The sequence below is a fragment of the Arachis hypogaea genome, chromosome 13, assembly GCF_003086295.3.
Source record: "Arachis hypogaea cultivar Tifrunner chromosome 13, arahy.Tifrunner.gnm2.J5K5, whole genome shotgun sequence".
NCBI lineage: Eukaryota > Viridiplantae > Streptophyta > Magnoliopsida > Fabales > Fabaceae > Arachis > Arachis hypogaea.
In genome coordinates, this window is record NC_092048.1 from 131357729 (window position 1) to 131500426 (window position 142698).

Consider the following 142698-nt stretch of genomic DNA (forward strand, 5'->3'; position numbering starts at 1 on the left):
CCGAGCTCCCGACCTGTTAGACTAACCGAGTGGTAACCCCACTGTAGGTATACCTCGCATCGTCTCACGAACTTCCACCTCCGCTCCGAGCTATGACCCGTACGCTTGGGTTGTTTCCGACTTAAAGGATTCTCCAAACCAGATGGCAGAGGAGGAGCTGATGGAGTTCCGACAAGGCGAATATCTCTGCGGAGGGACAGACGAGGAGGCTAATTATGACGTCTTCGTCCCTGCCCCTAGCGAGCGGTTATACGAAATTAACTTCCACTTCCCTCGGGTTGCCGACTGGATCTGGTTTTATAAGGCCATGTTCACCCAAATGGGAGTTCGCATCCCGTTTTCCTCATTTCAAATGGCGCTTCTTAACCGGATATCCGTTGCGCCGTCACAGCTACACCCGAACAGCTGGGCTTCCATTCGTTGTTTTGAGATGGTATGCGAGTATTTGGAGTTACCGGTGTCTGTTAATGTCTTTTTATTTTTCTTCAACCTCACAAATCCTTCTAAGGAGGGGAAAGCGAGGAAGGGGTTCATGTCCTTCCGATCTGCCCAGGGGCGGAGGATCTTTGGCTTGTTCGAGGACTCATATCATGGGTTAAAGGATAAGTATTTTAAGGTGCGTCCAGTCAAGGGTCGCCACCCCTTTTGGTTGTCATTAGAGGGGGAACGGCTTATCCCGACGTATTGGAGTTTTGGAGCTGGGTCTAACACCTTCATTAAGGTGACTTATAAGGAAATGTTGGCCACGGACAAGAGAATTGCCGACGTGTTGTGGGCCGTTTTCGGAAAGAACCATGTAAACCCCCATCTCCTTATGGGTGAATGGGAGGTCGCTAGGAATTATATTTGTGAGCTGCTTTGTCTTGTGTTTTTTGCATTGTTATCGCTTTATTTGGTTTTATCGGCTTCACGACTAACATGCTTGTTTGTCCGTTGCAATGGAGATGTCGGCTTCAGTAACAGGGCTCGAGGTTTTGTATAAGACCTTCTTGGAGGACAGCGATGAGGAGAAGGCCGACGAGAAGGTTGCCGGGAAGTTGGAGGACCTTTCTCTGGAGAAGAAAGATCAGTCGGTGCCTTCCCCTCGTGACGCCGAAATGTCTGACAAGAATCCTATCGACGTGCATGCCTCCCCTATTCACGAGGAGACGGCCGGCGTTGGGCATTCCTCCTCCCGACAAGAGAGTCCCGACTTAAAGCTCATCCCTACTCCCAAAAGGCAGAGGGCATCCTCTAGCCCTGAGGGGACTCTTACTGTGATGGAGAGAAACTTCGATGCTGGGGCTTTCATCGACTCCCAACTGATCCCCGGCACAGAGGATCACTTCCTCGGTACCGAGCTGACGAGCCAGGTGAGGTGGATGTATCGCACGCTGCTTCGTGGAGCTGTAATAGCTCAGAAGGCCGAGTTCGAGTTGTCGGGGATGCAGTCACTACGAAGAAAACTTGAGTCTGCTGCCACGGCCAACAACGAATTCAAAGTTCAAGTTGAATTGCTTCAAGGGAAGCTGTCTGAAGAGGGGGAGAAACTCAAGATTGCCGAGGAGAAAGCCATGTATGCCGAGGAGAAAATGAGAGCCTCCGACGAGACCGTGTCCCGTTTAACTGAGCGGGAGATGACTCTGGAGAGTCAGCTGACGCCGCGCAAGGTTGGGTGGTGGCCTTGGAGAAAGAGCGTGATGAGGCCATCCCGCTAGCTAAGGCTGCTCAGGCTGAGGTTGAAGAGCTCAAGAAGAAACACAAGGCGACTAGGGAGCAGGGGAAGAACGCGATCTTCATGACTGAGGAGGCCCTTAAGGCCCAGGTGAAGATCGTGGCTCCCGATTTCGACACATCAGCGATCGGAGTATTCAAGACGATCAAAGATGGTAAAATTGTTGAGATGCCGAGGAAATGAGCCCTTGTGCCTTTATGTTTTTATATGGCTTTACGGTTTTTGTTGCAAAACACTGTAGAACTTACTCTGTTATACATTAATAGTCGCTAGGTCGGCTTCTGATTATCTCCTTTATCTGCTTATTTAATAGCATTTTGTTTTATTACCGTTTGTCGGTATGGACTTATCGCTTGTGTTCGTTTTGTCGTTATGTCGGTATCTGAGGCGAAACCGAGTCGGCCTATTGTCGGGGCCGTTTGTTGTGTCTCGGATTTGTTTGGCTCCCGGGGTGATCAGTCCCGGGTTGCCGTGTTGTTGTCCCGTTTACCATGCGTTGAAAAATATCACGTTTGTGGGACAAATGTTGGGGAATAGCAAATGGAAGAATTTGGACAAGTAAACATTAATCATCAGTTAAACAGGTATATAGCCATGGTAGGCACTTAACAAAGGTAAATCAGAGCTTGTTAAAAGTAAATCATTGAGCTCGTCAGGCCGCTTGGCCGGTGTACTTGCGCTATGAATAAAATCTCCTCAAGTTACCTGCGTTCCATGTCCTTGGGATTTCTTTGCCGTTGAGTTTCTCCAATTTGTAGGCGCCTTTGCCGAGCACTTCCTTGACTCTGTAGGGACCTTCCCAGTTTGCCGCCAGCTTCCCTTCCCCCGGGGTCGGTAGCCCAATGTCGTTGCGTCGCAAGACAAGGTCATTCTCCTCGAATTCCCTCTTGAGCACCCTGGTGTTGTAGCACAGGGCCATTCTTTGTTTCAGCACTACTTCCGACAAGTGGGCCATCTCCCTGGCCTCATTCAGCAGGTCCTTCTCCACTGCTTCTTCTACTCCTTTCAGGAGTATCCGTGGACTCAGCTCACCGATCTCCACGGGTATTACCGCGTCAACCCCGTACGTTAGATGGAAGGGGGTTTTTCCCGTGGAGCTTTGCTCGGTAGTACGGTAGGACCAGAGAACTGAGGCGAGTTCGTCGGCCCATGCACCTTTTTTGCTATCCAACTGCTTCTTGAGGCCCAGCAAGATGATCTTATTTGCGGACTTCACTTGCCCGTTTATCTGGGGGTGTTCTACCGAGGAGAACTTCTGTTTTACACCCAGGTTGGCGAGGAATTCCACGAACTTCCTGTCCGTGAATTGTGTCCCATTGTCAGAGATGACGTTTTCCAGGATGCCGAAGCGGGTTATCACCTGCCTCCACATGAACTTTCTACAATTGGATGAGGATATGCTGGCTAGCGGTTCAGCCTCTATCCATTTGGTGTAGTAGTCAATGGCGACTATTAGATATTTGACCTGCCCCGGACCAACCGGGAAGGGTCCCAGGAGGTCGATTCCCCATTGTGCAAAAGGTCGTGAGGACGTCAGTAAGCTCAGCTCGAAAGCCGGTGCTCTATGGAAGTTAGCGTTCTCTTGACACTTTGCGCATTTTCTCACGAATTCTTGGGAGTCTCTCATCATTAACGGCCAGTAATATCCAGCTCGGATGAGCTTCCTCGCTAGGGCTTTGCCCCCGATATAATGGCCGCAGCACCCCTCGTGGACTTCCATGAGCACGTAGTCCGTCTGGTCAGGATGTAGGCACTTCAGTAAAGGTTGGCTCAGTCCCTTTTTGAACAGTTGGTCTTGTATGACCGTGTATTTGGTTGCATCCCTTCTTAACGCTTTAGCTTCCTTCTCGCCTCTAGGGAGTTTTCCGTTTTGCAAGAAGTCGGTGATGGGGTCCATCCAGGAGAGGTTTATCTTGGTCAGGTGGAGGGCGACTGTTGGTTCCCTCGTGATGCCTTGGATGAGGGAGCGGTTGCCGGTTCCAGGTTTCGTGCTTGCTAGCTTGGACAGGAGGTCTGCTCTCGTGTTCCTTTCCCTTGGAATGTGTTGGACCGTGACCTACACAAACTGTTTGCTCAATTCTTTAACTCTCTCCAAGTACTTTTGCAATAGCGAGTCCCTAGCCTGGTAGCTTCCATTCACTTGCGACGTGACGATCTGTGAGTCGCTGCTTACCTCTAGCCTTGTAGCCCCGACTTCCCGGGCTAAGGTCAAACCGCCTAGGAGGGCTTCATATTCTGCTTGGTTGTTCGATACGGGAAACTCGAACTTAACCGATTGTTCGTATATGACCCCCGTTGGGCTTTCTAAGATGATTTCAGCACCTCCGGACGTCTGGTTGGAGGCTCCGTCTACAGGAAGCTTCCACCGTGTGTCCGTGTTCTCTGTTGGGTCACTGGTTACTTCCACGAAGAAATCTGCCATTGCTTGCGCCTTAATCGCATGTCGGGGCTCATATCGCAAATCGTATTGGGAGAGTTCAATAGCCCAAGTCATCATCCTTCCTGCCAAATCAGGTTTTTGGAGTACTTAACGAATTGCTTGGTTTGTTCTTACGACAATATGGTAGCCCTGGAAGTATTGTCTTAGTCTACGGGAGGAGGTCAGGAGTGCCAGCGCCAGTTTCTCTAGTTTACTATACCTCAGTTCTGCTCCTTGCAGCGCTCTACTCACAAAGTAAATTGGTTGCTGAGTCCTCCCTTCTTCCCGCACTAGTACCGCTGCGAGTGCTTCTTCCGTTATGGCCAGGTACAGGTATAGTGGTTCTCCGGCCTTGAGCTTCCCGAGTATCGGGGGTGTTTCCAGGATTTCTTTGAAGTGGTTGAACGCTTCCTCGCACGCGGGGGTCCACTCAAATGCTATTCCCTTTTTCATCAGATTGAAGAAGGGCAGGGCCTTTGCTACCGATGCGCCGAGGAAGCAGGACAGCGCGGTGAGTCTCCCTGCCAACCGTTGGACGTCTTTCACACAACCCGGGCTCTTCATCTGGAGTGTCGCTTGGCATTTTTCAGGGTTGGCTTCCACCCCCCTTTGGGTTATCATGAATCCAAGGAACTTCCCGGCCTCCATGGCAAAGGCGCACTTGAGGGGGTTGAGCCTCATGCTGTGTTGTCAGAGTGATGCGAATACCTTCCCCAAGTCGCTTAGGAGGTCATCAGGTCGGGTCATCTTTGCGAGGATATCGTCTATATAGACTTCCACTGTCTTGCCTATGAGATTGCTGAATATCTTGTTCATCAGCCTTTGGTATGTGGCCCCCGCATTTTTCAGGCTGAAAGGCATCACCTTGTAGCAATAGATTCCTCTCGGCATTATGAACGTTGTTTTGTCTTCGTCAGGTCAGTGTATCAGTATCTGATTGTAGTCGGAGTAAGCGTCCATAAAGCTCAGATATCGGTATCCCACCGCCGCGTCGACGAGTGCATCAATATTGGGAAGGGGGTAGCAATCCTTGGGACATGCTTTATTGAGATCGGAATAATCCACACACATTCTCCATCTCCCATTGTGCTTTTTTACTAGGACTACATTCGATAGCCAGGTCGAGTAGTCTAGTTCTCGGATAAACCCTGCTTCCAGGAGGCTGGCCGTCTGCCTGGCCACCTCCTCTGCTCTTTTCTGTGACATCTTCCTTCTCCTTTGAGCCACTGGTCGGGCTTCCGGTTTGACGGCCAGGTGGTGTGACATGAGCTGGGGGTCTATCCCCGGCATGTCGGCTAGAGTCCACGCAAACAAGTCGCCGTTGGCCCTGATCATTTCCATCAAAGGCTCTTTCAGCTCGTGTGGGAGGTTTCTGTTCACGAAGGTGAACTTCTCCTCCGTATCCCCGACCCTGAACTTCTCCAGGTCCCCCTCTGGTTCGGGTCTGGGTTTCTCATCGACTCTAGCGTCTAGGTCGGCGAGAAACACTCCTGACGCATCTTTAGATTTTTTTCTTAAGGAGAGGCTGGCGTTGTCGCAAGCGACTGCCGTTTCCAATCTCCTTTAATGGCTCCTATGGAACCGTCATCAGCGACAAATTTCATCATGAGCAGTTTCGTGCTGATCGCCGCACCGAGATCGTTAATAGTTTTCCTTCCTAGGATGATGTTGTATGCTATGGAGTCCCGTAGAACTACGAACTCGGCCATTATCGATCTTCGCCCCTGTCCTTGTCCCACAGAGATCGGCAGGGAGATAATCCCGTCCGGTTTGATGAAGTAGTCGCCTAACCCTACCACACCGTGCTGGTGGGTCGCCAAGTCGGCGTCGCGCAATCCTAAGGCATCGAATACGTTGCGAAACATAATATTCGAGTCTGCCCCGTATCAACAAGGATTCGTTTGACGAGACCAGTCCCCACCCTGGCCGTGATGACCATGGGAGGCTTTCCGGGACCTCGTCGAACCATTGGTCCTCCGGGTCGAAGGAGATTGATGGAAGTCTTTTGGAGCTTTTCGCCAATGAAGAGGAGACCGCCAGGATTTTGGCATCTTTCTTGTGCGCCGATTTTGACTTTGGGGCCGTGTTTCTTGCAGTTACTACATTCACCACGGTAAGACCGTGGTCCTCGTCCTCCGGTTCCTATTGTCGCTTCACCGTTCAGGCTTTATCTTCCCCATCGTGGTCGCGGTTTCGTCTCCTCGGCTCCTTGATAAGGTGGGAGAGATCGGCTAGCTTTTCATCCCTGATCGCTTGTTCCAGGGTGTCCTTCAGGTCGAAGCAGTCCTGCATCTTGTGCCCATAGCCTTTGTGGTAGTCACAATAAAGGCTCTTGTTCCCGCCTGTTCGCTCCTTCAAAGGTCGGGGTTTCGACAAAATTTCCTTCTCGGCTATCTGTTGGTAAACTTCCGTAATCGGTGCGGTTAGGGGAGTGTAATTAGTGAACCTCCCGACACAAGGGAAAGGCCTGGGAGTTTTACTCAGACCACCGTCCCTGGCGTGTTCCTTTTATCTTTCTTCGCTCCCGTGGTGTCGGTTTTGATTGTAGGAGGGTTGCCGTTTATTGGTAGCCACGACCTGACTGACTTCTTCGTCATTGATGTACTCTCTGGCTACGCATTGACGCATTGGATCTCCTGCATTGTCCACACCGGTTTTGTCGTGAGGTGCTTACTGAAGTCTTCGTTTAGGAGACCGTTCGTTAGGCATAGGCTGGTAACTGAATCGGTCAGTCCATCGATCTCTAGGCACTCGTCGTTGAAATGATCCAGATATTTTCTTGTCAGTTCTCCGGACCTCTGCGTCACTCCAAGCAGGTTGATTGGGTGCTTTGCCTTGATTATCCTGATAGTGAATTGGGCTAAGAAGGCGTGGCTTATATCCAAGAACTTGGCCACCGAGCCCTACGGGAGGCTATTAAACCACCGTATCGCAGGTCCCGCGAGGGTGACCAGGAAAGCGCGACACCTTACCTCGTCCCCTACCCCCTCCAGGTTCATCCTGGCCTCGAAAGTCGTAAGGTGCTCCTGTGGGTCTTGGGTTCCATCGTACCTCATGTCTGTTGGCTTGTCAAAGTGCTTTGGCAGCCGGACTTCGAGGATGGAGCGATGAAAAGGGGTCGCGCCTACTATGACTGGTCCGCGTGTTTGCCGTGTTCTCCCTTCGTTGTCTTCCCGACGACCATCTTCTCGGTCACGATCAGCGGCGGCGTGATCTGTGGCACACCGTCTCCTGTTCCTGACATATATGAGGGGGTCGTGGCGCCTCCTTATACGTGCTTCCTCCCTGGGGCTCTCAGGTTCGGACCTTGGGCTAGCTGCGCGTCAGGAGCGGCTTCTCGGGGGAGAGCGGGAGTCGCCTGACTCGGGTGTTTGCTGGCGATGCTCCCGAGCTTCCAGTCGATGTTCTAGGTCCTGCATTCTGTGACGTAGTTCCTGCATTATCCTGGTGCTATTGTCGCCGGTTCCCCCAAAGGGGCGTCTTTCAAAGGATCGTGTGGTTCGTCGAGGAGGGGATCTTGTGCGCTCCTCCGAGGATGCTACGACGGGTTTCCCTCTCTGCCCGGCTTCTCGCCCTGCTCCTCCAGGGCCTTGTACTACTTCCATTCAGGCGGTCCCCACAGACGGCGCCAATGTTCGGTTGTTCGGGTACCGGACGGTTCAGGTTGATGTTTCGATTGATGAGAGGGGGATCGCCTGGTTCCAGGCCACTGGGTTGGAGAGGGTGCAGACAACTTTCCGAGCACTTCGTGTGGAGAGAAAAGGGGGGTGACACTCCGACGCTCTAGTCATTTGAGTGTGCAGGCGAAAAAGGGGAAATGATGTGTGACGTACCTTGGGGGAAGGGTAGGTCCTTCCCCATTTATACTGTGTCAGAGGTGGGCCCTGCAAGGATAGGCCCACCTTCTTCGAGACCTCCCCTGCACAGCTGTAGCGAAGCTGTCAGGGACGCGTGTCCGGGTCGGCGGACGGGTGCCTTGTTCCTAACCGTTCGGGTCGGGTTGTGCCCGGGTCGGGCCGGCCCACATTCAGTTTGGGCCAGGCCGTAACAATTTTGCAGCATTATGTGTTTCTTCTTCTTTTTTTTGATTTTTTTTTGTTTTTATTCTTGTTAAGAGAGTAAAACAAGAAGAAAATTAAGAAGGTAAAATAAATAAAAAAAGATGAATAAGAAAAAAAAGGAGAAAAAGATTGTGATGATGATAAAAAAAAGAAGCACTAGAATATGAGAAGGGGGAAAAGGAAGAGTTTTGAATTATGCAGAACTTATCAGAATAAAAATACATCCAAAAATTCTTAAAATACACCCAAATATCTTCGTGTACACCCAAATTTGCTGCAAATATAGAAAAATATTTTCTCTAATGCTGCGCTTTTTTTTCTTATTTCTTTCTTTCTTTTAGTTAAATGAATGTAAGTTCATCATCTTTCAAGTAATTTTGCAGCATTAGGTGTTTCTTCTTCTTCTTTGTTTGATTTTTTTGTTTTTATTCTCGTTAAGAGAGTAAAATAAGAAGAAACTTGAGAAGGTAATATAAAAAAAGATTAATAAGAAAAAAAAGAAGAAAATGGTGATGATGATAAAAAAAGGAAAAAACAGTAGAAAATGAAAAGGAGAAAGATGAAGAGTTTTGAATTATGCAAAACTTATCAGAATAAAAATACACCAAAAAATTCTTAAAATACACCTAAATATCTTCGTGTTACCCCCAAATATCTTCGTACTATGCCCAAATTTGCTGCAGAAAATGCTATATTTTTTCTTCTAAATTGAACTACACCTTAGTCTTGGATTCAAAACAATAATCAATTTCGTTATGGTTCAATTGACAATCTGAACCTGAATTATTTATTATTTTCAACAAACGAGATAACTGATGATGAAGGAGAAAGAGAACACGAAAAGAGGAGAAGAAATTTCAATGAAAAAAGAAGGAGAAAGAAAAGGAGGAGGAAGATGTGATGTTGATGACGATGATAACGAGAGAGAAAAATTACGAAAAAGAAGAAGAAGAAGAAGAAGGAGAAGAAGAAAAAGAGAAGGTACGGAGAAAGAAGAAGAAGAAGAAAAAAATCACAGAGAAAAACGTAAAAAATGCGTAAATATAAATGACTTGTATGACTCATATGAGAAAACATTTTTTATATGGAGAATAACTTAAAATGAATATTGTTTTTCCTTCCAGACTGAAGGGGTGTTATAAGATCTAACACTCAACACAGAATAATAATCAAAGTCCTGGTGGGGAGTTGACGCCAAAATGAGAAATATTGCGTGTTTACTTATTGACAGATATCTCTATATTTTAGATGGACTATAAGTCTATAACACATAGAGCTACAAGGAAATGAATATCTTCGTTTTAAAAATGCTATTTGTACATTAGAAATTAACCATTAAATCAAATATTATAGGAAGAATTTTACATGTGCCAATGTACTTTACTAGTATATTGGTGTATAATGAATCTGCACTATTAAAATAATAATTTTAAAATATGAATGTATGAAATTTTTTTATGGAACTTCTCCTTATGATGGAGAGGATCGTAAAGTGTGTACCAAATTTTATGTTAATCGAAGTATAATTGTATGAAGAATTAAAGATTACACCTGCTGCTCCTTGGCGCAGGCTTCCCGTATTAGTGGCTTGGTGGCTGCTTCCTTAGGTGGTTTACTTTTGTTTTGGTTTGGCTAGTTTCCTTTTTGTAGGGATAATGGACCTTTTTGTCCCATAGTTGTTGCTTATATTAATTTGAGAGTAATTGATCATTTTTTGGTGTATTATTTTTGTATAGTTTTTGGCCAGCATTATACTATTGGGTTAAAAATGGTAGAGGCATAATTGTTAAATTTTGTATCATTTTTTATTTATTATTTGGTTCATAATTTAGCACTAACCCTTATACATGTACTAACATAAAGTAGGGAGATTGCGGTGCAGTTTGGATAAGTTTTGGATCGGTTTTGAGTAAAAAAATTATCCAATTCAAACACTAATTTTATTTGTGGTGTGAATTGGATTGGATGAGTTTTTTTAAAAAAAATCATATCCGATTCGATCCAATTTCAAGCGGTTTGGATGTGATTGGATTTGAGGTTTTGTAAGGTAAAAAAATGAAATATATATAACAAGTTTCAACATTAAATTTTAAATAACTAACAATGACATAACAAGTCTCAAAAATATCTTAAATAATCAACGATAACATAACAATAGAAATAAAATTATAAGTCAGTTATAATAAAATAAATAATTCACATGGCAAACATAGAAAATTTATTAAATAATAAGAATACATGAATAATATAAAAATATATAATAAGTTGAACATGTTAAAGTATAATTGTAAATATAAAAATAAAACAGTAATATTATAGCACATTGTACAGTTTGGGCTGGATTGGATCCGTTATGGAGTTCGATCCAAAATTCGATCCAATCCAATTGTTTGCAAAAAATATAATCCAATCAAATCTAAATTAGTGCGTTTTAATCGGTTTTTATTGGATGAGCAGTTTAATATGAATTGATCTGGATTTGAACACCTCTGTAAATAACGGTACCGCAGTCTCCCTTATTCACAAAGTACTGTTTTAGTCCTCTAAATTTGGGACAAATCTTAATTTGATCTCTAACATTTCAAACACTATTTTTATTCGAAAAAGTTTTAAACAGGTGCAATGTAGTGTTACCATTAAATTTGCCACTAATAATTAAGCGAATGAGTTATGTGAACGTTAATAAAATTACTAATTAATTCATATCTTCTTCCATGTGTTAAAAAAATATAAACAAAATTCTAATAAAAAATAATACCCAAGGTGGCAGGCACATACCTAGAGGGGGTGAATAGTGGTTTCTACCACTCCCCAAATTTTAAGGAACTTAAATTTATATATAGATATGTGGTCAAAGAAAAATAAAATTGTTTAATTTAGTAGTTTTATATGTATTATTTATTATTATCTAATAGATTTATATCTCAGTTGTTAAAGTCGCTTAAATTTTTTACTTAAGCAATCTAATATAATAGCTTCAAGTCTTTGTCAAATTAGTTTTTATATAATTATGCCTATATCCAACTTTAAAAAAAATTGTTTGTTTTTTAAGATTAATATATTTAACTATTAATGATGTAGTACTCATAATCAACTATACGAATACCATGACACAAGTACATCAATTTTTGTTCGATTGAATTTAATTGTTAATTTAGATTATATTTATCTAAACCTAAAATAAGAAATTTTGAATTTAGAAAATTTTAGAATTTTAAATAAGTTGAATAAAATTATATGACATGAAAAAATAAGAATACACCAATATAATAGTGTTGAGGAACATTATATTAACATAAGAAGCGATGTTGTACATGTGTTGAATAAATTTAAAATTTAGAATTGTAAAATTTGTTTTTTTAAAAAATTTTAAACGTTATTTATTTTGAATCATATATTTAAATAATCTGTACGAGTAGAATAATATAAAAATTGTGGTTAAATCATTAAAAAAATAAATATATTTTTTTCATTATTAAAAACAAATCGTGAATATGAACTAAAGATTTATAAAGAAAATGAATCTGAGTAAGATTACTAATGTTTTTCTAATAACATTTAGAGATGGGAAAAGTATAATTTAAACTTCTCCAAATTTGATAAAAATTTAAAAACGTATAAGTTTCATTTTTTACATCTTAATTTTAACCAAATAATGTTTTATTTCGATCGAATATAACGATGACAAACTAATTTTAGTATTCTGAATCATTGAAATTAAATAATCTTTATCTGTCTTTAGTAAAAATAAAAACTAATCCGATTATCTCTTAATACTCTTCTTTAGTACTTTTCTTATATTTAAGTATAACTTTGTAATAAAATTAATGTTATAAAAATTAAGAATAATAAATAAAATATATACTAATTTTAAAAATAATAAAAAATATATAAAGTCAAATAAAAAAATTTTATTAAAAAATATATATTAATAAAAATAAAAAAATTACTTGAGCAATGAGGGCTAAAAATATATTTAAAAAAAGTACAATAATGTACATAAATAAACATAAAAAAAATTCAAAGAAAGACACCTTTATTTGCTGATGCATACTCCCTTGCCCTTTTATCGAAGTACACGTTTAGGCATCAAGTTCCAAGTATGCGATAACTAGGGTAGAGGTATGGTTGTTTCATGTCACTATCCAAAGTCATCACACTAGCCATCGCCGACTTCTGTCTAAGTAGATTTCTAACCTGCTTGTGTACCAAGTACTTGAAGCCGAAGATTCGCGATGAACCAATGATGACTCTTTAAAATAAACGGAGTTATGTGTGGACATGGTTCATCCACGCAATCTGGGATATGGATGATGTCTCCCTGCCATAACGCCGAAAAAAAGCAATGATTAGCAGGTAATCCTAGATGCAAATCTTTCCGAGAAGATTATGTTAAGCGTTTGATCTGACGTGTCCATCACAGATAGGGGTGCAATGATCATGATATACCAATAGGCACGTCACGCCTTATCGGCCGATAGACTTATGACGAGGGTGTTAGAGTTTGTAGGAGGAAAAGTTGGCGCCATCGAGAGAGATGGATTTCCTCCACAAAGTTGAACTTCGAAAGTGTTGACGTTGGTGATGATCAGTTCCTTTGCACAGTGTGAGTAATCAGTCGTTTAAATTCCTTATTAGAACACGTGCTTAAATAACCAAGGAAAATGAAAATTCAAATTGCAGGGTCTTTTAGGAAGGAAAGGCAATTCCAATAATTTATCTTTTGTGATGATCAGAGCTAGTAGGCCAATGCTACGTGTGAGTGTCTTTTCTAATATCAATCCCTTTGGAGGTATTGATCCTTCATTATATAAGTTGGTTTAGGTGGTGTCTCCTCTCTTCACATCCATCACCATCTTACTATCTCGGTATCACATTTCTTGACAAACACTTTTTACTACTGCGCTTGCTTAGGGGGATAACCATGGATGCTCCGAGGGAATCTCACCGTCCAGCAGAAGAGGATGGGTACGTGTTTCAATTTGTTCGGTTTGCATAAAGTTGAATACGTTATATTAAAGTAACAATTTTTAAAGTTATCATCTTCTCGGTGATATTGGATTTTCATGGAGTCCATATTGGACTAATGACACGTATCTGGTGCAAAGACTTGTGTCGTCCCCTCTAACTCCCTCCTGCAAGCACACCGCTGGGATGCACATACCAGGAACATCAATCTGGAGCTTGTAGCAGACATGGTGAGTTTCTCTCCTCTATGGTCTCTTTCATTTTTTTAGTAGTGGTCTTAATTGACCTTTGACTAGCCGTGGTTTCTTGTGCTATGTTGTGACATAGTCGGCCCATGGAGCTGATAAGGCTGTTCAAAAGGACGATATCGACTCTGATGATGCTCACAATGAGAAGCTCCGCATGATTTTGGCAACGGTAGAGGTTAGTAACTCGGAAAGTTCCTTTATTTTTTTCAGAAATGTTTCATTAGGGTTGGGTTGTAAACTAACTTTCCACTTAACAACCAAGAAAGTATTTGAGACGCATCCCATGTTACCTTTGATACGTCATTTATGTAATCTGGTTCATCTGACATTCAAGTTGCTTTTGTAGATGATCGAGGCTAGGTCAGTGGTCCTTGACGAGCTTCTGGAAGAGATGCAGAAGCCAATAGCTGGCCTGGTTGCTGATGTTAGTCAGGTCCGAAGGATGGTTGAAAGGAAGGCTACAACTAATGGAAGGGACCAAGTTGTGCCATCACATATGCCTAACACAGGAGGGGCTGGTACTGGATTTCGTAATGTTGCAGGCACAGTACAGGCGTCCGTCGGAGCTTGCATTGTACCTTCTACGAGAGTCCAGACTGATTTGAAGATTCAATCGTACACCCATAAGATCAACCCTAGAGATAAAGCCAAGGGTAAGGTCGAAGATGGCCCTGGTCATATGTGGGATGTCATTGTTCCCAACTCACCCGGATACGATGATGATGTCATCATTGACGAGTCAATCTCAACGCCGAGGCCAGTCCCATCAGTGCCTTCTATTTGCTTGCCGATGAGGCCGTTGCTGCATTGGTCATCCGGAACTCCAAAACTGTCCCTTGGCGGTAGCATTGGGAGCCATGTCCCAGTTTGGAACTCCACTGAAAAGGTACGTAGTAAATTATTTGGCATTATACCTTCGTGTATACCTATAAACCAAGGATAGACACAGATATGATAAGACTGATATAGACTTTTTGTAATACTGGGCATGCAGATAATGTAGGCTTTTAATGAGCTACCCAACTCTGACCAGCTTGATTGCACAAGCTTGGTATCTGAACTGTTTTTGTTATCGCTGATGCCGGCTCGAGCTACAAAACATGCAAAGATAGAGCCATTAGAGGGAGTCAAAGTGTGCTCCGATCCCAGCGTGGTCGTTCCCACCCCACCTAACATGTCAGCTCTTCCCAGGACTGATGGCACCACTCCGGTAAGGAGAGCAAGTGGAAAAGAAATCCGGCGCCCTGGCCTAATCTCTAGATCTGACTCCCCTATCTTCCTGATTCCCACGGTAAACCAACTTCACATGGAATCACCTATAAATCGTTTTGATTTTTGCCAAAAAGTGACCTCCTAACTGCTATCCCTAAACCTTGCAGTCGTTCGAGATGGTTTTTGATCCGACTGCTGACATGGACCTCACAACGGAGGAGTGCCGTATCGCTGCATATATATTTGGGAAGACAGATAACTATGGATACGAACTTACTTTGATAGACGGTGTTAATGGATATTTCGTAACAAATTTGTGGTTCATTAATTGCAGCAAATTCATAAGTACTTGCAGCAATACGGCACCAAATACAATGTTTAGTGATGATCATTAATCAGAAACAAATTTCATTAACAAATTTAACATTCACTAGCAAATTCAACTTTCAGCCACAAAAACAAACTACAGTGATGTAATATGAATTACGACAACAAATATCAAAAACAGAAAAATTTGCTGCAACTCACCAAATCAATTACCAGGTTCTCAAACAGCGAGGAGGACCACATCGAAGGCGTCCGTGTGAGTGCGAACGGTGACAACAAATAGAGCGGCGACAAGGATCAGCTCTGGGACCCGATTCTTTCGCCCGCGGCTATGACGACCACGGGAAAGGTGCAATGCCGCGTGCGACACGGTGGCCACACAGTGCGCCCTGCACACGACCAATTGTAAGACCGCGACTCTAAGACCATAAAGGTTTGTTATGACGGCCACAGCTAAAGAGGTGACACCGACAGAAATTGTGCTTCACGGAGACAGTCGCGGGAAAGATATGAGCGACTGAGTTTGGCTTGGGGGTGATTGATTGGCATTACATTAGGGCACATGGTGGAGACGGCAGGCTGATTTCTGGTTTTGGGAGGTTGTTTTACCTTAAAAGGACACTGCTTAACATTTTAACAAAACAAAAAAAATATCACTACCTAGTCCGGGTTCTTTAAACCGGTCCATCACCATTTTTTCTAACAATGTTAAATACCGTCTACTCATCAATAAAATACAAAATTTACCACAGTTTCATTATTATTTAGTAATCCAAGCCCATTTATAATATCTCTTAGGTTGGTAGATAAATAGCCCATCAGCTTTCAGTCGTTAGAGCCAAACCTACTCACGTTAGTTTCTTATTAGCTTCAACCATGAAGCACAAAGTCAGTCTTTTATTTCCATAATTTTACTATATAACTAAGGACAATTTAGGCTTTTTATCCATGACTATATGACAAAGAGTTGACTGCTAACCAGACCGTACTTGCTATATGCCTGTACCAAAAAAGTAATTGGTACATGTGAAAATTTTCCAATATTATATAGTTGTATCTAAATAACTGATTTTTTTGTGTATATGTATCATAATTTCATTTATCAGTACAAGTTACAACTTGCATATTGATATGCAAGTAAGTAACATAATTAAATAAAGAAAAAAAAATTAAGAATTAGTATAATTTATTATTTTTTGCTAATAATTTTAGTTTTTTTTTGAAGAGTAAACAAGCTCAACTAACTAGGTGGATCATACAAGGGACCAAACATAAACGTAAACAACTCCTATATCATCTCCGGTATAGCCATCAACAATATAGGTTATTTGCACCAATCTGTAGAACAACAAAACGACCTAGCAACACAATCTACTACTTCTATAGACTTGTTCTGAAAGATGAACTTGTTCCTACATAGCCAGATATTCCATATAACTGAGAAGAACCCACTAACCATGTTTTCCTAGCGTCTTTTCTCAAGGACAATTATCTCCAACCCTCAAAATGCTCTTTTATGGATCCTGGGAAGCTCCATGCACGACCCACATAACTAATCCACGCGCACCACACCTGCCATGCATACTCATACATAACAAACAGATGCTCTACAGTTTCGATTTCCTTTTTACACATTACACAAATGTTATCAGTTCGTTCAATGATACCCAGTCTACTCAGTCGATCCTTTGTATTAACTCGGCCTACCAGCACAAACCAAGTAAATAACTCTACTCGAGGGGGGCACAAGTCCTTTCCAGATTCCACTTGTGAACTTGTATCTGAGAATTTCTTCTATCACGGTCTGTACCTGCAACACCTGCACAAATGAGTTAGTAGTATAAACGCCTTCCTTATCAAATATCCACACCACTCTATTCTTGTGCGCCTTCTATCAATCTCACATCTTGTAAGATATCTAAAACTTGGTTCAAACTGTCAGCCTCCCATTGGCGAAATTCCCTCCTCCACTAAAAGTTCCAAACCCACTCTATGCCATCTCAAAACCCACAGTCCCCTATCATGAATCCTTTGTTATTTGAAATCAAGTAGAGTCTCGGAAAGGAGTCTTTCAGCTTTTCCCACTGTAGCCATGTATCTTCCCAAAATCTGGTTGATCTGCCATCACCTACTTCCACAGCTAAACCGTCAATCATCTTTTGTCTGACATGTTGTTCTTTGATTTGCAAGTGACAGATATCCTTCCACGGACCTCCTTTTGCTGGTATAGTTTGAGTTAATAATAACTGCCTAGGATTCATATTGTTACATGAGCAGACAACCTTCTTCCACAAAGGACAATCTTTCTTAGAAAACCTCCACCACCGCTTAAACAATAAAGCAGTATTCCGAATCGCCGCATCTCCCACACCCAGCCCTCCTAGTTTTTTCGGTACTTGTGCCAACTCCCACTTTACAAGAGCCAGCCCAGGCGTCCATCATCCTTCCCCCAAAAGAATCTCCTTTGTAGTGAAATTAATTTTTTTTGCTACCGTAGCCGGCATTTTATACAAACTCAAATAGTATATAGGCAGACTATTAATCACTGACTTGATGAGGACCAACTTTCCAGCTTTGCTTAGCACCTTCGCTTTCCACAAACTAAGTTTCTCTGCTACTTTATCTATTACTGGCTTCCATGTTTTAACTAGTCTTGGGTTCGCTCCTAGCTCAATGCCCAGGTACTTCACTGGTAGGCTTGCCGCCTGGCAACCTAATACTGGCACATTCGACCAACCCACTCCTGACTACAATTCACCGGTATCAAACTCGACTTGTCAAAGTTAATACTCAATTTCGACATCACTTCAAAGCATCTCAACAGTCTCTTGTAATTTCTGACGGTCTCCTCCTCCGACGGACAGAACAATATAATGTCATCAGCAAATTGAAGATGTGATAACTCTATATTATCCCTACCGACTAAGAGGGGTGCTATTCTCCTATTCCTTACCGCCTCCCCGATCACATCTACAACCAGCACGAATAGAAAAGGTGATAGCGGATCACCTTGCTGGAGCTCCCTCTCCATCTTAAAAGGTTTTGATGGTGACCCATTAATCATTAGGGAAATAGATGCTGATCTAATGCATTCTGTGGTCCATGCTCTCCATCTTGCACCAAATCCCATCTTTTCTAGCACCGTATCAACAAAGTTTCATTTGACTCTTTCATAGGCTTTTTGGAAGTTCAATTTGATGATTGCTGCCGCCTTCTTCTTCAGTTTTAGCCACTGTACAGTCTCACAAGCTATTAGCGCTCCATCATGTATCTTTTTTCCTTTGACAAATGCAGTCTGTGATTCCCCAACTAATCATGGCATTACCCTCCTCATCCTTCTTGTCAACACTTTAGATATGACCTTGTAGACGCATCCTATAATACTGATTGGCCGCAGATCCTTTATTTCCTTCGCACCTACGAACTTCGGTGCTAGCGCTACCCAAGTAACGTTGGAGTTTGCTGGCAGCCTAGCCGACTCAAAGAAACTCATCACTGCTTTAGTAAATTCTAGTCCAATCTCCTCCCAGGACCTTTTTATGAAGTTCATGTTATACCCATCGTTCCCCAGAGCCTTAGATGAATTGCATTCCCATACTGCATCCTTTGTTTCCTCCTCCGACGGTAACACCTCTAGAGCTTGAGCGTCCTCCAACTCCAACCGATTTACTAGGCCATCCCGAAAAAGCTTATGTTTGGCGAGGCCTCCTGGTGGTATAGGTTTTTGTAGAAGTCTCTGATGGCTATCTTAATTCTTGTATGATTCCTTACTAGCCTTCCATTAAACACTAAAGAGTTAATCCTGTTGTTCCTCCTTCTGGCCGATGCAATATTATGGAAGTATCTAGTGTTCCTGTCCATCTCATTGGCATGCCTAGACCTAGACATTTGCTTCCAGTGTATATCTTGCCTTGTATACCATACCTCACAACATCTTACCAGCGCCTTCCTTCTTGCTTCTATCGTACCGTCATGTACTCCGTTGCTCACCATATCATCCACTTTTTTTATCTCATCCTCAAAATTTTGTATCTTCTCAGGTATGTCCCTAAAGAACTGCTTGTGCCAGCTGCTCAGAGGTTTTGAGAGGGCTTTCATTTTATCTAAAAACTGCATATCTCCCAACCCCCTCCATTCTTCCTTCACCATCCTTAGGAAACCTTCATGTGTGAACCACGAGTCTAAACTGCGGAACGGTCTTGGTCCCTGACCAATTCTTCTATCTTCCACTATCAAAGGGCAGTGATCTGATAAGCCTCTCGGTCCTCCTTTAAGACGGGTGTCTGGGAACGCATCTAACCACTCCAAGTTAACCAGGCATCTGTCAATACGACTGCGGGACTGACATCTGAACCATGTATACTTGCGATCATTTAGCGCCAAGTCGACTAGCTCCATATCGTTAATCCAATCTCTGAAATTTTTAGCAGAAGCTGGTAGGCTGGTAGCCCTTTTTCTTTCCTCTATGTGCACAATTTCATTGAAATCTCCCATGTAACAGCAGGGGATTTGACACAACCCTGCGTTGTAGCTTAATTCCTCCCACATTAAGAGCTTTTCATTTTGCACATGTGGCCCATAAACCATACAAATAGCACAGTAAAAGTTATCTTTAGTCATCACTCCTTCTACACATAACCACCTATCTCCTTTATAGGAATTCAACAATTTAAATACGGAGTCATCCCAAATTAACAGAAGACCTCCTAAGGCACCAACAGAGTTAACACACTCGCAGCTAGCACTATCATTTCCCCAAATCCTAGCTACATCATATCTATTTACCTTCTCTTTTTTTGTTTCTATCAACCCCAAAATATCTAGTCTGAACTTATTTTTGAAGTTTTTTTTATCATATTCAATTTTGCAACACCTCCCAACCCCCTAATATTCCAAGAGCTTAAAATCATTTGTAAATTTTGTTACACACCTGTTTACGTGTTTTTGGCCGACTTCTTCTGATTTTCTCCTTTTGCTTCAATAGTTTTCGTTTCAAAGCTATAGCTTCATTTTGCTCCTGGAGAATGGCCATGATGTCCTCCTCATCACTACATGGTGCTGCTCCTGATTCGACCGCCAATTTCCAAGCCACTTTATTCTCTGCCAGCTCCTCTCTCCAATTCCGGCTTTGGTTGTCTCTGTAGATTGTTGACCCTTCGCGCATAGTGACCTCTGTGCGAGACCTGTCTAGCACAATGTCGTCATGTTCTCCATTTCCTACTCCTTCCCCCAACTCCACCAGCAACATGTCCCCTGCCTTTGACCTCCTGCAAAATAGATCGCCAGAACCCTGCCCTTCTTCCTGGTGGTGAGTGTTTGCTATTTCTGTTCTATCCTCATATTGTATCTGTACTCCAACCGGCTCTGTCTCTCTCAACTCATTCTGTTTTAGATTCATCCTTTTTTGATTAGCTGCTTGATTAACAGATAGCACATTATCCTCCTCATGTTCGTGTTCCTCATGTCGAATTTATTTAGTCTAATAATTTAACAATATATTTTTAATTTATATTTTAAATATTATTAATTAATTACTAACAAAAAAATAAATTTTATTAGTTCTCTAACATTTTTCTCATGCGAATACATTTTCACCAAAATATAGGAACCAAAACCCTCAAAGGCTCCTACTTCTTCTGAGGTTTAATTAGATGTTTGAATTATCATGAAGCAGAGTTTTCTTTTTTAAAAAAATTTAACCTTTTCATAACAAATGCTAATGCTTTGTGAAAAAAAAAGTGCAGCATTTTTTAAAATTTTATTTATTATTAAAAATAAAAAAAACAAAAATTAAAATATTCTAAATTTTAAATTTTAAACTTAAACAATTAATATAAAATACAACAAATAAAAAATTAAATTTTATTTAATTAACAAAAAATATAATATTTATTATTTAAGAGCATTTGAGAACGAAATTATTTTTATCAATAAATTATAATTCAAATAATATAATATTTCCGTATTCATTTAAGAGATGCGGGTTTAAATTTTCCTATTTAAAAAAAAAAAAAATGAACGAGGCTGTTTTTCGTTGAGGAGTGTCAATAACACAAATTAAAGTGTTTATTAAATGATTAAATCAAATGGCATCAAGATATTTATCTTACCCTTGCCCTCTCAGCTAAGTTACAAGTTACAAATTGATACCTACGGGAGGATCTCTTTTCACTTTTCAGTTCGTTATGGTAAAGAAGGGGTTTCTACTTTCTGCTGCTTTGAACCAAGTTTCAAGGTCATCTCTTCAAATTCCTTTATCATTGAAGATACACATTGTGTCAGCCTAACGATACTCTAATATATATTTTTACATTTATCTACCATTCTACATATCAGGTTAGATGAGAAGATTAGGGTTAGTTGTATCTTGCATTCGTGATTCCATGATCGGGAGTTGTCATTGGTGTGTGTGATGGAGAGGAAGAAACCGTTATGATTTCTTGTAACTCAGAACTGTCAATGTCAGTTACATCCTCACGTGCCTCACTTTCTTCGCTTTGTTTCTTGCTTTTACAAATCTGCTTAGCTAATGTAACCGCTCTTTTCCAAGGTGATGAATGCAGGGTAGAAAGTAGGAAACATATGGTGGAAGTTGCACCAGAAATCACATACAGAATCCAGAAACTCCCAAGCTTCAAACTTTCTGTGTTGCTTGTGGTGACATTGCTAGCGCACTCTCCCATCGGGCTCAGCCATTTCTCTTCTAAACTCTTTATTTCTCCCTGTTCTAAGAGCTGCAATATCGCTTTAGAAACATCTTTGGTCACCGGGGAGCCTTTCTGGAACATCTGTATCACAAAAGATTTGAATTTGATTCTATAGGTTATGGAAAAATACAAGTTGAACATTGAGGAGAATTGTAGTGTGACTTACAAATCCAAGTCCTCCAAATCTGATGGCAGGGGTGGAGCCAGAGAAGCCCTTGCAGTATTTACTCATGTATACTTTTTCATAAGGGAGTTCAAGAAAAGCAGCTGCTATGGTGCCGTTTTTGAATACATCAACATAGCTGTATTCACTGCTAACATTTATGATGTTTTCTACCTTGAACCTCTCTACTCTCTCAAGGTATGTCCTAACAAAAGAATCTCCATCGCAACCAATCTTCATGTTGTTCTTCTTCAGCCACTCGATGTCTGTGATATTCGGTTGCAGTTGTTGAACTGTGAGCATCGATGAAAGACTTGCAGTGTAGCTCGAGTTAAGGATCAGAACTAGAAACAGCCAAGATACCATCACAACACGGCTTAAGTTGCTAGACAAGTTCTCCTCTGCATCATGTTACAATTAGGATTGGTTTACTCTAATGAGCATGGTAAATATGATTGATCAATTCTGTTATTTTATTGAGGTATGTGAATGAATAATTGATACTTACTATGAGCAAAGAATAGGGAGGAGAAGGTAAACCAAAGTGCAGTGCTAAGTTGGCTCTTCCAGTTGCCATGAAACTCGGGATTTGATTCTCGCTCCAGGTACCACACTACCAACATTGTGTAGAACAAGATAGCAGCAGTTACCACCCACATTTGCCAGGTGAAAGGCTTCAGGAACATCCATGCTGATTCATCTGACTTTGATGGAACTACCATTGACAATCCTGATTCTGCATATGGCACAGTGAAATCTACAAATGGCATTCTGTCTGCTAGTAAGGTTATGTCCCCAACAACAGCCTCATAAGTCTTCCATGATTTCAATTCACATCACAGCCAGAAAGAAAAAATCTATGTCAGTAATCAAAATTAAACTTCAACTCCGCATATATCGAGTCAGCCAAGGTTTTGTGTCTTTTCAAATTATAACAAAACTTGGTAATACAGGCTTTTGTTCCTTTTAATACAAAAAAACTTCTGAAAATACACAAGAAATATGGACATATTATATGAACATTAGTGTGGACCTTTTTCAAATGTAGAACACCTTCAAATTCAAGCAAACATAAAAGCATCATGAGATATGTTTTTACCTTGTTATAGACAAGTTGGACCAGGTCAGGATAGGTTCCATTGATGGGATAGTACTCATATGGCAAATCATAATCCAATAGTTCTAACACCTTATCAAAAATTTCAATGCAGAATCCACTATATTTATTTGGCTTTCCATTCTCACCATAATCGACCTTGACAAACTTGGAAAATGAAGTTCTTCCTGGCACTGCAATTCTCATTGGATTTTCCTTAGTAGGCAGATTCCACCCTTTTGGAACTCTCAACAATTTCCCTGGCCAAATTACCACTCCACTTAAACCCTCTGTGTTCCTAGAAGTATCATTTCCACCTTCTCCTAATCTACTGGTAAATCCATGTTCTAGACTCCAAAAATCTAGTTCCCTATAACTCCTCCCACCAATATTAACAATCCTTAAGGTAGGGTTCTGCATGAGCTGCAATTCTTGAAATTGAATTTCTCCACTTAAACCAAGGAATTTGCTAGACAATATTCCTCTTAGTAAAGTCTTCCCACTACTGCTGCTACTACTATTGTGACTGGCTATTCTGTCCACTGCTTGTGCAACAATTTTAATGCTGTCATATGCTTGCAGACCGTAGAATCCTGGGTTGCGGTTATCTTCCTCGGTATACTTGGAGTGAAATGTTCTCCGGAACTGAGCTTCAAAATCTTTATACTCTGTGCTATTTTCAGAGTAGTAGTTCTTGATCCCTATAGCCCCTTCCATATAGGAAATAGCAGACTTATTGACAGAATCCAATAGATTAGTTATACTCTCTGGAATTATCCATACTGATTCTCTATCCACAAGACCCATTTGTGAAGCTTCTCTGAACAAATGAATCACCATATCTAATGATGATGGAAGAACAATGAACACCCGAGATTGCGTATTTTCAATTAGCTTTAGCAGCTCGTTGCGAAGAAATTCAGCAGGATCAGGCAGATAAGAAGGTGATGGAAGTGCTAAGCGATACTCAATCATTGAACCTACATCTTGGAGTGCCTCAGATAGCATACCTACCATACCATTATCTCCACCGTAGCCATCATCTTCATAAATGGCTACTACTCTTTGCCAGCCATAAGCATGAACTATATCTGCTATGCATTTTGAATATGCAGTGCCCTTGTTATCTAGCCTCACCAAAAAAGGCCATCGATTTGCCATCAATGGTGAGCTAACAGAAGGTGCTGCGAAGGATATGACAGGAACTTGAGCCTGGCTTCCTAGTTCAGCTACCAAAGCTGCTTCTGTCCATGTTTGCATTCCCACAATCACTTCCACGTTCTGATTTTTAATCATATCTTCAGCTGCAAGAAATCAACATAGGGTTATGCACATTAATAAAGATATTTATGTTAGCTAAACAAAAGGAATATCAAACCTATTCTTTTTTCTTAGGCTCTGTTTGGTAATGAAACAGAAACAGAAACAAGCAAAATGTGTCTGTCTTTGAATCAAGATTTCTCTATTTTTTATCCACTTAAAAATCGAGGGACAAAGGCATAATGTTTTCTGTTCTGTTTCGATATTTTCTGTTTGGTACTACTAAGTACTAACCAATGGAAGTGGCTTTTAAGGGATTCATGGTGGGGTTCTGAAAATGAAGAGCCAGCTTGTAGGTCTTTGAAGTGTTATTGTAACTTTGAGCTGCAATGTCCATGGCTACTAGCTGTTCTTTCCCAATACGCGAGTTAACATCGATGATTGCGCCTATAGATATGACTTTGTTGTCTCCATTAGCAGTAGCCTCAACTTGGAGAAGAAAGGAGACGAATAAATAGAAGTAGAGACAACAACTTCTTGCAGGTGCTTGAGAAAGATTTGAATGGAAATTCATTCTTGTGCTTCAGTGCTTGTGAATGATGTATAAGTACATGGCATATGCTATATAAAAGATAGATAGGAAATGAAAAAGAAATGATTGGATACCAATGATTCTGGAGGGTCCATGGAGAGATTTTGGACTTGGTCAAATATGGTGTGTTGAATAAGAATGGTTACAAGACTTAAGAAAGAAATACAGGTAGGAGAATTGAGAAGTGGGCTTAACTGCAGGTAGGAAGCACAAAAGGTCGGTTTAGGATTCCAGAGTGTTGAAAGTTTCAATCAACCAGATCTTGAAGTTCAACCCAAATGATAGAGAATTTATGCTTCATACATTTACATTATTATATATAAATCAGAGACTTTTATATGTCTGTATTTAACAAGTGGGCTTAAAGTTTTGTTTCCTATATATAATATAAGATGGATATTAAGAACTAATATGTTTCAGTATTTTTAGCTATTGATTTTAAGTTTTAGCTATGTATATATTTTACGATTAAAATCAATAGTTAAAAATACTAAAACACTTTAATCCCTGCCATACTTAAAATGTTTCTTATAGTATAATAAACGAAATTATGGGGATGCTTTCATGCAAATATTAAATTAGTACGTGACATCTCTGTGCCATAGAATCTGATACTTGGTTTATGAGTAGAAGATAGAAGTATTGAACTTTCCTTAGTTTGGTTTTCTGCTCTATATGTTTATTTCGTTTCTTGGTTTTGGAACTTTGCAAGCTATACTTGCTGGCTTGCTGCATGCAGTAACTCTTGAGTTTCTTCATTGATCAAAATAAATAAATAATAAAAAAACTCATTTTCATTATTAATATAGGGGAAGATAAAATAAAGGAATTTTAAACTTTTTTCTTATTTTGCGTTGAGTTAGCAAGTAAGCTGCTGAAACAAGGTTTTCATGTAAGACTAATTCACGTATTGAAACTAAGTTATTAGTAGTATAATAAGTTAACAAATTAAGAAACTACCGTAATATGAATTGAATTGAAGAACATAGAAATTGGAAGGTGAGTGGAAATTCTTGATTGAATTTTTTTAGCACTTCAACATAACATCTGCACTTTCCAAGAAAAAACACGCATGACTTATGAGACATCCACGTACGTCAAAAATTGAAAGGCCAAGCAATTGTTTTCACTATGAAAAGCCTAGTTTGTCTTGTGTATGCGTTTGTTTCAGTTTTACGGCCGGTTTCTATATATAAATATAAAAAGAAAGTATAGGAACAATGAAGTATCTATACAATGTGTACAGTGGGGATATAGGGATATTCAGTAGGATATCAGATATTTATTATCCCTGATACCCGGATGGTTATTCTGGATAGTATGAGTGTATTGTGTTTGAAAAATTAGTAGTATTTTACCCTAGATGTTCATTTTTTAACTCATATTGAGCCAAATAAATAGCTCATTGTACACATTGTACGAATACTCTATTGACTCCCTAACGGGACTCAAATATAAATGATTCATCAATCCTAAAACCTTAAATTTAACTCAAATTCGTGATAGATCATTTACCGAAAATATCAATTCATGAATCGAAAATATTCATTGACATAACAAAATTATGATTTATGCTAATGACTTTGAAATTTGGCATAATCTTCTTCAAAAATGCTATTTGTACACTAAAATTAGCTAACAAAATCAGTTACTGTGTATTTATGTATAAATATATATATTATTTATTTTATTTTTAATGTATATTTTGTATTTTCACATATATTTTATACTAGTGGTTAGTTTGAATATTCATATAGATCATAAGATAGTCGAATTTTCTTTCATAAGCAAGAATTTCATCCACGTCTGTATTCATCAATAGGAAAAAGTCTAGGAACTTAATTTTTTATATAGCCAATTTCAATCAATCTTTTGTTAATGACTTTCTTTACTCATTCTCTTTTTTTTTTTTTTTTTTATCAAAAATAGAAGATTCAAATTTGTGATCTCTTAGTTGAGTATGAAAAAATTATGCCATTTAAATTATAACTCATTGACTTTTTACTCATTCTCTTTACAACTACATTTATCGAGATCTAAATCTGATTTCAATTTCAAACACATTACTTATCTCTCCCATGACTTTCAATAAAACCATAATATTGACCTTTGGATATTTTATTTTATTTTCGAATATTTTTATTGAAGCTTCAAATATTCTTCTGGTAGGTAATTTTGGATGTTCATTTTAAATATTGTTATAAATAAAACTTAAAAAAATGGGCTGATTGACTAATAAATAATTGGTTCCCAAGTTGGATATGAATGGAATAACTTATTGATATTTATTTTTTGCCATTGATGATATTTTTTCCTAATAAGAAATTGTTACGTTTGTTTCACAATAATTTCCTCTAATAAAATATTTAAAAATATCATTTATATATTAAAATTAATTATTATATATTTATGTATAAATATATGTGTTGTTTAACATTATTTATATATTAAAATTAATTATTATATATTTATACATAAATACATGTATTGTTTAATTTATTTTTATAATTTTATATTTTAATATATATTTTATTTCGATGATTGATTTTGGTATAAAATCCAAACGGTAAAAGAACACTCTTAACAGATAATCTCCTCTGATATACTAATTAAAAGTTTAAAACAATATCCAAATTGTATACTATAATATATATGCTATGGCCTATAAAAGTCTCCATATATTGGTATATATTTTGATTTTTGACTCGTTCTAACAATTTTTACTTTAACATACATAATAATATAATATTCAAGTCAAGAAGGAAAATGCCATACTAATTTCCTCCCCTCCCACGCTTCTAAGTTTTGCCACATTTTTTCTATATAGTAGAGGCGGTTTTGAATGAATTTAAACGCAGAAGAATAATAACAAGCAAAATAATTAAAGGCCAAATGGTTTTTTTTTTTTTTTTTGGAAAGAAGGAGCTCAATACAAATAGTGGAATAAGGACAAGAACAAACAACAAGCAAAAAAAAATATGTTGAATGTTTAATTAAACATTAGCAAAAAACTTGATTTACAATTAAAAAGTCCTAGCAGAGAAAGAGTATGTACTTCGTACTCAAGGAGAATGAGAGAAGGAGAGAGCGGGGACGAACGGTTGAGGGTGAAACGCGGTGAGGAAGATGGCCATGCCATCGGAGGAGATAAGAGGGAGAGCGTGGGTGGGTGTGTCTCCGGTGTTAAGGAGGGTTCTTCTCGAGAGGGGTTAGAAAAGCCATCCAATGTCTCTTTTAGAGATAAAGTCATTGGTGCAGAAAAGTTTAAGGTCTTTGCATTAGTAGGGTCTTTATCTGTGGATGGTATCGTGACGGTGACAGGTAAGCAGGGTGATTCTCGCCCACCAAGTGTCAGTTTTACCAAGGAGGCAAAGAGCTGTCTAGCTGAACCTTACAAGGAAGCCATCGTGATCAAGGTGCTGGATAAGCATTATGGCTACACGGCTCTCATGCATAAGCTTCGGATAGTATGGCGCATCAAAGGAGGGTTTGATTTGTTGGATGTGGGGTTTGGGTATTTTTTGGTTAAATTTGATATTGTTGCGGATCGTGAGAAAGTCATTCTTGGTGGCCCGTGGTTGATAGACGGTCACTATGTTGCAGTAAAGCCATGGGATGTGGATTTTAGACCATGCGAAAAATCCTTTGGATCAACGCTGGTATGAATTCGAGTCTCGGGACTTCCAGTTTGGTGCTACCAGGAACAAGCAATGCTGCGAATTGCTTCTGCAATAGGGGTTCCGGTGAAAGTAGATTTGGCCACTAAGCTTGCAGAAAGAGGAAAATATGCTCGAGCTTGTGTTCAAATTAATCTTGAGTTGCCTGTAATCAAACATATTATAGTGGAGGGTGTGACTCATGAAGTGGAGTACGAGAGTTTACAGTTGATTTGTGCTACTTGTGCACGGTATGGGCATGATAAATCGTTGTGCATGGAGAAGGAGTCCTTGGAAGGAAACAGAAATTCCTTTGGTGATGGAAAAAATAATGAAGCCCCGACACTAGTGCCACACAACAATCATGAGCTTCATAAAGAGGCTAAATCAGAAGCTCGTGATTTGGGTGAGAATTCTCGTAATTTGGGTGAGAAATTAGGAGTTGTTAAAGGAAAGGATGTGGTTACGGAATCATTGGCTCCTCACGTGCCTGATGGTCATGTTAATGAGGCATGCATGGATGATGGAGAGGGCTGGCAACAAGTGCTGCGTAAGAAAAAATTCACAACGGGCCAGTCATCAGGTTTGAAAGACCAAGATGGAAAGCAACACAAGTATGGTTCGAGAAGGGTTCCAAGGCCCAATTTGCATGGTGATGGAGGCAAATCAATTGGCATTAGGATGGGGAAGCGAGAAAAACATGAAATTGCGCCATCTCCATCGCGCAGAACTCCTGCACGTCGTGGAATTTCTCTACAGAAGCGTCCTCGGCCTTCCTCCCTGCAGAACTCGCCAGTTGATAAAAATGGTGGCACAACGGAGAAAACCTTAGTAGATGGAAGCATGGCAGGTGCAGTGTTAGGGGGTCCGAAGGTAGCAATTATTGAGGATCAGAGTGTGCCAGTACCGCAGGACAAACCACCTATTGAGGTTGGTAATTCTGATTAGAGTTTATGTTCTTATTTATTCTGTCCCTATTATTTATGGATATTTTAAATATGATTGTTTGGAATATTAGGGGTGCTTCTAATAAGTTAGCCCGGGTGCATTGTAAGGAACTTGTTAGAAAATTTAGACATGTTTTCTTTATTGTGGTTGAAACCCACTCCCTCTTTCAGCATTTAAAATTATTTTGGGAAAGATTGGGGTATCACTCTGTTGGTATAGTAGAAGCAGAAGGGCATAAGGGAGGTATTTGGTTTCTATCCTCTATGAAGGGTGTTTGTTGTAAGTTCATTGATAATTTTGATCAGGGTGTTACTGTTGAGGTTCAATTTGATAATTTAATTTGGAGGTGTAGTGGTATTTATGGCAGTCCTCAATTTAATAAAAGGGTTCTCCTTTGGGATTATCTTGTTGCACAATCCATGATTTTTCAAGGACCTTGGATTGTTCTTGGTGATTTTAATGAAGTCAAATTTTCTCATGAATCTAAGGGCTGCCAATTTTCTCATAAAAAAGCAGACATGTTTGCTACTTCATTAGGGGATAGTGGTTTGTTTGATATGAAGACTATTGGGAGGCGGTTTTCTTGGTACAGAAGGGTGAAAAATTATGTTGACGTGGCAAAAAAGCTTGATCGAGTCTGTATAAATAGTAGTTGGTTATCTATCTTTCTAGAGGCTTATGCAGAAGTTTTAAATAGGCTTCAGTCTGATCATTGCCCTATTCTGGTGCGTTGTAAAGGTCGTCCTCAACCTAAAGGGAATCGACCTTTCCGATTTGTTGCTGCTTGGGCTACTCATCCTGGGTATAGGGATATTGTGAATCAGTCATGGTGGTCTGGTAATAGAGGGATTCATGGCAAGCTTTCGGAAGTATAGAAGAATTCACTAGAGTTTAACTCGAAAGTATTTGGTAACATTTTTGTTAAGAAATGTGAATTAGAGCAGCAGATTAATTATTTACAAAAGCGTTTAGAAGTGGTGGATAGTATTTATTTGCGTCAGAAAGAACAACAGTTACTTGATGATTATAATAATACTCTAGTGCAAGAAGAGCTCCTATGGTTCCAAAAGTCCAGAGAGCAGTGGGTAAGGTTCGGGGATAGGAATACAAGATTCTTTCATATTCAAACTCTTGCGCGAAGGAAGCATAATAAGATTCATGGCCTTTTTCTCAAGGATGGAGTGTGGGAAACTGATCCAGAGGTTCTGAGTCAAGAAGCAGAGTCTTTCTATAAAAGCTTATTCTGTCATTTGGATGATGTTGATTTGGGTTGCCTTGGTGATGTGCCTCTTCCTTCTCTGAATGAGGAAGCTTGCAATAATCTTACGGCACCTATAGAGGAAGTCAGAACAGCTATTTTTCACATGAACTCTTTTAAAGTTCCGAATCCTGATGGGTTTCAAGCTTTCTTCTTCAAAGAATATTGGGAGATCATTGGTCTTGATGTTTGGAAGATGGTTAAGCAGGCATTCTCCGGTGTTACTCTTGATCCGAGAATGTTGGAGACTTTACTGGTTCTTATTCCAAAGGTTGAATCACCAGTATCTATGAAAGATTTCAGGCCGATTAGTCTCTGCAATGTAGTTTACAAGATCATCACGAAGGTCCTTGTTAATAGGCTTCGTCCTCATCTTGCGGAGATTGTTGGCTTGCTTCAAGGAGGATTTATTCCGGGACGAGGAACTCCTGACAACATCATTATTGCTCAAGAAGTTCTCCACTTTATGAAGAAGACTAAATCAAAGAAAGGCATACTGGCTTTTAAGATTGATCTGGAGAAAGCTTATGACAGAGTTGACTGGAGGTTTTTAGCTCATACCCTTAAGAGCTTTGGTTTTCCTATTCCTACAATTAATTTGATTATGAATTGTGTCATTGCTTCTTCCTTATCTATTCTTTGGAATGGGAATCGTCTGAATGGCTTTACTCCTAGTCGAGGTCTTAGACAAGGAGACCCTATGTCACCCTATCTTTTTGTGTTGTGTATGGAGCGATTGGCATGTTTTATTAGTCATCAGGTTGATTTGGGCTTGTGGGAGCCGGTTGCTATTTCTAGAGGGGATCAAGAATATCCCACTTAATGTTTGCGGATGACTTGCTTCTATTCTGTAAAGCTACAAAGAGACAAGTGCAAAATGTGATGTTGGTTTTAGAGACTTTTTACAAAGCATCTGGGATGAAGATTAATGTGGAGAAGTCTAAAGCGCTTTGCTCCAAGAATGTCTCTGCAACAAGGAAAGAGGTTTTCATTGGGGTATCCTCTATCAGATTTGTCTAGGACTTGGGCAGGTATCTTGGAGTTACCTTTAGCCATTCTAGGGTGACTCGTTTAGCTTTCAATGGTGTCCTGGATAAGATTCGGAGTAGGCTAGCAAGCTGGAAAGGGAATTTACTCAATCGGGCTGGTAGACTCTGCTTGGTTAATTCTGTTGTAGCCGCTATTCCCACGTACCAGATGCAGGTCTCTATTTTTCCCAAAAGAATCATTAGTAAATTGGAGTCTATGATGAGGAATTTTCTTTGGAAAGGACAAGTTGATGGAAGAGGATTGAATCTTGTTAGTTGGAAGGTACTGGTTACTCCAAAAAAATATGGAGGTTTGGGGATTAGAGATCCTTATTGTGTAAATATTGCTCTTCTTGGGAAGCTAGTTTGGACTTTTTTCCAGCAACCAAACAAGCTATGGGTCCAATTGTTGGATGCCAAATACCGATCATCTATATATGACTATTTTAGTTATCCTAAGAACAAGGACTCTCCCATTTGGAGGTGTCTTTGCAAGGCTTGGGAAGTGTTGAAGGATGGGTTTGCTTGGTGTATTGGAGATTTGAATCAGAATTTTTGGTTTTCTAGCTGGAGGAGAGAAGGACGGTTATCTAATGAGATGGATTATGTTCACATTTCTGATTCGAATCTCCGGATACAGGATATTTGGTCGGTTAGTAAGTGGCATTTGGATACTCTTTATTCTCCTTTATCTCAAAATCTGAAAGGTAATATTCTCTCTTACAATCCAGATGAACAAGCAGGTCCGGAAGTGGGTTGGTATTGGTGTGGGTCTGCTGCCAAAGTCTATGACTCACGTAATGGTTACTTGTGGTTGTGTAAGCAGCTATTTGGTTGGGAGGAGCGGGAGAATTGGCTTTGGCTTTGGCTTTGGCGTCAGCTTGTTCCAGAAAAGCATAAGTTTTTGGCTTGGTTGTGTCTTAAGGAGGCTCTTCTTACTGCAAGTTTTTGCTTTAGAAGAGGGATGTCGTCATCGGATAGGTGTCCAAGATGTCTTTCTAGCCAGGAATCGGTTTTACATTGTATTCGGGATTGTCCAAAAGCTCAGCTTGTTTGGCATAGGTTGGATATTTCTTGTCATCCTTTGGATTTGAAGAACTGGTTCTTGTATCATAGCAGAGAGCATCCGTTCAAGTTCTTTTTGGGACTTTGGTGGATATGGAGAGCAAGGGATAATGACTTTAATCCTCATGAAACTTGGCCTCCGGAAAAAGTGATTTGTCTGGCATTAACTTCAGAAAAGAAGCTTAGGAATATTTTTGAATTACAACGTATGTCCCTTCCCTCTACTCTAAATGGTTTTTGGAATCCCCATCCATTGGTACTTTTAAGATTAATTGTGATGCTAGTTATTTTGGTTTGGGTGATAGTGTTGGTTTTGCTTGTGTTATTAGAGATTGTAATGGGAGTTGGCAAAGGGGGTGTTTGGGAATGATTGAGAGTAATAGTATTCTTCAAGGAGAATTGTTTGCCATTTGGAGAGAATATCTCTTAGTTTGGGATATGGGTCAACGAGATGTTATTTGTGAGACGGATTGTGTGGAAGCATTTAATCTTGTTACTCAAGATGGTTTTGGATTTCTTGATCCATTGGTACTCAAAATAAGAGATATCATGCATTGGAATTGGCGTGTTGACTTTCGTTTGATTATGAGAGATGCAAACACGGTGGCAGATACTATGGCAAAGATGGCGATGAAGTTACAACTTTCACATGTGGAGCTTCTTTCACCTTGGGAGGAGTTTAAGAGTAGTCTTAAACAGGACTGTCCCTCTATTTAAATAGTTCCTTGTTTTGTTTGTTTTATTTTTCTTTGTTTAGTTTATTTCAATCACAAAAAAAAAAAAAAAACAACAAGCAAAAATAAAAACCTAGCTAAAACGATCTAGCCATAAAACTCTTTTGTCATCTCTGACAATGTCATCAACAACTAAAAGGGTCAGCACCTAACCACTCAGTGTAGCTCTGAACAGACAAGTTTATAATCTCCTCTGCTCTTTTTTCTTTATTCTAAAAAATTCTCCTATTCCGTTCCAACCAAATGTTCCACATAATGGCACAAAAAGACACCATCCATCTCTTGCGCTCCTCCTTGTTAATTGCTACCTCAGTCCAACTGTGAAAATGCTCCTTGACTGTACCCGGGCATATCTATTGTAAACCAACATGAGATATCCAAGCACACCAGACCTGCCATAAAAAATTACAGCCCAGAAACAAGTGGTAATCATTTTCATCACCTACTTTACATAAGACACATAGAGAATCTTCTTGGTTAATAACCCCGAAACGACGTAGTCTCTCCTTCGTATTAACCCTGCCAGTCAATCCAAACCAAACAAATAACTCCACCCTAGGAGGGACAAGTCCTTTCCAGATTGAACTAGTAAAGCTATAACTTGATATATCCTCCAGAGCCATTTCTACCTGCAACACCTGCACAAATGAGTTAGTAGAAAAAACACATTTTTTATCAAATTTTCACACAACTCTATCCTCTCTCCCACGTGCAAGTTTAACTATGCTCAAAGTATTGTGAAGCTGGTTCACTAGATCCAACTCCCATTGGAACAGTTCTCGCCTCCATTGGAAGTTCCATATCCAAGTTAACCCATCCCAAAACCCACAATCTCCTATCACTGATCCTGTTTAGTTTGACACCGAGAAGAGCCTTGGGAATCGATCTTTCAATGAACCTCCAATAATCCAGACATCCTCCCAAAACTGAGTACGTCTCCCATCACCTACCTCCATAGCCAATCCAGTAATCATCTTCTGCCTAACTTCTTGATTCTTAAACTGTAGCTGACAAATGTCCTTCCACGGACCCCCCGATCAGGCAATTTCTGAGAGGATTATAGCTCATTTGGATTCAAGTTATTACAAGAGCAAATAACCTTCTTCCACAACGGACAGTCTTCTTTAGAGAACCGCCACCACCACTTAAACAAAAGAGCTGTATTGCGTACCACAACATCTCCAACTCCCAATCCGCCCAACTTCTTAGGAGCCTGCACCACTTCCCACTTCACTAAGGCCATACCAGAGCTCCCATCCTCCTTACACCATAAAAATCTTCTTTGCAAAGAAATCAGTTTCTCTGCAATAGTCTTTGGCATCTTATAAAGGCTCAAATAATAAACCTGAAGGCTATTCAACACAGATTTGATAAGCACCAACTTACCGGCTTTATTAAGCGCCTTGGCTTTCCAAAGGCTAAGCTTCTACTCCACTTTGTCTATTATTGGCTTCCACGTCTTGACCAACCTTGGGTTGGCGCCTAGTGAGATGCCCAGATATTTAACTGGAAGGGAGTCTTGCTTGCATCCTAGAACACAACACATACGTTGCACCCACTGCTCATCACAGTTGATAGGAATTAAACTCGACTTCTCAAAATTGATACATAAGTCTGACATCAACTCAAAGCACCGAAGCAACCTCTTGTAGTTCTTAATGGTCTCATCTTCAGGAGGGCAGAACAAAATAGTATCATCTGCGAACTGTAGATGCGACAACTCAATATGATATCTTCCAACCAACAATGGAGATAAGCGACCGTTCCTCACTGCTTCTTCAAGCATTCTATGTAAGACATCCACTACAAGTACAAAAAGGAACGGAGACAATGGATCACCCTATCGCAGGCCCCTTTCCATCTTGAACGGCTTAGAAGGCGAGCCGTTTATCAACACTGATATTGAGCACGACGTCACACACTCCATAACCCACGCCCTCCATCTCTGTCCGAAACTCATCTTCTGCAACACGAGGTCGACGAATTTCCACTTTACCCTGTCATATGCTTTCTGGAAGTCTAATTTTATTATTGTCGCTTCCAACTTCCTCATTTTGATCCACTGAACCGTTTCACATGCGATAAGCGCCCCATCATGAATCTTCCAACCCTTGACAAATGCGCTCTGCGTCTCACCTACTAATCCAGGCATAACGGCTCTCATCCTCCTCACTAGCATCTTCGAGATAACCTTATATACACACCCACCATGCTGATCGGCCGCAAATCTTTGATTTTCTTAGCACCAGTAAACTTCGGGGCCAGTGCCACCCAAGTTACGTTAGCATCTGTCGGCAGCCTTGATGATTGGAAGAAATCTAGTATAGCTGTCGTGAATTCAGAGCCAATGTCGCCCCAACACTTCTTTATAAAGTTCATGTTGTATCCGTCACTTCCTGGAGCTTTGGACGATTCACAATCCCACACTGCCTCTCTAACCTCCTCAGGTGTTGGTAACATCTCTAGAGCCATAGCATCCTCATCGTTGATTCTTTCCACTAGTCCGTCTCTGAACCCCACCATCGGAGACTCCTCTTGACGATATAACTCCTTGTAGAACTCCCTTATGGCAATCTTAATCCTAGCTTGATTCCTTATCAACCTCCCATTAATGACCAGAGCATCAATTCTATTATTCCTCCTTCTTGCTGAAGCTAAGTTATGGAAATATCTCGTGTTTTTATCCATTTGTCTCGCATGCCTAGACCTCGACATCTACTTCCAGTGAATTTCTTTCCGAACATACCACTTCTCACAGCAAGTAACTAAGGCCCTCCTTCTAGCTTCCATTGTTCCATCATATGCCCCATTGCCAACCATGTCATTAATTTTCTTAATTTCTTCTTCAAACATAGTGATTTTCTTGTCCATGTCATCAAAGTTGTCTCTGTGCCATCTTCTCAAAGGACTCGTCAAAGCCTTCAATTTGACAGTGAATTGTATAGCTCCCAATCCTCTCCATTCCTCCTTGACCATCCTTAGAAACCCTTTTATGAGTAAACCACGAATCAAGGCTGCAGAACGGTCTCGGACCATCCCTTATCCTCTTATCTTCCACTATAATAGGACAGTGATCTGACAGACCCCGTGGTCCACCCCTCAAGTGGGTTCCTGGAAACACCTCAAGCCATTCCAGGCTAACCAGGGCTCTATCAAGGCGGCTACAAGAACGTCTTCGAAACCACGTAAACTTCCTATCAGTAATCAGCAAGTCCACCAGTCCCATATCATTTATCCAATCCTTAAACTCTTGTGCTGACAAAGACAAGTTATCAGTGCCTTGCCTCTCCTCCACATGTGTAATTTCATTAAAATCTTCCAAAAAACAAAAGGGCCCCTGTCATAACTCAGCCACATAGCATAACTCCTCCCACACAACTAATTTCTCATCTCTAGTATGTGCACCATACAGCAAGAAGAAAGCACAGTTGATAGAGTTTTCTAACAAGACATCTCTCACCTTTATAGCTATTTCTTTTTTTAAAAAATCCCTCATCCCACATTAACAACAACCCTCCAGAAGCACCATCAGATTCTACATACTCCCATCCCGCACAATCTTTACCCCAAATTTTCAAAACATCAAATTTCGTCACTATCTGTCTTTTGGTTTCTACCAGACCTAACATATTCAATCTATATTTGTTCTTAAAATGTTTCACCATTCTCAACTTTTCGTCTCCCCTTAGCCCCCGAACATTCCATGAACTAACAATCATTTTAAATTAATATTACACACCTTATTGTGACATTTAGGTCTGCTCCGCCTTACTTTAGCCTTCTGTTTTGCAAGCCTTCTTTTCCGGGTAATTTCTTCATTCTGTTCTTGAAGGATAGCCATTATGTCGTCATCTTCATTACATAGCATTGCTCCTGACTCCTTTGCTAAATTCCAAGTCTTTTGCTTTTCCAACATTTGCTCATCCAAGCTTGCACCCTCGTTTTCTTTGTCCTCATCATTATTGCCCTGCCCTTCATTTTCCACATGGTCTTCAGTGTCTCCGTAGCCCTCTCTCTTATTCTACCCCATCAGGTTATTATCATCAAGCGAGACGTGACCCGGGCCTTCGTTAGCTTCCTCTGCATTAGTAATAACCTCCTCTGGTATAAGCCTTCCATTCGCATCTTCCCCTGGTTGAACCCCTTCAGATACCGCCCCTACCCCTACATCCTGCTTATCCTTATTAGCATCACGACCCTCTTGACATTTTTGCTTCGCTCCGGGATCAAGGTGTCGTTCGAGACCTTTAGAAATTTTAATATCTTCCAACACGGTACTTCCACCTATTCCTTGCTCTGTCCTCAATCCCTGTACAGCCTCTGGTTCCAACCGGTTATCCCTTCCCATCTTCCCGTTGGCCCCTCCGCCCGCCTTCATCTCACCACCAACAAGGTTCATCTCCCTCGCTCCACCAGCAAACCTAGGTGCAGCTTCTACTTGGGCCAGCAGCCCCTTCGACTTTCCATCGCGCACCCTACCCTCGTGATTGGCACAGCCGCACTGCACTGAGACGAAACCCTCCTCACGGTCCAAGCGATGCCGCAGAACAACGTCTTCAGTGGGTCCAGCGTTCGTCCCTTCCTGGTTGCTGCGGAGCCCCCGAGTCCATGAGACCGCACTTTCAACACTGGATTAGCGCCAGACCTGGGACTAGTAATCGGTCCACTTACAGCCCGCCCCATAGCTCCTTGACCCAGCCCAGAATAAGCCACCACTTCATGCTCCTTTCCATACGGTAATGTTCTTTGAATCACTTGGCCCAATACCCTCCTGTTGAGGTGATAATTATTGTTGGCCCAATATTTGTTTCCCATGCTAAGATTATTTTTTTACTCCCCTTGCAAGTCCATCAAGATCACCGTTATAATTCCACGGGATGGTAAGCTCTAAATCCGCTTCAAAACTTTCCTCATATCCCCCAAGTTCAGCCAGGCGTTCAGTATCACCATTAATATGTTGATACGTTAATAAATTGGTTTGATTGGGTCTTAAATTGTTATAACTCCATTCATTCAAAATTGATTCAGAATTTACCAATCTGCCCTCATCTTCAACCCTTATCGTTCGAACCTCCATAGCTACTATTGCTGCTTGATCTCCAGTATCTATCAACTCTGATGCTCTAGACAGCGTTATATCTACACCATCCGAGTCCTTTGTGATTTCGTTACTTTGGAGAATATTACCATTACCTTCTTGCATCTTATTTTCGGAGTTACATTGCGAACTATATACTTCCTGTCCCATCTCCTTTACCAGAACATCAAATTCACTGGTACCTAATGTGATATGGATCCATTCATTCATCACATCCATAACACAAGTATCAATTAGTACACGTCCAACACTAAAAGAGGATCGGGATTCCGTCACTTTATCGCACCCAATTACCTCTCCCCATTAACCTCCTATCGTCTTGAACGTATCCACTGACCAAACATACAACGGAACTCCAAAACACTCTAGCCAAACTCTTCGAGATTCACTTCTCTCATATTCGTCCCACCTCCAAACACTATGAAAAATCTGAAGTAGGCTATTCATCTTAAATGTGTACGTCTCTTCAGCATTCAACAGGCTATCAAAAGTCAATAAAGCTTTATATGCTCCCATTTCGGATACTTGGATAACTTGTGGGAAGTTCTTCGCCACCGTATCCTTCAAGGAGCCAAAGTCAATAGCCTTCGTCGTTCCACCTATCAGGCTTTTCTGCAACCAGTCCAAGTTTTCTTTTGCCACAACCACTTCTAACTTTTTCGTCCACCCCTTCCCATTTGAATCTTGGGTCTCTTTATCCTTTCTCTCATCTTTAGAGCCACTAGCAGGGGGTAGCGGCGCATTTTGATGTTCTCGAAGCGGCTGGCGAACAATTCCATTTCGTATGTCAACTCCTACCTGTACCCTTCGCGAGTCCTTAGCATCCGACGACGCTCTTCTGTATTTTGCCTCACCAACAAACACGACCTTGCCTCTCAATCTTATATGGTTCATTTTTGTTATAGCCTTCAACGCCCCTCCCTTCGTAGTGTAGCGTATGAACGCAAAGATGTATATTCTATCTCTCTTTTGCTTTCGTGATAGATACATGTCATTTATGTGCCCAGTCCATCAAAAAAGTTGAAACAGTTCTCGCTTCGAAATGTCCTCCGAGAGATTATCTAAAAGATCGAAAACGACTCATTCTCCAGTCGACGATACTCTTCTCGGTTCCAAACTCTAGGATCCTTGATACTTGATAGCATGCTGAATCAGTTACTTAGGAGTTATAGTTACCATAGACTTAGTTAATCCCTTTATTATGTAAATGAGCAACGTAGGATTTGGTTTTACTTTTAATTTAAAGCCTCACATTTTTTTCTCTATCTATTATGAGAAGAGAAGGCTGAAAATACTTATTTGTTGTTCCAACATCACCAATCAATAACTATGTATAGAAGGTGACACTCAACAACCTCAAGGCAAATTTCCAAAACACTTCAAAAATTTTCCATCGAAAACCAATGTTTCTACTTTACGAACGGAAAACCAACAAAGTTGTTAGTTGATGTGTTTTCTGCTCAGTTTCTAAGTCTATGTTTTGGGTGGATTAGGGAGCAACCTAAATGGAGTCTATGGTAATATATTAGTAACCTGATGAAAGTGATCGATGTGTGTGCTTAAATCAGATTATCAAAATTAAATACTATATTGTCTTGACAATCAATTTTATTTTTTGAAAATATTCTTTATATGTTAGTGTATACAGGTTTATAAAAGATACACACACATAATTACATGAAAGTATATATATACTTGTAGGAAAAAAATCAGTAGCATATAAAAAGAGAGATCATTTTGATACCCAAAGGAAGTTTATTTTAAATCATTTGAAATATAGAAAGTAATACCTATATAAACACATGGTCCCGTAGCTCAGTTGGTTAGAGCGTTGGTCTTATGAGCCGAAGGTCGCGAGTTCGAGCCTCGCCGGGACCATTAAACTTTTTAGGGGCTTGCATGCTATCTATTGGACATCATTTATCACCATAGAAAGTAGAAACAGTTAATTGCTCCAATAGATGAATACAAGAAAGCAAAAACAAGATGAGAAGCAACCCCCGTGGGAGGTTCACTGTCAAGTATCAAGGTATTTTGTTATCACAGTTTGTTGTGCATTGCTTGTCGCTGTAACTTTGCATTCACCAAAACTTTCCAACCAACAGTGTCACACTGTCACATAACAACGTTACGTTATTCTCTGCCTCTCAGTTCTGAGACTAAACATGCACACCAATGGCCATCTCTTTTCTCTTGTGGGCCTTATGTTCTGCATAAATGGCTGGTTGATTATTTGATTGAGAGAGAGAGTGTGTGTGTGTGCTTGTGTATGTACTGTTTGTTCTCTCTCCTTTTTGTTTGGTTTAGTTTGTATCTTTTTCTCCTTCTACATCATAATAATGTCAACAAATCAATGGTGGTGTAGGGGTCATGGCATCTCATATTCTACACCCACTCACCTTTTACTTCTGACCCTTCATCTCTATTTCTCTTTTCTCTATTGAGCTTTCCTTGGATACTTCCCATTTCTTGGTAAGTCATTCTCAAGCAGATTCATCTTTGTTGGATCAACATGTATTTGGTTTCATACTTCCATTAAGAAGTTCTTAATATGTATTTTTATCTTTGATCAGCAGTTTTGTTATTGCTTTTTTTCTTGTTCTGTATGGTAGGTAGATCATAGTTTCAACTAAAATTACTACCAGGGTTATGTCAATTTGAAAGAAGTTACTTACTTCACATCAAGCATGGGTTCAGGCCATTGGTTTAAGACAATCATTCGATTAAGAAAATCAAAGCAAAGCAGATCAAAGAAATCAAAGGTACAGCACACTTTCTTTGTGTCAATTTTACCTTCATTAATCATCCTAGTCCAGGATTTCATTGCATGAGAGTCAAAATGATTATGCAAAACTATGTAGTACCACTATGTGGAGAGATTTGAAGTTCATGTATGTCTTCCTACCAACAAGGTCGATACAAATGAAGTTTTAACTTGAGTTTAGCATCAAGTCCTTAATTACAATGATATGAAATCTACTTCATATGAGGGTTGTTCACTTTTAAGTTCTAACAAGAAAGTTTCTATTTCCACATATCTGCTAATAATTTGATATAGGGATCTTTAGCTTCATTGAAGATAAAGAATAATACAGAAAGAGAGTCTAGTGGTTTAGCAAATGGAACTAGTACTGCAAGTGAAAATCTTGTGTCCTCTGGGCTACCACTTGAAACTATTGCTGCAACAAGAATACAGATGGCATTCCGGGCATACAAGGTATGTCAAAAATTCAGAGTAACGATTTGAGATCATTGATTTAGCACCTCCCTGCCAAGCATGCTTCCCATTTCATATTTTGTTGTTCAACTCTGGATAATATGCTTAACATTTATTTACAGATCTTTCTTAAAGCCATCTACTTTTTTTTCGTTTTACCAAGACAACATTCAAATTCTACAGGCTAGAAAATCTTTAGGCCGATTAAAAGGATTGGCAAAGCTAAAGATTCTGACAGAAGGTTACTCTGTTAGAAAACAAGCTACTACAGCCATAAATTATCTTCACTCATGGAGTAAGATACAGACAGATATTAGAGCTCGCCGAATCTGTATGGTGACAGAAGACAGGATCAGGCGGAAGAAACTGGATTCACAGCTAAAGCTTGAAGCAAAGCTCCATGATCTGGAGGTAACCTTCCCATACATTGTGGTATGCTAGCATGTAAAGCTAGAAAGTTTTCATAAAGGAACATTTTCCCTTTTTAAAACTAATGCTTCTTTACAGAACACTTTTTACAATGTGATATTACCTAGTGAAAATCTTGTTAATGTACTAATTTTATTAAAGTCAATAGATAGATGAACTTATTTGAACCCCCCTTTAGATACTCTCTTCTCTGATTCATAGGTGGATTGGTGTGGAGGCCCTGAAACCATGGAGGAAATCGTTGCAAGGCTACATCAGAGAGAAGAAGCAGCAGTTAAGAGGGAAAGAGCCATGGCTTATGCCTTTTCTCATCAGGTAGGTTAACCTTAGAACATGAGTCTCATCTGAAGTGCATGATCTTGTTTATTTCCCCTGACACAACTGAAAGCCAATTATATATATATATATATATGCACACAGTGGAGGGCCAACTGTAGTCAGAGTCAAGGGCTAGGCAGTTATGAACTTGGCAAAGCTAACTGGGGTTGGAGCTGGAAGGAGTGCTGGATTGCGGCTCGCCCGTGGGAAAGCCGCATCCCCAACCTAACCGTGAGTCCCAAGAAAGCTCAAAATAAGTACTCAAGCCAAGGTCAGAAGGATAAGAACACATTGACACCAAATGGACAAGTTTCAGTTAAAGCTCCTTCACCTAATGTAAAAGGCACTCCTCCTTCTTTAGGTAGTGCAAAAGGGTCTACAAAAGCTAGGAGATTATCTTACCCAACCACACAGAAAATGGTGGTGCATGAAGGAAAGCAATGAAATCTCATGTGGCTGGCACTCATAATATGCAGTTTTCTTTTAATTCAAGCCTATTGTGTAACACTTTTTTTTTTTCCTTCCTTGTGTTTTTATGCTACCTTTCAGGGTTCCAAATTGATCAAATATTCACAAAATTAGAGAACCAACAGACTTGTCTTTCTAAAGAGAGTAGACATTCAAACTGTAATATCAAGCTTATGACATGGACTAATTTCCCTTAGCAACTGGGCCCCTGGTTTTCATATTATATGGCAATAATTACTTGGATTTATATGCTTTCCACCAAACATCTATTGACCACCCAACTACCTAAAAGGCTAAAAATTATTATTGTCTTATTTTTTATTTTAATAATTTAGTTCCCATAAATTTTAACTTCCAAATTAATTCATAATTTTTTAGACAAATCATTCTTCGCATTATATTTTTTTTTCCGGAGTGTTTGAGGCTAATCATAATAGGTTGTTCTGCCAATTCTGTTATCGCTGAAGAAGAAATGGTAAACTCAACCACCATAACAATTAACATAATAATGTTCCATATCTTCAAAAATGTATCAACATAAAAGTGGGTCAAAAACCATAATTAATTGATATAGTATGTAATATAGTATAGGCTATAGCAGCTAGCGCACACATGGTTTCCATTCTGAGAGCGTTATTATCAACACCGTTATTATTACCCAGAGCATCTCTCTCCAGATTCATGGATTCTTCTTCTTCTTCTTGTTCTTCCAACTTCCACGAAGGAGGATCCCAGAAGCTTCGGGCTTTGGCGCAGCAGCTCCGATTCTACAAGCCACCGCCTTTTTCGGAGGAGGTTGAGGAACAGAGCAATGAAGAAGAGTGTGGGAGCGGTAAGGTTGTTTCCCAAGTGGGATTTCCTGAATCGGCCACACCAGTGGCTCAGAACCCTGAAAAGTTCAGACCAAAGAGAGCTGCTGTTTTGATCTGCCTCTTTGAAGGGGATGCCGGTGATCTTAGGGTTATACTCACTAAGCGCTCTTCTAAGCTCTCCTCTCACTCCGGTAGGTCCTGTATTTTTTGGGAGTGTTGTTTGTTTGCAGGTCAATTGTTTGAGAAATTGTCTCAAAGAGATTAATTTTGAATTTTTGTTATGGTGATCATATGATATGGTAGCATCATGTGTAGATATGTAATACAATATTGAATTGGATAATTGTGTATCAAAATTAAATCTTCGTGTAAATTCAGCTTAATTAGTTTTGCAATTAAGGTTCTGTGAATTAAGTGTTCAGGTGAAGTGGCTTTGCCCGGTGGGAAAGCAGAGGAAGGGGATAAGGATGATGGGGACACTGCAAAGAGAGAGGCAAAGGAGGAAATTGGGTTGGACCCTGAACTTGTCAATGTTGTTACTGTTCTTGAACCATTCTTGTCTAAGGTGTGTGTTCTATTTTATTTGATACTTGGATAATTTGATAGACAGATCCCTGGCTTGCTTGTGTTTTTAAAGCAAGACTGTGTATTCTCCAGTTGTGTGTGATTAGGATTTTAGCTGTAGGATTCAGACACTTTTAAGAGTGTTGATTTTTGGTTTCCACAGGTCACTGATTGGTGAAACTCAGGGTTCTTGCTTTATTTTGATTATGCAACTAGATGATTTCCAGTAAAATAGTAATTGTTAATTAATGTTAATGTGATTATTGTCTTATATACTAATTGCTTCATAAGATATTGATGTAATGATGTCTGTGTAACTCTAATGAGTGGTCAATGGGTTGATGATGAGATACATCCCCTTTGTTATGATTGAGTTCCAATTCACTCGTTATTTCTGGAAATAGAAATCTATAAATGATATGCTAGAGGGTCCTCATTTCTATGCATATTTCATTTCACTAGTTAGTATAGTCAGTAGCTGTTATTTAATCTGTAACAACTGATGTTAGATGATTGGGACTCCTTTTAGTTAGGCTAAATCTCATCTTCTTCAGATTATAAGTGTTTGATAGGAAATTTACCAGCAGCTCCCTATCATGCTTCTTTTGTAGCACCTCCTCAGAGTGGTTCCAGTCATTGGCATACTTCATGACAAGAAAGCATTCAAACCGGTTCTAAATCCTGCAGAAGTGGACGCAGTATTTGATGCACCTCTGGAAATGTTTCTGAAGGTGCGGTCTAGTTTCTTTCTCTGTGTCTTCTAAATTATTGACATTTCTTTTACAGGTTGTCTGATGATGTTGCTTGAATCAGGATGAAAATCGGAATCAGGAGGAGAGGGAGTGGATGGGAGAGAAGTATTTGATACATTACTTCGACTATGAAACTGAGCATACAAACTACCTCATATGGGGTTTAACTGCTGGTATATTGATTAGGGCTGCGTCAGTTGTGTACAAACGGGAACCAGCTTTCATGGAGCAGAATCCTAAATTCAAAGTTCCAAAGGTTTTAACTAAGGATACTGTAATGCGTTGAGTTCAATATTTACTTTAACTTGTCATTAATATTTGTTCGTCCCACAATAATATTTTACACAGCTATAAATTTCTTGAGTCAAAGGAAGCTGTTTTATATTTACTGAAAGAAAGGAAAAGGGTATGACGAAGTTGAGGGTTTCGAGACCACTTAAAAGGGCGTGGATATCAACGAATCCTAGAAGCATTTCCTGAATATTGTTCTTTTTCCTCAGGTACCATGGTCAGTTTGTTTTGTCATCTCCAGGATTCATGGTAGTCTTACTCATGTGTTGTGTGTCTGATACTCTGATCCAGTGCCTGATTACACCATTGATAAAGAAAGTAACATTTATGGGTCCAGATGTTTGGTTTTTTTTCTGTTGAATTGAATTTATAGGTTATGATATAATTAGGCTTAGTTGTTACTTGTTATGTAAGAAAGAGCCGCATGCCATGTACCATCCTACACTGACTACGTAATGCTGGGTTAAGGTTGGAGGGCTTATAGTAGTTATTTTATGACTTTTGAGTTGAACTTTATATGTTCAACACTAAAAGTTTGTGACGACCCACTGTAAATCGTGGTAAATGCCAGATGAGTACTGCCTGGACGCTTGCTGATAATGCATCGTGCAACAGAACAAGGAAAACTACCGAATAATATAGATAGAGATTATGGTGTGTGGACAATTCATTGAGTTATAAAGGTTAGATGATGATATTTACATTTTAGCAAGAGTACTGCAAAACACTCAACCCCAAACAACAACAAACCCCCACACCCAACCCCCCCCCCCCTTTTTTTTTCTCTTCTGTCCCAAAGAAAAACAAGGAAAATCTAAAAAATAAGGAAGCACACTTCTTTTATTGATATAAAGTCCAAACTCAAACACACAAAAGGCCTAGGTATTAGAATTGAGATAATATTCAGATTGTTCTCTGAAATTTGAAGGTAGGATTAAATTGACTCCTAAAATGTCAATTGACCCAAAATGAATTTTAAAATTTATAGTTGTAATTCATATTAGTCCTTAAGCTCATATTCGTTAAAGGCACTGCTGTTTTGGCACGTTAACTTATTAGACTCAATAAAACAAAACGACATTTTATATTGACGCTCAATCTTTAAAAATTTATGTCATTTTATTTTATTCAGCGTGTCAAGTTAATGTGTCAAATCAACCAAGAGCTTAGTGACTAATATAAATTTGAGGGTCCAATTTAGATTAATTTAAATTTTAAGGTTCAATTTGGGTATTAACACCTCTAATGACTTTATCCTTAAAGTTTTGTTTGTTTTTAGAATAATCAGATATTGGAAATATAAAAAGTTTCACCCTGCTTTTAGAACTAAAATTTATGGAGATAGATACTATCATACTAAAACTTTAATAACTTTTTTTTTTTTAATTTTCTTACTTAACTTTTCAAATTTCAATTTACCCCTCGGTGATTGATGAGAGGCTGATGACTGAGAACCAAAATTATAAGAGAGGAGGGGGAAGGGACAGCGCTGGCGGGTTGAATGCCTTCGTCACCATTGACGCAAAAAGGAAGAGGAAAAGTGAACAAGAGAGAGGAGAATGCTGGTAGGGGAAGAGAGAGAGAGAGAGAGATGGACCGCGCCAGTGAGCAGGGGAGAAGAGGAAGAAGGCGAGGACGGCCGAGGAGGACGCCGCCATCGCCAATCAGTAAAAACACACACACACACAGAGAGAGAGAGAGAGAGAGAGAGAGAGAGAGAGAGAGAGAGAGAGAGAGAGAGAGAGAGAGAGTAATCATTGTCGAGAAAGGGGAAAGGGAAAATGGATTAGGGTATATTTTGTATTTTTTTTTTAATTAGGTATTTAAATAATTCTATTTGTTGCAGTCTTTATATTTATATCTTAAACTAAATAGGATACTAAAACATAAGTTAATCATGTACACCTTGAATCAAACACAATCCTAAAACAAAATTTAGTTATGTAATTTTCCTTCTAAACGCAGCTTAAGAGATGTAGAACTTGTAGTACCAGAATTTGTTTATACATGAATGTCCCAGGACAACAGATGAAAATGTAAATAGTAAGGTGATAATAATATCTTTAGTAAATACTATATGGCATATAATGTTATATGTTATTCCACAATCAGCTAAATACCTCGTAAAATTTCTCAATAACAAGTAAACCTGAGTCTATCGATTCCAAGGGATCCTTTCTAAGCCTGTGCCTCAAGCAGTTAGGGATGACAGTAGCAATATCCTCTGCACTTACTTTGTCTCTTCCCTTCAAAGCAGCAAGAGCTTTTGCAGCCCTATTGGTTACTATGTCTCCTCTTAATCCATCCACATTCAAGTCAGCACAAACCTTGGAGATTTTCACCTTGAGATCATGATCAATTTGAACAGATGGGAGGGCACTCCTTGCTGAGGCAATTTGTTGCTGGAGCTTATCTTGCTCAGCTTTGTAGGAATCTCGGAACTCCTTTGGATTCTTGTCGAATCTAGCCCTCTCCTCCACAATCTTCACTCTTAGCTCAGCGTCCCTTACAGTCCCAACTTGAGCATGCATTCCAAACCTGTCCAGCAGTTGAGGCCGGAGCTCACCTTCTTCCGGGTTGCCTGAACCAATGAGTATGAACCGAGCTGGATGTGAGATTGAAATTCCCTCTCTCTCCACTGTGTTCCAACCTGATGCAGCGGAATCCAATAAGACATCCACCAAGTGATCATCCAAAAGGTTAACTTCATCAACATATAGTATTCCCCTGTTGGCTTTGGCCAGTAGGCCAGGCTCAAATGCCTTCACACCCTCAGTTAGTGCTTTCTCAATGTCAATTGTCCCACACACTCTATCTTCCGTAGCACCCAATGGCAAATCAACCATGTTAATTTTGGTGTACACAACCTCGAGTTGCTCTCCTTTCAGCACCCGCTCTCTCACTTCAATGCCCATGAATTCTGGATCTTCAGGATCTGAATTGTATGGGTCACCAGCAACAACCTTGATCTCAGGAAGCAAATCAACCAGTGACCTAACTGTTGTAGATTTCCCGGTTCCCCTATCCCCCATGATCATCACACCACCAATCTTGGGATCAATCACATTTAGGAGAAGGCAAAGCTTCATCTCATCCTGTCCAACTATAGCAGAAAATGGGTACACCGGCCTCTGGCTCTCTTTAGAAGCAATCTTCTGAGCCTGAATATGATAAGATCAGAGAGTTGGGAAGCACATACAGATAAAAAAAATTAAGAACTACAACCAGATTCCTTGTTTGTAATGGACTTTCAAATATATATCAAGTGTAGCCTTTACAGGAACAACAATGGGAAGCTATAAAAAAGACTGAATAAAAATTTAAAAGGGAAAGGATTTACACACTATTTGTATTATACAGATAAGCTTCGTATCAAGTGTTTTATACATATTAAGTTCGATCAATGCTTCCCCTGACTATGAATCCAAAGCTGAAAACCAGTAGTTTTAAGATTTTACAAAGCATTTTACTTTCCATGTATGAACAATGGAAGAAAATCTGTCATAAAAACTGGAATATCCCTTATGTACCTGTTCTACAGAGTTAACTTCAGTGGCAACACTGGCAACTGAGAATTGAGGCCTTCCCTTTATGCCATGAAATCCAATTCGTCCGTAAAACTTGCGCCCAAATACCTGCCCTGCAAAGCCAAAACCCATCCAATATCAATAACAAGTTACACAGTACCTGCAAGTGCAACAAGCACCCACCTTCCATTTCCATGTAGAAACTCCCCAAGCCGATAAAAGTTAAAGAGATTTGGCACAAAAGAACAGATATGAAATGGGTTTTCCTATTAGGCTATAAACACCCAAAATAATGGGAGGACAAAAAAACAGAAAAACTATTGGGGCCAACAATTTTTAATATTTTTTGCCATCATTTGACCAGCATAAATACTAAATTGTATTTAACAAATAAATTCTACTAATTTATGTGTGCAAACCCTGAAAAATGTGAGTGCAAACTATATTGGCTCATGTGTACAAAACTCTAATAAATATAAGTGAAAACATTATACTTCTTGTGTGCAAAACACTGTAAATATGGGTGCAAATTATTGCTGGCCAAGGCAAAAAATGATAAAATTTGCTGGCCATGTAAATTGGGATATGATATAGGTACAAATAGTGAAGTGTCTGTTAATGAATTGTACCTGTGGTTAGAGAGAGAGCGTGGACAGAAGGGGAAGATTGGCATCTGGAACGAGAAGGAAAGAGTGCAATTGAGGAAGTGCCGAGCATGGACGCCATATTCAGTTAGTATGCAGTAGCTCTACATGGTTAAGGTTAACCAAAAAACCAAACCTGATTTCAGTTAACTAGAAATTTGATTTAGGTTAGTAAGTAAAACTGGTTTTAAATGAGAAAACCGGTTATTAACCAATTACATAAGTAACAAACCAATTACGAAATCAGCTATACACTTGAATGAGTGTGTGATGAGCACTGAAATCAGCAAAGACTTGAATCCAAACAGAGGCTGAAGAAGAAGGAATGTGTTGAGCACTTCACTGAACGCGCCAAAACAAAATCAATCTCATTATCACATTCTTATTGTTATTGTAATAATTGTTAAAATCATATTAATCACAATTATTTATTGTCAAAGCATTAAAAAGAAGGGTGAATGGCGGAGTGAAGATGTACCCGAAGGAGAGAGAGGAAGCGGAAGAAATGGCGGAGAAGCACAGGCGACGACAGAGCACCACCGACCACTAACGTAGTAAACACCACGGCGAACGTGAGGGGAAGGAGCTGAAGCAGCAGTGGCGGCGAGCACAGGAGGAGCGGAGGCCGGAGAGTGTCTCTGGTGAAAAGTGCAAACAGGTTTGAGGGTGAGGCTACCTGAGGATAAGAAAGTGGATGATTTCGCATTTGCAATATTCGGGTCACGTCTCCTTTTTCCTTTTTTTTTTTTTCAATTTTTTTTTATAAATTTTCTCATTTGTTATTTTTTTTTAACCAACATGTATTATTTTCTCTTCTGGTCACTCGTTTAAGCAAAAGCAAGCATAAGAAATTTGAATTTCCACTTTATATATAGCAACTCATTGATCAGTAATAAGCTTTTAAATAAAATTTAAATTCGTAATCAATTAATCTTTATATATAGCAACTCATTGATCAGTAATAAGCTTTTAAATAAAATTTAAATTCGTAATAAATTAATCTTTAACCTATAAGACTAAAAGATACCATAAACAAAAAATTAACTAAATAAGCACAACTAACTTAGATTTAACTAGTGATTAGTTCATTCTTCGATTTAAGTAAATATCTAATATTTAAATAAGGAATGCTAAGAGACTAGCAGAATTTGTGATATTTAGCCATCAATTAGCCATCATCAATATTTTCAATAGTGTGAAATGAGATCTAATGATGTAGGATTAATTATTTTTCCTTTGATGGTTAAGTGCTGGCCAAATTTCAACAAAAATACTGACCCCATAGACTTTCTCTAATTTTAATAAAAATAGCATACAGATGGCTTAAATATTACCACATGGTAAATTAATTCTTTTAAGCCCGACGTGGGCTAATTGTGAGTGTGAACATTTCAAGAAAAGCTCAGTGTCATAACCTCCGCAAAAACCGAACAAGATGGTTAAAAACTTAAAATCACAAATTCCACAAAAATTGTATACACATGGAACCATACAAATGCTTCCTACTAAATTAGAGAAACAAATGATAACATTCTACCAAGAAGCTTATGTCATTATTTGAATATTTGTAAATAAATAACCACCACCCCCCACAAAAACAAAACAAAAAAAACATACAAAAAAAATGACACATGGAGGATTTATCTTTTTATGTTGTCACCAAAAGATATGCTAGGCCTTTCAGGTATTCAACAATCTCCGATCCACCAAGTTTTGAACTTCCAAATACTCTATCAACAAATGTGATTGGAACCTGTATGTATGCGAAACTAAAGTCAGCTCCAAAGTGAATTATGAACTCTTAGTCACCCAATCCTCAAGTTGCCATCATGAGAGATGTTTCATACGTAGATTCAAATGTGAAATTTTGTAGCATCATTGTTTTATCTAATCATTAAGTGCTTACTTCGCTGTATTAAACTACCGGTCATGTTTATGCCTAGTGGCAAGCAAATAATATAACTCACAAAAAGAGAAAGATCAATAGAAAAGAATAGAGCCAACCCTGAGAAGAATTCCAATGTCCAGCCAATTCAGTGCTATTAGAAAATGTTTCTATGATTTGTTTGTGTTCAACATCGTTCCAAATCTCATGGATATCTACTGAAGACCAAGGGCTATCTACTTTTGTACGTTAAGGTAAATTTCACAAGGTGACCGTCAAAGGCACAACTACAGTGGCCACTAGCACCAACAGTGCACTAATTGTCTCAAAATAAAGCACACACTTGTATGTTGTATACAAATGATCAACGCTAATACACATCTAAATCAAGAGCTATGAACTAATGAAAGTCAACAAAACAACCAGGTTAACCTATATTATAAACATCATTATGTAAATGTACCTCTTCAATATGGTATCCTTTTCTGGATGCTCTTACTATCATCTCCATTTGAAAGACATATCCCTTACTAACACAGCAACTAATGATGTCTTCAAGAACAGACTTCCTATAAAGTCTACAAAGAACAAGAATAAATTTATTTCAAATCATGGAAACAAGGGAGAAACTTACTCTCAACAATGTATTTATTACAAATTATCAAGATCAATACCTAAATGATCCTGTCAAATCTGAGACACCGGGCCATAAAAATGTTTGAGCAAGAACATTTGCTCCCCTGCTTGTTAGTTTGCGCATAAGATTCCATCCGTGCACACCACCACCTTTAACATAACGAGTACCAGTAACTATATCTGCTCTAGTTTCCATCTGCTTGCTGAAAAACATGAGAGATCAATAGTAACAGCTACTCATATAAAGATGGCATAGGCAGTTCAAAAGAGAGCAAGAAATGAATTATTGAAAGCTTTTCTTACCTAATGAATCTTGGCAAATATTTTGGCTGCAGAAGAACTAAACAGATCAGACAAAGAAACATAAATAAATAAGAAGAGGTTAACACATTTCTCATACTAATAATTGTCTAAACTAAAATGAAGTTCACCTAATTATTCTCTCTTATTTTTCAGTATTTATTTCCAAATTTAATCACTATTAATAACCACAATCTGTCATTTACATGTAAACAGCAAATCTTACATGGTGTGACAGATCAGCATCCATGATGACAACAAAATTTCCAGATGCATGCTTCATGCCATGAATATAAGCAGTTCCTGCACATGAATTGTATCAAAGGCCAATACAATCAAGATCATTTAGCAAAAGTATCAGGTACATACCTAAACCCAGCTTCTTAGGTCTCGGTCTTAAAAGCTGGAACCAAAGAAATAAGCTCGATTATCCTAAATGATAAAAACAAAGGGGGGAAAATCAAAGATAACTAGTTGTTTAACTCGTACAATTCGATCTTCTCCATAAACTTTCTGCAGTTGTATGACTATATCTTGGGTACCATCAGGACTCCCATCATCCACAACGATAACTTCAAAATCAACATCCCTAAATTGGGCAACGAAAAGGAGTGTCCATAAAGATAGATAAACACGGTATCAATATGGTATATAAGATGGTTTTCTGAAATTTTCACATGAAACACAAAAGCATAACAAAATGACTACTCTTTGTCAACCTTTTCCACAAAGGAACAAGCTCAGAATACAAAATTGGTGATGCAAATTATAAATTTATACCCATAGGAATACGGTAAACTGAAGAAGCGGATTGCAAGAGCCATGAAGAGAATGGAAAACTTACTTAAGATGCTTGAAGATGAGGTAAACTATGAGACCAATGTTGAGCCGTTCATTGTACGTAGGAACAATTATACTGTACTTGTTTGCTTGATTCTTATTCAGTCCATCCATTCTCTAACGGAGACCAAAGCCACCCGATGCTGAGTTTGTCAGTCTGATGAGTTATCATAGATTAAAAGGAAAATATACAATAAAACAACAATTCATTAGGGAAAGTAAAACGGTTAAGCAGAAAAATCAGCATTCAAATATTAAAATCTCAAAAGATCAGTAAGGAGACAGAATCATGACAACCAGTGGCTTCTCGAATTCAACCTAGCAACTGGAGGATACGCAAAATCGCTTGTGGATCATCAAGGTGCAAAATTTGTCAGAAGGGGAAAGCTATTTTCTCGGTGACGAAAAAGCCTTGACGTGAATCACTAGATTCCATTGGGCAAATTCTATCGCAAGATTGAAGAAAATTAAGGGAGCGATGAACTAACCTTAGGATCCAAGCAGCGGCAGCTAATTCAGCTACGGGTTCCCTCCCTGGCTCCTATTAATAATATTAATAACTCGAGAAATACTCAGATATCTATATAATTTATTGTTTTTGTTTATTATTTAATTATTTATCTAATTTTTTTAATTTAATAATTTAATAATGTATTTTAATTCATACTCAAAGTTCCTATGGTCTTTTAGTGTTCTCCTTGACAACTCTCCATTTTAATACAAAATAAATATTATTAATTTAAGAGTAAAAAATAGGATAAATCATATGCATAAACTAAAGGCAAGAAAAAATGACGTGTATCATCAAAATAGAAAATCGTTATGTGTATATTTCTAGAGGGTATTTCTATATAAATTGAAGCAGGCAAACTCAATTTAGCATGGTTCTATGTAAATCGAAATAGAGAAATTCGATTTAGTAAAATCATGTAAATCAAAATAACCTCCTTCTATTTATGTATGTAGGGCTACATTTCTATGTAAATCGAATTTACCTCATTTGATTTATGTATGGTTGGAATGTTTCCAAGTAAATCGAAGTAACTTAATTCGATTCACCTCCTTCTAGATCAACGTGAATATATTGAATTAGGGGGGCAGATTTACTAAAGTTTCAGCAATATATATAAATGGATACTGGGTAATTCGATTTAGTAGGGTACAAATGTGTATAAATAGCTATGAAATATGAATTCTCCATCATAGTGAGCCCCACAATGGCTAGTGATGAGAGTTTCTTAGTTTTAGTACGCTATAAAGGGTCGATTAAGAAAAAAACGCATTCCAGAATTAAGTTTATTGATAAGGATCCGCTTAGTATTTTCATGAAACCTTCGACGAGTTTCACCGAGTTTCAGGATACTATAATCCAAAAACTGGGGTTGCAAGACGAGAAACGGGTGGAGAAGTTATTCTACAGAATTTTGATATCTATTTTGCGGGATGATGTGAAGTATGATTTGTTCGTCTTAAGCAGCGATGAAGATTTGGAAGTTCTATTCCATTGTCGTCGGCAATTTCCGGAGGTGAGGACCGTTAAGTTGTTGGCCAAACTTGTGGATGTGGTCTTTAGTTCAGGAGGTTCTAACCGGAATCCTTTGCCTTCAGCCACAGCAGCCGACTCGAGTTCGAGGCCTATTGGTGCCTCTTCATCTCTACCCGTGATTGAGCCTGAGGCAGTTTTGGTGGCCTCCCCATCCTTCGATGCTGATCTAAATCGCACTCGTGGCGGAGAAAGGGTTGACACTGGACCCGTAGTTGATGTTGCGATTGCTATGGCCGGCATTGATGATGTGGTCCCAGAATCCCGACAGGGTGGAGCACCGGATGGCGTGGAAGATATATTTCAGGATGAGGATGATGATGTGGAGCCCGCCACGATTAATTATAAAAATCAAGTACCAAACGGTTTAACATCACTAACAATCCTCTAACACACTACCAACCCTAAATCGATATTCTAACTACTACTTTAAGCTTAGACCTTCTAATAATTCTAATCATCAAATTCTAAGTGACTCAATATTACTAACAACAATTTATTTCTTAAATTAAAAAAATTACTAATCTCGTCATGCACGCTACCAGCAATATGCGCGACTCCATCCAACTGATAGATTCGATTTGGGTCATCTTCCATTTGTACGCTATCAAACTTGAAGAGTAAAGTCACTTTCTTTGGATTTTTTTGGAGTTGGTGGGGTATGGAGGTGTAATGTAGTTCGAATGAAACGAATTCGAACTCTATATATAACTGAAACAATGGTAATGAAAGAGCCTAGCAACGAAAACGACACAAATATCCAACACAAGAATAATATGGAAGCACTCACAACACAATATGGCAGCAACCATAACAAGAAAATATAGCAAGTAAAGCAATAAGAAGAACATACCGAGATCTTAACGTGGAAAACCCCCCTCAGTGTGAGAGGTAAAAATCACGGGTCGTCCAGACCAATAAAATAGCTCCACTATAATCAAATGAGGTACAAGAGAGTCTCAAACAAAGTACAAAAACGTGCATATAACCAGCCAAAACATCAAAGCACCAAAGCTTACAAATGAGAAGCAAGAAGATGAAAAATACCCAAAAAATAGAGCTTCTATTTGAAGCCTATTTCTCCATTTATAGACCTCTAATTAAAATCTTCACCGTCCAGAATGAAGAACAAGATGTGAAAAATCTGCAGTTCAAATTTAACGTCGATCCAACGGTGAAAGAATGAGAAAATGCCATTTAAATTTTACTGCTTTGCATAAAAATAGAAAATCTGTTTTTCCCTCTTCTCTCTCACTTTAGTGGCTATACTCTCTCTCTCAAAAAAACCTAAAAAAAATATGAGTAGGATTGTGGCACATTGGGTGCAAAGAGACACCCTCAAAATGTTGGGTTTGGGCCTCACAAATGAGAGAAAAAACCCAACAAATCTCCCCCTTCTCGACTAGGTGGAAGCCCTCGCCATTCCGGCGATCAAACAACATATTTCAACATTTTCTCTTGACAATGCTTTTGTCATCATATCAACACCATTGTCATCAGTGTGAACTTTCTCAAGTTCCAACAACTTGGAATCTAACACATCCCGTATCCAGTGATACCTAACATCAATATGTTTAGATCTTGCATGAAAAGTAGAATTCTTGGCAAGATGAATACCACTTTGGCTATCACACAACAACACATAACGGTCTTGCTTGAAACCAAGTGCTGCAAGAAATTTCTTCATCCACAACAATTCTTTACATGCTTCAGTTGCTGCAATAAATTCTGCCTCTGTGGTAGAAAGTGCAACATACTTTTGTAGTCTTGACTGCCATGAAATAGCTCCCCTGCAAACTTGACCAAATAACCTGAAGTAGACTTTCAAGAATCAATATCTCCTGCCATGTCTGCATCAGTAAAGCCAACTAGCAAAGGTTTCTCACCACTAAAACTCAAACTGAAGTTAGTTGTACCTTTGAGATATTTCATAATCCATTTAACAGCATTCTAATATTTTTTACCTGGATTAGAGAAAAAATGACTCACAGTACCAACCGCATGAGCAATGTTTGGTCTAGTACACACCATAGCATACATCAAGTTTTCAACAGCTGAGGCATAAGGAATTTCATTCATTGCTTGTTTTTCCTCATCAGTGGTTAGACACTGCTTGGTGCTCAACTTAAAATGAAGAGCAAAAGAACTAGCAACACATTTGGCATCATTCATGCCAAACCTTTGAAGCATCTTCTTTATGTACTTCTCCTGTGACAAATAAAGCTTCTTAGAATCTCTATAATGAGTAATAGTCATGCCCAAAATCTGTTTGGCAGGATCCAAGTCTTTCATAGCAAAGAACTTGCTCAACTATTTCTTCAACTCATTAATCCTCAAAGCATTCTTGCCCACAATCAAAATATCATCCACATAAAGCAAAAGAATGATAAAATCATCATTAGAAAATTTTTGTACAAATACACAATGATCTGAAGTTGTCTTACGGTAACTATGCTCTCCCATAACAGATTCAAACTTCTTGTACCACTGTCTTGGAGCTTGCTTCAATCCATAAATACTCTTCTTAAGCTTGCACACAGAATCTTCCTTTCCTTTAACAACAAATCCCTCCGGTTGCTCCATATAGATCTCCTTGTCTAAATCACCATGAAGAAAAGTTGTCTTCACATCCATTTGCTCAATCTCCAAATCAAGAGACGCTGCTAATCCAAGTACAGCATGAATGGATGACATCCTCACAACAGGAGAAAAGATCTCCTCATAATCAACACATTTTCTCTGTCTAAAACCTCTAACAACCAATCTAGCCTTATACAGAGGCTTAGAATTGTGTTCTTCATTCTTGATTCTGAATACCCATTTGTTCTTCAAAACTCGCATACCCTTTGGTAGCTTCACCAACTCATAGGTATCATTCTCAAGCAAGGACTTCATTTCTTCTTGCATAGCTTCAAGCCATTGAGCTTTGTTTTCATCTTCAACAGCCTCTCCAAAGCATTCAGGTTCTCCCCTATTAGTCAACAAAATAAACTCATGTAGAGAATACCTTGACGAAGGCTTCCTCTTTCTTGTAGACCTTCTGAGTGCATTTGCAGGAATTTCCAAAGTTGGTTGTTCATCTTGATCATCATCACCAACTTCATCAAGTATCGGATCAACTGTTTCATCTTCACCTGCACTTGCATCATGCTCATTATTTTTAGCTTCAACTTTACCATCTTCTACCATAGGCATAGAGGGAGTAATATCCAAGTCAGAAAAATCATCACTAGGCTGAACCATTGGCTTCTCCGCATTATCAATATCCTTCAATGTTTGGTCTTCAACAAAGACAACATCTCTACTACGAATCACCTTCTTGCTAACAGGATCATAAAACCTGTGACCAAACTCATCCATGCCATAGCCAATAAAAATACACTGCCTAGTCTTTACATCAAGCTTAGATCTCTCATCTTTGGGAATATGAACAAAAGCTTTACATCCAAAGACTCTTAAATGATCATAAGAAACATCTTTACCTGACCATACGTTCTCTGGCACTTCAAATTGCAAGGAAACACATGGTGTCTGGTTCAAGACATGAACAATAGTGCTCAAAGCTTCACCCAAAAGGATTTTGCCAATTCAGATTGTGACAATAAGCACCTAACTCTTTCAACCAATGTTCTGTTTATCCTTTCAGCCAAGCCATTCAACTGAGAAGTCTTCAGAAGAGTCTTTTGATGTCTTATACTATGCTCTTTACAACAAGCATCAAATGGACCTGAGTACTCACCATCATTGTCAGTACGAATGCATTTCAAATTCTTTCCAGTTTCTCTTTCAATAGAAGCTTGAAATTGCTTGAACACATTCAAAACTTGATCTTTGGTCTTCAAAGTGTAAACCCATAATTTTCTAGAATGGTCATCAATAAAGATTACAAAATATATAGACCCTCCAAGTGTTCTTGTCTTCATCGGCCCACATACATTAGAATGCACCAAGTCAAGTATCTTCGGCTTTCTTGAAGGTGGATGACTCTTAAAAGAAACCCTGTTTTGTTTCCCAGCAAAGCAATGGTTGCACTTTTGTAAAGCAACCTTACAACTAGATAAAAGATTCCTCTTGGATAATATATTCATGCCATTCTCACTCATATGACATAATCTCTTATGCCATAAATCAGTTTCATCAAATAACTTAGCAGCATTAACAACATCTTTCACAATCTTTGCTTGAGTTAAATAAAGAGTAGAGTGTCGTGTACCTCTAGCAACAACCATGGAACCCTTGGTGAGCTTCCAACTATCACGAGAGAATGAGCTATCCAAGTCTTTATCACATAACTTACCAACAGAAAATAAGTTCAACCGAATATCTGGAACATGCTTTACACGCTTCAAAGTCAACTTGGTACCGTTGGAGGTTTCTAAGCAACTTGTCCAACACTGGCATATTTTGCAACACCTTGATGAGCCATTTTCACATCACCAAAATCACCAGGAGTATAAGATGTAAACAAATTCCTCCTAGATGTAACATGAATAGAAGCACCACTATCAATCACCCAACTAGTGCTATTATCAACAAGGTTAATAGATTTAAACTCCTCAACAAGAAGAAAATCATCATGAGTTACATTGACCTTGTCTTCATTGCTACCATCATCTTTATTTTTGCTCTTGTCTTTACTTACCTTGACTTTCTCCTTCTTTAGCTGCCAACAAATTTTTTTCACATGTCCCTTTTGACCACAATGATGACACTCAATATTCTTATACTTTTCTCGAGAATTGCTTCTGCCTTGATCTCTACCTTTAGGACCTCGACTTTTGTTTCTCCCCTAGACTCAGAAACAAGAACATCTGAATGTGTAGTCGATGTACCTTGTGACTTTCTTCTCATTTCTTCATTCAAAACATTGTTCTTGGCAAGATCCATAGAGATTACACCATCAGGAGCAGAATTAGACAATGACATTATGAGAATTTCCCACGAGTCTAGTAAGGAGCCAAGAAGTAACAATCCTTGAACCTCTTCATAAAACTTGATACCCATGAAAGATAACTGATTCATTATTTCTTAGAAGTTATTAAAGTGATCTGTCATTGATGTCCCATCTGTATACTTCAAAGCCAACAACTGCTTGATAAAAAATATCTTGTTATTTCCAGTTTTTCGAGCATACAACTGTTCAAGCTTAATCCAAAGAGGCTGAGCATGTGTCTCTCCAATAATATGGTTTAACACATTATCGTCAACTCACTGCCTAATATATCCACAAACTTGTCTATGCAACAAAGTCCAATCATCATCAGATTTATCATTAGGCTTCTCTGTACCAAAAACTGGTTGATAAATTTTTTTTATATAAAGCAAATCTTCCATCTTTGACTTCTACAAATCATAATTAGGACCATTAAGAGTGATCATTCTACTAGTATTAGTATTAGCTTCCATTTTTCACAGAATCACAAGTCCAGAAAAATACCAACAAGCTCTTATGCCAGTATGAAAGGGCCTAGCAGCAGAAACGACACAAATATCCAACACAAGAACAATATAGAAGCACTCACAACACAACATGGCAGCAACTATAACAAGCAAATATAACAAGTAAAGCAATAACAAGAACACACCGAGATCTTAACGTGGAAAACCCCATCAATGTGTGAGATAAAAACCACGGGTCGTCCAGACCAATGAAATAGCTCCACTATAATCAAATAAGGTACAAGAGAGTCTCAAACAAAGTACAAAAAGTGCATATAACCAGCCAAAACATCAAAGCACCAAAGCTTACAAATGAGAAGCAAGAAGATGAAAAATACCCAAAAAATAGAGCTACTGTTCGAAGCCTATTTCTCCATCTGCAGACCTCCAATTAAAATCTCCACCGTCCAGAATGAAGAACAATATGTGGAGAATATGCAATCTAAATTTGACATCGATCCAACAGTGAAAGAATGAGAAGTTGCCATTTAAAATTTACTACTTTGCATAAAAACGAGAATTCTGTTTTTTCCTCTTCTCTCTCACTTTGGTGGCTACACACACTCTCTCTCTCAAAAAGACCTAAAAAAATCTGATTAGGGTTGTGGCATGTTGGGTGCAAAGAGACACCCTCAAAATGTTGGGTTTGGGCCTTACAAAGGAGAAAAAAATCCAACAGATAAATTGAATTAGGCATTATAGATTTATGTTCGACTAACCATCTGTGTAAATCGATTTGCCCTGATTCGATTTACCTTAAAATAAAAAAACATGTGCTAATTTGATGTAGCCTGTTTCGATTTACTATTATGTGACACCCAAACCATGTACTCCCCTAGTAATTCGACAAAGGCAGTTTTGATTTATATCCATAATACAAAATTGAGATGCTCAAATTTAATTTACTATTAGTTATTGTAAATCGAATATATCTCATTTGATTTATATAGATACACTGTTTAAGAACATGCACGTAATGTAATCTTATCTACTTAATATACTAAAACTTTTCTCCCAACTATTGAAGGTGACGTGTCGATCTCTCATGACTCCGTTTTCCCTCCAAAATGAACTTTCCTATTCTCTATTCTAAATTATTTTATAAAAAATATATTTATTATAATTATATTATAATTAATATTTAATAAATAATACATAATTATACTAATTTAGGAACATATCTTTATTTTTAGAAAGTACTATTTTCATATAATTAAAGCACTCTTCTCTCTTCTAAATTTTTTTTTAGAAAAATATCTTTATTATAATTATATTACAATTAGCATTTATTGAATAATGCATGATTATACTAATTTAGGAAATATCTTTATTTTTAGAAAATACTATTAATGAAAGGACTATTCTCTCTTCTAAAATTATTTTTAGAAAAATATCTTTATTATAATTATATTACAATTAGCATTTAATGAATAATGTATAATTATACTGATTTAAAAAATATCTTAATTATAATATATAAAAAGTTAAACATAATTTTATAATTCTAATTGCTATAAATATGATACTAACGTTCATAGTGATAAATTGATATTGCAATAATTAATTTATATAATTATTTTTGTACTACTAAAGGCTATATATAGTGTTTCTTTGTGGTTAGTGAGTCTAAATCTAAGAATCAAAACATTTTTTTCTAATCTGTTATTCTTTTTTGATTGTGCAATTGTTTCTAAGGAGCTTTGTAGGTCAAGTTCAAGTCACATCTCCTCTACGTTTTCTACGTTTGTCCAAAAATATTCGAAATGGAGCATATAATGAGATCGAATTTCCTCAATTTAGGTTCAATTTTGAAAAATTCGTGCCAACCTTGAAGATGCAATTCAAAGATTGGTACTATATTTAAATTTTTTCTCTTAAGCTTTTTGTATTAAAAATAATTTTATAATATATTGTATTTTTTTTCAGAAACTATCGGTCTTTTGGTGCATTAATGCAATGCCATTGAAGAGAATAAAAGTCAATTTAATTTGATAATTTTAACAAGAAGATAGTCTGAATTTGTACCGATTTTAAGTATTCGATCTTATGATGTTATTTTGGTTAGTTGTTACGAGAATGACTCTAATTTATATGTATCTAAGGATTAGAATAGATTAAATATTATTTAAATAATTTAGTTCTAATATTGGTAGTTGATTAAATTAGTTTTAGAGAAATTTAAATTGTTGTCTCAATTTATATATTATGATTATTCTTTATGGATATGTTATTTTTAAACTTTTTAATATGATTTTTTTAAGTTTATTTTCTTTTTTTATATATGTATCACCTTTTTTTATATTTCATATTAGTAATTCAATTATTAAGAGAAATGTAATTCATCAATAAATTAGAATGATTAAAAGTTAAATTAAGATTAACTAACATCTGTTTTGGACACAATATTGATTAATTAAGATTAAGGCGTGAAAAAGGAAAAAGAGTCACAATACGTGGTTTTGTTTTCTTGCTAATATATAAAAATACGTGAAAGAAAAAAATTAAAATATCACCATTTTAAAAAAATTGTTAATCATACATATGAAAAAGGATTGGGGAATATGCATGGACATAAAAAATAAAAAATTATTACTCGATTGTAGAATAAAAAATAATCATATATATATATAAAAAAATAATCATAACAAAAAAATAATTAATATATGTGACTTAAATTTTTATATGTACAATTAATATATATATATATATAAAGAAGTATTTAGAATTATTTAAAACAATAAATATATTCTAAAAATAAAAAAATTATTAACTAAACAATTGATATATATATATATATAAATAAATACGGAAATTAATATGATTTATGAATATTATTACGCATATGATGGTATTAATGGAATAACAAAATTAGTATAATTATTGTAGGCTAAAAAAATTATTTATAATAAAAAAATCAAAAAATAATTAATATATGTGACTTAATATATGTGTACTTAAATAAGGAAAGATTTAAAATTATTTAAACAAAATAAATAAATATATCCTACGAATAAAAAAACTATTGACTAATTGATTAATATATACTGGTAGTATAAATAAAAAATAATTAAATAAAAAATAGTATATTTTCAATTTTGGGAATAAAACATAAATAATTATAATATAATAATTTGTTTAATTATTAATATTTATAATTATTATTTTAAATCATAAATTTAGAGGAAAAAAATAGATTAACAAAAACGATTAATAACTATATTAGAGTTGATACACATAACACTAGATTAAGAAAAAATAAACGCAATTACTACAATTTAAATTAATTTTAATAAAATAATTTAAAATTATAATTTCAAACTTATCATGTGCATAGTACGAATTATTGAACAATTTATTATTATGTACATGGCACCGATTATTAAACAATTTCTCATGTATTTTTTTTCCAAAATAAAAATACTATTTTTACTTATAATTATTATTCTTTATCAACTCTTTCATTTAAATACTAATATTATTTATTAATTTTTTTTATTTTTATTCCTCACATTTATTAAAAATTTCTTTTCAATAATTTAGGTATTAATTGTTATTATTTAATTAACTTATTTTAGGTATTTACTTATTAAAATTTTAGGTATTAATTATACCTCAATTACGGTATTAAGACTTTTAACATAATTTTAATTTAATTTTGGACAATATCAAAAACAAATATATATATATATATATATATATATATATATGATATTTTAGATATTAATTATTATTATCTATTAACTTATTTTAGATTTTTAATTATTAAAATATTAGATATTAATTATATTCTGTTTATCATGTTAAGTCTTTAGACATAATTCCAATTTAATTTTAGACAATATAAGAAGCAAATATATATATATATATATATATATATATATATATATATATATATATATAGTTTATTATTTTTTCATTACATGACATATTTATTATTATATTTCAAATTTAGAGTTTCTTTGATCTAACATTGCAGTGAAAGAATAACAAACAAAAAAAAAAAATATGGGAACATTCTAAATTATCTTAGAGTAATTTATTTAGAGTAATAACTAAATTTATTATAACTATAGTAAAATTATCTTTAAACTATTAGTATTATTAGTAAATTTTTAAAATTATTGACATATTATTAGTATATATAATAAGCAGTAAATTTTCTTTCATGTTTATTATTTAAAAAATTTATAATTTTCACATAGTCTTTATTCTATTTTTTTTCTATACCTAATGACTATTGACTACGATCCTATTAATAGTATCACCTATAGTAGATTATACGAAGAGAAAGTATGAAAAATAAAGACAAGAATTATAAGGCTATAAAAAGTTCCATTTAAGTTTGATAAGAGTAAGACGGTTTACATAGAAATAGTTCTAATAGATGATAAGATTAATTGATTCGTTTACTAAATTTTTTCAAGTAATGCTAAGTTCAATTTTTAAATAGAGTTTAATTTTGATGCACTGACAGTGTAAAGCGTTTTACGTAATCGTGCAATCACATCCGTTCTTTTGGATGACCATTCACGCGGTCAATGTGAAATGTATTTATTTTTATTGATGTGTCATTACGTAATTGGATACACGTGTAAAACTACTTTACACTGTCAGTGCATCAAAATTAAATTCTTATAAATATTTGTAGTCCATATTTTAAGTTAATTTTATAAGTACACCATTTCACAAGTCAAAGACAATTCTTTTTAATAGCTTTGTAAATGCTAATAGCTTTTATATTTAATTTATTTTGCAATACGATAAAATTCATTGTTCAATCAAGTCAAAGACAATTCTTTTTAATAGCTTTGTAAATGCTAATAGCTTTTATATTTAATTTATTTTGCAATACGATAAAATTCATTGTTCAATCAAGAATTATTTGACAAAAATATTTGAGAATGAATTGGTAGAAAGGAAAGTCTATGTCTTCTCAAATTTTGAGATCGAGAAATCAAGCGGAATATATCTTCTAACTGTACACACGTGCAAAATATCTTTTAAGATGGAGTTAGGTATAGTACATTTGGTCGATGATCGTAAAATTCTGGATAATCATTTTAATTTTCTTGTTCATGCTGATATATTGAAACAAACAAATAAACGATTCTACTTATTTGGTACGTAATTAATTTATATTAACCCACACAAAATTATTTCCTTTTGATTTTAAGTTTTGCCAAAAAATTGTATAATAGCATCATTTTATCGATAACAAAAATTTTAATAGTTTATTTATGAAAATATTTGAAATTGTATTGTGACTTTTTTTAAAGGTATATCCTTTTATTAATATACTATTTTTAGTTTTATCGTTTAATATAAAATAAATCAATAAATTCTTTTTATTTTATACACGTTCGAAGTTATAATTTCTTATATTATTCACTCATTTGTCCTTAATTTGGTATTTTTAATTCAATTTTTTTGTTCAATTAGATGTTATTAGATTCTTGACTAGAAAAGAAAAACTCATATCATGGTAAAAAATAAAGAGAAGTGACCAGTATATTATGATTGATCTTCATGATTTGCAGTATGTAAAATTTAATATGAATATTTCTTTAGGTTATAATTATGTATTGCGGTGCAATTTTTTTTCTTTATATATTACTACTTACTCCCTTAATTCATTAAAAAATGAAAAAAAAAATAAGATGTACACTATGAGATCAATTTACAATCCAATTACTTGATCATCTATGTGATCACTAAGCAACCAAATACATAATTTATTCTCTAATTTATAAAATTTAGCAAAGACATTAGTAAACATATTGGTTTCACATTTATTTATATATTTTATTTATTTATGTTATATTCGTAATTATATTATATCTATTTTTATCAATATATTTTTTAAAAAAATATCGTTAGTGTTAGCACATTGTGTATTAAATAAATTAGATGATAGAAACACGTAACTATTTTTTTTCAGTCAAGATTAAGTAAAATACTGTAATTTAGACTTGTAATATCAACATATTAATAGTAAAATGAAGAAAAAATGTAATATTATATAAAAAAAAATTTAAATCATAATTGTAATTTACGATTGAAATCATAATTTAAATATTTTAAACGGGATAATTTCATTTAGAGAATTCATAATTCAAACATAATTTTTATACACTTAATAACTACATTCGAGTTAATATATTTAATATTATATTTGAAAAAACACGAACAATGCACATCATATTATTTATTTATTAATTAAATTATTACAATTCAAATTAATTTTAATAAAATAATTTAAAATTATAATTTCAGTTTTATCACGTGCATGATACGGGTTATTACACTTGTTTAAGTGATATATGTAATTTTTTTTTACCTTTAGTTTATGCACGTAATTTGCCATTAAAAAATATGTATCTATCAGTTAATAACTTAATATCTTCTTCCTCTTTTTTATTTAAAAAACAAAAGATTCAGTACTTTTTAAATTAGTTCATTTCTAAATATAAATAATTTTTTTGGTCGAGAAATGTTATTTTTATTATTGGCAGGAAAAGGGTGAAAAATATTATTATTATTATTATTATTTTGGTCGTAATTTTCTTTTTTTGGCAAACGTGATATTATTATTTTTTTTTTGGTTTTTCACGGTATTTTCCAACCCGACAAGTCAAGGACTAATCCGTCGCGGATCTGAACTCTATTTAAGGGTCTACCACTGGCCAATGGGTTGCTGCATGTACAAGGCGAAATTCAAACCCCCGACACTTACTTAAGCGGACGAGTGAGTTGACCACTCGACCAACCCAAGTTGATTCGCGATATTATTATTTTAAAAATGAGAAAATGAATGTGATATTGGGCTTAAATTTCACGCCAACATATTAGTTACCACTGGGCTTTAAGTTGGATGCTCCACGTCCGACATTGTATACGTTGGGCTTAAAAAATAGGCTACCTAAAATGTTTATAAGGGCTCACATTATTCACTGTTCCAGTCATCTATTGGGCTTCCACCTCCTAACAATGAAAAACCTCGTCTATTTTGTTTCTTGTCGTCGGAAGTGTCCGACAGCCGGCTCCGCAGCCGTGAACGCCGTCGCTTTCCCAAATTCTAGCTTTTCATGTTCCCCAAGGAAAAGCTTTCTGGATTCGTGCTGACACCATCTTCCATTACGTGTGATTTCAATAGATAACATATTAAATAGTATGTGTGGCTTTCTTTTACATTTATCTTTGTTTATATTAAAATAAAACGTGTAAAAATTTTAGAAATTAAAATAAAATATTTAAAATGTTAAAGATTAAATTAAAATTTAGTCTAAATATTAAAAATTAAAATAATAATTTATTTTAATCATTTAGACAAATAAAATTTGATACTAGTTTATAAATTTAGATAAAAAATTAAGTACAATTAATTTCATGTTAAATTAATAACTAAAAATTATTAAATAAAAATTAAAAATTTAATTAAATCAATCAAATTATTTAATTATTTTTAACTATTAACTTTACCTAAAAAAAATCAATTACACGAGTTTTTACCACAATTTTATATCTGTCATTTATTTTACCTCTTTTTCTCCCGCCTTCCCGTAGCAAAGACTTAGAAGCCGTTCATATTTAATGCTAATTCGAATGAACAGTTCAGTTTCCATTGTTTTCCTCTTCGGTCTTCACTCTTAACACTGTGAAGCTTCCCGTGTGGCCGCGTTCATTTTCTTTCGATCAAAACGCTACATTTTCTCGCATCTCTATTCTCATCACAGTAACCGAACGAATTCTCTCTTGCTGTCGATCGTCACTCTCACTCTGTTACGCAAATTGCAAATCTCTGCTTTCTCACAGGTTTCGTATCTTAACGCTTCCGTTTCCGCTTTGTCACCTAGCTTTCCTCGATCTGTCAATTACGCATCTATTTTCTGCTGTGAATTGATCTCTTCGATTCTCACAAATTTCGTGTTTTCTGTTTACAATTTTCATACATTTTGTTAGTTTTGGTGTCCGTGGAGTTATGCCAATGCCGATAGATTCACTAGTCACAACTTCACTTGCGCTTGATTTATTGCTATTGCTAGTTCCTTTCTCTTCTTGACGAATTTTGAATTCCTTTGGTTATTTTCACAGCCTAATCAATTTGACTTTTAGTCAGAATTTTCATGGATCGCCAAAGTTAATTGATTTCTCAATGTATTATTATATTATATGCAATAGTTTACGGTATAATGGTATTTCACTACAGGATGCTAAGGAAGTGGTTTTTGGACTTTTTTTACGCAATTTACCACTTCCCTGTTAGCTTTCCATAGTACGATATCTGTAGTTAGCTTGTTCATAATATGCTTTTGACTACGACTAGGATACTTTGCAGTAATGTGAAAACTGTAAATATGAAACTATTTTCTCTATAATGTCAACTCTCAATTGTTATATCTTGTTATGTCTAATTTGGGAGGATTAACCAAAAGAGTGATGGACATCGTTCAAAGATGGTTCATATGGTGAAATGGTCAACTTTATTTTCTTTGTTTAATTCATCCTAAGTCCGTAGGATATCCTAATTTGCTGTTCTCTCTGGCCTATTATTCACTGTTAGTTGTTGGTAATCATTTGTATTTGCTTGACGAATAGCTAATTTGTTATTCTTTGTTTCCATCATTGGAGGGCTGAAGCACTTGGTTTATTATTGGCCAGATATTTCCACCTGGATGTTTTCATTTATTTTTACATTCTTCCCATGTGAAGCATCTATGATAGCTAACGGCTTGCAGTCTGTCTTAAGGTTGTTGGATTTGACAAACACTTTTGTTACCTTTTTTGTATTCAGAATTTTTGCCAGCCTCAAGCAATGGCAGAAAAGAACAAGGAATCATCATCTGCAGATTCAAAAGATAAAGGTTCATTGCTAGGTAATATAAGTGAACTCTTCCTAGTATTTTTATATGGAAATTGAAACAATATTAGAATAAGAGGATGAAATAAATGATCTAGGAATTAATTACATTTACTTGTCATATTTACTAGTAAACTTTGTTTAAAATGAGTGTGTTTGTTGATAGTTCATAAAATTTAAGGAAGCATATCAATTCAATGAACTCAATTCTTCTAAGTATTTTTCCATTTCAAATTAAGAAAAAATATATCAGGTTTCTGCATACAAAATAGTACTGCAACAGATATCACCATTGCATTTGATCAGTTGCCAAGGATATGAAGTGAACATGAGTAGAATATACAAAGTAAGATAGAGTTCATCAGATTCAATAATAGTTCTGATGTATAGGGCTTAAGTTCTTCACTGTTTCCATATGCAGTTTTTTGCACTTCATTAAGGATCTAACCTATTATATTATCGATGCAAGATTCTTAGAGATATTATGTTACATGAGTTTTCTTTTATCATTATACACTTTTCATTTCCGACAGATGAAGACATTGGAAAGGAATTTCTTAGTTCATGGAAAACCATGTCAATGGCAGATGATGATACAATGGATTTTGGCTTTGACTCTATTCCTAAAGGGAAGAAAAAGACATTTGACTTTGAGAAACTGTGAGTCTTCTTGAATTTTAGAGTTTGATTTTGGCAAAGGGAAATATGAAGTCAAAGGATGCTGTTATTGGTTTCATTCTGAAACATCCTTCATTTTAAATGTTCCAGTTGACTGATAAGATGTTTGTATTTAACACTTATACTAGAGAAAGGGTTATATGATACATTAAATTTTTTATTTCACTAAAGGCAGGATATACATATATGCAAATGTGAATTAGTAGCAACTATTTATTTCTAAGAAATACTCTCTTGCTGTAGGGACATGAATTTTAATTTGGACGGTGATTTCAAAAACATATCATCATTTAAGATGGACATGTCTGACCTTGATTTTGCATGCACACCCAAAAAGTCTTCCCAGTCTAAGGACAAAAAAGGAGAATCTTCTGGTGGTGGAAAAGCAGGAAAACAAGATGCATTTAATTTCAGCTTTGATTTTAATGAGTAAGTAGCAAAATACTCAAGACAATAATCATCTAATGTGGAACAATGTTATTGTTGGCTTCTGCTATGGTAGTGTGAGTGTTTTGAAGGTTCAAATGTATTATCATATTTACACATCTTCTATTGGCATAGGTTGGATAACTTCAATCTTGATCCAAGCTTAATAAAAAGAGATGCTTCTTCCAACAAGAACCTTAGGGAAAAAGTAATTACAGCAGAAGAAAGTGACAATGCAGGTGCTAAAATGCCTAAAGCTAGTAATGATGAAAATGCTCATGCATCTACTGATAGCATAGCTATAAAACCACAGGCATCAGAGAGACTGGAAAAATTGAAAATTGAGACTTCAGTTGGTAACCTAGGGAATCTAGATTCTGGACTAGGTAGTTCTACTTCCAAATTGTCATCCTTGGGTTCCATGGACGTTTCAATTGTGAACCAAGCTTCAGATATAAATAAAATTGCAGAGACAGAAGAAATGAACAAAGAAAAATACTTGTGTGAGATGACAAAGTCGACAGAATCAATGCCTGTACAAGTTACCATTAAAGAGTCTTACCAGTTAGTAGGTCAGAGTGATCCAGAGAAAGACATTATCCCAGAAGAGGTTAATGTTTCAGGTGAAAAACCAAAGGTTAATGATGAGGCAATATATATGGATTCTGATGGAGTTGACCTACATTTAGAGCATTCATCCCTGATGCACAGCACTGGGTCAGATAATACTGTTGGAGAAAATCTAGGTAGCAGTACCCAAGGTGTAACAAATGACCCTCAACCTGAAAAGAGTGATAAAAGCCTTGAAGATACTGCTAAAAGTGATGCCCCAATGGAGACTTCATGTGACAATGACATCATAGAAAAGCAAAATTCAAGTTTGGAGTGTCAGTTGGCTCCAACAAGCAGGTCGAGATTATATCATTTTACTGTCATGTCTATACCCATTCATTTCTTTTTGTGTTGTTAGCTTTGGTAAAACTCCTACTCTGTCGGACTCACAAGGACTTGAAATTAAAATGGTTATAACCTTTATAGGTAAGCAGCATTTTTCACAATTCTTACACACTTGATACAGTAAATCCCTAGATTATAAAACCAAGCTGATGAAAGACAAAGAACTCCAAGGCACACAGTCAAATATAATCAGCCGGCCAGAGGATAAAAGCTCCATAAAACATCATGCATCAACAGCTGGGGCAAAGAGTATTACTTTTGGCTGCCAAAGAAATGGTGATATGAACCTGAGATCCATAACTCAGGCACGGTGCGTTATGCTTGCTAAAGCAATTATTTATTATCTTTTAAATGGTCAGTGTTTTTTATAGATATCTTTAAATTGGGAAGGGCTTCAGATCAAATAGCACGAGCTCTGGTAGCAAATTGGCAATTGATTTACTTCCGGCTTCCAGCAAACTAATGAGACCATTGCTTGATAGCAAAGATGGTCTTAAAAGTGGTTGCAATATGAGGTGATATATATGTTCCTTGACTTATGTTATACATGTATTTACTTTCTATTTGCAAAAGTTAGGTTGCTACATGCCAGTAATGAATGTTACTGTCACTTCTGAATCGTGAACAGGGAGGGAACATCGTCTGTTACGCCAAGTGCAGGCAGGTTAACTGGAAATGAGCAGTTATTTCACCAAGAAGTAAATAAAAGCAAGGCTATATTTCCAGGAACTAGAACGTCGGCTAAGGATGTTAGTATATTGAAGTAAGGAGCTATTTTTCCTTTTGTGATATAACCGTGTTTGGTGGTAGTATACCAAAAATTCCAGAAAATATTTTGATGATAGGAGAGTATGTGCTAACCTACAGCACTGTGAATGAAACAGATCGAATTTGACCATGCTTTTGGTTAATATAATCAAAAGAAATGATATTTTCAAGCAAAAGAAATTAATCGAAGAATTTGGTCAATAAAGAATTAGCATATTGGAAGAGTTTGTAAACCTTCATATCATATGGAATCTTGTCTACGTGGTTCAGACTTCTGATATATATCTCTGCCTGATCTTTCACCAATGCATTAAAGAAGGGAAAAACTCTGAATATTTTATATTCAATTGTGATCTTTCTTGATAGATAATTTTCATGGTCTTCACCGTGCATTTATTATCTTGATTTTCTCTATGTTAATGCTAGGATAAATAAAGCTTAGTTAAATTCTCTACTTTGAGCTTTCAAGACATCCTGCAGAATTATTGTGCATGATCTGCTGCTATCTGTGGTGTTTTGTAGTTCTCAACTTAACCCTTCCTGCTTAGCTGAGAAGACAACTAGAAATGCTACACAGATGTCTGTAAATTCTCAAGCTGAAGTGTCAGCCAAGGAATCTTCTCAAAAATCAAGGATGAGTTCCATAGATGGAAGTAAACTTGCTTCTGTTAAAGCTTGCAAGATAACTCCACCTCTCTCTAGCTTGAAATCTTTAAGGTGTGATGCTGTGTTCTTTATTCTATCTGCTGCTTCCTTCGAAATCATGAAGGGACTTTGAGTGGGCTTTATTTGTTATCTTAGGAACATTGAAGCTAGCAGGGTGCTACCAGCTAACATACACCAAAAAGAAGCGAACTCCAAAGTAAGCTCTGAACAAAGTTTGGAGATTCAGGGCACTAAAGCATCAAAAGATCACCATCTTACTGATAGCGGTGGCAATCAAAAGCCTTTGACACCACTCTTGAAGAGGAAAACTATTGAGGTGGGACCCTTAATTTTTCTGCTTTTTAACGGATAAAATAGGAGTTATGACTCAAATGATTTGACACCAGAAGCCCTATGTTGGATTTCTTTTTATCTTTCACATCTACGTATGTATTTTCTTACTATATTCTTTTACCTTTTTTAATTGATTTGGTATATCATATGATTACTATTGTCTGCTACGTTTGGTTCATAGTTCTTCCCCTTGGTCCTCACCCTCAATGGCATAACAAATCATTTTTTTTCCCCAAAGGAAAGAAACTCAAAAGACAAATAATGTCAACTGTCAAAAGAAATTCATGATTACAGTACTCTAACTTTCTAAATAAGATTTGGTACCTTATGTGTTGAAGAAGTTAATCCCTTATTGAAATTCTTCGAATAATGCAATTGTGCAGGGTCTAGAAGCAGGTATGACCTCGTTGAGGTCCTTAAAGCGCCTCTCTCAGTCTCCTAGCAGGTCATAATGAACAAATTAATTGTTCTATATATTTTCTTTGTTAGGGGGTAGTTCTTTTTCTTTGTTGGTTCTTCTAGACAAGTAACATAGTTCTGAACATCTGCAGAAACTCCAAGGAATCCTTGGAAGAAGTTATTGAGCAGGTACATTTAGGCATAATTTTATACGGCCTGTTTTCATATAGTTGAGGATGAATGATATAATGTAAGGATACTTGAAGATACGTATTTAACCGTGACTGTGTAATACCAGTTTCTTTTCAGACATTACTCAGTTTTACTTTCATGGAAATTAGGTACAGAGTAAGCCGGCCAATTTAATCTGTCAGCACCCAAGCTTTGGACTTGAAAGTTCATCAGAGATTAAAGTGAAAGAAATCGAAGTAACTGATTCTATACTCATGGAAAATAACAGCAATGTTGGAAAGGCAGAAGCATGTATGAAGGAACTTGAAGATGTGAGTGATTCAAAATTCTACCATATTTTTTGTATGTCAATTTTATGGTTGCCCAGAAATTTGGTGGTTGTCTGAAAATTGAAAATGGGCTATTGTATTTCCTGAATAAAATAGCATGAAATATTTGTTAGCCATCTTAACAAAAACTGCATGTACTATATTTTACACATCAGAATTTTTGAGGAAACGTGCATCTTTTAAACAGGGCCATTCTTGTTCCTAAAGATACATTGCATGTGTTTCGGTGAGGAAATCAAATTATTCTTTGCACATAAACAAAATGATAGATTCATACACTTGCAAGTTACAACGATTCCGATCCATATCTGTTAACATATTTGATGGAAATAAATTAAACATTTCCATTCAAGCATTCATTATAATTAGAGCTTGGAATGAGAAAAAAAAAAATCACACTCGGTGGATTTATTCTTGAATCAGTTTTTTTTTTTTGGCAGATTTGTAACATGCTGAGAAAGAAGCACGAGGAAGCAAAAGAATTATTAGTTAGAGCCATTGTGAACGATAATAACTTGCTGATGCTTAATCATCCCATTTATGAAGAAGAAATATCCTTTATTCTCTTCTGCCATTTGCTACTTGTCAATAAATTTATTTATTACAGTTGGTAAAACTGGATATTTTTCTTAACTTTTGTGAACATTCGGAAGGTTCAGCAATTTGCTTCCCAATTGATGTCCAAGGGGATTCAAACATGATCAGCAGCAAAATGTTGCATTTGGAGGTCAGTATTCACACGAATCTACAAAAGTTTCTTGGTTGCTGTGAATTTTCTTCTTCAATATAACACTTGTTAGATTATTAGTCATCATTTGAATTTAGGGACCGAATATCTGGACTAATTTTGGCCATTCCATAGAAAGAAATTTTAAAACATTTGCGATTTTGTGGGTTGTGTAACATGTGATTAGACATAACTTTGGTCCGTTTGAGATTTTGAACATTTAAAAGAGGAAAAGTCTAGGGGGCCAGCAGTTTTGTTGAATTTTGGCCAGCATGTAACCAGCAGAGAAATGTGAGTCATTGGATGAAATCTCACATCAATCACACACCATTAGATCATCATTGATGGCTATTTGATGGCTACCAATCACAAAAGTTGCTGGCCCCTAGCATTGCTCTTTAAAAGAAGACGATTGCTGAGCATGCCTCAAGTCCATTGTGGCCCTAAATTGTCATCTCGAAAGATTCCTCTGTCAGATTTTGACATTTTGTCTCGAGAATTAATGATGAAGTAGAATTAACTATTCTACGTACAAAGCTAAAATGTGGGCTCCATTGCAAAAATGAAGGGTGAAATATAACATTATCGACGTTAATCTACAATATTTCTCTCTTAGCGTAGCATTGAAGCAGGGATCTGAGTTCTTAGGATAAAATAGAAAACAGTTAGGGATTATAAGATAATTTGTTTAAGAAAAAGAATATTCCAAACTACCGAGTTCTGAGAAACATAGCAAGGCTTCCTACATAATTGACCCAATTCAGTGGCCAATTTATTACCAAACTAGCTTTTACCTTTATAACTGTTATGAATATTAACGATTTGACCAAGGTTTCCTACCCAACAGTTTATCCAGTCTCTACGTTTAATCCTCCGTTCTAAATAACGAAGAAAGCAAGGATTCATGTTAGCTCCACGAATCCACAATAAATTTGCTGTATCCACCACCTCGACAATAGCTTTTGTCGCCTTTCTTTTTCTTTTCCACATACGACATAGATACACAATCATAAGGCAACAAATTGGCACTAATGAGTTGAAGTTTTCTAGTTGACATTCGATCGAATACAACAATCTAACCTTTACGTATAAGACTCCAGGATACATCTTTTCAGCCATATATCCAATTAGCTTTCCGCATGGTTTGTATTTAACCTACAAGACAACAAAGGCTTTTGACGATTACTGGAAGTGCTCATAAAGAAACAAAAACGAATCGCACGACACACTCGGACAATTTTTTGTTGACCTTGCACTTCCCACATGGATTCCTATAAAATACTGGCAGTATCTACGCCCCGAACCTCTATATATATGCTTCCATCTATACTTGGAACATAGTAAAAACGTCAACAATCTCTTGAAATCTTGAAGGTGTGGAGAATGGCGAGATCTGGTTTCTGTTTCTGTTTCTGCATCTTGCTCCTATTGCTTTCGTTCACCATGTCTGAGGCTCGGCCTCTAAGAATTCATAGCCCCTTTTCATCTCACATCCCTGTCTTCCTCAACAGTGTCAATAAAGATGGTACCATATTGCATGAAAGTTCTAAGGTATCTTCAAAGGTTGAGTTAAGAGCTACGAATGCAACGGGAAGCCAGTACTACCATCCCCGTAGAGTGAGTCCAGGGGGGCCAGACGCACACCACCACTTGAAAACAGTTGGCATCGGAGGAAGAGAGCGGAAGTTGCTCAACTTTGTGTACTAAGTTTAGTTTCGTAGCGTCATGACTCATTAGGCGATTTATAACTTGAAAAATAAAGACCTGGCTCTGTTCAGGGTGGCGTGAGATGCCTTTGGAAGCAGTCAAATCATCAATAATAAAATTGTTAAAAAGACAGAATTTTTGGTAGGAATCATAATCCAAAATCAGTGAATTTGGATGAGAAAAAAATGTCTTACTTTTTATATTTCATCCGATTATTACCATAATTTATATAAAAAATTCTGGTTATATTATTGTGGCTTTGTAACATTGCTGAATTATTTTGGAGTTTTGTTATGGAATAAAGTGTACTCGCATTTCACCAAAAAAAAAAATGTACGAATTTATATCTTAAAATTTTAAAAACTCAAAATTATATATTTTTGTTACAAAAATATTTGGTAACAAAAAAAATTAATCAAAATTAATTAAAATTTATCTTATTTAATATTTATTAATTATTACAACAATTAATGAAGATTAAATAACATAAATTCTAATTTTTTATTTTTTATCTTCCTAGTTCCTAGCATATGATGCTATTCCTTCCTTCCTATATAGGGTATATTTGTGAATTATGAGGAAAATGTAAGGAGAGGCATTAGAGAGGCAGGAAAGGGTAGTTAATGATAAGTTTCAGGTGTTTTTTTTTTTTTTTTTTTTTTTGCAAATTTTAAATAGATAATTAGAAAATTCTGGTTAACTGACTAATGGTTTAAGACACTTTTTTTTTTTAAAAAAAAATCACTATTAGTGTACATAAAAAATTAGTCATTAAATTAATTATTTATATAAAATATATATTAAAATATAAAATATATATTTTAAATAATTACAATTAAATAATATATAAATTTATACAGAAATATAATAATTAAATTTTGATGTACATATAATATTTTTATTTATAGATATATTATGATGCATAAATTAAAGCAGTTATTAATTAACGATGTAAGTAAAAAAGAATGCAATAGTTGTTTTTTAGATGATAACTCTACTATAAATTGAAGCAGCTATCAATTATATCTTCTCAAGAATGTATATTATGAGACCGAAGAGAGAACATTGATTTTCCCTCGTTGTCAATGTCTAGATATACATGTTCAGTGCCCAACCAAAACTATTAAAAGTAAAACAAAAATATTCATTGATAGTTGGATACTAACAATGCAAAGATGAGAAAGTCAATAGGTCGGGGATGAATTTTCCATATATGGATAAGAGTTTAATTTTAATGTATTAATAATATAAAATATTTTATATAATCATCTAATTATATTAGTTTTTTTAGATATTTATTTAAGGAATTAATATAAAAAATAGTTATTTTTAGTAATGTAAAAAAATATAATTAAATACATATATAAAAAAAATTATTTATATACTAAAATCAGCTACTAAAATTAATCACTAATATATGAGATAATACTCAATTTGGTCCCTGAACTTATACGCGAGTCTCAATTTAGTCCCTGAGGTTTCAATTGCCTCTATTTAGTCCCCGAAGTTTATAAACGTGCCTCATATTAGTCCCTGTGACCATTTTTAGTATAAAAACGTTAATAGAGCGCTGTTGTAGACTATCATATGTCACGTTAAAACTTGTAAAATGATGCAGTTTTGTTTTTGACATTTAAATAGCTCAAAAACGACATCGTATTACTTATTTTGTTAGGTAAAAATTTAATAAACACCATTTAGGATGTTGTTTTTAGGTTATTTGAGTGCCAAAACCAAAACGACATCATTTTACAAAGTTTAATGTGGCATCCGGCTGTTACGACAGTGTTCCGTTAACGTTTGTACGTTGAAAATTGTTTCAAGGACTAACATGAGTTATGTTCACAAAGTTTGGGGACTAAATAGAGGCAATTGAAACTTCAGGGACTAAATTGAGACTCGTGTGTAAGTTCAGGGACCAAATCGAGTATTATCTCCTAATATATTTATGTATAAATATATATGTAATTTAATTTATTTTTAATGTGTATTTATATTCTAATATATATTTTATATTAGTGACTAATTTTAGTGTACATGTAACATTTACGAATTAAATTGTAAGGATAATGCTAACTTGCTAAGTGTCTATATAAAAATATTTAAGCAACAAATGCCAATAAGGCAAGGGATATGACCCACAATTAATTAGGATAAGGTTAGTATCGAAAAATGTAATTAGGATAAGGTAAAGAGTATATAGAATGATATCTTCTCATCAAAGTGGATTTTTCTGTTGATATTCTATAAGTAATGTATGATATGTATCTTGGTACTCCAGGAGGATTGCATATAATATAAGTATGTATCTTGGTCTGGATCATATATACTAAATACTAAATTTTCAGACAGATTTGTAGGATCCATTCATTGAAAGATGATAACAATATAATGCATTCCTGTGGTTATGAGTTGCTTCATCAAATAGATATATGCTCTTCATTCTCTAAGAGTAGGACGAAATTGTCGGTGTTTTATACAATGCCGACCAATATTAACAAATAATACTGCGATTTAGCACTACTGCAATGGATTTTATTTTAATTTTTGAAAAATGGATAGCATCTACAAGCTAGGGTTTATTAGGTTTTGGATGTCTCGTTTATGGTGGATGCATGATCTATATAGTGCAAGGCCACAATTCTTTTATAATGTTACAAGATCAGATGATGAATAATTTGAAACTCTATTACAATTTAAAATCCCTTTCAGAAAACTACTCTGACGAACTTTAATTTTGGAAGAACGAAGAGCTTCCTTCTCCACGTTAAGTTATCACTAGGGTGTGCATGGGCCGGGTGAAATCGGATTTGATGTGACTCAGATTCGACCTGAAATATATACCGGGCCTATTTGTTAGATTCGAACCCGACCATAGACCCGATGAAATCTATACACTTTCGGGCTACGATTATACCGGGTAAAAACCGGGCCGTTAATATTATATTACCTTGATACCTTCTTGTAAGTTAGCATGTAAAAATATCCAAATTTTCAAGACTCCAATCATTATTTGACATGGTAAAATTCACTTAGAAAAATATAATAAGAACCAATTCTTCTCTAAAATTAAAGCATAACCATAATCAATACTAATATTGCCTAATAACACCAAATATTTAAATCAATACAAATAACACAAGATTATGATTTAATCTAAAGTCTTATACATTTTAAACATAAAATATTAACTTATAGTCTTATATATAATGACTAATAACACAAAATATTAAGGTTTACAACACTTAAATTTCACATAATAATAGCCATCATCCATCACTAATAACACAAAATATTAATTATGTATGATGACCGGGCTACCAGGCCGATTTCGGGTGACCCGAACTATGACCCGGACCCGACCCAAAATAATTACCGGGTCTATTTTTGAGACCCATACCCGACCCTAGACCCGATGAAATCACACCAAATTAGTCCCTAAAGTGTTCGAGACCGAATCGGATCTTCGGATCGAACCGGGTCATACACACCCCTAGTTACCACTAAAATTTGTATTAAATATGAAAGTATGAACCCAATTGTTAAGTGTGTAACTATCAAAACAGAGCAGCGTAGGATGGCAATGGCTTTCATAGCCTCTCATCTCTGTTACTAATATCTATTTATCATCACACGGATATTTTAGATATTATTAATTAAAAAAAATCTCAAAAGAATAATACCAAATAATAAATGAATAATACTACACATTCAAATCTTTTTATTAATCAAATTTAATGTCTAATATAACAAAAATCAATTATGATTAATATTATTTTAAGTCTTATTATTTAGATTGGTTGGATTTAGTTCATGTGATATGGCAGCTATCAATACGAGTTATAACTCGGTATCGCCCGTTATAATTCGGCATTCATGACCTATAAATCAAACAACTAACATTTCTGTCTTAGCCGAGCATTACCCGTTATAGCTCGGCACTTATGAGCAATAACTCGGTCAGGTTAATGTTCCTATCATAACCGATGTTCAAACGGCACAACAATTGCTTACATTACTCATCATACCAAAGCCGACGTTAACGCCAAAAGCGTAACGGACGAGAAACCCACCATATAAAGCAAGGTAAAGTATTTTCTTCACTAAGTTCGAATAATACAAAATACTAACTTAAGTTTCGATGTGCCTTTGCAGGTACACTCCCCCTTCTCTCATTTGCTCGCGCTCTTATGTCACATTGAGAAGAAAGCTCGGATTCAAGGATTGGACGTTCAGCCACCGAGGTGATAGCTCGGCAATCATCCATCGTTAGGGGCCGAGCTATTTCACAAGCAAGAACAATTGGCGCCCACCGTGGGGCCGAAGAAATAAGTCTTTTCTTTTGGTCCTGCTACCTTCACTTACACTCATGGCTGACGTACTACCCACTTCCCCATCCGAACTTCTGCGAATGGTAACCAAGCTGCAACAAGCTAATCAGCGTATGGCAGAGGAGAATCAACGAATGGCTGCCCAAATAGCTGAGATGAACAACGCCCTCATCGAGAATAACAACGCTCATGGGCAACAACCAGAAGATAACGAACATCATTCTGATCCTTCCCATGTTTCGGAAACCATCCGAGTTGAAGGAGCCCAACCTGAAGATGAAAACGAAGATCCCGACGAACTCGTGGGACCCTTCACATTAGAAGTGATGACTTCGAACTACCACGAAGATTCACCCTGCCACTGAAACTCACACCTTATGATGGGCTCGGAGATCCGAAGAAGTTCCTCAAGAAATTTCAATCAATAATGATCGTTAACGGTGCATCAGATATTATTTTATGCCGTTGTTTTTCGAATTATTTAGATGGTCCTGCACTTGATTGGCTTTGTGCTTTGCCTGCAGATTCTATCTCACGATTTCAGCAACTGGCCAAGCTATTTGAAGAATACTTCGCTGGATCCACAATTTATCTGCATGACTCAGATTATCTGAACACTATTAAGCAGGGGCAAAATGAAAGTTTGAAGGACTATATGACTCGCTTCACAAAAGTCGCCATTAGCATACCCGACCTCCATCCCGAGGTCCATCTGCATGCAATCAAAAGCGGCCTCCGACCTGGGAAGTTCCAAGAAACAATTGCGGTGGCCAAACCAAAGACCCTTGCCGAGTTCCATGAGAAAGCCAAAGGCCAAATCGATATCGAAGAACTCAGAGAGGCTCGCAAGTCTGACAAAGCAAATTACAGAGACGAAGATAAAGCTTCGAGTAGTAAGAAAGGTTTTAAACTCACACCTCGTTTTGATTCTTATACGCAGTTCAACACTAAGCGAGAGGATATAATCAAAGAAATTCTGAACTCAAAACTCATCAAGCCACCAAGGAAGGCCGGCACCTACCAAGAAACTAAGAATGTAGATAAATCTAAATATTGTGCTTTCTACCAGAAGCACGGCCACACCACTGATGACTGTGTGGTGGCAAAAGATCTCTTGGAGCGGTTAGCTCGGCAAGGCCATCGTGACAAGTACATTGGAGGTCACATTCAAAAACGTACCACACTTTCCAGCAACGATGATCGGTCGAAACAACAACACCGAGAAAAAGAAAAGTCATCCTCAAACCAATATGAAAAGCCCCGAGGTATAATCAATTGTATTTCAGGGGGATACGCTAGTGGAGGACCCTCAAGCTCGGCCAGGAAGAGATCATTCCGAGCTATATGCTCGGTAGGTGGCCCTTAGCGCGAAGCCAGAGTCACAACCCAGCTTCCGCAAGTGACATTCACACACGCCGACTTTGATTCAAGCATACACAACCTAGATGATCATGTCGTCATCACTCTTCAATTGGGGGATCTATTGGTAAGGAAAGTACTCCTGGATCCCGGAAGCAGCACCGACGTTCTATTCTACTCAACATTCCAAAAAATGAAGCTCAGCAACAACATCATCCAATCAACAGGAGGTGACCTTCTCGGTTTCTCGGGTGAGCGAGTTCCGATATTGGGATTAGTGTGGTTACAAACCACACTAGGTGAGCATCCTCTTTCCAAAACATGTGATATTCAATATTTAGTAGTAGACTGCTTTAGCCCATATAATCTTATACTTGGCTGACCTTTTTTGAACAAGTTCGGCGCCATTGTATCTACAGTTCACCTGTGTGTTAAGTTCCCTTTGCAGGACGATCAAGTTGTAACAATCCATGGGGATCATAAAAAGGCACGCCAATGTTACAACATCAGCATGAAACTACCAAATCGTTCCAAGCAACAAGTCAACAACCTCCACCACGTCGCCAATAGCTCGGCATTAGCCGACCTCGATCCAAGAGCCGACTTTCTTGAGCGACCAACACCATCAGGTGACTTACAGAAAGTATATTTCAATCATGATCCTAACAAATATACTTATGTAGGTACGTCAATAGACGCGATGGAATTAGAGGCCATCACGACCTTTCTACAAGAACAAGCCGACCTATTCGCATGGATGCCTTCTGACATGCCCGGCATCGACCCACAAATCATCAGCCATAAATTAGCTATAAACCCGTCCGCACGACCAGTGCAGCAAAAGAAAAGAAAAGTCAGCGATGAAAAGAAAAAAGCATCATTAGAGGAAACTCAAAAGCTTATCCATGCAGAATTCATTAAAGAAATCAGATTTACTACCCAGCTGGCAAACGTGGTAATGGTAAGGAAACAAAACGGTAAGTGGCGCATGTGCGTCGACTTTACTGACTTAAACAAAGCTTGCCCGAAAGATTCTTATCCTTTACCATCCATAGATTCTTTGGTAGATAACGCTTCCGGTTATGCTACCTTGAGTTTCATGGATGCCTATTCGGGTTATAATCAAATCCTCATGCATCCCTCTGATCAGAGTAAAATGGCATTTATCACTGAATTCGGTAATTACTGCTATAAAGTTATGCTCTTTGGACTAAAGAATGCAGGAGCAACTTACCAGCGTCTTATGGACAAAGTCTTCGCCAAACAGATCGGCAGAAATATAGAGGTATATGTCGACGACATGGTGGCCAAAAGAAAACTCGGCAATAACCATATCGATGACTTAAAAGAGATCTTTGCCCAAATACGCCATTACAACATGCGTCTGAACCCAGAGAAATGTGCCTTCGCTGTTCAAGGTGGTAAATTTTTAGGGTTCTTATTAACAAGCAGAGGCATTGAAGCGAACCCTGACAAATGCCGAGCAGTTGTGGAGATGACAAGCCCAAAAACAATAAAAGAAGTTCAACGCCTCACAGAAAGACTTGTGGCTTTATCCAGATTTGTCCCATACTCCCATGCCTAGCTACTAAATCTATTCCATTTTTTTAAACGATAAAGAAGAAAAACAAATTTCAATGGAACGACGATTGTGAGAGAGCTTTCAATACATTAAAAACAACTCTCTCACAACCGCCGACTTTGCAAAAGCCCTTACAGAGGAAAGATTTATTCTTGTATTTATCAGTTACTGATTGGGAGATAAGCTCTGCTCTTGTTACAGAAAGGGACAAAACTCAACAGCCAATATATTTCGTCAGCAAAACTCTACAACATGCCGAACTCAACTATCCGAGAATAGAAAAGCTAGCTTTGGCATTAATATTTTCAGCTAGAAGACTCCGACCTTATTTCCAGAGTCATGTCATCTATGTCAGGACCGATCACCCATTACGCCAAGTGCTACATAAACTAGAAATCACAGGCAAACTTATTAAATGGTCAATAGAATTGTCGGAGTTCAACATCAGGTTCCAATCAAGAGGACCGATTAAGTCACAATTCCTGGCCGATTTTATTTCAGAACTTACAATACCTTCAGAGGACGACCATACAAAAGAGTGGACCTTATACGTCGACGGCTCATCAAACAATGAGGGCTGCGGTGCCGGAATCCGTCTGGAAGCTGACGATGGCTTTATTCTCGAACATTCCTTACACCTGTCTTTCAAAGCTAGTAACAATCAATCGGAATACGAAGCCCTCGTTGCAGGACTCCGACTTTGTTTAGATCTCCACATCTCCACTATAAAGGTATACTGCGACTCCCTATTGGTAGTACAACAGGTAAACGACCTTTTTCAAGTAAGGGATCCTCTCCTCTCTAAATACTTACTGCTAGAAAAAGATTTGACTTCAAAATTTTTAAAATTTGAAATACAACACATACCACGAGAACAAAATCAAAGGGCCGACATATTATCTAAACTCGGCAGCACACAATCTGATTTATCCACATTGCATCAATCCACTATTACCTCTCCAAGTGTTAGCCTAACAGATGTGTTAAGTGATACACAGGAACAGGATTGGCAAGACGACTACATACAATATCTGAAAATAGGTCATGTACCAGATAAGGTCGACAACGCAAAACGGTTCCGGAGACAAGCATCTTTTTTCACCTTACTCAATGGGACTTTATACCGCCGAGGATATACTCGCCCATTGCTAAAATGCCTTATCAAAGATGAAGCTGATCTAGCCTTGTCTGAAGCACATGAAGAAATTTGCGAAACACATACGGGAGCTCGGAGTTTAGCCTCAAAAATCCTCTGTGCCGATTTCTTTTGGCCGACCTTACAACAAGATAGCAAGAATAAGGTTCAAACTTGTGAAAATTGCCAGAAACACGCACCACTCATACACATCCCTACCGAGCACCTGCATTATTCCAACATAAGTTGGCCCTTCCATCAATGGGGGCTGGATATCCTCGGTCCGTTTCCAACGGCACCGGGACAGGTAAAATTTTTAATCGTTGCAATTGATTATTTCTCAAAGTGGGTTGAAGCCCAACCTTTTGCCAGAATCACATCGCAACAAATGATTTTTTTCACTTGAAAAAATATTATTTGCCGCTTTGGCATTCCTCACCATATCATCACTGACAATGGTCGCCAGTTTACCGACCACAAATTTCAGTCCTTTTTGCAGAACCTTAAGGTCAAGCAACATTTTGCCTCCATTGAACATCCTCAGACAAACGGATTAGCAGAGGCTGCAAATAAGGTCATACTGCATGCATTAAAGAAAAAGTTAGATGATGCCAAAGGACTTTGGGCCGAACTAATACCTGAAATCCTTTGGGGATACAATACAACACCACAATCGTCAACAAAAGAGACACCATTTCGACTAGTGTATGGCTCTGAAGCTATGATACCTCTAGAGATCTCGCAAAGCTCCGTCAGAACTCAGCTCGGTAACCAAGATGAAGCTCCGCGAGCCGAGCTAGATCTCATTAAAGAAATAAGGGAAACAGCAACACTTCGACAACGTGTGGCTCAACAAACAATTGCTCGACGACATAATAAATCGGTAAGAAACCGATCATTTCAAATAGGCGAGCTAGTGCTTCGAAAGACAGAAACGGCATGGAGACCTCCATCCCATGGAAAACTCGCAGCGAACTGGGACGGCCCGTACCAAGTTAAAGAAGTCCTCGGCAACGGAGCCTACAAACTAGAATCAATGAATGGTACAACACTACCTAATACCTGGAATATTTCCTCTCTAAAGAAGTTTTACAGTTAAAAATCAGGAACAGGCTTGTACTCTTTTTCCTACTACCAAGATTTTTTCCAAAAGGTTTTACTTGGAGAGGTTTTACTTGGAGAGATTTTAACGAGGCTAGCCTACTTGAGCCTTTGAATCCAAAAGGTCATCAATGTTACTGTATATGAACAATAAATTTTTCTTCCATTCTTTTTAACTCAAGTGTATACCAACTCTATCCCTCAATCATTCTGATATTTGCTCTTACAATTAAACTCATGCATCCAACTTTATCCATGGTCGAACCTCAAAACATGAATATCTTCGTCCAAATTACAATCCGAAGATTCTCGGCAGAAAGACTATGCAAACATAAAATGGAATATTCTGAACAGAAGTTCCAATCAATTATGCAAACGCTTTTTTCAAAAGCAAACCAAAATCAATTCATATAGCAAAAGTCAAAAAACACCATCAGCAAGCTACAAACTACAAAGTAGCAACTATAACTATTGTATTATCGATTACATCATCGAGGACAAAATATTCAAAACATAAAAGTTCTAAAAATAGAACAACATCCTACACATTCTCTGCTTCATCTTCGGCAACGCCATCATCCTCAACCATCTTCCCATCCCGGACAATCTTCCCAGGATCCATCTCAGAAAGATCAGCTTCTGGTGCGAAGAACTTCGCCTATAAAGACGCCCTTTCAAACCCCTCAACAAATGAATCCAAAATTTCATCACTCTTCTTCTTTTCCATTTCTTTAAGCTGAGCAGTTACCTCAATCAGCCGAGCTTCCATGCTCGCCAAATTAGCTTCCTTCTTCTTCAAATCCTCAACATTATTAGCATAATTTTCTTTGGTCTCCTTCAACTGTTTCTCAGTTTCAGTCAACTTACTCTGAAGTTCAGAAACAACACCTTTGCACTTACCCAATTCTTCTTTCAACAACAAAACCTCATTTCTATCCACCACCACCTTCTTATGCCTCAGCTCCTGGCTACGCCCTAAGCTGGCTAACCTCAAACCAACAACCTACAAACCATGACAACAAGAAGATCAATATATCAACATCCTACTAACAAAAATGGAATCACCATGGACATAAAAGCGGACCTTACCTGCATATACTGCCCAATAGCCATTTCACCGATCTCATTCGCCAAAGACACATCAGCTTGAGACTGACAATACTCATCCGCCACAGCCATGTAGGGATACTCCTTCCCCCACAAAGACAAACCTTCGCTCTGCTCAGATATCTCATGCAGTTTCTTCTGATTCACCACAAAGGCATGAAGCTCTTCTAAAGAGACTCCCTGCTCCTTCTCACTAGAATCATCAGATAAATCTACCACGCCCCGACTTTCTCTTCTTCACAGTCACTTTCCTACGCCCCTGGCGGGGCTGACTAACTTCTCCGGCCGCTCCCCCTTTTTCACGATTCGACGACGACACTTCCTTTTCCAGATTTTTACTTTTAAAACGTGACCTAAGGGAAGCAGCTAAAACTCCAGGGTATTTACCACCTGCAAAACAAGTACAGCATCTGTCAGAAACTCATACGAAGTTAGTATGCACTAAAAGAAAACCCCAAACTCACCCAAGTACTCTATGACAGCATCTTTATCCTCTTCTCACTTGAGTAACTCATACATAGATATCAACTCCTTACGATCAATACCCTCAACCAAAAACTCAATCAAACACCTATTTCTCGGCCATATAACCTCCGGCCCGAGTATATTTTGCGGTTCTGAGCACCACCACAAGGGAAACCTCTCTGCCAGATTCTCATCAACATAAAAGGAAAAATCTTTCTCTAAGTTCCTAACCTTAAGGTACATTTCCTTAAAATCCTTAAAAGAGGATTTATATAACTTGAATATTTCAAACCCAGGCGTGCTATTGAAATTTATCCAACCCCCTTTCCACACCCCTTCCGCTTGAAATAAAGAAAAGAATAGATCCATTGATGGCGTTTCCTCGAGATATTCCATCAGAATCTCAAAGGAACGTAAGAACGCCCAGCCATTAGGATGAAGTTGAGATGCAGCACAGTTTAACTGTTTCAAAACCTGACACTCAAACTCCATAAATGGCAATTTAACCCTCAATTCCTCTAAAACGCAGCTGTGCATGTAAAAGAATTCGAAACCCTGGCCCCGGTGATACACCCTATCATCATCACTACATGGCAACAACTCAACCTGAACCCCAGAACCGGCCCTAACAACTTTTCCTGCATTCACCTCCTTCACAGCAGCCTCATCATGAAATAAGGAGATTCGGGACTTCACATCCTCACTAACCCAGTCGTAAGACCAGTCAATCTCACCCTTTTTCTCCTTTTTAAACCCCATTAAGAAACAATAGCAAACAAACAAGAATAGAAGAAGAACAAAGTAGTAATAAGAAGGAAAAAGAAAAAGCATACATACCTCTCTTACTCATTCTGTTACCAAAGAAGATAAAACCAAACACCAATAGATACCAAGAGTATAACTTCAGATAGTAACCAGTAAAGCCAGTTAACCACAAAAAACGCTTCGAATAATAAAACTGCTACCACATCAAACGACGCAGCCACTTTGGAAAGGCAACAAGACTTTAATGCGTTCATCAATGTTTCTCTCTCCTCAGCAAAACAAGGACACAAACCCCCACATCATAATAATAATAATTTTTTAATGAAGTATGTTGAACTGGGGGCTCACCCAGTAACCTGCCCAACCAAATTATAACTCATCAAGAAGCTCAACCTGCTTCTTTAAAAACTCTCCTCAGGCTAAACTTGGGGCTGTGATATGGCAGCTATCAATACGAGTTATAACTCGGTATCGCCCGTTATAATTCGGCATTCATGACCTATAAATCAAACAACTAACATTCCTGTCTTAGCCGAGCATTACCCGTTATAGCTCGGCACTTATGAGCAATAACTCGGTCAGGTTAATGTTCCTATCATAACCGACGTTCAAACGGCACAACAATCGCTTACGTTACTCATCATACCAAAGCCGACGTTAATGCCAAAAGCGTAACGGACGAGAAACCCACCATATAAAGCAAGGTAAAGTATTTTCTTCACTAAGTTCGAATAATACAAAATACTGACCTAAGTTTCGGAGTGCCTTTGCAAGGACACTCCCCCCCCCTCTCTCATTTGCTCGTGCTCTTACGTCACATTGAGAAGAAAGCTCGGATTCAAGGATTGGACGTTCAGCCACCGAGGTGATAGCTCGGTAATCATCCATCGTTAGGGGCCGAGCTATTTCGCAAGCAAGAACAGTTCATAAAAAGACTTAAATGTGTAGTATTATTCATAATAAATATAACACAACATAACCAACATAATTTAATTTAAATATAAAATTTTATGATTTATTCATTAAAAAACACAATATAAAGTTAAAATATAACATAAAAATTAATTTATATCATTCCAAAGACAAACTATTTTAAACATATAAGATTATTCATGTATTGTGTATCACATTTTTAAGATAATATTGTCAACATTTCATAACAACAAAATCAATAATAACTAAAAATTTTAATTTTAGATTCTTTTTATAAATAAAATTCATGATTATATTATAACTTCATGTCATGAGATTTAGCTGGTCTCTATAGAGTTAATACTTAAAATGGCCTCTGAAATTTGATCTCCGACTCAATTTAGTTCCTAAAATTTCAATTGACTCTAATTGTACCCTGAAATTTTGACTCGTGCTTCAATTTGACTCTTCCATAGTTTTCCGTCACCAGAAAGCTGATCTGGCAATTTTGGTTGACACCTGGCAGCAAAACAGTTAGATGACGTGGAAAAATGTTTGAAGGCGTCAATTTAACCGTTAAAAATTTCAAATAAAACCTAACAGCCCCAATTTTTTCAAATCGCAAGAGTCTCTCGAAGAGTTGAGAAGGATGTTGGGGAGCAGCACCCAAGGCTCAGGTAGCTCTATTAAAGCTCCTTCGCATGGTGGCTGGGTGAAGAACGCGCACCGTGACAGAGGTGGGAAGGTTCCCTATTGGTGCGGTTGTGGGTTTTGCATCCTATTTTTCGATGGTTTGGGACAGATTCTAATCACCATTTTATGGATGCCCTAACATTAATGTGAGTTGGTTGAATTGTTGCAACTTGATTGTGTGTCTCATTTCTCAAATTCTTCTTGGTTTTGTAGTTGCTCTTCCTCTCAATTTTTTTTAGGTTTTTGGTGTTGTAGACTGCCGGTAAGAGATGGTGCGGATTTTTTAAATGGGTAGATGGTAAAGAAGAAGAGGCCATAGTTGGGAGAAATGAAACTTCAGTTAGTGAAGATCATTGAAAAATTTATCTCTGATAGAAAATTAGTGCAGTTAAAGATGAAATTAGAATCTTAAAAATGTGGAATATTATGTTGTCTTTGTTTGTCATTATTTTTGGATTTGGGATTGTAGCTTCTGGATTAAGTGGAATGAAATATATGTAAATGTGATATGAATTATGTGAATGAAATATTGGTATGTATTTGATTGTTTTTTTTTCATAGACCTGAAAGTTGATGACAAAATAGAAATGGAGTTTTATGTTCTCTTGGGTAATGATGTGTACTGTGAAAGTTGAATAAAATTGAAATTATATGAAAGAGGTATAAAGTTTTACAAAATAAGTTATAAAAAAACAAAGATAGCCATTCATGTAGGAACACATAGTAATTAATCATTGTCATCAATGATAAGTAGCATTAACAAAAGCAGTATCTATAACACAACACAATACCCTACATAACAGAATTTCAGAATATCCTTAACCAAAACAGATTACCCTACATGACAGAGTCTCAAAATATCAAAAGAGCATAGTTTGATCAAATGCACTTTACAAAAAATATGTCCTACACAACATCCAGTCAACATTGTAAATTGTATTCTATTTTGTTGTTGGTGGTTTGAAGCCTGGAGTGGGGACGAATTTCATAAATTCTGTCAAGCGTGCAGCTGTCCCAGAGCCCATTTGTTAGTATTCTTTGTTTGTCCCACCACTTTTTCTTTTAGTCTAGCAGATGACCTGGTTGTAGTAGAGGTTGATTTGAATGAAGTGGCTTTAGATTTGGGTGCTGAGTTGGGAGTTGGATTGGGCTTGGGTGCTGGTTTAGGTGTTGAATTGAGTTTGGATCCGGACTTGGGTGTGGACTTAGTTCTATTTGAGGTGGATTTTGGTTTAGGAACTGGTTTAGATGTGGTATTGGGCTTAGGAGCTGGTTTGGGTGTGGACTTGGATTTAGGTGCTACTTTGGGTGTGGGCTTAGGTATCTCCTTAGATGCTAGTTTGGGCTTAGTTATCTCTTTAGGTATGGACTTAGGTGCTGGTTTTGGTTGGGATGTCTCCTTTAATTGGGGGTTGGGTGATTTGGGTGCTGTATTGGAAGGGCCTTCAGCTGTGGAGTCAATGGGTAAATGGGTGATTTCGGTGCTGTATTGGAAGAGCCTTCAGGTGTTGTAGGATTGGTTTCTTCAGAAGGAATGGTTGGCGTATAATTTTTTGGGCTAGGTGTGGTCCCTTTGATATCTTTGTCTACACCAGTGTGATCGGGTGTTAACGTTATCAATTCAGGTGGTTCATCTACCATGGGTTGGGAAACTTCATGCTCATAGTATATGTGCACTCTTTCATCATTATTCTTTGCATAGAAACACATCTCTACCAGCTCCTTGTCATGACTTAGTGTTCACAGTCCACTCTTCATAGGTCTACCAGGAACAAGCCACCAACACTCAATCATGTTAATATAACCTAGGACCTTGTAGTGATCTCTCAGTGAAAATACGTCTAGTACATCCTCATCCAACCCAGACAACTCATCAGTATAACCATTGTCATAAACCAAACTACCATTTGGTTTCGAGACAAAACTACCTCCATGATGATACACAATGGTTATACTTTCATCTATCTATAAATAAGATTAAAAAAGATACAATAGTTAAAAATAACACTTACTTTAATATATTAAAAACAGTAATTTAGATTACAGACAATTCAATTGGAGCTTAATTAGTTATAATATATTGAATAAGTTAATCATAACCAAATATCACTGTCTACAAGGAATAGAATAATAGAATGGGCATCAAATATCTATGAGGTGAAAATTTAAGCCTCTGGTTTGTACTGATATGCGATCAAAATTCAAAATAAATTTAGTGTTAGTTGAATTATGTAAAATTATAGAGACAAATTTAGAGTACAAACAAAAAGTAAACAATAGAATTCAAAAACAAGTCCCACATGTATTTTCATAGATCAATGCAATTTCTCAAAGATATACAAAAGTTGTTCAGTTGTTCTATACCACATCTCATAAATTTTACCGCATAGATTATTGTATCTATTATATTTAAAATGATTAAAAGGTAACAAGAACATATTGAATGACATACAACATGACTCTACCATTAAAATTACATAGTTTTCCAATGAAAAATCAATTAAAAAGAACAAATAAACAAACTAACCAGAATCGCGCAGCTAGAATGTCAAATTAAAAGCTAATATTTTGCAACAAATAATAGAATCAATTCTCAATTAAAATGGGATATGAAGGAGTAAGATTGTCATTTTAAAATGAAATATGAAGAATTCATGACTGCGTTACAAAAAATTATAGGATTCAGTTGATCACAACCACATACATACAAAAAAATTAAACCCTAGCATATAAGAACTCTACTATCATCAACAACCGTAATCAACCAAAGTCCCCCAAATTTGTCCCCCAAATTTTCACTGATGAAATAGAGCGAAAAAAATGAAGACAAACCTCATGCAACATTTTGCAAAAAATAGAACATCGTATGTTAAGAGAAACGATTTTGTTACTAACCTGTTTTCGAAGAGATGGTGATTTCCAGGCAATTAGTCTTCACAATAGGGGCAAAACAAGTAAGAAAAGTTTCAAGCTTTAGTTACAGCGACACCCATGGTTCTTCTCTGAAGGTACGTATACGAGGGGAGGAGAAGGAAGAAGGAGGGTCAGTTGGGGGTTTCATTTTTAAGTAGTTAACGTTTGGATTTTGGTATTAACCCCTTTCTCATGTCAAACGACGTCGTTTCTAAATAATTTGGGCGCCAAGAGTTAAACGATGTCATTTTGATAGTGTCAGGTGTCAACCAAATTTGCCAGGTTAGCTCTCCGGTAATGGAAAACGACAGAAGGGCCAAATTGAGGCGCGGGTCAAAATTTCAGGATAAAATTAGAGTCAATTGAAATCTTAAGGGCTAAATTGAGTCAGAATCAAATTTCAGGGGTCATTTTGAATATTAACTCGGTCTCTATATGATAGGATTTCTTTTTTCTCTGTTCCATTCCTATTTATTTGTGAGACAGGCTTTTATTCCTTGAGAATTTGATGGGTCTCTCACCAAGAGTAATAATTCCTACAATTATTTTTGCTGATTTCTAAATAGGGGTGTTTATCGTGACTCGATATTTATATTTTTTAAAGAGTAAATTACCAATTATGTCCCCGAATTTATAAAACGCTGACATAAATACCCCTAATATTTGTTAACGACAATCATACCCTTGAAAAATTTAAAAACAGAATAAATCTGCCCAACTGTGAGGAGAACCCTTCTTCGTTAAACGGAGCTTGGTGATGTGGCAAACGGAAGTCCAACGTGGCATCCGTATTAGGCTCTCAATCCCGTTTTGTCCATGTATCCCCAATTCAACAAACCCTAATTGCCCAATTCAGATGAAATGACGAAATTAACCCTAAGTGAAACACCATATTTAACAAAGACTATGTTGGACGCGCGAAACTGAAGAGTTTGTGGGTGGTCGTCTCTGTTTCTCTTCGTCTGTTGTCGCTTTATATTCGTTTCTTGGATTTGGCAACGTCACATGCAGTATCACATTTGGCGTTGATACGGAGTGAAGAAGTTGCTGTCGATCAACCAAGGTTTTGGTAAGCATCTTATGTTTGCATTGTTGTTATTATCAGTCGTTTGGGGTTTGCAATGGAGGTATGATGATGGTGTTTTCATGTGTTGTGTTAGCTGATTATGACTTTTTTGATGATTTTTGTCAGATGGCTACGCACATCACATTTGTTTATCACCATCGGGGTTGGTTAAAGAAGGATGCAGATGGTGTGCTGAAGTATAATGGTGGTTTAGTGAGTATCATCGAGAGGGTGCATGTTGATACTTGTAATCTATTCCTTGTTGAAGGCTTGTTTCTAGATTTAGGTTATACTAGGTTTAATGAAGTTTATTGGTTGGAGCCAGGGATGGATTTAGCTAACGGGTTACGGGTGCTCAGAAGGGATGCCGATGTGGTTAAGATGTGTGATGCTGCACTGAGGAATGAAAACAGGGTCCACTTGTATTTTGAGCATCCAGTTGATGCAGATCCAGAGTATGTTGATGAGGCTGAGGTTTTGGCTAACGAAGATGTTGACATGCCTCCTTTAGAAGACCAGCAAAATCATGACCAGGAACCCCAACAAAATGAAGAGGAGGAAGGATATGAACATACAGAAGTAGAGAGAGTTCCTTTATTAAATGAAGCAAATGAACAAGACGATCCCCCACAGCACGAGGAGCAACAACAAGAAGAGGATGAACCAACGTTGAACAACGGGGGGTATGATAAAGCATTGCCAGAGGAGGCTGGTACTGAAAACCTTTCTAATCAAACTGAGGCTGGAACAATTGAAAATGAGGCCCCCAATTTAGGAGACAATCAGCAGACACATGTTGAAGACCATGAGAGGCTATCTAATCTTGAAGAAGTTGATGGCAGGGGAAGAAAACGCAGGAAGAAACATGCGAGGCCCCCACCATCTGGTAGAGATCAACCTGCACCACAAAACAATAGTGATGCACATGCTGGTTAGTATATGAATTGTAGATCAACCTCATCTGTTGATGCTTTGAATGATGTTGTCTTCGTAGGTGGGACATAATTCCAGGACATGTCCTAATAAGAAGACTCATGTTGCAGCTGAGGAAGATGAAGATGCACAACAAGCACCTGAAGCAGGTCAGCCGGCAACAGGAGGAATTGTGCCACCCAGGGGCTTACAAGACATGTCAGACTCAGAGCAGGAGATGTTTTGGGAAGAAACCATGGATGCAGTTGAAGAGGAGCTAACCCAAGGCCACCCACAGTCTGAAGCTGATGAAGAGGTAGCTCATTTCTCAATAATTGTTGTTTACAGTAAATTCACATGTACTAATTAGACTTAATTTCTTGTAGGCCAACATGAACACATCCGGGGCAACAACTCATGGTGAAGGAGGGAGAGCTGCTAGATCCAACCCTGCAAGGAGAGCACCAAGATCTAAAACTCCCTCCAATGCTGCTGCGGCTGTTGCTGCATCTACTAGCAAGGAAAGATCCAGGGTAAAGATGCCTATTAGGAGACACCCCTTATCCCAACCAAGTATGAGGCCCACATCTACAGCTCCAACAGCCCAACCCAATGTTAGGCCCATAGCTCCAGGCCCACCAGCCACTCCAAGGCCCAACCCACCATTTAGGCCCTCATGGATAAGGCCCGTTGCACCTTCTACAAATGCTGCTGCTGGTTCAAGAGTTTCAGACTCCACAAGGACTCCACTTGTGTCAAATGAAACCATGAATGGTGCATCTAAAGCAACCACTTCTAGGTTCTCAAAGTTCATGCCAAATCAGTCAACTTGAGGGAAACTTTGGTGCATAATTAGTTGATCTTTTGGGTTATAAGTTGATATTTAGTTGCAGTGGTTTATGTAGTTTTTGGGTTGTATGTTGATATTTAGTATGGTTGGTTATTTCCTTTTGTTGGACAATTTGAGTATTTTGATATCTGGTATTAAGACTGATTAGCCAGTATCTAGTATTTTGGATGGAACAATTAGTTCTAATGCTTAATGTTATGCAGACCAATTACTTAATCTTGTGCCTTTACCAATTTTTATTTCTTAGGTCTATTTGAAATTAGTTAACATATCTCAGTTACCTTTTTAGTTAGATTCACTTCACTCAATTCATGCTTCTATTAGTGATGCAATTGAATTCAAGACACAGATCCAATTGCTCAACAAGTGACTAAATAGCCACAACAATGTCAACATAACTTCTAAGCAACAATAACAATTAACATTCATTAATAAACCCTGTCCTACAGTCATCCCTTGTTCTATCTAACCAAACAAATCAAACTCATACATAAACTCAGTACAACTCCACCCAGAATGAAACACACAAGCAATTCAACTCTCTTCATCTGCTCTATCAACATCTTTCCATCTATGTGTGTCGTCTCAGTCTCAATACTGGTAAACCTCCCTTTCAAGACTCCACATGTATTGCATACTACTGTGTCATTATTGGAGGATTCTTTCACCCCAGCAGATTCCTCAATAGATTCATCCATCCACTGAAAATAACGGCACCCAGTGTTCTTCGTCTGCCCAACACAAATACAGTTCATCAAGCTCGATTCTCAACCGGAGGGGGGGGGACAAATGAAGCAGAAAAATCATACATACCTTCCACAGAGGACACCTGAAAAACCATCTTTCTGGGTTTCTCCTCGTCTTCGACTTCAAGGCCACCACCTGAAGACGGCAGAAGCATGTCCCATCATATGGCTTGCTCACATGTTCTTCGAGCCCTTCAGAGCTACAATTTTCCATACACTGTATCCTTCGGTTACAATTTGACATGACTCTGCTTCCACTATGCATGGCTCTGGTTAGGGTTTTGCTTGCTGCTCAAATTGGGGAAAACGTTCCTACCTAACACTATATAAGGGAGAGAAGGGATTGAGAGCCTAATACGGATGCCACGTTGGACTTCCGTTTGCCACATCACCAAGCTCCGTTTAACGGAGAAGGGTTCTCCTCACAGTTGGGCAGATTTGTTCCGTTTTTAAATTTTTCAAGGATATGATTGTCGTTAACAAATATTAGAGATATTTATGTCAGCGTTTTACAAATTCGGGAGCATAATTGGTAATTTACTCTTTTTTTAAAAAAATTATATGTATTAAAATTAAAAATTTATATTAAATCTTCGTGTTGAAATTATTTATTTAATATAAGTATTATATAATATCTATTTTTGAATTTCACCTTTACTTTTCAATCTTATTATATTTTGCTATATATAATATGTAAGCTTATAATTAAATATTATAATTTTGGTCGAAATTTAAAAAAAATAGACAGGCAAAAATAGGATAAGACTTCAGTCTAATTAAAGTCAGCCTGATTAGACTCATATCTACCACCTAATTAAAATTTAAAAGAAACAAATAAATATTTGCTCGTTTGATAAATAATAAAAATAATTAAAAAAGAGCCCCATATATTATTGAGAAAAAACGCAAAACAGCTTTTGACAATTACCTTAAAAGATAACGAAATTTTTTACCAAAAAAAATTCTAACCCGACCCCTGACAATTATCTCGAAAAAATAACGAGGTTCCTGTGCCAAAAAAAAGTTAATGTTATTTTTTTTTATAGGGACTAATCAGTCTAAAAAAAATCAGGGACCGAATTTGATATTTTTTTTTTTCTTGAAGACCTCGTTGTCCTTTCGAGATAATTGTTAGGGGTCGGATAGGTATTCACTCTATTATTTCAAAAAGTTATGCTAATTAACTATGACCATATGGCACTTTGGCACCTTTATTATTAGAATATTGCCGATTTGCCTATGAGTGTGCTCGATCGGTCATGAAAGGAAGTGACCTAAAACACTAGGTAGTACATTGCACTAAATAAAAGAACCAACAAACTTGTTTTAATTTCACGCATTACGACATTAAGAATTAGGTCATGGAAGATCAATTTATACTTGGCCTTCCCATGGTACATAGCAGATATTATTGGAGAATTCATGAGAAAATTGAAACCGGATCTATGAAATATTTATACACCTTTTATATGTCTGTCCAAAGTTTAAAGCATGATGACCAAGTATGATAACCGTATGCACTGTTTCATAAAAAGTACAATAAAAACTAATAAATTAGTTCTATCTTTAATTTTACAAAGACAACTTACTAGCGAAATCTCTTTATTTTATTAACATTTTAAGTGTGATTCTGTTTTTGCTTATTATAAATATGCTTATTGCCTAAGATCATAATCATCCTCTCTATTATTGCTACAATAAGTAAAAATGTTGAGGTTCTGGTTTTGCACATTCTTGATCTTATGCTTAGTTTTAATTTCCGAGCCTCGGTCTCTGACTTCTTCTTCATCGTCCTCTGAAAGCCATAATCACTCTGGTGCATTGGATGCTTTCGTAGTGATTTCAAGGCTAAAAGTAATGGAGAATGTTCAACATAGGGTGAAGCGTCTGAGTCCAATGGGCCCCGATCCCAGGCACCATTAGTGATGAATGCATGCTGCAATCCTCTCTTATTTTGATATCAATCAATAATCAATAGAATATTATTACCATGCATTCATATGCACAATGCATGGTTGTCGTTGTTAACTATAAATGTGCATAATCAATAAGTATTAAGTAACAAGCAAGTTCTTTTTCGTTTTTCCCCCTTTTTTTCAAAATAAAAATACAGTATCTGCATAAATTTGCTTTCAAGTCCAAAAGAAATATACTTATATAAGGAATTGATAAGACTAATAAGGGGAGAAAGCAGTAGAGAGGGTTTCAAAGTACGACGATAACAGAAGAATCCCGCTAGAAAGCCGACGGAGTATTTGTACAATGTGTACAATGAACTATTTATTTGATCCAATATGAGTTAAAAAATGAATATTCAGGTAAAATATTACTAATTTCTCAAACATAATATATTCATACTATCCAAAATAACCATCCGAATACTAAGGATAATAAACATCTGATATCCTACTGAATTAAATATCCTTAAACTTCCATTATACACATTGTACAGGTATTCTATTGGCTCCCTATACTTCCTCGTAACAGAAAGGGAGAAAATACCCAATCGAAAGCAACAATGCGCATAACAACTTGGAGGAAAATGGGAGAACAATTTAATTGAGCAGAGCCGAAACATGGGGGTGTGTGAGATCTTCTTTCTGAATATTCTCTCTTATCCTCTGATTGAATTCTTCTTCTGTTCCTAATTCTTGAATGTATGTATCTTGAATCTGCAGGTGGAGCAACCACTTTCATACTTACAATTCTTTATACTGATGGAGATATTCATCCTTCATTCTTTTGTTGATTGACTGTTTATTCAATCCATACCAATTTTAAAGTTAGACCCGACGACATATTTTTTTAAATCTGATTCAATCAATATTCGTAAGACTTTAATCAAGTTATTAACATGAACTTATAGACACTCCTAAGGACAACTAATAAAAAGAGGTGAATTCTATGGTATTTTTTATCCTGTTGTCTAAATTTTTTAACTTATTTTTAAAAATAAAAAATAAAATATTTAAAATTTATTAAATATTATGTATTTATTTTTTTAATAAGTTAAGCACAATATAGTAAGCACCATAACATTCACCTAAAAAAATCCATGAGAAATGTTTACAAGATTAACAAGTTTGGCTTACCCTTTCGTCACCTTAACAATGCAAAAGAATGACAATGCACTGTTTGATGTGTTCATTTAGTAAATAATATTCATACTTTGATCAAACTGATTTTGATTTACTCCAAACCACAAAATAAACATGCTAAGTTAGGTGCGCATCTATCTATGAGTGTATGGGTTGTGAGCAAGTGTGGCTAACCACTTGTCTTCATTTCATACCAAATATATATATATATCCATTTCATTCTGCCTTATCCATTAGCAGGGTTATTAGAATCCCTTTTTTACTTTAGTGGGCCTTTTTTTAACAAGTTTTTGTTTAAGTCATTATTGGAAATCTTTTATGGTAATATAAGATCTCTGTTTTAAGTTTTAAAATTTCAAGAAAAAATTTATTCTTATAGCATGAAAGTTTTATTCCTACCTCAAAAGAGTAGAATTTTGCATATAAAATTATTAATATTATATTTTTTATTATTATATTTTCTAAAAAAATATATTAAAAAACAAATATTTTATAATTTATGTATAAAAATGTGAGAAAGCAATAGCCAAAACATCTATATTAGGTGTAACAAAATATTAGCTATCAAATCAACCACTCATATAAAATATATATTAAAATATAAAATATATATTAAAAATAAATTAAATAATATATATATTTATATATAAATGATGACTGGTTTAAAAATTAATTTTTATATATGTATAATATTTTTGTTATCTAAAATATATAACCCTAAACAGAAATTTTTTTTTATCAACTATACTAAATATATATATAAATTAGCTACTATATTTTATTATAGTATACAAAATCTAAAATAATCCACATCAAAAATCAACCTTATGGTATAATCAAACACATTCTAAAATTATATTACAAACTCTATTTATAATCAAACGTAATAGCCAAACTTAAATATTGAATTATCGAATGAATGAGAGAAGAGATTATTAAAGGGTGGAGGTGCTGGGCCGCAGTAACAGTAGTTGAATGGGTTGGGCGCAGCACGTATAGTTGATTTGGATTATTAATGTAGAAAAGGTGTATAGGCATCAATTTTATTAAAATTTGATTAAAATCAATTTTATTAAAATTTGATCAGTATTTAATCAGTAAAAAAATTAGATGTAATTTTAAATTATTAAAAATATTAATAATGATTAATTAATGATTATAAATTACAAAATCTATTAACTTTTAGTACTTCTCATTAATGTATATGTATAAAAATATGATGGCTGATTTTGATGTATATTTAATATTTTTTTTATAATATATAATTTACGAAAAATCTTAGGATAATTGGGCAGTGCAGATGATTAGGTGAGCAAAAAGGATAACTACCAAATCACTTTGCGTCATCAGTAATCACTATGTAGATTGAGGTAAATAACACTACTAGTGGATAGAACTATAGAAGTGCCTGTAACAAGGCACACGTAACATAAAAATAAAATGAAATGTACTCGATTTGATGTTTATATATTAAGCTAAGCTGTTTGCATATTAGAATGTTTGAATCAATCTTATTCCGTTGGGCCTGGAAAGTGATATTTACACATCAACCACAAAGTCCAATTGGTCGATCATTACATCAGATAGAGAGAGAGAGAGAGAGAGGCTTATTAGCTTCTTTTTGTTTTGCGAATTCTTGTTGGGGCGGCACAGACACATCATCAGATCCAGACATTATTCTTTCAATTCTAATCAATCATATATCGTGTCATCGGATACACTCAACCGCACTAGCTGCGTGCTATAAATACGGTGCTGACTGCTTCATATATATGTATATATATCGTTGCATTGGATACATATATAGATATAGATCGATGAGGATGAGCGTGTTGATGAGGAGAATAATTGTGGTTTGCAATTTGTGTTGTGTGTTGTTGGTTCTAATGATGAGTGTACGGTGTGAGGCACGGCCTCTGATACGACGTCGTGTAATCATTGGAGAAGCTGGACAGTCACAGTATCATGACAACCTCCGATTGAGCCCTGGGGGACCCGATCCCCATCATCATTAGCACTCATCATTCTTAAACTTTCATGTATTTTACTTCAAACTTTCCACTTTATATGTACCATCATTTCGCTCAGCAATAACATTTAATTACGTGAAAGATGTGATTTGTAGTCATTAAGTAGCTATTAATGATTTATTTAATGGTATAAGATTTTATCTAATAATGTGAAATTATTTATTTTTTTTGCTGGTTACATACTAGTCAAAATTTAATAAAATTACTGACTCTCTAAATTTTTCTTATGCGAAATATATATATATATATATATAGCGAGTTTGAGCTAGCTCACAACAATAATCTAATTTCTAAATTTCTCATAATCTTTTTTTTTTAAAGTTAGGAGGATGACTCAAATTTGTAATCTCTAGATGAGTGTGATGAGACTATACTTATTAGTAAGTGCTACAGGATCTCGTACATTAGAACCCATAATTATGGTTATGCACCCGAATCCATTAGTAGGGAACATTCTTTTTTTCAAATAAAATTTCTTATTCACTAAATTTTGCCAAAAGAAAATTAAAGCACACGAAACAAATATTTAGTTAGCCGATATTAGTTTTTATGATTTTGAATTTTGGATTAAAGATTTATAATTTAGAATCTAAAATTTAAAATAATTAAAATAATTTTTAAAAAATTGGTCGATGTTTGCTAAAAAAAATTAATTATATTATTCTTATCAAAATGATACGTTGTTATTCATCCTTGATTAATGTGTATATATATAATTTTAAAAATGTTATTTGTATATTAAAATTAGTCACTAAAATCAGCCACCAATATATTTGTGTATAAATATATGTATAGTTTAATTTATTTTCAATATGTATTTATATTCTAATATGTATTTTATACTGATAGCTAATTTTGGTGACTAATTTTGGTGTACACGTAGCATAATCTATACAATTTTACCAGCACTGATACCACAACTATTTATTTTCCTTTTTTGTTTTTTTACATTAATTAGTTTGTGTTTTAAAGGCTTATATCTTTAGTACTTTTTTTCCTTCTAAATACTTTACAAGTAATAATTTATAATTTTACTATCTTTGCTAATAAAACAAAACGACATACCTACTAAATATTTATTATGCGATAGAGAATATTTTTCTAAAAATTGGTCGAAATTCTTTGAAAATATTTAATTGTTAGAAAAGTACTATACTATACCATGTATATAATCCAATGTGAAAAGACACAACGATTAGAATCGGTGTGACAGCACATTTTTCAGTTAGAAGTAGTAGTGATTAGTGAAGGTGATGACACAAATGGATTTCCTTGTGTGTAATGAAAGGTAAACGTGTATATATCATCATCATCAGCATGCAGCATAAGCACAGTAATGTGGATTCAGCACTGAGAACCTCGGTGCCTGATTAATTAATAGTGGAATATATATATAGTATGTGACTTGAAACTCATCTTATGCATGGGGTCGTGGTTTGAATTTCTTCTGGCTATGGATTATACATTTCAACTGATCACTCCAAAGTCAAATAGTTGTTTAATAATTTAGCACCTGATGATAGTGACTAAGCGATTAGTGTTCTTATCTGCATAAATTTTTGGTTTTGACATTAATCAACGTCAATCATGATAGAAAATATATCCTCCGATTCAATGATCAATAATTATACAAACAAAAAATTTTGAAAAACAATAAAAAATTACAAACTAACAATTTTTGAATATTTTATTTTCAATAAATTGAAATTGATCAATTAATTAAGATATTTGGATTTTTTATAAAATGTGTTGTGGTAATTTGGAGATATTTTTAGGATTAGTATTTTGAAGATTTGGAATTTTTATTTGGAGAAGATTAAATAGTTATAGATGTAATAATTAGGATCGAAGTATAGAGAAAAAATTGGATTTAATTTCACACAAAATTTGAAATTGATATTTGGTGTAAGTAAAAAAAAAAGATTATAATAAAAATGTATCAGTTGATTATGAGATGTAATTCACACTTTTTTTATAAATAAAGTGTTATTAAGTATACCAATGAGCAATAGCTCAAATGGCATATTCTTTCCATACTCAATTAAGAGGTTGCGGATTCGAATCTCATATCTTTGTTAAAAAAAAAAGGTTGCGAACAGATAACACCTATTCAAATAAATAATTGTTCCATCATACACACAAGTTGGACAACAACTCCCAAACCTAGTTCACTAATCTCCAGTTACTATCGTAATAAGACTGATTTTTGTTTTCTCTCATATATTTTTTAAAACTAATAATGAGAATGGGAATGATTTATATCTCAGATTTTTTAATTGAAATGAGAGTAAATTATATTAAGTATCAGGGGTTAAATGTTGTAAATTATATTAAGTATCAGGGGTTAAATGTTGTGTTGAACATTAATGCTTAATGGCTATTGTCAATTAATAAATGAGTATATGGGTGAAAAATATATATATTAACATTAAATGTCTACTTTTTCATAATGAATATATATGAATTATTAATTGAATAAGTCTTTATGTATAAGCTTTTTTTCATACAAGTCTTTACAAGTTATTTATATTCACGTGCTTTAAGCTATTATTGCATATTTTTCATTGCATGTTCTTCTTCTTCTTACTGCACGTTTTTTTTTCCTCTTTTTCTTCCTTCTCCTCCTCCTCTACTTCTTCTATTTTGTTATCGTCGTCACCAACACCACCACTTCCTCCTCCTCCTCCTCTTCCTCTTTCTTTTTTCATTAGAATTTCTTCTAGTTAATTTTTTCGTTAATAGTTTATGATTCTGTAGGTGAATAATATTTAATCGTTGATGGTTTGAATTGAATATAATGTAAAAGTTCTACATTAAAAAATATATTTTTCTATATTTGCAGTAAATTTAGGTGTAACACGAAGATATTTGAATGTAACATGAAGATATTTGGGTGTATTTTAAGAATTTTTGAGTATATTTTTATTCTGATAAGTTCTGCATAATTCAAAACTCTTCCTCTTCCTCTTTCTCATCTTCTACTGCTTCTTCTTTTTTTTTTTTTCATCATCATCACTATCTTCTTCTTCCTCATCTTCTTATTTTGTTTTTTTATAATTTTTCTTGGAAGAAAAAATTAAACAAAGAAGAAAAAAATACATAATGTTGTAAAATCAATAGAAAGAGAAAGAGGAAAAAAATGTAGCAACAATAACAGTAATAAGAAAACAACGATGAAAATAAAACACGCGAAGAAAAAGGAGGAGAAACGCAAAGAAAGAGGAGAAGAAGAAGGAAGAGGAGGAGGAGCGCGAAACACACTATGAAAACCGTTGAATAATCACATGTGATTTGGCCCAACTTATATGACTTAGCTTATAAACAATGATTTGTATATGTAGCACTTCTCTAATTAATTTACACCTTGTTATTTACATATAATTTTCAAAAGTTGGATTCTTTATTTGTACTAAGTGGTGGGATTTCAAATAAAAACGATTAGTATGTACGAATATATAAGACCACATACAAGATGACAAAAAAAAAAAAAGTAAACTCTTAAAAAGGAAAAAAATAAAATAAAATAAAATAAAAAATGATGACCAACTTTAGGTAATGTATTGCACGCGTAACCAGCCAACCATCTCATCTCATGCACTTGGATATATCTGATCCTCTCTTTAATTTTACGTAGAAATTTAATTTTATAACTTAATTAATCACTTATCATCAACTAACTTTTATCATATCATGCCCAGCCACGCAATAATAATTTAAAAAATCACTTCTGAAAAAAACAAAGCTTCTTTTTTGTTCCAAATGGGAAATTTTTATTTATTTTAATCAAGCTTCTATTTATAAACTCAGTGGAAACTGCATTAGCATATCAAATTTAAAATTCAGCCAAATAATTAAGAACGGATTAATTAAGGTGCATGCATATATGTGCATGATATTTTGGCCTTATATGCATCACTACTCTTTATTTGAAGGCTTTATTTCGTACTGATTTTTTGCTTTAATAATTTCCTTTTTGACATTATATCGTGAACTATATATCTGTAAACATATTAAATAACGATGTGGATGACTTGATAAGTGTATTTACTATTTATAATTTTATATAGGCCAAGATGATTCTTTGAGGTGGGTGGATCTCTGATCTATGTATCTTTCATCTCTCGTCTAAAAGGCAGAAAGCTTTTCATAGAAAGCAGCAGATAATTAATAAAAACAAAAAAAATTATTTAGTTTGCTTTTATAGTTATGTAAAACAGGTATTTGTATTGGTAATACCACTAGTGGAAAAAATATCCTTTTTTAAAAAAAAAAATAACCAACTATAACATAAACCTACTTCCACAAATTAATGCCAGTATACTAGGGGTGCACATGGGCCGGATGAAGCCTAAATAATGATCGGGTCTATTTATGAGACCCTTACCCGATTATAGACCCGATGAAATCGTGTTACTTTCTGGCCACACTTAAGCCAGGTCTAGACCGGGTGAAGCCCGGATCTTGATCAACTTTATCACGACATCACCAAAAATTAGATTCTACATCTTTTGAACCTCTAAATTTTGAAATATAATTATTCCATAACAATGCAACATTTGAGCCAACCGTGACGACATCACCAAAAATTAGATTCTACATCTTTTGAACCTCTAAATTTTGAAATATAATTATTCCATAACAATGCAACATTTGAGCCAACCGTGGGGAGCTCTCAACAACCGGGGAGAATTCAAGTGAGAGAACATAAGATGAGAAGACACCACATCCAACTCAAAACCTTAAGGTGTCAAGTTAATGGGTCTTTCATCTTATAAACTCCTCACTCTTCCTTACTTTCTTTGATGTGGGACTAACTTCAACACTCCTCACACTTGCAACACTAACAATCTCCCCCTCAAGTGTGAGCCTCCACATCAAGCACCAACTCCCCCTCTTTCTAGCTCCTCCACCACCACGAGTATTCGTCCTTTGATGTGGGACTAATTTCAACACTCCTCACACTTGCAACACTAACAGCGGGTTCGAGTTTCATATCTTTGGTAAAAAAAAAAATTAGAATCTAATAATAATAATTTAAAGTTTCGTAATAATAATTATATCAATTACACATTAAACATTCAAAGTTCAAAAGACAATTAAAACAAAGTTAACAACCAACACAAGATTAACACAATAATAATAAGTTATAGTGTCATACCAACCAATAACAACAAAATATTAAGTAACAAACAACTACACGGGTTCAACGGGCCGAAGCCGGGTGACTCGAGACTTAGCCCGAACCCGATTTAATAAATAACCGGGCCATCTATTGAAACTTCGGATCTGACTGGGCCATAACCAAGCCGGGCCAAATTAGCCCCGAAATCATCGGGTCCGGTTTGAATCTTCGGGCCGGACCGGATCTTGTGCACCCCTACAGTATACAAAAAAATTTAAAGTGTGTAACACTCTATAAAAATTAATTTATTATTAATGTAAAAAAAATAGTTTAAATTTTAAATTTAAATTATTAATATTAAATATAATAAATAAATAATTAAAATTTATTTAATTATAAAAAAGTATAGTACTTTCTACTTAATAAAAAACGATGAAGGACGAGCGGCACCAGCCAAATTTAAACAATGAAAAAAAAAAACGTAAGATTCATAAAATGAAAAACAGGGTACGATCCAATTAAGAATCAAAGGCCATTAGGCCACCATCATCACTACGACTCTACGAGGGCAGTTTGGGGGGGAAAAAAGAGAAATATTTAATATGACAGTCGGCGGATATAATATGCTAATTTTTTAAGTTATGAAAATGTTATGCTTAATTATAGAAAAATAATGTGTTTTTTTATAGATATGGAGATAATTTTGTTTTTAATTCGAATTCATAAATTAGAGGCTCAATTTTATTTTGGAAACAAAACTTAGAATCTGATTTGGAGTAACAGAGAAATCTGAACTTTAAATTTATGTGGCTAAAAATTTTCTTTAAGAGATAAGCAAATTGTTGGGTCAATTTTGTGAAAAAAAATTATAAACCACATCAATTTGTAGTATTCACATTAAAAAAATACATCAAATATTTACATTACTAAAAACACCACTTAAATCACAAGATTTGTGGTATCCACACTAAAAAAAATACATCAAATATTCACATTACTAAAAACACCACTTAAATCACAATGCTAAAAATAAAAAGTCGATATAGAATACTGATCAGACATCACTATTAATCAAATTGTCAATACAAATCTAAGAAGAATTAGCATATGTTGAAATTTTAAGATTATGAGACGATGAAAAGAGCTTAATTAAATTTGTGAGCATTGCTGTTATTAAAATTTATTATTTTTTACTATTATTTTTAATCATTAATTCAATTTTTTTAATATAATGATTTAATAATATAATTTTATTTGATATTTTTAAATATTAATAATTAACTGATGACTAAAAAGTAATAAATTCTAATAATGTTCTATCATTCTTATTTTGAAATAGAGGTCCTATTTTGTAATAGTGTAATGATACTCCATCTTTTGAAACCTTGTTTTCAGTATCAAATCAAACTCATTAACACAGAAAATTGTAATTTAATACAATTCAAGAGCAATGCAAGTATCTATCCATTATCAAAGGAAAACTTGTAACACTTCTCCACATAAGCTTAAATCATTTTACATAAACTAGCAGAAGTAGCAAAGCTTTCAACAATGGTGAACATACAATAATAACCCCAAAGAAAAGGCATATCATTCTATTACTACTGAAATGCCTTCAGAGGATCATTAGGATTGATATCAGCTATTAGAGGGAGTTCAGCTGTCATTGATTCAACACTCACGCCTTCATCTCTCAGCTTCGCCACCACTTCGTCGAAAACAACTTGATTCCCTTTTTTAGTGAGATGCAAACCGTCGCTGCATGTCAGTTATCAAAATCATGTATCCATTTCAAACTCCGGTTATTTCTCAGGCAAGGCAAATCACAGAACACAGGCAAAAAAATCTCAGTGTTTGCAGCATAAGCATATTAAAGTAGCTATGATCCAAAATGTGATATTTACATGAAACTTTCTCTGTTCTTCACTTCCTATATATGGAGCTTATTAAATTTTCAGTAGTCTTCAATTTACATCTTTGACCAAAGCATACCTTTCAAATAATTATATTCTGCACAAGTTTAAAGGTTCTATACATTGCTATAATGACTGATGACTACTCAGTCAATAGCATCATCACATTCATTAGCATGCTTAAAAAGGAATAAATGATAGCTATTTCGCTATTTTAATATTGCACATTAGTGACAAGGACCAATTCTGCTAAAAAATAGTTGAGAGATAATTTGGTTTTGATGTATGGACAATTTATAAGCATGCTCACCTTATAGCCCTATACATTTTCCTATAGAGAGTTTGACATTATGTAATACAACACCCTACATAAAACCACTCTTTGGGCTTGAAGCACAGGTAATGTGCATCGAGAATGAGAGCGGCATGGATCAAATTCCTCATAGGCAAAGGCTATACCTTAGATATTCTTTCTTCCAGTCGGGGCACTGCTGCATTTTGGTCCAGAGATCAATCACAGGGACTCCACATTCTGCAGCCACAGCAGTGCATGCTTTAGCATACTCGCCAGCAGCTTCGTTTGTCCTCTCAGGAAGACCCTGTGGGTTGTCTGTATATGGATATCTGCAAAAGATATTTTGCGAATCGTCAACTTTAAATCTCTGTCAATATCTCCAAAATTCTATAGGTGGATAGAAGGAAAGAGGGGCCAAAAAAAACCATACTGAAGACGTGCAACTTCGTCAATTGGAGGAGGCGTTATGAGTAGAACAATTGCTTTTGGCCATAGCTTCTGAAATTCAAAGAAAGATTTCACGACATCTAGATAGTAAGCAACGGTGAGAATGAAAGCAAAATCAAATTCAGAGAAAACACAAGATGAAATGGAATCTCCTCCATCATAAGGCTCATGTTACATGTAGTCCTTTCATGTTCCTATATTGAAAGCAGTTCCAAAGTTAATTTGATGTGCTCAGATGGTGATTGAGCTTGTAATTTATTATTGGTTTCATGCCAAGAGCAAATAATGACTTACAAAAAGGTTTTCTTAAAATCAGAACCCAACACTGAAAACATAATAGATATATTGGTTATGCTATATGTTACATCCCAGATAGTCCAAAAAACAAGAAGGTTAATATGGATGCATCAAATGTTATTCATAAGTATGAACTAGCACAAACTAAAATAGGGGCTGGGAAAAATAAACATTTCATCTTATTTAGAAAATTTATATGTCACAATCAACTTTGAGCCTTAGCCTTTTAAAGGGTGTTGGAAGAAAAACGCTACTAGCATCTACTTTTGTCTAATTCATTGCTTGTTAGATTATTTTTACTGATAAATTCATGTCTCATGATATCATAAATATAGTCCATTATCCATATTCCCGAACATAATTATATAAAATGAAAGTAGCCCAACATAAGCGTCAGCATTCATTAGCACAAGTCTTAATCCTTAAGGAGCCACCGCTCTTTCCACACCTAAAGTGACTTTTGGTCTCTTCCAAAATCTTATCTTGCTTCACTCCCAGAAAGGCAACAAGCAAGTATTGAAATCTTTGGTCCCTTTTCTCCATGTCCCTTATTTTTCCTTGGTAAAAAATTCCTTTTTCTCAGTTGCCATTTTTCAAAGATAAAAAAGAAAAGAAAATTGCCATTGTGGAATTAAGAGAACTGACAAGGGATCATAAAGAAAGTGACAAATGGTTTTAATCCAACGTGGAAACAGCTAGGAAACCACATCCACATAATGTAGACAAGTTAACTCGAATAAAGGTCTTAGCACAAGGTTCATCAAGCAACATATATGCATGGGCACTGTGAAAACAACAATCCCTGATAGCCTCCTACACTCTAGACCAAAAATGATTATCGAAAACTCCTTAAAAGTAAGAACCTTTACAAACTCCACTACCATAGAAAGCAATGCCTATCTATTTAGATTTTATTAAATTAAATTGTCAATCCCACTCATAACTCACTTAACCCCTTTTTCAAACTTTGAATTTAACAAGGTGTATAAGTGCACCAAATTAAATGTGTAAATAGATTTTGTGTGTATTTTTGCAAGTCTGTCGTGGACAAGTGGGAAATAGAAACAGCGACAGCCACTGCATGTGTTTGTTGTTTGACCCTACAAGCCACAGTCATCAACAATTTTTAAAAGGGTCCCCCACAACCCATCTTTGACTAACCAGACTAAGAAACAGCCATCATTAACACTCAAACCCCACAAGTGACAAATGATTAATCCTTTTTGCTGTATATGCATTGGAGTAGTGTTGGCTCCAAAGCATGCATCAAAATCAGTGGGTCAAAACTCAAAACTACTAAAAGCCTTTTCTGTCACTCAAAACACAGTGTCCTCTTTTTCTATTTTCTATTTTTTCCCCCTTTTTTTCTTCTGGGTTTCAACACCGCCTAACTTTTGCTTATTCATTTGGAAGTTTGTTGCAAAAAACAAAGTCATAAACACACACAAGGCATGCCTACCTTGAAGAAGGAGACAATGGAGTGAAGGTTGTGCTTGTATTCATTGAGAGGCACGTGCTGAAAACCAGAACACCTATCTGGAAGGGTAGCATCGTTAGCACCAAAGAAAACAGTGACAGCAGCAACCGGTGCATCACCATCTCCTTGTGATGGTGGGGCTTCAGGGAAAACCTTCTCCAACACCTTCAACGCCCACCTAGTGTTGTAGCCGCTATACCCTCTCAGCACCACATCTACCTGAAGAATACAAAACAAAACATCACCATCATGGACAACCCCATTCTCAAAAGCTTCAAACTTTACATGCAAGTCATCTTACCCTTCATGTGAAAAAACCTACAAAAAGCTAAGCTTTTAAATGTATATATCATGAATGGTCAACCCATTAATAGGAAGATTCAAACTTTGATAAGCTAAGAAGAAGAAGAAGAAGAAGATGAAAGATGAATACCATGCGGCAGAAATGGTTGGCAAGAGAGGCACCCCATCCACCTTCAGAGAATGATTCCTCGGTGATTGAATCACCCAACAGATAAATCCTTGGCCTCATGTCACAAGCTGGATGATCAAGTGTTTAATTACTAATAAACGAATCTGAATCTAGATTCGATACAAATCCACAAGTCTCTCTCTCACTCAGTGACTTGTTGCTGCCTAAATAATTGAGCTGGCCTTATTATTTTATTATTATTTGGTTTATTTTTGTTTTATAATTGGGTGTAGCGGAAAAGTGAAGTGCAAATGAAATGGAAGGAAGGGTGGGATCTAAAAGGGGCCAGTGAGAGAAGAAAAAAGGCACACACGCATGGAGCGACACTGATTTCATGGGGACAAAATCACTTTTTGCTACTACACTACTACTAGTAGCGTGCCAACCAAACTGCCATTTGCTAAATTCTAAAGTCTTTTGTTAGGGAGACTGTTACTTTTATAAATAATGTCAATAATAAATTTTATAATTGATCTAATATGTAAAAAATATTCTATTTTTAAATTATTTTTTAAATTTTAATATTAGGATAATTATTTATATATTTAATGAATTAAATATCAGTCATTATTAACTGTGTATCAATAAATCAAATAAAAAAATAATTATTTAATTAAAAATAATAAACATAATTATCTGCATACCTATTAAATTAAATATTATATATATTTATTGTTCATATTGTTTAATATTTTTATTGTCTACCTATATTTTCTTATTATAAAATTCACATTTAACAACAACAAATAATAAAAACAAGAGAAATGACAATATGGACCATCAAAATTTATTATTTTTGTTATTATTTAATTATTAATTCAATTTTTCAATATAATTTTTTTAATTTAGTTATTTAATAATATCTTTTATTTTATATTTTAAATATTAATAGCTAATTAATAACCAAAAATAATAAATTTTGATAATATCTTAATATTTTTTCTAAAAACAATAAGATACTTTACGAAAAAATGATATTGTAAATCATCAAAACATACATAATTAAATATATTAAATTATTTAATAGTTTATAATATTATATTTATGTAAAGATGTCCTTATAAAAGAATTCACCTATAAAAATAATAGTTATTCTCATAAAGATATTTTTATATAAAAATAATATTATAAATTATTAAATAATTTAATATATTTAACTAAATTATTTAATCATTTGTAGTATTATTTTCAAATAAAATGTTTTTATTAACAATTATACTATCAAAAATTATAAAATTTAGCTATTATATGTCTTAAAAATATGTATTAAAAACATTATTAAGTTTAATTTTGATAGACTTACATCTAACACATTTATTTTTTAATTATCATTTATACTGTCAATATAAAAAAAATTATTTTTGTTAACATGATATTATATAATTAAATGTACATGTAAAACTATTTTTAAAATATATTTAAAATTCAACTTTATATCTTTTCGTATAAAATTTTATTTATATTTACCTATCAAAAGTTTTAGGTGCCAAAAATATTAATCATCACTATTTTGAGTTAAGTCTCAAAGTGGTCCCTAAAATTATACTCGAGCCTCATAGTGTTCTCTTAAGTTAATAGTTATTCATATTCATCCTCAAAGTTGTATTCCAGGACTCAAAGTCGTCCTTCAAGCAATTTTCGTCAATTAAACGCCAATGAAAAGCTAATGTAGACAAATTTTTGACACGCTGGCAAGCCTAAATGACGTAGTATTTGGTTTGGCACCTAAATTGTACCAGACGATGTCATTTCATTTGTGTAAGTAAATTAACCCTTCCCTAATTCAACATTTTCTCTTCCTCCCAAAACACAAACAGAGATCTTTTTTTCTCTTTATTATTCTTTAATAGCGTTGCTCTGAGATATCAAGGGTCCTCCTGCAAATATCATAGATAGCTTCATTGTCCAAAAAGTACAGCGACATCAATGTGTTCGAAGAGATAATGACTGAAAAGAACATTGTTGTATGGCTCTACAACAACCGTCCAAACCAACCTGAAACCAGAAATTAGAAAGGAGGAAAGGATAGATGGTGAAGCCCAAGCTTGGACTTCTTGCCGTAATCGACGGAGAGGTGCTCAAGGAAGAGGGAACCGAGGTTTGAGCCAGTACCGCTACCAGTGTTGAAAACGAGGAAGGCTGAAGGCTGGTGCAGTTGTTGGCGGGCCCGGGCTTGCAAACGTGATCAAAGCAGAAGTTGATGATCTCCTTGTTGACGGTGTAGTGTCCCTTGGTGAAGTTGTTTGCGGTGTCCTCCTTGCTGGAGATAAGCTGCTCTGGGTGAAAGAGCTGGCGGTAGGTGTCGGCTCTAACCCGTCGATGACGGTTGGCTTCAGATCAACGAAGACAGCATGAGGAATGTGCTTGCTAGATCTTGTTTTGCTGAAGAAAATATTGAATGCATCGTGCGCCACTCTAAAAGAAGTGTCACTGGTAGTTATAGAAATCAGATCGAAGAATTGATGAATCGAAAAATGGAATTGGAATTGAAATTGAAATTGAAACCTAGTTAGTTAGTTACCTAGGCATCATCCCATCAAACTGGATACCATTGATAGAGAAAGACTTCATCATCATCAGCATTCTTTCTCCTAGTGAAGAACAGCTAAGAAGAGAAGGTCTGAAGCAAATTTAATTGGGGCTTAAGATTTTTAAAATTGGTTCAGGGACTAAATTGCCATAGAAAAGTTTCGTCCTCCATATCAGCTAGCTGTTATTTTGCCAACGTATCAGAAATGAGTCCACATCAGCTTTCTGATGATGCTTGTTGATGGAAATTGCTTGAAGGTCGACTCTAGGTCGCAGAGTGCAACTTTAGAGATGAATATAAGTAATTATTAATTTGAAGGATCACTGATTCAATGTAACTTCAATTTTAGATAATACATAATTAGCTACGTGTGGGACTCACAAAAATATGAAATTTGAGACTTTTAATTAAAAAAAAAAAAATTTTTTATTTTTTTGGGACCAAATGATTTTTCGGCTTCTTGCATTAAGCAAAAAATATTTATTATTTTTATTGTTATTGTGATTTAAAAAAAAAAAGACTTTTTGCAAGGTGTAAATAAAAAAGTTTTTTCGACAAAAAAAATTGCAAGTTGCAAAAATATTTTTGTACTATTATTTCTTTGACAAAATGTTATTGCAAATACCAAAAAATAAATAACATCGACCATAACACTATAAATTCTCCGACCTCACCATAACCCTATATTTCAAAGATTCCATCCAAAATAAATAAATAAATAAAAAGTGAATATATACATATATATACACAAGTAAGTAATTAAGTGTTGAAAATTTATTTGTCTAGTTTATATATTTATGGTGAATACTATGATGCTTATTACATTGTATCTAAATTATAAAAAAAGATAATTAAATAATATTTAATAAATTTTATATGATTTATTTTTTATTTTAAATATTATATTTTTTATTTTAAAAAATAAATTAAATAATTTAAACACCGTAACAAAGATATCATAAAAGTCACCTATATTTATATCCTACTAAAGAGGTACTTTTTAGGGAGAATACCAATGAATGCTAGAAAAGATTGTTGGGATCCGGAGGAGCATTCCACTATGTATGCCGTGGAGTATCTTGTTGGAGATGAATTGATGTGTTCACTATTTTCTGATTGCTAGAAAAATCAAAATGCACGTGAACTCGTGAAGGACTACAAGTTCATTTTAATTTTGTTTTTCTTATTCACTACTACAGTATTTTAAATTTTGGATGGTAATATTTTTCTAACGTCTGTTACAATCGGCTGTGTTGCTAGTTATAACGTTGTTTGTTTCTGACTTTCTGGTCAAGGCAACGCAAACAGAGATGGCACGCGAATCGGATCAGATATAGCCTATAATTTTATCTGATTTACATTATATTTATTGGATCGGATACGATATTCGCATTTTTTCAAATTGGATCCGATCCGATCCGCATACTTGTGGACCGGATCGGATGTCGAGTATATCCGTATAATTCAAAAAAATTGTTTTAAGGTCCTTTTTGGCTCTCAAAAATCTATTTTTTCACCTGTTTTTAAGTCTATTTACTCCTAAAATATTATCAATAAAATTTTTTTGAATAACAAAAAAAAAATAATAATACAAGATCTAAATTTAATTATTCTAAGTTAAAGTACAACATACAAAATTAAAAACAAGATATTATAAAATCCATAAAACAACACACTAAAATTCATATCACATTAGGGCTTACTCTCTAAACTATACTATTTATATGAGATGTGCAGATATGCGAATCCACGGATATCACTGCTGCAATCCAATCCTACCATAGTGCAGATCAAATCCAATCCGATTCGATCCGATGGCTTTGCAAATCGAATAGTATCCGTAAAATTCAGATCAGATGCGAATAATTACCGTAAATATGTGAATATTATCTGATCCATGTGTAATCCTACAAACAGTTCATTTTCATGTATGCATAAAAAATAGGGATTATATGTAAATAGTTGTGTGTTGAAATGATACGTTAATGCAACAAGAAAATTTTGTTTCTAGTGGCATTTACTATTGGTGGTATCCGCTTAAATATTGTTAATCAATGATTAAGTTTCAATAATCAATGCACCATTTTGCTATAGACCAAAGTCCAAAATCTAGCATACAGTTTCAATTCATTGCTATTTATTAAGAAAAGGGATTATGATGCGGGTGTTTTACAATTATGGAATTATTAGTTAGCGAGACTTAAATCTATTTATGGAAAGTAAGGCCGTTAAAGTACTAGAAAGTTGGATACAGTTTGTTTTTTTTTTTTTTTATCTACTCACACTTAGATAATTTATTTAATGGTTAAATCTCCTGCATTTTATTTGATATATTATACTGGTAAAAGTTAAAACAGTATCGATAAATAATTAGAATAATATATAAAATGTAATTTCACAAAGTAAATGCCTTTAAAATTTGCTTGTGATTTTATAAACTAATTTAACCTTTGCTTTTATATTGAATTACTGTAGTATTATGGTTGTTAGTGGTAAGCTGAGAAGTTTAGGCCTTTTTTGGGCTAGTAGTTTTAACTATTGAACAGTGATTTGGCCCAGGGAATTTAGCTTTGAAGGCCTTAAGTTCGAAAAGAGTATAATTGGTTCAATTACCATTCCATTTTTATGCGATTAGTGCATTATATTGGAGTTAGATGATTTGGCTGAGTTGGTGATGCTGTTCAGTGTTCATCCTTCAATCCATCATTGTGACTGCATTTTGGGATTTTGACAAAGCTGATGTTTAAAAAAACTTGTCCACTTTCCATAAAATGGTCGATCCAATCAAATTGTAGTAGGAGAGCTTGCTTGTATATTTAGTGTTTTTTATGCCAACACACAAAGCACAGAAATTGTTTCGTTATGTTTGTTCAGAAATTGTCCTATTCATAGCTTATAGGAAAAAATTAACTATATAAATTTAATTTTAATGCACTCTCAATATAAAATATTTTTATACGTGTATCCAATTATATAACGCCACATCGTAAAAAAAAATTCATATTGACCGTATGAATGATCATCTAAAAGAACAAATGTAATTGTACGACTGTTAAAATACTATACTATAAGTACATAAAAATTAAATTCTTTGTATATATCTCTTTTTGTATTTTTTATTGTATAAAAAATAAATTTTATCTTCTATTATTTTTTATCAATCACATTTAATACTAACATAAAAGATCGATATTAAAAAATATAAATAACACATATAATATTTCTTGTGAACATATGCCAAGGATATGGGTTTGGCTGCACGTAATTATCGTATATCATATGCGGTGTTCACCATTGACATTCAATTTGTTGGCATGTGAATTGTTGCATTGATTCGATTGATCAAGGTACTCTAACATTTAAATTGGCTATTAGTTGGGACTGATTTATAATAACTTTTAATTATTTGTTTGGATTTATAGTTTAAAAAATTTAACCGTAAACAATTTCATTGTAAATATAATACATGTTAATCTATATAATCCACCTCCTCTAATGGTATAAAACTTTACTATTATTGTTATTGTTATTGTTGTTAGTAAAGAGATTGAAGAAAACCTAGCTAAATTTCTACTCTGAAGTTTTTCTATCCCAGGATATGTTGTGTTTCTTCTCTCAAAAGAATGACACTTAGCTTCTTGTTATAAGGTTACCAATTATGAAAAAATTTAAAATTTTTGTATTATATTACTAACCTTAACAAGCACTAATAAACTATTTGTTAATAATAAAATCCTATAAAATTTAATGAATTAACAAAAATTTGTGTATGTGTGTGGAGTAAAATATTATTTTGATCTTTAAGATTTTTGTTCAAAATAAAAATTGTTTTTAATAATTTTATATTTTAAAATCATCCTTAATATAAAAATAAATTGCGGTGAGATGAGAGTAGAAATGATGTGAAGAGGTTGATTTTGATTTTAGTTGTCTGTGTGTTTAATTTGTTAATATAGATTACCCAGTTGATAAGCCACGTCAATGCAATCAAGGAAGGCATATATAAATGCTTGTATTAGTGACAGTAGTTATTAATAATGAAAAATGATTAAATAAAAAAAATATTCACATAATAATATCTTCATATAAAGATAATATTATAAATTTTTAAATAATTAATTAAATATATTTAGTCAAACATATTAACTCATCTAATAATTTACAATACTATTTTCAATTGAAGATATCATAATGGAAATATCACCTAAACAAAATCCCTAAGTTGGAACTTATTATTACTCTCAATCCCTTGAGCCCCAACGAGTCAATGTACGGACTTGCAAAAATTATCCAATTGCTTGGCAATTATTGATGCTGAAAAGTTCCCCATCTCATCAGTGAGCTTTTTAGACAAATATAAAAGCTAGGTTGGCTAAAATACTGGTTTATTTTAAGACTCAAATCAAAATTTCTTCTTTGTTAACAAAAACTAAAGGCGTATTTGGTTTGTATTTTTATTTTTTGCTTTTATTTTCAGTATTTTTTATTTTTTAGATTTTGTGAAAAAAAAATAAAAATAAGAGATAAAAATAAAAAATTAAATTTTATTATTTTTATTGTTTTTACTCTTTTATTCACAAAATTTAAAAAACAAAAAATACTAAAAATAAAAATAAAAAATAAAACTAAACACATCCTGACATTTTAAATTATTAATGTTGCTTCATAAAAATGAAAAAGTTAGGAAATCTTTATATCCCATACATAGTGGCTCCATTTATATTTGTTAGGAATTGTCTGACAAGTGTTAGTAATGAATAAGACATTCACGTACTGACATCTCATGCAATTAATTGTTTTCCCTAATACTAACTTGCATGTGAGGGCATGGCCCTTACCCTCCTTCATGCCAACAACCCTAACCCCCAAATCATGGTCATCATCATCATTGCTAATAGCTAACTCTTTCTGTAGAGTTTTAATTAATTGGTGTCTCATTAGGAATTTTAATTTCATGTTACAATATACACAATTATCTTGTGACTGTGATTTCATTACAATTAATCACCGCCGCAACATTACCTACCCAAGTAGGCCTTATTAGTTATCCAAAAATAAAACATAAATTTTGTTGATGGATCAGAAGAAAATTGGCATTATTAAGATGTTGTTAACTACTTAGTTATATAAGACATATTCATTCAACGTGAAGAGACAATCGAAATTATTTGAGTGTGTAGAAATATCGTGTTTGAAATTAAACATAACAATCATTGTTGCTAAGTGTATATATGCCAAGAAAAACATTAAGTATATATTGCTTCGTTGGCCATGTTATATCTAGAAACTATAGAAATGTATAAAGAGTATAAATAGCAGTTGGAGGCCCAATAACTTCATAAGTTCAAACAGCACCAGGACAGTGTACTCGATCCCAACCATGATACATTCCTTTCATGCTAGCTTTCTCCGCTATGTGAGACTTCAAAAAAAAAAAAAATGATAAATGAATAAAAATATACATAAAAGAATTTGAGAGACAAAAAAAATTTGTAAATATCAAAGTCTCTTTCGAAAATTATATTTTACGTTTTTTTATGTATATTTGTATTCATAAAAAATAATCTTTTAAGATATACTTTGATATTTATAAATTTTGATGTGTATTTTTGTTTATTTTAAACTCTTTCATATGTATTTTTATTCATTTGGTCTATTAATGCTCAATTCATGAGGGAAGCTGTTTTAAAACCATATATATGACACCAAAAATAAAAATAGAATAACACCTCAAAACACACACAAACATAAAACCTACCCTAATTTCCTTTTAACTGTTCGAAGTTTATAACTTGGGTATCATATTTTCCAAAATTTATTGATAACTAGAAAGATAAAAAAAATCTGTAAAGTGAAATATCAAATAATAGCATCAGTTGCAAACATCCAAGAATGAAGGTACAACATAATAATGCTTTAAAGGTTGATCATGAAAAGTTTGTTATAATATTTTTGTTGACTGTTCAGGCTATAAAGTATAGAGAGGTGCATGCAGTGAGGATGATGCAACATTATTCGAGTGTGATTCCGAAGCAAGCAATGGCTTCACATGACAAATTCATAATCGTCACCTGAAAATTTGGTGGTTGAAAACAACCCCAAATTATAATAGGTTTCTATCTAGTAGCTAGGACTCTAGTCGAGGCCCTTATTATGGACCATGTAAAGTGCACAATTGTAGAAAACCTGATGAAAATTTTCCAACTACAAACTAGTGTTGCTGCAGTTGCCATATGTTTTCACCTTAAGTGTGAAACAACTAACTCTATCTCCTTTTTTTTTTTTTAAAATCTTTGTAGTTAACCTTAATTATCACAAGCCACCAACAATTCAGTTTTTGGCGGCCGGGTCATCCACACACCCTTTTTTGCTTTGTTGATATCTGAGAAGTAACTAATAATTTCGAAATATTGTAATTAAGTAACTCAAGTACTAGAATAAACACTATTTCATTTCATATAGGTCGCAATTTAAGTTGTTTTGCTTTCTTCTCAAGCCATTACGTACGTTGTTTTATGGTTTCGGATGAAATTACATGTATCCTTTTTCTTTGATTTCTCCCATCTTTGTAAAGAAATTGATTGCAGATGAAATGAGTTTCCCGCAATTCCCTGATTCTATTTTTTCAATTATAAAAAAACTGTAGGGATGGTGGTAATAAATAATTGTCCAGTTTGGAACGGTAACCCCCCAGCAGCTCCACCTCGTCCCCTTTTGCCTTTTTGACCAGCAAAAACCACGAGTAGCCTTCCCGGTATATCGTGAGAAAATAACTCTACATACAGTGCATAGTACAAAGCCACACCCCACTCCTGCGTGACTAGTTTTAAAACCGTTACTCCCTAACACAAGGTCAGAGCAACAATAAACAATTATTATATCTTGTATTTAGAAATAGCCGTTACACTCACAACACCCATGCATATCAAATGATACCACCACCACCACCATAACTCAGTACGGACACTGAATCTGGAACCTCTCCGACAGGATCCTTCATTTCGAACAATTTTTTTTTATTAATTTATTTTTTTCTTTTTGTTATTTCCCTTCTTACACAATAAAAAGAATTCTAGAGGAGTAGACCGTTCCTCGCTAGCTGTGCCCTCACTCCTCGGTTACTCCTCTCTTCTCCCACTTTTACACCATTCCCCTTCTCCAATTCTCACAAGCCTATGAGATTCAAAACCATAAAACCCAAATCATAAAGAAAAATAAAGCCTCCCAAATGGTCGCCGGTAAGGTAAGGGTTGCAATGGGGTTCCAGAAGTCATCGTCGCCGTCACCGTCGCCCACCAATCAGACTCCTCCGCCGCAGAAGAAGCAACCTCCTCCTCCTCCCTCGTCCACGACCACCTCCTCCGGCAAGTCCTCCTCCCACAAATCCTCATTCTCTCGCTCTTTTGGCGCCTACTTCCCACGCTCCTCCGCACAGGTCCAACCCCGCCCGCCGGACGTGGCGGAGCTTCTCCGCCTAGTGGAGTCGCTCCGGGAGAGCGAGTCTCGACTGAAGACGGAGCTTCTCGAACACAAGCTCCTGAAGGAGTCCCTTGCCATTGTCCCGGTTCTCGAGAACGAGCTCGTGGCGAGGGACACCGAGGTTGAACGGAGCAAGAAGAGAGTGCAGGAGCTAGAAGAAGAAAACGAGAAGCTCAAGAGCGAGTTGCGGGAACTGAAGCTAAGAATGGAAGAAGAAAAGAAGAAGAGCGATAAGAGAACGAAGGCGCTGGAGGATGAGATTGCGGAGCTGAAGAAAACGACGTCGTTTGATAGTGGTAGCGCTAGCTGCAGTAGCCACAGAGCGACATTGGAGAGTGACGAACACTCTTCCTCTTCGCAGAGGTTCCTTGAGGTTTCTGTAAGGCCGAACCTCTTGAAGAGCTTGAAGCGAACCACGTCGTCGGATCATGGATTCGGCATTCAGAAGCATTTTGACGGTTCAGATTTGAAAAGAGAAGTAGCAGAAATTACTGAAAGGCCACCTCACTCGCGTTGTAACTCGGAGGAACTCGCCGATTCTACTGACTCGGTTCTCGCTACGGCTGTCAGATCTCGCGAGCCTCGAGTTCCCAAACCGCCGCCCAAACCATCTTCTTCGTCGCCGGCTTCCCCGTCGGGTTCTTCCCCTGAAGATAACGGCAATGGTGAAATTGAGAAGTCGATTCCGCAACCACCACCGCCACCTCCTCCGCCACCGCCGCTAAAGATGGCACCTCCACCACCTCCTCCACCGCCAAAGGTGGCGGCTACATGCAAGGCTACTGCTCCGCCGCCGCCTCCTCCTCCACCTAAAGTCGGACGTGCAGCCCCGGCGAAGGTGAGGAGAGTGCCGGAGGTGGTGGAGTTCTACCACTCTCTGATGCGAAGGGACTCACAAGCACGGCGAGAGTCAAGCTCTGGTGGTGGCGGTGGTTCAGCGGAGGTTCCCGCGACGGCTAATGCCCGTGACATGATTGGAGAGATCGAAAACCGTTCGACGCATTTGCTGGCGGTAAGTGTGTGTGGCGTAATTACAACTTTGCCATTGGCCATTTATTTCAGTAGACAGACATGTGTGAGGCGCTTTTATTGCTTTATTTTGAAATTGATGAACTGCCTTGTTAGCAAAACAATGCACCGCAGCGTTGTAATTCGAACAAGGGTCGGAACCGTAAATATGTTCCAAAGTAGTGGCATTTTTAGAGTCTGATACCAAAAATTAAAAGTTTAAACACTAGTTGATGATTTAACTTAATTTCTGGCATTTCCTTCTCATTGTAGATAAAAACAGATGTAGAAACGCAAGGAGATTTTATTAAATACTTGATCAAAGAGGTAGAGAGAGCAACATTCACAAACATTGAAGACGTGGTACCTTTCGTGAAATGGCTTGATGATGAGCTATCCTACTTGGTACTTATTATTTCTCAAGAAAGTTAAATGGATTGTAAAAATGTGTGTTTTGTTGTTCAAATAGTATATTGATTATTGATTGATATTAATCAGGTTGATGAAAGAGCAGTGCTGAAACACTTCGAATGGCCAGAGCAGAAGGCGGATGCTCTGAGGGAGGCCGCGTTTGGCTTCTGTGATCTGAAGAAGCTGGAATCGGAGGCTTCGTCTTTCCATGACGATCCGCGCCAGCCTTGTGCTCCTGCTCTCAAGAAGATGCAGGCCCTATTCGAAAAGTATGTCGATTTCTACTGAACTCTGCTTTTTCTTGTAATATAATCATACTCAATTGTAACAGGATTCATTCGTCATTGCAGATTAGAACACGGGGTTTACAACATCTCAAGAATGAGAGAGTCCGCAACAAAGAGATACAAACACTTCCAAATACCTGTTGATTGGATGCTTGATAGTGGCTATGCCAGCCAGGTAAGATCAATTATGATTTAGGAATTAGGATATGAAACTTGTTTACGTATAGTGTTAAGTGTTAACATTAGATTATGATTTATTTTAGATAATATTGTGTTATATAACAGACGGATCATGACGCTAGTATGGATAGTGTATTAGGTGGCTAACTGAAAAGCCCGCATTCAAGTCAACAGGCGCAGTTACTAGCTAGTATGGTAGATTGCAAGTTTGCAACTACTAGTTTTCCTTTTTTGATTGAATGTACCTGCAATAATGTTATAAAGTTATTGTGGCAGATCAAGCTGGCATCAGTAAAATTGGCGATGAAATACATGAGGAGAGTCTCTGCTGAGCTAGAGACAGTTGGTGGTGGTCCTGAAGAAGAAGAGCTCATAGTTCAAGGAGTTAGATTTGCGTTTCGGGTACATCAGGTAAATAAATAGTACAAAATTTTGATGCCTATACTAAAATAGAGATGGCACGTATCCTGTCCAGCCATAATGGAGTAATGAGTCATTTGATGTAACTACTGTTTTGGCAGTTCGCTGGGGGCTTTGATGTGGAGACAATGAGGGCATTTCAGGAATTGAGGGACAAAGCGAGGTCATGCCATGTTCAATGCCATAGCCAGCAACAAAAATTCTATTGCCGGTCTACAACATGTTAAATGTTGGAGCAAACTCAGCTTCAACGGAAATTTAGTAGCGCCCCCATCATGGTATCTGTAAAGATAGTGACAGTGTTTTAATTTGTTTGTGAATAGTGTATGGCAATAGTATTAGCCATCCTCAATGTAGATCACTTCTGTAATAATTCATCAATTCATTGTTTACCAGCAACTCCCGTTACTTTGTTTTCACTGCATAATCCTGCATTATACACTGTACTCTGTATAATCCTGCATTTTACGTCGAGACTAATTGAACCTTAAACTGCGTTAGGATTTTTAGGGTTTAAACTAAATCCAGCTTATCTATTCTTCTTCGTCTTCTCCCGGAGCTTAAAAATGTTACCTCCATCATCCTTTTAATTGAATATCTGTACATAATTCTTTCTTAAAGATTATTGCTTACAAAGTGATGAATTCCCAAAGTTTGAAACTTTGCCTGTGGGCATTGGTACGGCAAGTAGTTTGAACTTGAGTTTGGTGCAAGTTGATTTTCTAACTTGAGATTGTGGGGATTGTGCACTGTAAAGTTGAAACTTGAAAGTATAGTATAGTGTAATTTAGAGTGCCAAATTGGAATTTGGATATTGTAGGCTGATTTCTTTCTTTTCATTTTTTTTTGTGTGTGTTTGTGTCAAGAGCTACCTTTGCATCAAGAGCTTCCATTCCATGGGTAGATTAGAGATATAGATGGGAATTTGGAATTAATTAAGTTAGGATTGGAGAGGTAATTTGAAAATTTTAAGAAGTTTTGTCACTTGGAATATATTTTTTATTTATACAACGAAGTTTTGATTTTTTTTGATAGATTTATTAGCGTTATAAAAATTTGTAGGTATAATAAGTTTTTTATTCTTTTGATGATTTTATAAGTATTTATTAAAAAATATAAAAAGATTTAATTATATTGACTTTAATAAATGTCTTATAACATTTTAGCACCAACTATATTATTAATACAATAATATTTAAAAGATAATAAAAAATTAGTTTAAATAGTCTAAAATTATATTATTTAATATTTATTAATTATCGTTAAAATAATTATACAATTTTATATGTAATAAATATATAATTACAGATATTATATTATGAAATTACAGATGTTATGTTACATAAAATAATTTTAAATATTATCTCCTTAACATTATACTAATAAATGAATGCAAACCTCAAAACTATATATTTTGGTATTAGCAAAATTATTTAATTCAATCATTTAATGCAATAATAATCTATAAATATCGGAAATAAATTCTCTCAATTTTTTTTAATTTAAGAAATTAAAGTGTGATCTCTCATTAAATATTTTATAAGTAAGATTAAAAAAAATATGAGAAAAAAAATATTAAAAGATTAAAAATTATATTTTACTCTCTCAATTAAAAAGAAATTGAGAAGATTCATTTTCTCCTAAAATTATATTATAATACAGAGTAAATAATAAAATTCATTTTTAAAAGATAATTTTTTTAAATTAGTCATCAAAAATTTTTTTTAGTAGTCATATTAATCTTTTTATTACTTTCACTATTTACGATATAAAAATTTATTAATATAATATATTAAGTGATATTATACTAATTATAATTTATATTTAATAGTTCTAATTGAATATAATATAATAAATTTATAAAATTAAATAATATTATCTGCTAAATAGAATTATGTATCATTTAATATATATTATATTAATAAATTTTAATGTCATTAACCAAAAAAGCGATGAAAAGAGTTATGTGATTAACTTAAAAGTTCTAACCGAGGGATTTGATTAAAAAGTTTGTTTGGAGAGTAATTTGATGTTCCGGGAATATTTTAATAATGATTTTCACTATTTACTCCTATGATTTAGTTAGCTAGTAGTGGGGATGTTTAAATTTAGACCGATCTAAATTAAACCACTCGTTCAATCTAATCTAAATCGAAAATCGATTAAAACCGTACTAATTCGAATTTGATTGGATTCTATTTTTTGCAAATTGCTGGATTGAATCGGGTTTTGAATCTACTTTTTATAACCGATCCAATCCAATCCAAACCGCACAATATGCCATAATATTATTATTTTATTATTATATTTACGATTGTACTTATAACATGTTCAATTTGTTATGCATTTTTTTATTATTCATATATTATTATTATTTAATAAATATTTTATATTCAAAATATTATTTATTTATTTATTTTAACTAACTTATAATTTTATTTCTATTGTTATATTATCGTTGGTTTTTTAAGATATTGTTAAGATTTGTTATGTCATTGTTGATTATTTAAAATTTAATGTTGAGACTTATTATATGTATTTAATTTTTTATTTAAAAAACTGTAAATCAAAACCGATTCAAACTGCTTGTAATCAGATCGGATCGAATTTTTAAAAAAAGTTCATCACATAAATTAAAAATTCAGATCGAATGACTTTTTTCCTTAAAACCGAATCAAACCGCACCGCGAAAACCTCCTCCTATTAGCTACATAATAAACACCGCAAAAAGAGAAGAGTGTCGGGTCAGTGATGAAGTTAACCCGATTATTTCGTGACTCATCTTTATTCGTGATTCCAATTCTTCGTTGTTTGTAAACAAGAGCATTGAAAATTTGAAATGAGTGAGTGCTGTTGTTCAATTGTAATTCCAAATCTTCAGATTCCATCATTTACCAAAAACCCTTTTCCCATCGCTGATTTCGGCCGCCGAAACCATTTTTCACGGTGTTTCCCCGCATCTCTTCCTTTCCCAAATCCGTCGTCAAAGCTGCCACCTTTTCGAGTTTCTAGAACTATCCAGGCCACGTCAGCTCACATGGAAGTGGAACGAACTCAAGGGTTTGAGTCAAACAGCGCCTCAATGAAGCTCTTGTTTGTGGAGATGGGTGTCGGATACGATCAACACGGGTATCCTCTTTTCTCTTCTCTTCTTTGGCCCTTTTCCCTTCTTTTCTTCCCAAGAAAAGTTTGATGACATGGGATTTCGAAACTGATTGCACTGCATTCACAAAAATTAATAACAGGCAGAATATAACGGCTGCAGCAATGAGGGCATGCAGGGATGCCATTTCTTCTAATTCAATCCCAGCTTTCCGCAGAGGTATGCCTTCTTTAATGCCCAAATTTCAATTTTATTGATATATTGACTTTGGTGATAGGGTTTGGTTAGGGGTGTTCATAGTTCGGATTTATATGGTATGCCGTATTTATCCGAATTCGATCCAAAATTGTGGATATAGATCCGATCTATACATTGGATGGTGGATTTTATGTATGTATCCGCATATTCGATGTGCGGATCCACAAAAATAAATAAGTAGATTTTTTTTATGTTTTATTTTAACTAATAATTATTATATATGTTGTATTATTTTATTTTTATTATTAAGAAAAGTATGTATGATATTATTTTAAGAGTAAACATGTTAAAAAAATAACAAAAAGGGATTTTATTGATATTTTTTAATAAAAATAAGTTTTTAAAAGTATTTTATATGTTTTGCGGATATATTTGATATCTGATTCGATACGCAAATGTGTAGACCAGATCTAAGCTTAAAAACTGCAAATATTGTATCCGATCTGATTCGATAATATTAGTGCGAATCAGATCAAAATTTTGGCCATATCCCATCCAAAAACTCCAAGTTTGGTTGGATTGGGGGGTTGAGTGTGGTATATGTATATTACTTCTTAGTTTAGTGATGCGTTTGAGTAGGAAGAAATTGAGGTATTGTAATGGTTACAATAAGTGGTAACGATTTCGAACCTATATGCTTTGACAATGATATTCACAGTTAATTATGCATTTGCGATATATAATCTTGTTTAGGTTCCATCCCTGGTGTCAATTTCGATCAGATGAAATTGCAGATCAAGCTAGGTGTTCCCAATTCTCTTCAGAGCTCTTTGGATATCGAGAAAGTCAAGTCTGTGTTTCCCTAGTGAGTACCTTGAAAACTGTTGCATTGCATTTCCAATAGCTTAACGTGGACAATTTTAACCGAAACCTTAATCTTATATTTTTAGTATGTCCTAAAAATACACGCCTTTAAAGTTATAGTTGAAGCATTGAACCAAGATATAACTATGATGTTCTGAGATATGGTTATTTCTCATTTAAATTTCAAGATTTGCAATACAACAATATTTGCACAAAATATAATAAGTTATCTGTAATCATTCTCTCGTAGTCTAATCTCTGTTTCCCCCCAAAAACATTGCAGTGGAAAAATTTTGAATGTTGAAGTGGTGGATGGTGGATTGATATGCTCAAGTGGGGTGCATGTGGAAGAGATGGGTGACAAGAATGATGATTGTTACATTGTCAATGCTGCTGTATATGTAGGCTATTAATAATAAAAGCTTTATTCTCCTGTTTTTGGTGAACTTCTGATTCTGATAACTTTGTGTCTTCTCTGTATAATAATACACCAATATTTTTAGTTTATCCTGGTTTTTTAATTTCAGAAAGAATATGTTGTGTATATTGCAGTATTTATCTATGGAAAAAAGGTTTTTACGTGTCACATTTTCAAATATGTGGCATAATTAAATGAAAACGTGGCAGATAGAGAGAAACAATGCTTAGAAGTAGAAAAAGACAAACTCATATAAGTCATATAACATTTGACCATGTTCTTAGTTTATGATACACGTATCATCGTCTGAATGCTGATTTGGCAAATCAACAACCGATACACGAGAGCCTTCTCATGAGTTTCCCAAGTCTTATAAATTTCGAGTTTCAGCTATGTTCAAGAGTTAGTAACTTGCTTCTAATCAAACTCAGTCTTAACCAATCGAAGAAGGAATATATAAGCTGAGCGACAATGGAAGGTGGCCAAAAGGGAATGAACCCGTTGTTTGTGGAGATGGGGGTTGGCTATGATCTTGATGGGTACTCTATTTTATTTAAATCTTCTGAATAATAAATGTTGTTATTAATAAGGTTCCGAGTAAAATTTATGATTAACAGATTCAAAAAAAACTTAAATATCATAATTTATTTGTTATATAATATAACATGTTTGACTTACATAACAGGCAGGACATAACAGCTGCTGCTATGAGAGCATGCAAAGATGCAATAGCTACTAATTCAATTCCAGCTTTCCAAAAGGGTATCTCTTTAATTGGAATTTGACTATTACATATTATTATTGTAGTCATGATTTTAAATTACTCTTCATATCCATGTACTCAGTGCAATGGATACTTTTGCAATTTGAATAGTAATTTTTGGTGTATGCAGGTAGCATCCCTGGTGTTACATCTGATAACATGAAAGTACATGTGAAACTTGGGGTGCCTCATCCTCTCCAACAAGGCTTGGATAAGGACAAAATTAAGACTGTGTTTCCATAGTGAGTAATTATATAATCAACATTTTTGTTTCTTCTAAGGAATAATGTTTCAATTTGCACAATTTTGTAGTGGACAAGTTACGGGGTTTGAAGTAGTGGATGGTGGAATGGTGTGCTCAACTGAGGAAACGGTTGACAGGAACGATGACTGTTACATTGTCAATGCTGCTGTCTATGTTGGTTATTAAGAATTTGGTTCCTCTCGGTTCCCTGTGGTTAGTTTCACTTTTGTTTCTTGAATCGCATGGTTTGTTTTATGGGTAACTCTAAACCTTAATAATATTGTAAATGATTAACAGGTTGGAATATGGAGCTTCAGATGCATAAGTAGTAAAGCCATCATGGTGTGTATGTGGACTTTTACTATGTACTTAGTTGTAAGGTGTGCTGTAATAATTGATTAGTGCTATTGTTGGTTATGGTTAAAGCTTAAAACTTTAGAAGTTGAGTGGTTGTAAATTTGTAATAATAATGTTTAAGTAAGATAATAATAGCAATAAAATTGTTGGACATCTTGAATGGTATAATAACCGAGTTCATGAGGTGGTGAGTGCTGCATTTAGGAGGAGGTTCCAAGTATCAGGTACTCCAGGGAGGCACCAATGGCTGCAATCTTCACCCTTGGCCTCTTGATCCTCAGGGTGCCCATCATTTCTTAGTTGTGAGAGCAGAGTTATGTCAAGCAGGTACACCTTGTACTTGATGCTCTTCAACACTCTGTTCACTATGCCATTTTCTGGTAGTAGAACTTCTGGATATGGCCCCTTATATGGTTCTGTTTCTCCAGTGCAACTTCATTTGAAACATAAGATTAGTTGAAACTCTAATTGATTCATGAGAGGAGTTAATTAATTATTACTTCTTACTGGGTATGTTTAGGAGAAATGCCATGAAAGAATACTTTGGTTTTGGAAGGGTCAAGATTTTGATCAACCCATGCAGCCCATGTGTTTAACCCCTTATGAAATGCTTCCAAACGGTCCATGTCCTTCACAAGATTTGAATCATCTCTAATATAATCCCATCTGCATGGTTATAATGTTGATATAAATGTACTTAATGATAGGTTGGGTGTGATATATGATATATCATAATATATGCAAGTTACCCTTGAGAGGAAGGTCCGATGTAGGTCCACCAATGCCACGTGTTGAAGATCAAGAGGTCAGTCCCTAACCATGATTTATTACCAGCTTGAATGGAGTCTAAGTTGAGGACTCGTCCAAGGCTTTCTTCAACTATGTCCACCAAATATTGCGTCCACTTTCATTCACCAAAGATAAATCCTAGAAATTGGAAGGCCAAGGCACACGCATGCAAAACAAGTTGAAGTTGCAGTCACGTGTCTCATTCGTTCATTTTTATGCATAAAATATTCACGTAATATAAGCTGTCACGCTCACTTTATGAATTTAACAACACAGTCAAATCAAAATGGTTGCATGCAGTGATAAATTTGGGATATTATTCTAGCTTGGAGCATCGAACCTTGATATCTATGTTTCACGTGTTTGAATCTGAAGAATATAATATTGGAATATCCAGCTATATATATAGCTGCAAAACATGTATAAGCTTGTCCGTTTCTAAGGAATCTCGTGAATGTTTTTCAGATTATGTATTGTATTTGTATCGTAGGCAGCTACTGCTATATCAATTTACTGACAACTTGATAAGTTATCTTGAGAGCGAGATTCATTAGCAAAGCTATTATAATGAAGAGGCAATCAGTTCTTGAATGCTTTTGGCAATCAAACTGAGCATCTAAGAAGGGGCAGCTTGAAGAGTCATAGGGTGGGTATGAAGGGTCAACAACCCAACTTCCCATGAATAAGTTGCACCCATTTAATAAAGAATCATCCTTTCTTCCTCTCTAAGGTGATGATTATGAGAATCAGACTTTGCTGCTCTTGCTGCTGCTTGCGTTTCACAAAGCACACAGAATAGAAGCAGAGTATGGACCTTGATCATACCCATTATTGCTATTCCGACAAGCTAAGTCAGAATGCTCACGTTATGTACAATACTTGTAGATAGAGATCATCACATATATAGGTAAAATTTTATACTGTTATTTAATTGTGTATAGCCACATGTCAATGCAAACTATCTTTTAAAAATAGGTTTACACTATAATACAAACTAATTAAACATTTTACATTTTATTGGGGACGATCATAATGATGTTAAATCTTGATGAAATCTAGCAAATGATTCTCATCAGTCATCATAGATAATAATTGTTATCTAATGATTACATATATATAAAAAATGTACAACATCATGCCAAAAGAAAAAAAAAAGTTATAATAAGGAGTTGTAATATACTAAAAGTTAAATAGTAAACAAACAAATACTAAAAGTTAAATGCAATAAATACTAAAGCTGCAACAAGTTAAATAGCACTTTTTTTATTTTTAATATTGGATTAGCAATGGTGTTTTTTTAAATTGTGATCTACTGTGATATTTTTTTAAAATATAGGATGATTTAATGTACGGAGTACAAATCGGACCGTCCGATTTGTGTTGAAAAAATTAAAAAAATTTGGAGTACACAAATCAGACTGTCTGATTTGTGTACTCCAAATTTTTTTAATCTTTTCAACCAAAACACCAAAAATTACCACGTTAAGATATAACACTCATTCTACTTCCATATTCAAATTTTTTAGCCCTTAAATAGATGTTGTTCTTGCTTAGTTTTTAGATGTTATTTTTTTTTAAATTTTTTTATGTTTTGTTTTGATAGATTTTAAAAATTTTAAAAGGATTTTGGACATCTCATTTTTTTAAGGTTTTGAATTATTTCATTTTATTATGTTTCAGATGTTTTTTTAAAATAAATTAAAAATAGTTTTTTGAGTTTTAGAATAATTTTAAAAGAATTTTAGATTTTTGTTATTTTTTTTTTTAGATTAATTTTTTTATTTTAGACTTATTCATTAGAGTTTAGATGTTTCAAATTAATAATTTGAATTGATGTTTTTTCTAAAAAAAACTCAAATAAAAAAAAGTACTAGTTGACTGTACCACTTATTAGTTGCGTAGCTAAAAGTCACCAAAAAAACAGAAGTCACCAAAAAAAAGTTGCGTAGCTAAATTGTTATTTTACTCTAGCCATCAAATTTAAGATAAACATTTATTAAAATATGCATTTTATGCTTAGCTAAGGTGAGAACCATATCACTATAAAAATTTTTTATAACAAATTTAAAATTATTATAAAAAATTAGTTTTTTGTAACAAAAATTAATAATTGTTACATACTAATAATATTTTGTAATAACAATACAATTTGTTACAAATTATATTGATTTTTGTAACGAATCGATGTTTTGTTGCAAAAGTTCAGAATATTTTGTAACAAAAAATTAATTTGTCACAAAATTTAATATTGTTTGTAACAAGTTATTTTGTTTGTCACAAAATATAAAAAAGATTAACTAAAAAAATTATTTTAAAATGTTAAAATCTTCAAAATAATTTTATTTTGTTTCTAAAATTTAAGTTTTTAAAATATTATTTGTATTAATTAATTATTTTTTATAAAAAATTAAAGATTAAATGATTAATTTTTAAAAATGGTATATATTATTTTATATTTTTTATAAAATTAATATATAATTTTTACTAAAAAATTAATTTAAAAAAATTAATTGTTAAACTCAAATAAAAATAGTTAAAATTTAAAAATAAAATCAAATATAAAAAGTAAAAACCCTAATTCTAACCATCACTTTACTCTTCATTCTACTATTCGTCATCCTCGTCCACTCTCACTGCCTTTACGGTTCCACCTCTCATACTGATCACTGTCTCATTACTGTAGTTTTAGAATAATTTTAGATGTTTGTTATTATTTGATTTTAGATGAATTTTTTTATTTTGGATTTTTTCATTAGAATTTGGATGTTTCAAATTAATAATTTGAATTGATGTTTCTTCTAAAAAAATTCAAATAAAAAAAAGTACTAGTTAACTGTACCACTTAGCCAAGGTGAGAACCGTATGGATGATAAAGTTATTAGTTCATTATTTTATTTAAGAGAGTGTGAAAGATTGAATTTTGTCTTATATATATAATATTTTATTGGTTAGTTACAGACTCTTAAATAAAATTTAGATTTACAGCCGTCTCTCAGATTAAAAAATACTACTATAAAAAAAGAAGTAATGTAATGCTTATGGGATACAAAAAATCATCAAGTTTTATCGAATAAGTATAAAAAACTAATTTTTAATTAGTTAATATTGGTCAATTTTTAAAAAGTTTAGGATTTTGTGTTTATAATTTATAATTTAAAATTTAGAATTTAAAATAAAAAATATTTTAAAAATAGTTAAAATTGGCTTAAAAAATTAATTCCCTAATTGAATTATTTTTACCTAATCTAAATCGATCACAACTTCACGATTTAAACTTACAATCTCTTTATTAGTGAATTAAGTGTAATATTTAAAAGTCATTTGAATTGATGGAATGGTTATCAGCTCAGTTTTTTACTTAAAAAAATGTCAAATGATCAAATTTTATCTGGATAACTATAATAAACTAACTTTTAATTAATAAACATTAGTAAATTCTTTTTAAGGATTTAGAATTTATCATTTTTTATTAGAATTTAAAATTAAAACTTAGGATTTAAAATTTAAAACAAAAATAATTTTAAAAATAGTTAAACTTGGTTTGAAAATAACTAATTAATTTTCTAATTAAATTATTTTTAACTAATCTAAATCACAACTATTTAAAATTTTCTGATATTGAATTAGTGACAATAATGATTACTTGTAGAGTTGTAATTGTATGGTATGTGTGATAAAAAAAAATTTAGTGCCGATGGGTTTACATGCATGGAGGGCACTTAGATTTTCTTTCAGTAACGGGGCACTGTATTGCTGTTGGATAAGTTCATTATAGTGCGTTATGGGTTTGTGATTGGTCATTGGAAAGTGTGTTTTTTCTAGGGTAAAATAAAATGATAAGTAAACAATCATTCTGGTCCTATCTATTTTATATTAAGACAAAGTGATATTTTACAAAAAAAGTCACTCACATCTGTTTTTGTTTGTGCATAAAATAATTTATTGTGTCTCCTCTCTTGTATCTCTTGTCTATAGTTGATGAAAACATTTGATGTAGCATTTATCGGTGCTGATCTGAAATTTAGTTTAGAGTTAAGTGTTAATGTGGATTAAGAAAAATGGACAAGGGTCGATTTGTCTTCCTGTCACATTTAAAAAGGCGTCGTTTCTAGGTTAAAGAGGAAGAAAACGTCATTCTCACCCATATAACTGCCCAAGTCCTAACTCGTATTTACAGAATAACCAAAACCTCTGTAACCTTCTTCACACGAAAAGATAGACATTGGTAAAAGTAGTTAGTATTGGTGCTGACAAGACCGCTAAGAAAGACTTGGAAGACGCTTGTAACTGCACCATTGACGAAGTTACTAACGTCGTAGAGTGGACGTAGCTTTTGTCGCCGTTCAGGTTAGTGACGGATTTGATCATCTAAAAATTTAGTACTATCCAAACTCTATTCCTTGCATGTTGGTGTTGGAGTGTTCAGTGGTGTTAAAATGGTTTGTCTGGTTGTGCTTTTTTAAAAATGTTATTTTCGTGAATGGAATTTGAAGTTTTTTTAACTAATTTGGTAAATAAATAATGTTGCTTGTCAATAGTTTAGATCACTGGCACAGTGAGATAAAATTTCATTAACTGGATTTTGATTAGTAGTAGTAATTTGTAGATGGATAAGTTTAAAGTAGTTTCTATTTTTCATCATGAAAAAAAATTTAAGAGAAATTCACAGGGTAAATTAGAATATGGTGATAGAAAAGTGAAGAAGTAGCCACCTTTAGACATTGATTTGGTGAACTTCTTTGATTTTGGAGCGTTACTGAAGGAGTTGGGTTACACAGAGTACAAGACTATGTTTTGGTTTGATAGCACGGCACCTGACTTAGAATTTGGCTTACATGTAATGAGGGGTGATATTGAGATAAATGATATAAGGAATAACAAGAGTAAAAACAAGAAGACAAATGAAATTTATATCTATGTTGATCATCCGGTTAGTGTGCCAGAAGTTGTGGACGAGGAGAAGCAAGCTAAGGAGGTTATTTTGAGTGACTCATCATCCTCAAATGATGGGTATGAAACAACTGAGGATGAGCCATACAAGCCACCTCCTCCGGAATATGAAGATACTCATAGCAGTGAAGACAGTAAGGAACGGAGAAGGAAGGAGAGATTGAAGAAAAAAGAAAAAATGGTATCACCAAGGAAGAGAGCTAGGCAGGGCTCAGCTGGTGAGGTGAAGTCTGGCCCAAATAGAAAATTAATCAAGAGTGGCCCAAATAGTAGGGATAAGGCTGGACCAAGTAAAGGTGGTCCAGGTTATTCTCCAAAGACAGCTAAGAAACGGGCTTCCAAGAAGTATTCAGGTAGGAGGAGGACACATATTCCGAGGAATGAAAAAACTGGAGTAGAATGTGCAGAAGATGAAGGGCCTAAAGCAGGGGGTGATGTGGGGTCTGAAAATGGACTGGCTAGGAATACAATGGGTTCTAATTCTGAAATATTCGGAGAAGAATTAGACTCAGATTATGACAAGCCTTATGAATATGAGAGTGAAGCATTTAAAAGTTCAGTGTCAGATGATGATGAAAGCAAGATTGCATTTGATGCTTTCAATGAGGAGACAAAATATGGGAAGGTTGAGTTTAAGGTGGGGCAAACATTCATCACAATGGAAAGTTTTAAGAATGCACTAAAGGACTATTTTGTGTATGAAGGGAAGGATGTAGTGTATCTAAAGAATGAAAATAAGAGGGTAAGGCTACATGTGCAGGAGAGCAGTGTCATTGGTTGATTCTGACCTCTTGGAACAGTGCTGGGGGTTGTTATCAGGTGAAGACATTGGTGAATGAGTATAGTTGTGTTAGAAATTTTGGTAGTAATCTAGCTGATAGACAATGGGTGACATCGAAGTTGGTCAAGAGGCTACTCACTCAGCCTGACTTAAAGCCTAAACAAGCTAGGGAATACATGACTGAGAATTACAATGTACACACTAGTGATAAAATGATAAGTAGGGGACTGAAGGCGGCTAGAGAGATAGTTATAGGCAACGAACAAGCTCAATATAGAAAGATCCGTGACTATCTGATAGAACTACACAGGAGTAATCCAGGGAGTACAGCTATGATTGATGTCATACCTCAGTCAGAGTCAATGTCACTGTTCGACAGATTATATATAAGTTTGGATGTATGTAAAAGGGGTTTTAAATATGGGTGCAGGCCTCTAATCGGGTTGGATGGGTGCTTCCTCAAATGTTACTATGGTGGACAGTTGTTATCTGCAGTAGGGCAAGATGCTAATAACCATTTTTTTTGTTATTGCGTATGTTGTGGTTCCGAACGAATGTAAAGACACATGGGGGTGGGTCGATCCAGGAGATTGCACTGAACTGGGATTGAATTTTATCTCCGATCAACAAAAGGTCAACTCTATATCCTAATATATTAAGTTGTTTAATGTCATATACTCTTACTTGTTTTTTATGTCATGTAATTTGATTGGCTACTTGTTGATGATTTATGTATGATGTACTCTGTTTTGTTGTTGTTTTTCTTGTCAAGTCACTGATGACTATGATATTTTTTTTTTGTTATAATCTGCTATGTTAGTATTTGGGACCTTAACTGTTTGATGACTTTCATGTCATGTACTTTCACACTATGCTATGACTTTGATCATATGCTTCTACATTGGTATACCCTGCTATGGGTATTAATTTGTTCATGAGTTTGCTATTATCTGTTTAATGTAATGTAATCTGTGCCAATAGAACTTCAATTTGTCATGTCTTTGGACTAATTTAGGGGTTGTCATTAGCTTTGAAAGAGGTTTTTCCGAGAGCTCATCACAGGATCTGTGTGCTACATATCTGGAAGAACTTCATCAAGCACTTCAAAGATGAAGAGACGAAACAGTAGGTTTGGGAATGTACAAAGTGCATCACACACAATGAATTCAGTGCTGCAATGGAGAAGTTAAAGCAAGTAAGTGCACCAGCATGGGAATATATGAAAAAATTTGAGCCAGCTATTTGATGTAAGGCGTTATTTAGTCATGAGTCGAAAGTGGACAATATCACTAACAACATGTGTGAAGTATGGAATGCAAAGATCGTGGAACACATGGAAAAGCCTATTTTGACGATGTGTGAAGGATTACGGTGTTACATAATGAGAAAGATAGCAATGCACAAGAAGAAGTTGGAGGCTCACATTGGACCGCTTGTTCCAGTACAACATAAGAAATTGGATCAATTTATCAAACCTAAGAGCCATAAATGGAGAGCTATATAGACCCGTGATTCAAAAAGAGTTTTTTTGAGGTTCATTCCTAAAATCATAAAGTTGGTGTTAATCTTCACAAAAGGATATGCACATGCAATGTTTGGCAATTGACTGATAAGTTTGGTTTCATAGTTATTGCATAGTCATGTGCTAAAGTTTAATTGCTGTAGCCATACTAAGGCTTGTTTGAAAAAAAATTGGTTTTATAATTATTGGTTTGTTGCTAACTGTCCATTGTCTTTTTCTAATTCTGCATAACTTGGATATTGTCCATAGGAATGCCTTATAGACATGCAGTAGCAGCACTAGCTAAAATGGGTCTTAAGGCTGAGGACTTTGTCTATAAGTGGCTAACTATGGATGCCATCAGGTCAACTTATTCACATTGCATTAAACCAGTCAACAGTGAAGAGTACTAGACACCTACCGATGCACCAAGGCCACTGCCTCCCATAATCAAGAGAGCTGCTCATAGACCCAAGTTGAAGAGAAGAACTGATCCAGTTGAGAGAGAGATGAGCACCACTAAGGCAAAGAAGACATTCGTTGTTACTTGCTTTAAGTGTGGCAAAAAAAGTCATTACTACAAGACATGTCAAAATGCAGCACAAAATCCCAATTGGAAGCCTATGACTAAAAAGGAGAGACGAGCACAAAAGAAAACAACAAACCAGAATTCATCAACTGATCCAGCAACAAGCACTAATCCAATAACAAACACTGATTAGGTACAATGTCTGTGTTTGGGAATTGAGTTGTGCCAAACATTAACTTCTTTACTTTATTATATGTCCTAATTAGATTTAGATGAGGGTTGAGTTGTGGATTTTTTTTTCTCCTGTCAATGATTAGGTTTAAGATGGTCATGAAAGCACCACTGATGTCAATGAAAATACCACAACAGGAGGGCCAATGTTAGATTCTGTGGTGAGTCTAGGGTTTAGGAATATATGTTATACACTTATACTATTTTGTTGCTTGCTTTCTATAACATATTGATTTGTCATAGGCCAAAACAAGAAAAGCCAAGAAGAACCTGCCCAAAAAGTCTATCAGAACTGGCACAGCGACTCAAAATTAAAGAAAAGAAATTCGAGTATCACAGTCTGCACCACAAGCTGAGAAGGTCATTTTTTTCTTTTTAAAAAAAAATTAAAACATGTTTCATGCTGCATATTATTACAACTCAATTCTATAGACTTAGTCATTTATATAATTGTTAAAGTAAATTTGTTACTGGCTGTAGGAAAAAACTCCAATGGCAAGCTTACACCATTTAAAGAAGCACCAAATTATTAGGTCACCAGCTCCATGTTTTGTGCCTCCACCCATACCAGCACCAGGACCAACCTTATGGTTGAAATCTCAACCTTCCCAAACTCCAAACCTGATGCCGCATACCTCACAGAACCAATCGAATGACTCAATAGTTGAGAAGACAAGTCCACGAAACACTCATGATGTAATTTCTCAAGGGACGATGGCTGCTGCAACTTCAACTATTGCATCAAGACTTTTAAAATTTGTGCCAACACCTGACTTCAAGCCTCCAAGACTCAGGCCTCCTAAACAGGGGTGATAATGCTAATAGGGATATAGAAATGTGTTATTATTGTTTTGGTATTTTGACTCTTTAGTTTGAAGTGATACAATTATTCCAATATATATATTAGTTGTTTTATTTAGGGCCATGTTGGCCTCTACAATGATAGGTGAACTGTGAACAGATGAATTATATGTTTGGTGACAATATGAATATAATGGTATGAACTGCTATGCTTTACATGAAATTACTTGAATCCATGCTATATGTACAAATATTTGTTGCACTAATTTGGATTAAGATTTGAGAAGAAACTTTAAACAGTGATAACAATAATTCATCTTCATTTAATATCCACAATGTTTACATACACAATTTCATCTTGTAACACAAAACTCTTAGATAACCTAAAATTATTCATCAAGTTGCATACACAGTTATCTTAAATAAACAGGTAACCATAACCCCACCAAAAAATGCAAAAATACTACAATCTAACCCCAAGCATCTACTTTTACCTATTTTTTCTACTCTTCTCCAATTGATTTTCTAATCCAATCAACCTAATTTCTAGCTCTTCCACTTTGTCATTCACCGCATCACTTAGACCTTCAAATCGATGTTGCTTCTGCGGCAATACCCCTTTGATATTGTCTTCAAAGCATACTCATTAAACAAAGAAATATAATCATCTAGCCATACAAAGAATGAGCAATGAGCTTCTGCAATCTATAATTAAACAAAAAAACATTAAAACCATAAACATACCTTGAAGTAAGTACAGAATTGAACAAAATCAACACATAACTGTCCATGAACATACCTTGAAGTTAGGGCAACGTAAGAATAACCTATTTGAATTATTTTTGGTCCCAGACATGAATTGAATAGCATGAGACTCGCAATAGCACTTTGAGGAGACCCATCTTTTCTTCTTTTGACCTCCAACATTCTCACTAGAGTTCATGCTACAACTCAAATTATCGCCTCCCACTCGCAGGTCGGAGGATGAGCAACATTCTCCACTTCCGACTATGATGTCTTAGGGTTTCGTTATTGTTGTTTCGAATACGAGTAGTATGTGGAGAGGTCGGGGAACCAGAGGACCATCGAAGTTAACGTTTCCTCTCTCTTTAACCCATAAACAACGCCGCTTTTTGAATGTGACAGGGGGACAAATCGATCCCTATCCATTTCTTCTAATCTACGTTGACACTTAACTCTGAACTAACTTTTAGATTAGTACCGGTAAGTACCACATCAGATTTTTTCGTTAACTATGGATGGAGAATACAAGGAAGGAGACGCAATAGATTATTTTATGTATGGACAGAGACCGACGTGGATGACTTTTTTTTTTGTAAGAAGTCGCCTTGTTCTAGTATAAAATAGACAAAAATTGCGTTGGATGCTAATTCTAAAATAATTCTAATTTACACTACTTGGGAGGATTGATTGAATTGTTCTTTTTCTTTCGGTTGGCCTTACGGCTCCAGGTACCGGAGCTCAATAGTGAATAAGTTTCTATGATTTTATATTAGAGTGCTTGAATCTTGGGTTTGAAATTAAAAACCACACGTAATCTCATGCATTAGTAATGTAGTCTTTAAAATCTGCAAGTGAATAATTTAAATTTTTAATACTTATTTAAATAGATAAGAGAGTTAATATTTAATCAATAAAAATCAATTATTATGTAATTTTTTTTTTAGTTCAACTCATCTTTAGCAGGATTTATCATTTAGACTAATCCAAATTGATTATTATATCATGACAAATATGGTTTGGGCTTGAGTAAATTAGGTCATACTAAAAAAAGACATTAAGATTTAAAATAAAAAATTTAAAAAATTTTAGATAACAATGATTTAAATTTAAATTCTTTAGCTTTTCAAAATATATTTTTGATTCCTCATTTAACAAATTTTGGTTCTTATGTTTTGTAAAAAAAAATATCCCATAATTTTGAAATTAAATTTGATTCATTTTAAAAATTAGATCCAACAAAATCCGATATGATCTTTTATGTTCGTTGAATTTTAAATTTGGATCGCAAACTACTACAGAAAGAATACAGAATGAAATTGACTTATAGTCTAACTATATCCTCTATATAAAAGTAAATAAATGTCTTTCTCAAATCATCGTCACTGAATCAAAAAGTGAATAGTATAACAGAGAACCATGTATCCATTCTTTCGATCAACAAAATTTTGATGTTTCAGATTGCTTTCGAGATCGATCCATCCAAGTTAAAATGTCAGGAGGCGCTAGCGATCTTCCTCAGGATCTTCTGTCGCTCGTTGCGGATGAGCTAGGACTCATCGATCTTCTCAGCTTCCGTGCCGTTTGCAGGAATTGGCGCTCTGCTTCCACATGGTCCACAGCTGTGGTTGAATCCATGCACGGGCATCCATGGTTGCTCATCTATGGCGAATACTCTCCTATCTGTATCTTGCAAAGCAGAGACAAGGGGATTATTTACAAACTCAGATTTGAGGAATTGGAGGGAGCAATTTGCATGGCATCTCATGAAGGGTGGTTACTTCTATTCAAAAAGGGGTTTATGTTTTTCTTCTGTCCTTTCTCTAGAACAAGAATCTCTTCCAAACTATCCTTTATTGGAGCTACCGGAATCATACGTGGCAACTTTTTCTTCTGCTCCTACTAGCCACTATTGCATTGTGGCTGTAGCTACCAAGAATAATGCTAAAAGTAGCAGCAAATTGGAGGTACGGTTGCTTTTTCGAGGCTATAAAGAATGGTTGGAGTATGAATATGAAACGTGTTCTGGTGAACTTGATATGGCTATTTATCACAATGGGGTTTTTCATATTTTTCATGATTCATCTAAATTACTCACATTTATTTCGGTTGATGGGAAGGTAACATGGGAATTCTATCATCTGGTTTCTAAGAGTACGGAATCTAAATTTAATGAATTTCCACCGTCATGGTTAGGTGATAAGAAACCAGTTAAGTATGTAAGATGGAACACGGAAAAATTTTTACAGTCCTTCTTCATTCGAATGAAGAACAATTTTGGATCAAATTCGTCTTCTATTACATGGTCTATATCTACATGTGGGACTAAATTTGTAGAACAGAATGAACCTGCTCAGTGCAGCATAATTTACAAAGAGAAGAAAGTACTCCCTCCTCTAGATCCACAAGAAGGATGTGATAGCCGCAACTGTAACTTAAAAGCAGTGTGGATTCAACCAAGATACTTTCAAGTATCTCCTCATCAAACTTGGTGATTTGAAAATTATATTTCGATTTTTTTATTTTGTTAGAATTAAGAGTTAAAATTTATAATTTAGGATGAAAAATAATTTTAATATTACTTGAAAAAATTGAGTACATATTAAATTTTTAATTATTTAATAATAGTTTTTTATGTGTTTATCTAAATGATTACACTATCTTAGAGGTTTGTTGACTTTGTTAAATTTGTAGGTTTACTTCTATGAATTTTAAATCAATTACTTCATTTCAATTTCAAATAATAATTAAGAAAATTTTAGGTGTT

At 35.5% G+C, this 142698-nt stretch overlaps 11 protein-coding genes, 1 long non-coding RNA gene and 1 other non-coding gene across 24 annotated transcripts; 8 read left to right on the plus strand and 5 right to left on the minus strand.

Annotated features, from left to right (window-relative positions):
• Positions 1-20976: 20976 nt before the first annotated feature.
• Positions 20977-25031, minus strand: LOC112733571 (glutamate receptor 2.7). Its single transcript, XM_025782579.3, has 5 exons — positions 24470-25031; positions 22919-24219; positions 22328-22634; positions 21823-22220; positions 20977-21737 (listed from the first exon to the last, which is right to left on the minus strand). Exons 1-5 carry the CDS (start codon positions 24747-24749, stop codon positions 21306-21308), a joined length of 2718 nt encoding a protein of 905 aa, XP_025638364.1. The 5' UTR covers positions 24750-25031; the 3' UTR covers positions 20977-21305.
• A 10597-nt stretch (positions 25032-35628) lies between these two features.
• LOC112735438 (uncharacterized) lies at positions 35629-36171 on the minus strand. Its single transcript, XM_025784975.1, has one exon. The coding sequence runs from the start codon at positions 36169-36171 to the stop codon at positions 35629-35631; it is 543 nt and encodes a 180-aa protein (XP_025640760.1).
• Positions 36172-40358: 4187 nt separating this feature from the next.
• On the plus strand, positions 40359-40432 carry TRNAI-UAU (transfer RNA isoleucine (anticodon UAU)). The gene has a single exon. It is a non-coding gene; the product is annotated as a tRNA-Ile (tRNA).
• A 178-nt stretch (positions 40433-40610) lies between these two features.
• LOC112733574 (protein IQ-DOMAIN 9) lies at positions 40611-43249 on the plus strand. 2 transcript variants are annotated; one of them, XM_025782581.3, is made up of 6 exons: positions 40611-41026; positions 41167-41316; positions 41613-41771; positions 41955-42182; positions 42402-42515; positions 42621-43249. In XM_025782581.3, exons 2-6 carry the CDS (start codon positions 41242-41244, stop codon positions 42960-42962), a joined length of 918 nt encoding a protein of 305 aa, XP_025638366.1. In that variant the 5' UTR covers positions 40611-41026; positions 41167-41241; the 3' UTR covers positions 42963-43249. The 2 variants fall into 2 exon arrangements, with proteins under 2 accessions (XP_025638366.1, XP_025638367.1); XM_025782582.3 differs by having other exon boundaries at positions 40902-41026; positions 41200-41316.
• Positions 43250-43268: 19 nt separating this feature from the next.
• Positions 43269-45741, plus strand: LOC112733575 (nudix hydrolase 15, mitochondrial). Of its 2 annotated transcripts, XM_025782584.3 has the most exons (5): positions 43269-43989; positions 44221-44363; positions 44974-45093; positions 45176-45370; positions 45463-45741. In XM_025782584.3, exons 1-5 carry the CDS (start codon positions 43599-43601, stop codon positions 45466-45468), a joined length of 855 nt encoding a protein of 284 aa, XP_025638369.1. In that variant the 5' UTR covers positions 43269-43598; the 3' UTR covers positions 45469-45741. The 2 variants fall into 2 exon arrangements, with proteins under 2 accessions (XP_025638369.1, XP_025638368.1); XM_025782583.3 differs by having other exon boundaries at positions 45176-45741.
• Positions 45742-47329: 1588 nt separating this feature from the next.
• On the minus strand, positions 47330-50419 carry LOC112733576 (magnesium-chelatase subunit ChlI, chloroplastic). Of its 6 annotated transcripts, none has more exons than XM_025782585.2 (5): positions 50055-50419; positions 49809-49918; positions 49562-49680; positions 48936-49045; positions 47330-48566 (listed from the first exon to the last, which is right to left on the minus strand). In XM_025782585.2, exons 3-5 carry the CDS (start codon positions 49656-49658, stop codon positions 47514-47516), a joined length of 1260 nt encoding a protein of 419 aa, XP_025638370.1. In that variant the 5' UTR covers positions 49659-49680; positions 49809-49918; positions 50055-50419; the 3' UTR covers positions 47330-47513. The 6 variants fall into 6 exon arrangements, with proteins under 6 accessions (XP_025638370.1, XP_029147558.1, XP_072068704.1 ...); XM_029291725.2 differs by having other exon boundaries at positions 49830-49918; positions 50055-50415; XM_072212603.1 differs by having other exon boundaries at positions 49816-49918; positions 50055-50376.
• Positions 50420-51012: 593 nt separating this feature from the next.
• On the minus strand, positions 51013-53852 carry LOC112733578 (dolichol-phosphate mannosyltransferase subunit 1). 3 transcript variants are annotated; one of them, XM_072212606.1, is made up of 9 exons: positions 53726-53852; positions 53242-53394; positions 52887-52986; positions 52767-52800; positions 52624-52700; positions 52401-52426; positions 52136-52300; positions 51925-52039; positions 51013-51329 (listed from the first exon to the last, which is right to left on the minus strand). In XM_072212606.1, the coding sequence occupies exons 2-9, from the start codon at positions 53349-53351 to the stop codon at positions 51225-51227; spliced, it is 732 nt and encodes a 243-aa protein (XP_072068707.1). In that variant the 5' UTR covers positions 53352-53394; positions 53726-53852; the 3' UTR covers positions 51013-51224. The 3 variants fall into 3 exon arrangements, with proteins under 3 accessions (XP_072068707.1, XP_025638374.1, XP_072068708.1); XM_025782589.3 differs by having other exon boundaries at positions 53242-53380; positions 53726-53819; XM_072212607.1 differs by having other exon boundaries at positions 53535-53760.
• Positions 53853-67834: 13982 nt separating this feature from the next.
• On the plus strand, positions 67835-74710 carry LOC112733580 (uncharacterized protein At4g18490). Of its 2 annotated transcripts, XM_025782592.3 has the most exons (15): positions 67835-68031; positions 69011-69092; positions 69610-69736; positions 69998-70183; positions 70316-71089; positions 71259-71447; positions 71536-71652; positions 71766-71900; positions 72428-72622; positions 72707-72887; positions 73288-73349; positions 73456-73492; positions 73645-73806; positions 74265-74375; positions 74469-74710. In XM_025782592.3, the coding sequence occupies exons 2-15, from the start codon at positions 69032-69034 to the stop codon at positions 74523-74525; spliced, it is 2394 nt and encodes a 797-aa protein (XP_025638377.1). In that variant the 5' UTR covers positions 67835-68031; positions 69011-69031; the 3' UTR covers positions 74526-74710. The 2 variants fall into 2 exon arrangements, with proteins under 2 accessions (XP_025638377.1, XP_072068709.1); XM_072212608.1 differs by lacking the exons at positions 74265-74375; positions 74469-74710 and having other exon boundaries at positions 73456-73553; positions 73645-73782.
• A 33123-nt stretch (positions 74711-107833) lies between these two features.
• Positions 107834-111671, minus strand: LOC112733583 (GDSL esterase/lipase At5g45920). Its single transcript, XM_025782595.3, has 5 exons — positions 111308-111671; positions 110857-111093; positions 109084-109151; positions 108818-108982; positions 107834-108203 (listed from the first exon to the last, which is right to left on the minus strand). Exons 1-5 carry the CDS (start codon positions 111404-111406, stop codon positions 108047-108049), a joined length of 726 nt encoding a protein of 241 aa, XP_025638380.1. The 5' UTR covers positions 111407-111671; the 3' UTR covers positions 107834-108046.
• An 8957-nt stretch (positions 111672-120628) lies between these two features.
• On the plus strand, positions 120629-124060 carry LOC112733584 (protein INCREASED PETAL GROWTH ANISOTROPY 1). 2 transcript variants are annotated; one of them, XM_025782597.2, is made up of 6 exons: positions 120629-122367; positions 122637-122768; positions 122862-123043; positions 123125-123236; positions 123518-123652; positions 123763-124060. In XM_025782597.2, exons 1-6 carry the CDS (start codon positions 121105-121107, stop codon positions 123886-123888), a joined length of 1950 nt encoding a protein of 649 aa, XP_025638382.1. In that variant the 5' UTR covers positions 120629-121104; the 3' UTR covers positions 123889-124060. The 2 variants fall into 2 exon arrangements, with proteins under 2 accessions (XP_025638382.1, XP_025638381.1); XM_025782596.3 differs by having other exon boundaries at positions 120695-122367; positions 123506-123652.
• A 2300-nt stretch (positions 124061-126360) lies between these two features.
• Positions 126361-128356, plus strand: LOC112733585 (uncharacterized). Its single transcript, XM_025782598.2, has 4 exons — positions 126361-126790; positions 126907-126983; positions 127716-127827; positions 128110-128356. The coding sequence occupies exons 1-4, from the start codon at positions 126501-126503 to the stop codon at positions 128237-128239; spliced, it is 609 nt and encodes a 202-aa protein (XP_025638383.1). The 5' UTR covers positions 126361-126500; the 3' UTR covers positions 128240-128356.
• Positions 128110-129761, plus strand: LOC112733587 (uncharacterized). Its single transcript, XM_025782599.2, has 5 exons — positions 128110-128783; positions 128930-129006; positions 129138-129249; positions 129320-129464; positions 129549-129761. Exons 1-4 carry the CDS (start codon positions 128716-128718, stop codon positions 129435-129437), a joined length of 375 nt encoding a protein of 124 aa, XP_025638384.1. The 5' UTR covers positions 128110-128715; the 3' UTR covers positions 129438-129464; positions 129549-129761.
• Positions 129762-129795: 34 nt separating this feature from the next.
• Positions 129796-130253, plus strand: LOC140178018 (uncharacterized). Its single transcript, XR_011869982.1, has 2 exons — positions 129796-129935; positions 130129-130253. It is a non-coding gene; the product is annotated as an uncharacterized lncRNA (long non-coding RNA).
• Positions 130254-142698: the final 12445 nt, after the last annotated feature.

What these genes read in the sequence shown, in the direction of transcription:
- LOC112733574 (XM_025782581.3), top strand. Translation starts at nt 41,242, where the DNA reads ATGGGTTCAGGCCATTGGTTTAAGACAATCATTCGATTAAGAAAATCA. An exon ending in GCAGATCAAAGAAATCAAAG is followed by an intron (nt 41,317 to 41,612) that starts GTACAGCACACT and finishes AATTTGATATAG; the next exon opens with GGATCTTTAGCTTCATTGAA. An exon ending in TGGCATTCCGGGCATACAAG is followed by an intron (nt 41,772 to 41,954) that starts GTATGTCAAAAA and finishes CAAATTCTACAG; the next exon opens with GCTAGAAAATCTTTAGGCCG.
- LOC112735438 (XM_025784975.1), bottom strand. Translation starts at nt 36,171, where the DNA reads ATGTCGAGGTCTAGGCATGCGAGACAAATGGATAAAAACACGAGATAT.
- LOC112733571 (XM_025782579.3), bottom strand. Translation starts at nt 24,749, where the DNA reads ATGAATTTCCATTCAAATCTTTCTCAAGCACCTGCAAGAAGTTGTTGT. An exon ending in CTTAAAAGCCACTTCCATTG is followed by an intron (nt 24,220 to 24,469) that starts GTTAGTACTTAG and finishes GATTTCTTGCAG; the next exon opens with CTGAAGATATGATTAAAAAT. An exon ending in GATTTGGAGGACTTGGATTT is followed by an intron (nt 21,738 to 21,822) that starts GTAAGTCACACT and finishes TTTGTGATACAG; the next exon opens with ATGTTCCAGAAAGGCTCCCC.
- LOC112733583 (XM_025782595.3), bottom strand. Translation starts at nt 111,406, where the DNA reads ATGAGGCCAAGGATTTATCTGTTGGGTGATTCAATCACCGAGGAATCA. An exon ending in CCAACCATTTCTGCCGCATG is followed by an intron (nt 111,094 to 111,307) that starts GTATTCATCTTT and finishes TGTATTCTTCAG; the next exon opens with GTAGATGTGGTGCTGAGAGG. An exon ending in TGGAAGAAAGAATATCTAAG is followed by an intron (nt 108,204 to 108,817) that starts GTATAGCCTTTG and finishes ACTGACATGCAG; the next exon opens with CGACGGTTTGCATCTCACTA.
- LOC112733578 (XM_072212606.1), bottom strand. Translation starts at nt 53,351, where the DNA reads ATGGATGGACTGAATAAGAATCAAGCAAACAAGTACAGTATAATTGTT. An exon ending in CTCATCTTCAAGCATCTTAA is followed by an intron (nt 52,987 to 53,241) that starts GTAAGTTTTCCA and finishes TGCCCAATTTAG; the next exon opens with GGATGTTGATTTTGAAGTTA. An exon ending in TATTTGCCAAGATTCATTAG is followed by an intron (nt 52,301 to 52,400) that starts GTAAGAAAAGCT and finishes CATGTTTTTCAG; the next exon opens with CAAGCAGATGGAAACTAGAG.
- LOC112733580 (XM_025782592.3), top strand. Translation starts at nt 69,032, where the DNA reads ATGGCAGAAAAGAACAAGGAATCATCATCTGCAGATTCAAAAGATAAA. An exon ending in ACATTTGACTTTGAGAAACT is followed by an intron (nt 69,737 to 69,997) that starts GTGAGTCTTCTT and finishes CTCTTGCTGTAG; the next exon opens with GGACATGAATTTTAATTTGG. An exon ending in AGATCCATAACTCAGGCACG is followed by an intron (nt 71,448 to 71,535) that starts GTGCGTTATGCT and finishes GAAGGGCTTCAG; the next exon opens with ATCAAATAGCACGAGCTCTG.
- LOC112733575 (XM_025782583.3), top strand. Translation starts at nt 43,599, where the DNA reads ATGGTTTCCATTCTGAGAGCGTTATTATCAACACCGTTATTATTACCC. An exon ending in TAAGCTCTCCTCTCACTCCG is followed by an intron (nt 43,990 to 44,220) that starts GTAGGTCCTGTA and finishes TTAAGTGTTCAG; the next exon opens with GTGAAGTGGCTTTGCCCGGT. An exon ending in TTGAACCATTCTTGTCTAAG is followed by an intron (nt 44,364 to 44,973) that starts GTGTGTGTTCTA and finishes CTTCTTTTGTAG; the next exon opens with CACCTCCTCAGAGTGGTTCC.
- LOC112733576 (XM_025782585.2), bottom strand. Translation starts at nt 49,658, where the DNA reads ATGGCGTCCATGCTCGGCACTTCCTCAATTGCACTCTTTCCTTCTCGT. An exon ending in CGCTCTCTCTCTAACCACAG is followed by an intron (nt 49,046 to 49,561) that starts GTACAATTCATT and finishes TTGGCTTTGCAG; the next exon opens with GGCAGGTATTTGGGCGCAAG. An exon ending in AAGTTAACTCTGTAGAACAG is followed by an intron (nt 48,567 to 48,935) that starts GTACATAAGGGA and finishes TATCATATTCAG; the next exon opens with GCTCAGAAGATTGCTTCTAA.
- LOC112733587 (XM_025782599.2), top strand. Translation starts at nt 128,716, where the DNA reads ATGGAAGGTGGCCAAAAGGGAATGAACCCGTTGTTTGTGGAGATGGGG. An exon ending in GTTGGCTATGATCTTGATGG is followed by an intron (nt 128,784 to 128,929) that starts GTACTCTATTTT and finishes CTTACATAACAG; the next exon opens with GCAGGACATAACAGCTGCTG. An exon ending in ATTAAGACTGTGTTTCCATA is followed by an intron (nt 129,250 to 129,319) that starts GTGAGTAATTAT and finishes ACAATTTTGTAG; the next exon opens with TGGACAAGTTACGGGGTTTG.
- LOC112733585 (XM_025782598.2), top strand. Translation starts at nt 126,501, where the DNA reads ATGAGTGAGTGCTGTTGTTCAATTGTAATTCCAAATCTTCAGATTCCA. An exon ending in AATCCCAGCTTTCCGCAGAG is followed by an intron (nt 126,984 to 127,715) that starts GTATGCCTTCTT and finishes AATCTTGTTTAG; the next exon opens with GTTCCATCCCTGGTGTCAAT. An exon ending in GTCAAGTCTGTGTTTCCCTA is followed by an intron (nt 127,828 to 128,109) that starts GTGAGTACCTTG and finishes AAAACATTGCAG; the next exon opens with TGGAAAAATTTTGAATGTTG.
- LOC112733584 (XM_025782596.3), top strand. Translation starts at nt 121,105, where the DNA reads ATGGTCGCCGGTAAGGTAAGGGTTGCAATGGGGTTCCAGAAGTCATCG. An exon ending in GTTCGACGCATTTGCTGGCG is followed by an intron (nt 122,368 to 122,636) that starts GTAAGTGTGTGT and finishes TTCTCATTGTAG; the next exon opens with ATAAAAACAGATGTAGAAAC. An exon ending in ATAGTGGCTATGCCAGCCAG is followed by an intron (nt 123,237 to 123,505) that starts GTAAGATCAATT and finishes AATGTTATAAAG; the next exon opens with TTATTGTGGCAGATCAAGCT.